General features: G+C 36.3%; 1 pseudogene; it reads right to left on the bottom strand.

Moving 5' to 3' along the window:
• Positions 1-76,788: 76,788 nt before the first annotated feature.
• Positions 76,789-139,319, bottom strand: LOC146544400 (uncharacterized; annotated as a pseudogene).
• Between the last annotated feature and the right edge of the window lie 4,860 nt (positions 139,320-144,179).

Genomic DNA, 144,179 nt, shown 5'->3' with positions numbered 1-144,179 from the left:
TATATTCCATCTTTTTGTGTTGGAAGGAATTTATTAACAGTAAGAATACAAGATGACTCTCAGTCAGTATTCACTTTTAAGGTACTGAAATGGAGATGGTGCTAATTACAATGTCTGACTGAGTAGAACCTGTATTAAAAAACTCCAGTGGTCATTTAGACTGTATGATTCCAGAAACTTAGGCAAGAAGGAATTTCTCAGGTCATCTGTCCCAGATTCCTTCACAAGCATATGACAAGTCAATTCAAATTCTGTATCAAATTCTGCACTTTGTCCTCCACTGCTGATGCCCCCAGAATTTAAAATTTAGACAACTGAATGACTGACCTTGAAGCTAGAAAACTTAAGCAATACTGCCTAATTCAAAAGATTTCCCTTTCCTCATACACATTTTTGCTTTAACACACTCACACACATACTACATAGTCTGTCATTTCAGTGGAATAATAGGGCAATGATCTGGATCCTACCTGCTAGCCAAACTTTTCCGATATCATTATCTTCCATAAACACTGCTCCATTGATTTTCATATAGCTCCATAAATAAACTGTTTGTAAGTACTCTGTGACTGCATAGAAAAATTAAAGATTTGATATCTAACTTCCTTCTGCCCTTTTTTATGATACTTCAGTAATAAAATGAGCTCACAAGATGACCACAGGTTTTCCACATGAAGGAGTGACACACTCAGCTCTGTAATACCAGGATGAGAAACGAGGGTGTCCTGGACAAGAGGGGAGGTAGTTAAAATGCCCATATTCAACAATCAGCTGGCAAAAGAGAAGCATATAGTTAGAGATGTGTAAGTAATTGATTTTTCAATTTAGTTACTCACTTGAAAAAAAAAAATCAAAGAAACAAATTCAAACCAATTGACCCAGAATAGAAGTGTTTGGTTGGTTTTTTTCCCCTCTCTCTCTTTCTTTTCAAATACACTGAATGTGACAGACTATTGAGTCTTATGTTCTTTTTTTGAATAGTTATTATTGATCTAGATAGTAGAAGGGTTTCAGCTGACAAATCAGAGAAAGGTCCCTCTCAGAAGGCCTCTGGCTAGTTTCGAGAGGCACGAGATGCCCTAGTTCAAGTCCATCTTCTGAATCAGAAAACGATTACAGGTCAGTTCCCTTACCACTGGGTTAGGAAGCCAGAAACGCTTCATTTCAGAATGATCAAACAGAATTATTCTGACATTTCAAACCTTATTCTCTTCTCTCCCAAAACTAATTCTCAAACTGAATCTGGATTTATGTAGTTTTAGTTCAAAATAAATATATATCAATTTTCTGCCTGGATAAATCACTATTTTGTTTTATATTTTCTTTCTCGGAAGGAGTTTGTTTTGTGACTGTTTACATCCTGTGCTCTGAATATACTCAAAACCAGATTATCTTCAGCATCGTGGGCTATTTTCCTCTCTTTTATGGTCAGCAGTGGAGCTGCTGCAGTTTCTTCCCTGTGATAGGCAAGAGATGAATGCTCATTATTGATGTCATTCATAGGACACAAAGTGCTGGGTCATTTCACCTTTGTGAGCAGCTCGAGGTAACTTATTCCAAGATCTAATATCACACATGATCATACTAGATCTTTAAAACAAGAAAACTCAACTTTTGCTTATTAACTAGATATGGCAGATACTAAATGTCTTGCTTCCACTGTTCAGTCACATTGGTAAGATACGGGTTGTTGCAGTATACTTTAGTTTATCTGTGGGCATTATCCAGCAGCTTAGATAGAGAAAGGGAGGCTTAAGGGAATCTTACTGATATACCTTAGTACCTGATGAGAGGGAACCAAGAGTCTGTCAGATTCTATTCCTGACAGTCCAAAAAGCAATGGGCAAAAATTACAAAACATGAAAAGAAAAAAAAAAAAAAAAGATAATAATAATAATAATAATAATAAAAACCCACAGGAAATTTGACCTGAATGGAATTTTTTTTACTGTGACAGTGATCAAACACTGAATATCAATGATGCAATTTAAAGGCTAATTGGACATTGTCCTGGACAACCTACTCTAGAAGGGAGTGTACTAAAAGATGTCAGGGGCTTCCCTCCAACCTAAATAGCTCTATAATGCTGTAAATAGCAACAATAACAAAAAAGAACAAGCAACATAACAAAATGTAGTATGCACTGAGCTGGCACAAAACGTGCACTTGATAATCCTCACTGGGGACATGGCCCTGCCATAGTTTAGGACCACGTTCTGTCCTGAGAAGATCACAGTGCAGCTTTCCAACACAGCAGAGCAACTTTGCATCAGCTTGCAATCAAGCACCCACGGAGATATATCCCTAGCTGTCTAAATTAACAGTTATCTACAGAAACTTGGAGCAGACTGTAACCTCCTTTCATCCAGATAGCAACAGTTAAAGCACTGCTTCAGGCTGCCTATCCTCCTCAGACCAGAAGGGTGAACCTTCCCACCTTTGCTACTTAGATTACGGTATGCAGAAGCGGTAAGTAGACTTCCTGTTATATGTGTGAGAACTCACAGAGCCAGCACGATGCAGAATCAGAAGAAATTATTCTAGACAGTATTAAGGTTCACACTATTATGATCTGAAACCTGGAATTCACATTTCCTTTTAATTTGAAATATCAATGCTAAACACCATTGTAAGATTTAAAAAAAAGGAAAAAAAAAAGAATAAAAGCTTTGCTGCTGCTGATCTGCTCTTTAATTTATGGGATTGCCTTCTGAATGCAAGATCAATTTATAAATGATACTTCAATACGTCTTCTAGCTTTTGCACATCATACGTTGCATCTTTTATGGCACTATTAGAGGGTCTCAAAAGTTGCTTATCTTCCACACAGTTCCCAAACTAATAAAGCCTTTAGGTATTTAAAGATCATGGAATCATAGAATAACCTGAGTTGGAAGGGATCCATAAGGATCATCAAGTCCAACTCCTGATTCCACACAGGGCCACCCAAAAATCAAACCAAACACCTCAGAGTTTGTTCAGACATTACTTGAATGCTGGCAAGCTCAGTGCCATGACCACTTCTGGGAGCTAGTCACAGTTCCTGACCATGCTCTTAGTTTAGAATCTATTCTTGATATTCAACCTGAAAGTATTCACATGTCAGCTATAGCTTAAAACAACTTCAAAAATCTGGATCACAGCAATTAAATTTGTCAATTTTCTCTTTTTTCCTTTCGAAAATGTTTTCTATATTTGACATATGTTGATCCTTCTATTAAGTTTCAGATTTTAGCAAAACACATCAGTGCTTCACAACTACAAGGAACCAAAGTGAAGAAGTGCTTCAATTGAAAATGAATAATGAAATACTTCCCCCACCTTTATAGTTTCAATGCTTTTTAATGCCCTTATGCCATGGATACTGATGCCATGATATTCTGTAAACATTTTTTGCCTCTTCCCTAGTTATAACTATGGTTTCAATGTATTCAATTAATGTTATGCATTAATATTCCTGTAAAATATGAAACAAGGATAAGATTCAATCAAGTAAGAAGTGTCAAATACCTTTCGCATTTCTTACTAAGTGAGAATTACTGTTAATTGCCTGTTTTGTTTTTCAACTCCTTGGTCATATTTTGTCTTTTATTAAAAATTCTAGCATTATTTAAAACAAATTTGATAAGAATGCTTTGCAAAGCACTAGTAACAGAGCAGTTGAATGCAAGTTCTGTTCCAGTTCCCAAGTTATTCAGCATCACAAATATCTGTGCATTGAGAAAGCATGCAAAATATACACATATAATGTGTGTATATATATATATATATATATATAAAAAATGAAGTGTTTATGACATACGAGGTATAACAAGTTTATGTGCTGTTTGGGTTGTTTGGTTTTTTTTTTTTGGTTTTTGTTGTTTTAGCAATTGCACGTGTCTAACCATTTAGCAAAACTCACCAAAAAAAAGTAAAAAAAAAATAAATTAGATAACTTGTTTATACAAATATATTTCCTGTGGAGGGAAAAAAAGGGGGAGGAGGGAGAGAATATTAGATAAATCTTAGGATTTCCTTAAGGTAGCCTTGATATCACTGGTTGTTGTAAGGCGGGGAGACCATCTGACCAAAAGAGCTGATAAGCAGTAGAGTAGGATCTTCGTTAGGATTACTGTGATATTGTCTGTTTTGGTAGTAGATTGCTGTTAAAACCTCTACCTTCACCAATGGACAGCAGCTGATCTCTTGTACAGAAAGGTTAAAATATCAAAATTCCTAAATACGAGTATCCTTCAAACTATGGCATTTTTGATGTTTCGTCATGAGTTTAAAAGCTAGTATATATAGAAGTTCTTGCCTGCAGCATTGCCTAATACAAATTCCACGCTGTGTTGCTGTGACATGAAACTTAACATTTAGGCTTAAAAGATTTCAGTTTGATTTCTCTGACTCACTTCCGAAGCTCTCATCTTTTTCACAGTCTGAAAGTCACGGTACACAATCATTCATAGATTTATTAAAAGCGGAAGGACTGCAACAGATAGAAAAACATTATAAATAAGAATACAACGGTATTCAACCTGGGGAGTTCAATTTTGATATATCCTTATCTGTAGCAATGCTGTAAATGACAGCTGAAAATGGACAAGAAATTAAAGCAGCGAAGCGACTTACGTAAAGGATTCCTACTGAAATACTGTATGAGTCAAAATAATGAAATTCACTCTTAGATGATTTGAAGGAGTGAACAACAAAAACATCTTACAGACACAGCTGCCCAGATGATAAAGTGCCAGTGTTCATTATTCAAAAAATTACTGAACTGAATTGCCTCAACTTTACTTTGTAAGCCTTAACAGCCCCTGTGAATGAAGATACCATTTGGTTCTATGGGGAACATTCTCAAAGATACAGAATCATAGAATGACCTAGATTAGAAAGAACCTCAAGGATCATCAAGTTCCAACAACCCTGCCATAGGCAGGGCTGCCAACATCCACATTTAATATTAGACCAGGCTGCCCAGGGCCCCATCCAACCCGGTCTTGAATACCTCCAGGGATGGGGATCCACAACCTCTCTGCGCAACCTGTTCCACTCTCATAGTGAAGAACTTCCCCCTGACATCCAAACTAAATCTTCCCTCCTTCAACTTAAAACCATTTTCCCTTGTCCTGCCATTATCTATCCTTGTGAAGAGTTGACTCTTCTCCTGTCTGTAGGTGCCCTATAGGTGCTGAAAGGCTGCAATGAGGTCACCTTGCAGCCTTCTCTTCTCCAGGCTGAACAAGCCCAGGATACCATCTGCTTTCTGAGCTGCAAGCACACACTGCTAGCTCACCTTCAGGTTTTTTTTTTTTTCACAGGAATCCTTAGATCTTTCTCTGGAAAGCTATTCTGAGGGACTGCTCCTCCCAGTCTGTACAGATGCCTGGGATTCCTCCAGCCCAAGTACAATACCTTGCACTTTGCTGTATTGAACCTCATTAGATTCATCTGGGCCCACCTTTCCAGTATGTTGAGGTCCCTCTGTATGGCATCTCTTTTTTCCATAACGTCCACCACACCACTCAGCTTGGTCTCATGAGCAAACTCAATTCCATCATCAACGTCACTGATAAAGTCACTGACACAATGACTCACTTTGCAGTGTCTAGACCACTGTTTGGTCTCCACAAACATTCAGAAAGCATCAATGAATGTCAATGGATGCCATTTTTTCCGGCATGGAGAAATTCAGTGGCACACATTTACTTCATAAGCACTTCTACGTCAGACACCACATTGTCAGACTGCCTCTCTGCTGCTATTTGTCTCACAGCAAGAAAACGTAGTGGAATTTTAGCAGGAAGGTTCAATCTCTACCACCATACCATCAACACCTGCCTCTGATGTCATGGGTTAGTGTAATAAAATAAGAGGTACAACTTTCAGAGCAGCCCTTGTGCCTGGGAATCAAAATTTAATAAGCAAACTGGTTACTTTTTGCTTCACCATTAATGTGTGAATTCTTCTATTAAATTCATTTTATTGGCAGTTTTATTATCTTCTTAGCAGCTGAGAATGTTAATAGAGGTAGCACAGGTCCGTTGCTCAGAATGCTCAGTCATGAGTCACAAGAAGTATTCTAGTGCCATCAAGCCATACTGAGTCACAGACAAGTTTCTCTTATGGTGTAGAGACCTGAGAGATAAGGATAATTGTATCCTAGAAAATACAAGTTTGAGAACCTTAGTGAAATACTAGACACCATCTATTTACTGGAACACTCTTTTCTTGACTGAATCAGCCAGGATCAGATTCTTTCATTTTAAGAAACAAGGGAAGATCTACAGTTTTCATCATAACGGACAAGGGAAGAACTGCAGTAAGATGGGGTAGAAAATTTTCTATCCTACTGTACTCTTACTACCAGTTAAGTAAGTCTTGCAGAGATTCTAGCAGTGTTTATTATGGACGCATTTCCTAAAGCAGACAATGAATTCCTCCCCTTGGATGGCTCTTTATGGATATTCAGACATTTAAGGGGAAACAAGAAGTTCTAGAACTAGGTTGTCAATTAGGTTTTCAGTAAGAACTTCTCTAATTCTTCCTCCATGCATAACATTTACAGTGGATCATTGGGGTATAGATGGCAGTTGTAAACATGAATCATAACAGCTACAAGTAATATTGGCAATATAGCAATTAAGGCTAAAGTCATTTAGAGATGCCTGCTTTTGACTATTCGACCACATGCAATCCCTTGTGGCTTAAAAAAAAAAAAATTTACTATTACCTACTGAAGATGCACCAGCAGTTTTTGTTTTGTTTTTTTTTAATATTCCAAAGGTTGTCTCATTATTCAATTGTTTGATTAACTGAATTTGACCCTTTTAGAGTTTTTGTAGATATAGAAAAGGACTACTGCACAATCATTGTAGTTGGAAAACTACACTTGCTAAAATCTTTGTGCAATGAAAGGTCCAGTAGATCTAGATAGCATCTGAGACTTCGATTTGGGGTATATGCTTATTACCACACGCCTATTTTTTTTTTTCTTTTCTTTTTTTTCCTTTTTTTGTGGACTAGCAATTGCCAGAGGAACACCCTTCCCTTCCCCCACTGTCAATGTAGCAAACTTCCCAGATAGTAACCACTACAGTATCCAATCATTTTCTGGGAAAATTGGTAAGGACACAACATGTTTTTATGAATGTGATTTTAATCTTTTTGAGTAATTAAAATAGCATTAAATACAATACTCACAAACATCCTCTATCTACCTATTTAATTTCTCAAATGAGATTGGAAGTACATAGCGGATTTCCTCTTAAGAGTCTGCAGCTATTCTATATATATCCCCCCAGTATTAGAAGTATTATTTCTTCATCTTGGAAGCATAGAAGTGGGATTCTGTTGCCTTTTATTTTGCCTTGAGAATGGAAGCACTTATAGATCTAAGTAAATTGATGTATAACGTAAACTGAGTCACATACAAGTGTCTATAAGATCATGCCTTAGCCTATAAATTAGTACCTAATATTGCTTGCTTTTAGTCACACCATAATATGCCATGTATATAGTTTAGCTTTGCTAATTTAACGTGTCAAATTCCTGACTGGTGGGCTTGCAAGTAGAAGAAAACATAAGCTATTCTTCCATGCACGTGTTAAGCTACCTTCCTATTTCTACTGTTATGTAAGTTATTTATGTAAGTTATTAAAATGCAACTCATACCTACTTTAAACTCAAAATGTTACCTAAATTCAGTGTAGCTCTTCAAAATATCTGATACAGGAATGTAACCACAGTGCAACCAGGAGAAAAACAGAGGAGTCTATTGAGTTGATTAAAGTATAAAGCTGACAGAATGAAATGCGTTAAATTGCATATTTCTGTGTACCAGACAACATTTTGTTAAACAGTAAAGTCCTTTTATTTAAATAATTGTATGCTAGGAGTAGAGGAGATAGTACTGTAGTGCAAAGGGTTATCACATAATCAGTTTCCTACTGCACAGAATACACTTTTATTAAAGCTGGTCATGCTCTAAGAATAAGCCTGCATACAACTACTGTTTTTATAGCTGGTGTCATCCATTCTCCTTTTAATTCCACATTTAAGTATCGTAACATAAGCACGTTTTCACTGATCCTTACATGCACACCTTATTTTCACAGACATTTATGACTAACCATCTCAGCATCAGCAGAACTTATATAAGAAAAACAATTAGAACAGAAACACATTGTTCTTCAAAGGAATAATTCTCTCCATTTCACAAGTGTACTTCCTAGCCTCAAGGATAAATGGTTAAGTCATCTCTTCCTTTCTCTTTTGATACTCCAGAGGCTCCTGAATCCTTTGCTTCAAAGTGCTATACTTGCAATCATAAGTAGCAAGAAAATCAACACAGATTTATTTATTTTTTAAGTCACTGCGCTCTTAAAATATATGTTGATTAGAGTTTCCTCAAGGAAATCCAGGAATTGAATTTCAGTCTTTTATACTGCAGAATTGGCCCTCAGTATTATAGTTTATTTTTCGTAGTTTCTTCTAAAGCAGACTGTCAGGGATGCTTTTCCAATCCACTGCTGTAATTCACCAGGCATGTCCTGAGAATGCCTAATGGATAAGCTCCAGCACTGTCAACACACAAATAGTGCATTCCTACCTATATCACATGTACAGAGAATGTGAAGAGGAACAAAAGAGAAATCAAGAAATTGACTGAATCTTCTTGACATGGCAACTGATGAGCAGCACCTTAAAATTTCAAAGACAGTTTCAAGAAAATGATTAGCTGCCTATTTTTCAAATGTATTATTTGGGTTGGAGTCTAATTCTGGCACTGAAGTTCCAATTCCACTGCTAACTTAAGCTCACTAACTTTAAGATATTAATAAGATATCTCCCTAGACTTTCCCCTATTATAAATGAGAAGAAAAATCCCTACTAGAAAGACCTTTTAACTATTTCATGTCAACCCAGCAGGCATCCGAAGTTAAGGTTGGAAAGATTCTCCCATATACTTTGCACCAAGTCCACAAGTTGGCTCTGACAAGCAGGGTTCTGTGGAGACTGCTTGTACCCACTGCTTATCTTTGGGCACCAAAAAATGCACTTTCTGCCTAAATAGCACACTCTCAATTTACCATCTGGATTTCATAACATCATCCAGGAAGATCAACTACAAAGATATCCAAGTCTGGATGAAACAAAGCTGAGAGATCTACCTTCACATGGGATTTCACGCAATCACAAAGCACATCATCAGGTTCTATGACTCCCAGCAGTGCATTGTGTAAAGCAAATATGTCCAGCCCACAGGTTGCACGCAGCCCAGCACAGCTGGCAATGTGGCCTGGCTCCTACTCCACACCATCTGCCCCAGGACTGCACCCGTCACTCACCAACAGCCAGATGTCAGTGCACTATTAACGCTGCCTGAACTGCAACCATGGCACTGGGAGGGCACGGTGCAGTACTGACAAGTTACAGCAAATAATTGTATACATTTTGATTCATTGGCTCAACACAGTCCTGTGAACAATGGAAAATATGCAACTGTGCTTTCCATTTTAATAATAGAATTTGAGAACAGGTTTCAAGAATGTCAAAAAATCTCTTTTTTTTTTTGTATAATTGCAACTCCATTTTAAGTTGACATAAATCCATTGCCTGGGAAATTTCAAATGAATTGCATAGACTTGCAATCAGACATTCAATTAAAAAATCTGACAACGTCTCTTTACTTTCATAAGCCCTCTCTTACCACATAAAAACATTTGTCACTTCACAGTCACACCTCATTCATGTCATCGCTCTTTGGCAGAGCGCACATTTGAGAACAACTGCTTTCAAGACTGAAGAACAACAAGCCTAAAATTTCACTCAGAACCTCCGATGAATGTTTTCTTTTGTTTTGTTTTTGTTTTTTAAAGAGAAAAGCACAAGCTCTCCTTACTGAAAGCTAATGAGATTTTCTAATTGAGATCCCGATTTTGAGAAATCTTGACTCATGCAACTCTCTTCATATATCTGTAACAACAAGGAGGCTTTGGACTTCAGTGTTGTAATTCTACATTCCCAAATGGCACGAACTGATGATCTAGACCCATCCCTACCCAGTAAACAAAACATGGAAAAAGATAATAAAGGAGACATTTAACTGGTGGCTTGAATAGCCAAGTCTGCTAGAAATGTAGTTAGAGCCAATTGCAACAGAGTTGTCCTTTCAGATTCCCATCCAGTATACCCACTTCCTTTCAGTTCAGAACTTCCTTGTTTCTCTCTTCTCAGATCTTTAAGAAACAGGCTTTTATCACTTTCCGGTAACCACTAAAGTGAGATCTGGAGCAGGAAGCATCATGCAGGTGTGAAGTGGGTGCTACATAAAAATAATTTTTTTCATATAATGTGGAAATAACAGCTGGGGAAGGACATGGAAAAAGACATTGCAAAAGCTGAAGGCAGAGAAGCTAAAGCAGGTGATTGTCTTTTAAGATTACTTCAGAGTAGGATGGGTTGCAGCCATAACTTCCAACTTACATCTCCGTGAAAAGAGGGACAGATCAAAGCTGGTACATATTTTGTCACAGAACTCAGTGACAACAGTGACAAACAGCCAAAGCAACTGTTACACACAAGCTTTAAAGTCATGGACCTGAGCTAAGTACATGAAAAAAAAAATACTGCATTTTATTAAGCCTCTGCAAATATGGGAACAATATCTGCTCCAGTGCAATTAAAACATAGTCGAGTGATCACGTTTAGAAAAGCCAGTATACTGTGTGATTAAATTGAAACCATCACCACCACAAAAAGGAAGAAACTAAGGCACAGTAGACCTCATGCTAGGGAACGAAGATAAAAATGAATCAATAAAAATACGATTAAGTTCCTTAAACAGGATATTGTCATCACTTTCAGATGGGACAGTTTTGTTTGCTCCAATATTTTTTATTACATTATAATTCTCTAAAAAATTTATCACAATTTTCCTTCTCAGCTCCACAATTTATCAGCCCACAGAAAGCAAGGAAACAACTCTACCAGTATCTTACCATTCATTTAAAAAAAAAAAAAAAGACAAAACTTAAGAATGGTCTAATGGTACTTCATAAATTACACTTGCAAATCTGATAAAGACTTTAGAAAGAACAGTGAAACATTTCTTCTATAAACTTCAAGCAACCTCAGCTAGGGCCAGTATGGTTTTTAAAGCTCTAGATAAGGTTGAAGTCACTCTGACACTACAGCAATGTGAATTAGATGTTAGTACACTAAATGTCATTCCTTGTCTCAGAAGGCTTTTACAAAGTAGGTGATTAAAGCAGGAAGAAAATATTTCTCAAGTATGGAAAGACTGCAGGTCATGTGTACAGGAAGGTTAGCAGAGAGATGTACGCTCAAATCTCCAGGCTTTCTAATCCAGTGATATAATTAACTTTTATTACAGCACTGTGGAAACACAGTCAGGTCTCTTCTCTGCTTAAAAGTTCAGTATCTCCAGCTTTTTCTTTTGAACACTACTTAAATTAATACCTCTATGACGAGATCCAAAGTAATCATCATCTTTAGACTTTTGTAATAAAAGTTAGATCGCATTTTAAATCTTAATATGTGAATACATAAAATACGATAAAATCATATTTAATAAATACTGGCATTTGCTGTATTTAAAATGCATTTCACAAGCCTTCACACAACTGAACTGTAATTTGTAGTTTTTCCACACTTGCTGCATGCAGACCAGATGGGAATATAATAGAAACATGTATGGATGTCTTTCTTTTCTTCATTAAAAAACTCAATTTCTGTGACTTGCTGCTCACCATTTTAAATTATTTCTTTCAAATTTCTATGCCCCATTTCTAAGCCATTTTACTGGTCTTCATGTGAAGGAAGCAACATGTTAACACACGTGAAGCCCTTTCCTCTATTTGGACTGTCTCTCATATTCATACACCAATTCATTCAGACCAAAAGGATTTCTGAAGTGTTCTAAATTAAAAGAGAGACTGTCACACTTCAGCAGGATTTCAAGTGCATATTATGACTTCTGCAGGGTATAAAGCCATGTATTAAACAGAGATAGAGCATAACTTAAAAGTCTCAACTGCCTCAAAGCTCAGAGCTTTTCAAAGTAACCGAGATCCATTCCTCATAGATTAATAACTCTCCCATTCAGAAGATACATGCAGACCAACATTTCCTTTGAGCTCTTCTAAGAGTCTGGTATAAAATGTACGTATTCATATATTAGCTTTACTATCCATGGAAAACTCTTACAAGCTGTCAAAAAAAAAAAAAGCTTATTCTTGACCTCTCTTCCCTTTAAAGTAATTGCCAAGTATTTATTCAAAATTAGAACAAGATTTGAATGACGTAAGCTGCTGTTAGTTCTAACTCTAAGACATTTTTTCCACATTGAGTAAGTACAGCTCCAGTCCTCTTTGTTTCTTGTGATCTGTAAGTTTCTTCTTCTCTTTAAGTAATAATTATGAGCACAGGAGAGCTGTAAGCGTATTTCATTGAAGAAATAACACAGAAGTCACAGATAGCACAACAGTTCTTAGAACAAATAGTGCAGTAGGTTATAAATTAAAAGGACTGAAACATCAGCAAGGGGCTGATTAGGTCTGGACTGTTACACACCTTCAGCGGCTTTCAGTGCACCTCTCTTTAAGCAGGGTTAACAAAGGACAGAAGAAGCATCACAATGACTATGTGGCTCCTTTAAAATTAAAGAACAACTTTTCATTGCTAAACATTTTGAAAAAAATCATAATGGAAATATAGCACTAGAAGAGGCGGCTTTGAAAATGCGAAGTCCAGCATTGCTCAGCAAAGTTTTAAACACAGGTGTGATAGAATTCAACAACCCAAGCTTTGGGTTGCAAATATGGATTGCTAAACACCATCAGCTGCAACAAGCCATATGAATGCTTGTTGTGGCTCAATCAGGTTCTGAAACAACTGTGAGCTTTCACAGACAGGAATAAGAAACTGAGAGACTGCTTGCTCTTCCTGCATCAGGAAGATCACTGACGTTCCTTTCATCAGCCATACAGAATTCCTTTATCCTGATAGGTTGAGTGAACAGCTTACTGTTTCTCATCCCTACTTAGGCTAAGTACATTACTGTGTCTTTGTGCTTTTATTGATCTAGTTTACACCCTGTACACCTCTATAAAAATGCAGTAATGGAGGTTGTGCTGGCACAGAAATACAGCCCTATGTTAATAAATACGTGCAAATCAGAGCTTGGGTTTATATATACATGTAAGAATACAGCACAATCATAACAAAACAAAAGATATGAAAAGCCCAAGTTTAAATAAGATGTGACACAGTAAATTTTTCTCCTCTGTAGATTAAGTATTATGACAATCATTCTTCAGTATTTGGTACAGTGATTCTTTCAAGTCTAGAAATCACTGAGGAACTGAAGAGCTGGAAGCAAAAGTTGCTACTACACACCAGGAGAATTTAGTCCAGCTGAAAGGAGTTCAGCTTCTTAGTTTTGATGCCTCTTTAACCTTACAGAACAATAAGTATTCAACTTCCAACACGTGGTTCTGAAATAAATATTTATAGTTGTATTCCCCGAAGTGGATTGCATCTATTATATTACATGAATACAGCCTTCAAAAGAGATGGTAGTCCCGCTGTTGGTTATTCTATGTCAGGAAACTAATTTTTATCTTAATAGGCATTGTCATTACTGCCAATACATTTTAAATGCTGAAGATTTGGTTACATTTAATAAAGAGCATCTTATAGATAAAAATTAAGCCTTTTTTTCTTCCCCTGAATTAGCTTAAAAAGAAAATGAATGAGGTCCCTTTTTTTTCCGCCGTTCTGATCTGGAAAATTAAAGAATGCTTGTAAATATGTAAAATACTACCTACAGTTAAAAAATACTTCTGTGTAAAAGCTTTGTTTGCTTCCCAGTTCCAAACAACAGCAAAGAGCTTTTGTGTATAAAGAAGAGCTCTAGAAAGCTGCAGGTAAATTCAGTGCACCTTCATAATGAAAAAAAGTAATAATAATAAAGGTAAAAATTCCTAGATATCTACTTCTCATTGAAAGAATTAAAGCAGCGTAAGGAACTTCCAAACCCTGCGTCCACAGTTAACACAAACTGAAGTTTTAGGTGAATCTCTAGGAAACCTTGCTATATTTCCTACTCTATCTTAGTACTTCTGCATCAGTAGATGCAAACTGCCCTCTTAATTTCTACGTTACAGAACGCCATTGCCTTCAAGATGTAAGAAGATGGGTTAAGAGGATAAGGAATGTTCTTTCTAGAGAAGACAACTGAGCATAGGACTTTCTACAGACACAAAAAAGGAAAGAATCAATTTTCATTAGCTAAAGGAAACAGAAGAAGATGTAGTGGGCTTAGTTGTAGGATGAATATTTTAAGTTAACACTTCGAAAAAACAATAGGTTTAAGAACTAATAAACACTACAAAAGACGTTCATTGGAAAGCTGTTTTAGGCTTAACTTGACACCTATCTATTGAAACTAGTTTGTAAATTACGCCTCTCGAAAAGAAGATAAAGATTGGCTGTAACGTTCCACCAAATGTGCCTTTCAAACAAGAACCAAATACACTGTTTGCATTTCAATAGTTGCTTTATCAAGAGAGATGGAAATTAAACTGAAGCTAATATTATGTACTGGGAAAATAAACAATAGCAATAGAATCAAGATAAAACGAATGTGGATATTTCAAATTTTCTGTAGTTCAGTTCAAGAGAAAAGCTGTTCTGCCTAACATTTTATCAAATGTACAAATGGAAAGGTCCAGCATCAACAAGATACCCAAATACAGTTTATCAGCTACAATGTTTAGATGATAAACTACGTCTCAGTTTTGGAATTATTAAAAAGTTTTATTACTAACATCAGAAACACTGCCAACATCAGAACCATAACAAAGCTCCTAATCTACACTTAACACAGCAAATTATCAGAGAACTTGAAGGCTGCCTCGCTGGTAATGTTTTAAGCTGCTTGCTTTCCTTGTCTACAGAACACAGGTTAAAAATCTTTGCTCCATACTAGCTTTCCATCCCACCTCCCAAACTAACCTAGAAAGAATATAGTATATGATAATATTGACTAGCAACTACTAGAAATTTGCTTTCATGTCAGTGGCTGTGTGAATGCGTAATTAAATGTAACAACATCCGAATGTATTAAAAGTTACCTAACAACTTCATAAAGTCATGACCAACTGCCACGTAAGCAATCATCTGTATCCAGCATTAGCCTGCAGTTATGAAGGCAGGAAGAATAGTCAAATTTCTGCAGCCTACATTGTTATCCAGGAACATAAAGATTCCTAAACAGTGAAGGCAATGCTAAAATCATCAAAAAACACTTTGCATGAGAAAGAGTGAATACCCCATGGCCCTCCTACTGATTTTGTTCAGAAAACACAAGTGCTTTCAATAATGCTCTTATCTGCTAGAGATGTCTGAAAAACCTAGAACAAAGTGCTCAACTGTGGTTAATAAAACTTCAAGCCTTTATGTAGACCTTAAGCTGTTTTCAGTATGTCAGTTACATTTCTTCCCTGAGAAGGGAATGGGATCTGCACAGCATGCTGTGCTCTGATCAGAGGACCATTCAATAAAATAAAACTCAGGTTTCCCAGCACCTAAAGACGAGAGATAATCTAGTGTCTTCTCCTTTATACTGTTACCTTCCATAAATGGCACTTTAAGCAACACAGTGCAGTCTGAGAACATTTCTTATTGTGATCACAATGCAGAACAGGGCATCACTGTACACAGAGAGTTGTTGAATGTACATAATACAACTTGTGAGCGCATGGAGTAATGAAGATTGATGCTGTAGTGAATAATACAAAGAATTGTAGTCAAGAATACAAATCTAATTAGTTATGAGAACTTCTCCATTCTAGAGACCTTAAAAAAATAAGTAAAATATAGGAAATTATGTGTTTGCATGCAGTGTTGTTCCTTACAAGTAAATTGGATGTTTCAGACATTTGCAAGTTATTACATATGGAAGAACATATTAAAAAAAAAAAAAAAAGAAAACCTTCGATGACAGATTTGTCACTAATCACAGAAAGCTTGGGTTGGAAGGACCCTCAAAGTTCAAGTTCCAAACCCACTGCCACAAGCAGGGTTGCCTGCTGCTAAATCAAGTGCTAGACCAGGTTTCCCAGGGCCCCATCCAGCCTGGTCTCAAACACCTCCAGGGATGGGGCATCCACAACCTCCAAGCAGACTCTTCCACAATCACCCACTCTCTCACTAAAATACTTTGTCTCATATCCAACCTAAATCTTCCTTCCTTTAGTTTAAATAATAGCAGAGCCAAAACAGTCTGAGTAATATTTTGCCATTCCATCTCCAAATAACAGTTCACAGACTTAGCCTTCTTTCTGCCACTGTTGCTCCAGTCACAACTTTACTTTGATCTCCTTCTCTGCCTCTCTACTCTGCTTCCTACAGTTTATTACTGCTATTCTGTCACCACAAAAAGACTGAAGTACTTCACTTGCAATGCTTTCCCATTCCTTTGCCCTCAAATACAAGTATGATGCCCTCTCCCTGCTTCTGTTTCAGTCAGTCCCATAGCCCTTCTCACACAGTCTCTTTTGTGAAGTTTGAATGACTCACATGCACACACACACACACACACACACACACACACACACACACACACACAAAATCAAGTCCTTTTTGTTGGCTTCCAGCCCTGCCCTTTCCCCCCTTCCTACCCTTGCCCCTCCCCCCCACTCTAGGAATGGGGAGGGAAAAGCATGAGGTCTACCTTCAATCACCTCAGGCAGAACACAGTGTTTCACTTCTCAGGATTTTCAAATTTAGTCACTGGTTTTATAATCAGATACCTCCATTATCTATCTTTTGTTTCTTTTGATCAGTTTTTCAGTTGTTAAATCTCTTTCTATAGTGAAGGAGCTTCAAAGTAGAAGTTTCCATCAAGAGAAAGTTTTAAGGGACTGACTATATTTGCCTTCTCTTAGCTGCCGTTGATGCTTTCCTTGATAAATGGTGTTTATAAACATAAAAGTATCTTTGAGTTGAGTAATTAAATTAGCAGTAAAACAAGCTTATTGTAATTGCTCGTCAATAATAGAGTTTGTGATGTCTAGGGTGAGCATAAATTGTTTAAGCAAGGAATATAGTAGATCAAGAAAAGGTATTTATATCTTTATAATAAATTATCAAAGTTTAGAAGAAAGCATAGCAAATCATAGTAAGTAGACTGCACAGTAAATGACATCTTATGTATTTTTGTATACCTTACTCAAATAATCAAACATACATGTACTCCATGTGTAGGAGAACAAAGTTCATTGTATACTCAAGAGGGATATGTTCTCTAAAAGCTTGTATTATTGGTATACATATAAAGCACCTAGAAAGGGACTGTGTTTTGACACACAAAGTTGAAGCTACAAGCATTCAATTTCAGCAAAAGAAATTCACAATCAAAAACAGTAAGGATATTTATAGCTCATTTTACTGGAGACAACCACCAGTGAATACACCTAGCCATAAGCATTTCTATGAAGATGTTGCATATGCTGAGTTTGATGCAATGATGATTACTACTAGAATGGATTAGAATGAATTACAAACACACATTTCCTTACAGTTCCATACCTGGGTATTGAAGGGTGCAGAAGCACCTTTCAGTGAAGCCTCTCATCCCTATTCCCCAGTCACAGGTTCCTAGATTCATATATGAACCATTCTGACCCACCATACAGCAGACCCCAGAACTTAATCCTGCATGCCAACAGATTTCATAATTGGATATTTAATGAATTTAATGAGCAGCGGCATCTTCAAAGATGTCACATCAAAATTCTTTATAGTCAATGTAACAGTATAAGATTAATATGCAGAAAAGAGTTGGCATTAGATATAACATGCATAAAGTACAAACAAATGGTGGCTGTTTTATTCTGCCTTCTTGTTCTAATATGAGCTAGAGAGTTTCAGTCATTTATAACAATATCATAAGCCAAAGTATAATCTCAGCCAATTGCTCCATACACAAATACACAGATTCTTTTTCATCTTTTCATAGGGAAAAAACACTCTCATCCTATCATTATAATGCATTATGACAGGCTTCACTGTTTCAATTTATTTAGTAGGGCAACCAAAACAAATGATCCCACAATATCTTCATTTATACTTATAGGAGTATCTGACACAGGAAAGACAACACAGACCATATTCCTTCATAATGCTGTCAGGTGACAGCAAAAAGCAGATGAAAACCCTTTTCTGAAATTGTTCAAAACCACGCTCTCAGTTTCTTTGCTTCTTTTTTTTATGGTCACTCCCTGTTTCTCAAGGGGAAGGTTATTGCACCAAGTTTGCACTGGTTCTTTATCAATATCCATCAAAATTCATTAACAATACACGAAAAAACTTATTAAGGAGCGTAAAAGGCAGCCTGATATTAATGCTTCAACCATGTCCTGAAGACCTGCTGTTAGAGACATTTTTCCCCCCCTACAGATGTTCATTAACTGTGTTCTCAGCTTTATTTCATTTCCTGATTGATAATCTATTGTTTGATACCGGCACTGCTGAGGAATAACATAACGTTAATAAACAAGATTGCTAAATTAATTATTGCATGTGAAAAACTGGTTATATTGAAGTTGGCAAAAAAGCCTCTAAGTAAATTAAAAATTGTCTATTCTTTTGACAAGAAGGATAAGTTAAGGCACAGGCCAAGTGCTCTTGAAAAGATGGCATGGCAAATATTTTCAATAGAAGAATAAAAAAAATCCTTTCTCAGGAGGGGAAGGGACTGCAGGGACAAAAAATAGCAGTAGCTTGTATTTGCATAACTGGAGCACATCATAATACAATCACGTGGAGTCAGTTAAAGGTGCACAGACTGTCTTAACACCTCATAAATACCAAACCATTGACTTTGCAGCCTTAGGAATGTTAAGAGCATGCGTTATATTATCTACAGAGGAAGTATATATGACTTTATGCTTGACTATAACCATTGTATGTGCAAGAGGTGAAGCTTTCTGCGGTATTTCACACAGAAATACATATGAATGTACAAATTCCTTGAAATGCTCTCAAATACTGAGTACACAAATATGTATACTGATGGATGCATATAAAAATCACAGATATGAAGCTAAATTTATTAAGATAACTGTAACTACATCACAAGTCAAGCTGAAAAATTATTAGACAACAATTTAAAGTAAAGTAATAGCCTTCAGAGTTTCTTGAAATATACAGAATTCTTTTACTGATATACTTCAGAAAACTGTAGTTTTGGCGTATATTACTGGTAGATCTATACTAGAGAAACTTTTTTGTTTTTCTTAAATTGTTGAAGTTTACTACTCACAGTGAATCGAAATTTGATTTCAGACAGAATCACAGAATCACCAAGGTTGGAAAAGATCTTCAAGATCAACTAGCCCAATGATCCACCTACTACCAGTGTTTCCCCACTAAACCACATCCCTCAGTACATCTACATGTTTTTTGAACACCTCCAGGAACAGTGACTCAACCGCCTCCCTGTGCAGCCCATTCTAGAGCTTGACTGCTTTTTCAGAGAAGAATTTTTCTTAATATCCAACCTGAACCTTCTCGGAGCAAGTTGAGGCAATTCCCTCTCATCCTATCACTAGTTATCAGGGAGAAGAGGCTGAACAACACCTCATCACAACATCCTTTCAAGCAGTTGTCACTCCTGAGCCCCCTCTTCACCAGACTGTACAATCCCAGTTCCCTCAGCTGCTCCCCATAAAACTTGTGCTCAAGACCCCTCATCAGTTTCATTGCCTTTCTCCGGACAAAGTCCAGTGCCTCAGTGTCTTTCTTGTAGCTAAAGGTTCAAAATAAACACAGTACTTGAGGTGCAGCCTCAGCAGAGCTGAGTTATATATTCAGATGAAAGTTATGTTATAAAACCTATAAAGCATTACTTGAGACAAACAACTTTGTAGTGTGGAGAGGAGAGACATGCTATGAAATGCTCTTCTAATTTTCAAATGGCCAAATACTGCCTGGCTTTGCAGCATTAAACGGCCTATGCATCTTCCATTTAATTTAACTTAGTATTAATCATATATTTCATACACAATTAACATCTATTGCTTAGGTACTTTGGTAATCAGAAGACTATTCTACAACATTGGATGAGTGTACAAACAAATGTGTTAACAGAAGATATCATGGTATCATTTGGGTACCATGAAGAATACTCTCGCAAGTAAAAAAGCATATGGTGGATTACAAGATGCTGCTACCCAATAATGGCTTATGAGGGGAAAGGTAAGCATGTCACAGCAGATCGTATTTTTTTCTCTCTGAACTGCTAAAAAGTTTAACTCAGCAACTGAAAAGTTTGCTGCAAGGACGTTGTGGGTTGCAGGAAAAATAATCTGGCATTTCCCTCTCTATTTGAAAGACTTCAAGGTATTCCATGCTCTACTGGCTGTATCATTTATTTTAAAATTGATTTGATAGTGCATTGTCCAATTACAAAATGGGAAATCATGCATGTTTGAAGTGAAACTAAAAAAAAAAAAAAAGCAACCCAAATTCCCATTTTGCATATATCATTAGTCAAACACATGATATTTCATAATGGCTTGTTGTGGAAGACCCTATGGGAAGGCCTGGTTTAAATTAAGATTTCCATTAGTTGGGTAAATATATAGACTAAGAGTCCTCAGAACATCTCTATTTTCCTATTTAGAAAATTTAAAGTAAACTGCTTTGATGGAATTATTTTTTATTTATTGTGGAACAAAACCAGAAAGAAAAAAAAAAAGCAACTTCGAGCATAATTCTTCCCTTAATAAAGTACTTAAGAAAATCCATTTGCTCAGCTCATTAAATGTGACGTCCTTGCTCTGTACCTTACAGGAGACGAAAGGTTTCGGAAAACATTGTTTCCTGTAACTGTTGTTTAAGGAAATAAACATAAAAACTTAATGCTGTTGGCTGTTAGGTGTTTTTATTTACAGTTATCCTAAGCTACAACAACATTCTGCTTTGAAAATAATTATTTCCTAACACTATTCATCTCTCATATACTTAAAACACTTTCTAGCACACGGAGAAGCATTTTACTCAATAGTCTCACCAAGATGACTCATTAGAAATGATTCACAGATACTGAAAATTAAGGGCAAGCCTTACACCAAATTGACAGGAGTTTGGATAGTACTTAAGGTGAGATCTATATCTAACTCTAAAAAGTGACAACGTGCATGTCTGCATTATGTTCTCCCTATGGAGGAAGAAAAAAAAAAAAAAAAAAAAAAGAAGTCTTCATCATGGCTCACGCTTATAAAACTAATTTTCCCCATTGGTCACAGAGAGTTTCAGGTTCCTGGGTTCATGCTGAAGTCTCAGGACATGAAAAACTTGTCTTCCATGTACCCAAGTGTGACAAATATTGCAGTTTATAACAGTGAATTTTAGAACTCAGTTCTTTTAGTCACTTGACTGTGGAAAATAAAAAGTCTTCCTTGAGTTCAGGATAAGAACCATAAAGCCCTCATGCTCTTTCACGAAACTTTACTATACAAAGTGCTATATAACTAGTATAAATGAAAAGTTCACATTTGAAATTAAAAACAACATCACTGTCAAGAGTAACTTGCTTAAATGATTTGACACATGGGCAGAAACTTAACATTATTTTCAATTGCAAGACATACTTAAAAATACTGCTTTCTGAAAATGTCAAACATCCACTTCCCAGAAAAGTTTGCGCTTTTACATCTGTTCAGTCAAGTACATTAACTCAACTATGTTATTGTATAATCTCTGCAGCAAAAAATAAATGAGTTGAGATGTTACAATATTGGAACTCAAATATTTTACAGCCAAAATCATAGAACTTGTGTTCAACTGAAATTGATAATCATAATCGCAGAACAAATGAATACTTAGAAGAAAAAACCAACATGAAAAGTATTTTAAAGTTTATTTACAGTACTCTTAGTACATTGTACAGTCATGTCATTTAAAGCAGTACTTGGCTTAGAATGATACAATTAACTCACTGATGACTTCACTGGCTCTATCAAATAAAAAGCTAGTGTTTGCAAAGTTGGTGAGCTTAAATAGTTTGATCTTTCGTTTATGAAAAAAGTCTAACTTAGGCATCTTTACTTCTTTTAAGAATAGTTTAATGAGTATATTCAAGCTTTTTTGCCTACTTGGTTTTTTGCCTTGTTGAATTTTACATAGTTATTCTTAAGAAGTGCTTTAGGTTCACATGCCTGTAGAAAGCATGGCAGCATTTGTTTGATTCACTGGTAGTGCAGCATCACAAACAAAACCTGATAATACGTACTCTGTGCTGAGGGGCCTTTGAGTGAAGCTGAGGATGTGCCAGGTCTGGATTAGCCTACACTGACAACTGCCTGTGGAAAGCTACCAAAGTGTCTGTCTGGACTTAACCACAGTCAGACACTAAAATTAGTTTTCGTAAACAATTAGAGAGTATTTATAAATACCTAGAGTTACTCCATTTATTATTCCTCCTGAAACTGCATGTTTTAATAGTTTGCCTTCAAAATGGTTCAAGAAACACAATGTACTTACTCACAATACAAAAAAGAAATTACATGCTTTAGCCACCCTAGATTTCCCACGTATAGTTCATTCTTCATTCAAATTAACTTTAATAAATTATTATGATGAAATACCACTACTTTTCTGAATAACAATAAATGGAAGTATTACGCTTCAGCATGGACTCTGGTTCTTAATAAGTATGCAGCAATAGCAACTACAAAGTCATTACATGTTTTATTGTTTTTGAAAGCTAAGGATCGGATGCAGTCACAAGATGACAGAAGAATCTGTTGGAAGCCTTTCAAAGAGTGAAGGCAGTGTCAAATGCCTTTATCCATCACATAACTGATGAGGACAGTATTATAGTCACTGACCCAGTTGCTAAATTAGTCCTCAGAGTAAAATGTATTTATAATCAGTTAAATCCAAATTCGAAGGGCAATTAATTGTCATTTGGTAAGAAAGGATTGATGTTTTGGCTCTAACTTCTGGAGCCAACTCTTTTAATGAGGCTCTTCCTTTATATATGCATGTTCGTGTGATGCATCCTGAAATGGTACTTTTTGTAAATGCACAAGCATTAGCAGTCCACAAAGCAATCCATCACCTAAAGAACAGGGATGTTTGAACTGCTCCCACCTGAGATTAGAACAGGAACTTTGCCTCTCCTAAACAATAATTGAGGACTAGACTCAGGGAAAGAACTGAACGCTCAAGAACTCTCCTTTTTTTGCGCTGCCTTTTTGTCCATTGCAGAAATGTCTCAGCAGGACACACCACTTATTTTGCAAGTGCTCAAAGCCAACTCAGAAGCCTGACCACACCTCTGTCTACCTCTATTCTGTGCAGGCAGCTTTTCTCAGAGAACTGCTGCAGCATTGCCTCTTGCAAGCCCAGAGCACAGACAAGGCTGGTGAACACCACAGCTCCCAACAACCTGCTTTAGCTTTCCTGTCCTTGTTCCTAGGTATTCCACATGGATCTTGGAAGTACCTTGGACATACCTAGGTGTGGACTTCATGAATGCTTCTAAAGTTTAACCGCAGTTCTGGAATTCTGACCCTGTAAGCATACCAAGATCCCCTTTGCTAGGACAGAAAAATCTTGTTACCTGATGGTTCTCTTACTCCCACAAGATCTACATTGCTGGCTTAAGACCAGCATTTTCTACAGAATGAGCACTTCTTACTTAGTGATCAGCAATGCCCTTGGAAATAGATTAAAGCCTCACCTACAAGCACCTTGCCTTTATAAATAAGAACAAGTCCAAGTCCCGAACAGGGAGAGACATTTGCAGAAGAGCTTAGTCCCATCTAAGTCTGAAGAGTCACTCATTACAAGAAGAAAATGCTGACGTTATAAGAGACTACCAGTGTTTTAATGCCTGGTTCTGTATCCCTTCTTCAAGCAAGTAGTTCAGCCAGCTCGTATTAAAAATCTCCTCATAGAGAGGAGAATTCAGCCATCAAGATGACCTTAGGAAGATACAAATGCTGCAGATGCATCTGTTGGAAAAGCTGGTTTTAGATAGAAGTTGGCCTGCAATCACAATCCTAATGTCTGTAGCTGAATACAAAGGGGTATATCAATTTATTTGCAGCTAATGCACATCCTTTGTAAATAAGTCCACAACTAATCTGCAACATAAGGCTTAGATCATCTCCCACCTGCATAGTAGTTCTTTGGTAGCATTTTGTCACACCCTTCATCAAGTTTGTTTGCATTTGATTTAATGTAAAGTCAAAATTTATGGCTCTGTTCATATCACCTGCTTGGGAGAGCGTATGTTTAAAAGATGTTTAAAAGTGAAATACAAATATGCATCTTCAGTAAGCAGTTAGAACAAAGCAGACTTTTTTTCCTGCAATATTCAATTGACACCAGGTGGAATATTCTAATAGATATAAATGACTAAAGTATTAAATAATCACTGGCTTTTTGCTGGGCCTTACAGATACTTAGAGTCAGAAAGAATTAAGAAATTACCCAATTATGCTGCAAAGATGAGTAGTTCCATCAATTTCACTTGTATGGAGTCACATATATTCTAAAGAGAACATCAGAAGGATAAGGAAAAAGCAGTAACTACGTACTTTGATACGTTAACTAATATGGCATCACACACAGACTACATATGATTAATATTATGATCACAGAAAAATACATATTACAGGACATACTATGAGGTAAAATTATACTGTAACCTACAGAGCAGAAAAAAAAACAATTCCATAGAAAAATCAAAATATTTTGTCTTCCCAGACTTGGAACAATTTGCTCTTTTAGTGTACTGTGATTTCAGCCTCCTTAAGTACTCTTTTGCCTTTCTCACACCTTCTCTAGGAAAATATTATGACTGAATTTAAATAGAAATAGAGCTTTCTAACAGTTTGATTTTCCTGCTGTGAAACTAATTATGTACTTGTCTTGTATCATAATAGAATTTTACTTTCGCTCTTAATATGCTTCAAATACTAATATTCAAGTTTTCTTCCCCTATCAAAGCAGAGCAAATGCAAAGAAACTATGTCTACATCTTGCAAAAGAAGCTCCTACATTCATATTGAATGGAACACCTGAAATATTGAATTCCATGCAGAATCTTAAAAGGGTATCTCAACTTGTTAATGGTCTAGAAATAGATCAATAGCACAATATTGTTGAAAAACAGGATTAACATTGTTCCTCCTTGAAAAGGAGCACATGACAAGTTGGGGAGATAATTCTTTCAAGAAGTTATTCTTAGTGGCAACTTACAGGTCTTTAGACCAATCACTTGTCAACACATGAAGCAGATTTTTTTTCCTCTGCCCCTGGAAGAATATGTAGTTTTAGCTGCATCACTTTCTAAAGCAAGGAAGAGACCTCAAAGTTAAGGCCCTCAAGCCTGATAACACTGCATATTTTCAGATATTGACTATCCCTTTGCCTCATAACAAGCTGTATCCTCTCTGAAAAAGCCAAGTACTGGCCCTGTGATGTCCAACATTCTGTGCACTGAAAATAGAATTGAAGAAGCTGGTAAAAATCACATGTGTTCAATGACCTTCAGTGGTGCTTGACCCAATCAGCCCCTAGGAGAGCTTTTGTTTAAACATTTTGTGTGATGAAGAGCATCCTGTGCTATTATTTATATGATTCCTACCAGCAGTTTGATGACTGGGTCTATTTGAAATAATCAAAGGCACAGAAGAGATATACTGCACAAGAATGGGTTATCATCTTCAATACTCAGCTTCCATACAATTCACCAACATTTAGCAATTGAATCCTTTTGTTAGTGTATTGCATTCCAAGTGTAAAAAAAAAAAATACCATAGTTGTACCTAACTACAAGGTTATTAATCACCTTCAGAGCCAGAAAACCAAGATGCAGCTGTCACTTCAGAATAGAGTGTATTTCACCATTAGTTCTACATTACCCAAGTGTACGTTTGCTTTTTTATGCACACCCCAGAGAGTCATGTCAGATTTGTGACAAGCATACTAGAAAAGTTTGCCCAAATCTTAAGAAGCAGCTGTTAAAAAAAAAAATAAGACAGCACTTGTGCTTTTTACCATTTTACATATGCCTTACATGGGAGATTTGCATGTGGCAAGAGTGGTGAGTGAAGTCATCCAAGCATTATTAGAAATGGTACTCAGAGGACTATCTTTATCTATTTGCTTTTTCAATACCACATCAGCATTCACAAAATAGCAATTCACATTGCAGACTGCAGGTACATTAATATTGAAGCCACTAGCAGGATGAAAATGGCAGCTTTGTTACTACAGCATAACTAGTATCAAAACACACTGAAAGAGCTACATCATCAGAACATCATTTAACTGCAGTCTGCAAATTAGCATCAATGCTTCTAGATGCTTACCTAAACAAATTTGAAGCCTCTCTTCACAAGAGCAGACCAAATACTCAAGAAAGCATAGTGTCATAGCATAAGACTGTATGTACAGCATAAGACTGTATGTAAAAAAATAAGCAAGCACAGAAACAAGATTTATCCATGATTAGAAAAGCCTAGTATTCTTCTCCAGCATAGAATGAAAGACTTCTAAAGTGCTACAGAGTTTTTACCATGTATCTAAAGAAAAAATAAACACTTGTGGTGGGAGGATATGGAAGGTAGTAACAGATTATCCTTTATGATAGAAATGGGATAAACTGTCGAAAAATTGATTCACTGTAATGAACTTCAACTAAAACAGCCTCACAGCAGAAATCTTGTTGAGAATTCATAAAATCATAAACAGAATACTGTATATAGTCACATTTCTATCAACTCCAGCATGACTCACGCAAGGCATTTCAGGGCATCAGATAATCAGTGTGAAGGTAGAAATGTTAAACTGAGGTAAAACACACAAAGTTCTATTTCCATCTTCCACCATGGCTACCATCCCCCCCCACCAAAAGCAGCTCTCAAGAGTGAAACAGAACTCTCATGTTTAGCCTCAAAGCCTCCAATATATCAGAACATTTTAAACTTATTTGGTCGGGTTCAAAGCACAGGTCAGTTGACAGGCCTCGCTGCTATGCTCAGAACAAAGAGACCCATTAAATAAGGCGAAAGACAGTTCCAAGACTTGGTTCCAACACACATCATTTTGAGTACACATTGTTCCCTAAACCTAATTGCCTGAAAAAAACAGCAGTAATGTGTTGAGATAGCCACTGCACGCTCATGCAGGCTGCCTCAGAATCCTGACCACCTCCGGACATCATTGAGGGGAGACAAGGAGCAGCATGGTCAATAATCAATCCTTCAGGTTGGCAGGATTTGCAACTGCAGTAGCAGGGAGTGTTAAAAGACTTTCTGCACTAATAACCTACCTCTAGGCACACAAGACAAATTTTTTAACAGCTGGATGATAGCATGATAAGTCAAGCTGCATAATTTATTAAAGGGAAGTAATGCAAATGGAGAGCTCTGCGGGAATATGAGCTCACCAGTTACCTTGGGGAGTTTGGCAATTGAAATTTATTTCTGTGAGCTTTTCAGAGGGAATTAAATTTTCCTTTTTATAATCTGATGTAGTGGTTAAGTCAGGCTTTGCGCAGAACCTCAGATAGCTGCTTAGAACCATCCTGTTTAAGAGATGGTTAAAAGCAAAATAAACTTGGGAATCTAGATGACAAGATTCTATATACACTTGCCAAACTGCCATAACAGCATCACCACTTCCATAGAGACCACTCATCTGAAACGGGCAATATCAGTAGATATTGCACAGAATACACATTGCTGACAAAAAGGAGACTGACAAGAAAAGAAAATCAAGACAAAACATGGCATAAACAAGTACAAGGCCCTATCACAGAATCACAGAATGACCTGGCTTGGAAGGGACCTCAAAGATTACGAATCCCAACCCCCCTGCCACACGCAGGGCCACCAACCTCCCCATTTAATACTAAACCAGGCTGCCCAGGGCCCCATCCAACCTGGCCTTGGACACCTCCCAGGACGGGGCATCCACAGCCTCTCTGGGCAGCCTGTTCCAGCATACCACTCTCATAGTAAAGAAAGTCCTAAGAGTATCACTAACATGTCACCTTAACCATTATCAGTATTTGAAACCAGATTCCTTGCAATTAATGTTGTATACCATTAGGTACAATCACATTCACACATTCTTATTTGCTTCTGGTATACTTACATAAAGGGTCAAGTTCCACAGATCACTCAAGTTTTTTCTACTCTCATTATTAGGGCTTTCCCTCCATAAAGAGACTATCTAGATAGAGTTTGAGTATTCTCTTCCCTGTAAGGCAAGACATAGAAAGGATAACATTATAAAATCATAAATATCGTAAGTTAGTTTGAATTGTTGTGCATTATTTCTGGAAGATAGTATTTAGTGTCTGAAATGCCATGAACGACTAGCCAAACCATTTTATCTCCTGAAGCAAAAATGATCAAAAAAATTTAAAATCCTAGTTCACGTAACTCGAAGCAGCAACTTCTATTTGTAAAAAAAAACAAAAACAAAAACAAAAACCCCTCCCTTTCTATTTTTTTTTTTAGCTAGGCAGCATTTTTATCCTATCATTTAAATCAATGTCATGTATCATGATTGATTTTTTTTTTTTAATACACAAAAAGATGGCAGAGTGCTTTCTGCCTATATTCACTCTCACAATCATTGTTGGTTTTTGTTTGTTTTTTAAAACTCTCATTCTTGTTTACATCATTAATAAATCTGTAAAAGAAGGAAATAGAGGATGCTTTCACAAGTCTATCAGTAAAAACTGAGGATGCTCAGAACGTGAAGAACCCCAGCCTTGCATTCCCTGTGTTGCCTAGATGAACAGACCTTTATTTTGTAGAAATTGCAATTCCAGCTGTTACTTTAAGTTTACATTGAAATTCTATGTCACCTAAAATTGTGTTTTATCTTTACAGCAATGTGTAAAACACTTTTAAGCTCAATTTTGGAAGTATCGCTGTTTAACTCAATTGCAACTCTAAAATAGAGAATGTGAAAACCAGGTTGATTACATTTTACTTCTCACTTAAACATATATGAGGTCAACACTTCATTCATATGAGAAAGGTAGGTCTGAAAGACAACAGCAGGCAGACTTCATGCAGTATTTCTATGGCAATTTGTGAGATATTCACTGTGCATATCCCTGTTCCTTCAGGCACCTGAAACCATAGTAGTGACACTACATAAACTTTATCTCATCAGGTAACCACTGAAATAACACTGAAGTACCTGAAACCATAGAAAATATCCAAAGTAAAGCCCACATCAGAGAGTTTAAAGGCTTCATGTTAGCAACTCAGATGTATTTCAACAGTCTTCACAAGAAAAATACACGTTTTGAATGCAATTATTTTAAATTCATAGAAGAAGTTTAGATGTTTTTAAAACGCAGGGAGAGAAGATTTGGAAATAGTATATGTTTTGCTATGTTTACATATTAAATAACAAATGCTAATGTAATTGAACAATTTAAGGAGGGTCTTAAAAACAACCAAACAGTACAATAAAAGAGATATAAATTAACAGGAAAAAAGCAATTGTGTGCAAGATGTTAAGTCCATTATGAGCTCTTATTGTTCTGTGTGCTTTGAAGTATTTAAATTATGTATTTATTTATCCAATAGGTAATATTAGAGCCACAGATTTCAAATTCTTTCTTCTGCTTTCCTCATTTACCAGCTACAATTAAATACAGCCATCAAGAATCTTTGTGAAATGTTAATGAGCAAATTCAGACACTTGAGCAGTATCTTAAAAATCAGTACGTACATTAAGTAAATTTCACTGGTCTAAAATTAAATATATGGGGGATAACTCATGGGAGCGATAGTAATCAAAGAAGGCTTTTTTTTGTTGTTCTTGTCAAGTTTGAGACTCAGCTACCAAGATTAAGTTGTTACCCTCTGCTGAAAATTGTGTTACTTGGTGCTGTTTGTGGAATTCCCATTGTGCAAATGCTCCAAGAGCAGAACTGCCCACAATAAAAGGCACTTACTAAGTCGTTCTTTTTTTGTTGTTGTTTTGTTTTTCAGCACAAACGTTGAAAAGTCACAAACTTTCCTGCCCTCCCACTGTAAAGATTACTTTTCTCATCTCAGGGTTAGATTTTAATTCTAAATATGGGAAGGCTAGCTGACTTCTAAATAAAACACAGAATGGTAATGAACATCCAGAGTTCTCAAACTGCTGTATAGGAACCAAACTCATTACATTACATCCGGGTATTTTCACGTCAAGAGCTTAAAAATAAATAGCTGTCATAAAGCAAGTTTTCATACTTTCAGCAGTGAAATTAGATTAAGACAGAGCTCCTTTATCGTGCTTCATTTAAAAGTGTTGCTTTTACCAGCATTTTTAAGCATAAATAACTAAAATATCTGTTAGCTACTGTTTTTGTTCATGTTGTACCTTATTTTTCTGTTTAACAATGAAAAAGTTGCAAAGAAAAACATGCCACGCGCCCTGAGTTTCAAAGCAATACTTACTTGTTTCTCATTTAGGAACAGGCAATTACTTAACTTAAATAAAAATTATCTTTAATATTGTATCTTTTTAAACCTCAGGCTTTCATGCTGAAAACTGAATTAACTTGCTAGTGTTCATACTCAGTCTTTATTCAAAAAAATGACTATTTCTACACCTACAAGCAAGAGATTACTTTATGCAACTTCAATTATACATTACAGGTGGGCACAGAATTAAACAGATTGTTTGGTGGGTAGTTCTCCTAGCGTGTTAATTTAAAAGACAATATGAAACATGAGTACTTTCATAGCTCATTCAAAAAAGCAAACGTGAAAAATGCATGTTGCATTTTTATTGAGTGAGGACAAACCACTTTTTTGTTTTATTACAAGCTTTTGATGCATGGCCTAACACAGGCCTCAGCAAAAAGATAGCAAATCTTGGAATTTATTATTGCCAGTAGTCTGGATGACCTTTACTTTAACTGCATCTTCGCTGTCAGTAATAATCCAAGGCTGCACTTTCAATGATAGAACGAGAGATTTTGCATATTGAGTCTCCAGGTCTCCTTGAAAACATTCAGAAATCACAGTCATTTATTCCTATTGGCAGGGCAAGGTCCATTATGAAAGCTCATTTGTCTTTACTTGAAGATGAAGAGTGGAGAAACTCCATTTTTTGCTCTGAATCAAGTACTAACTACAATAGTTTTCTCAAATAAATCAACAAGGAGGCTCCTAAGTCCACAGACTAAAATCTTTTCTCATTCAGGGCACCTGTTCTCTAATGGTTTCCTTCACCTTTGTAACATACAATTTTGGAAGTAGATAAAATAGCATTTTAACACAGACCTGTGGATTTTACATTCTAACCTTGTCTTCATTTGTGGTTTGTTTTACCTGACAGGTTAGAGTTTGCAGGTTCAGAAGGAAACTAGCAAGGACAGGATTGCAAAGGCAATAATAATAAATAACAGGTTTGCAACACTGGCCTCCTCTCCCTTGAGAGATGTTTTTAAAGCCAAAAATTACTTAAGCTATGTAAGACATGATATGTATAGCTGTTTAATAGAATATACTCAAAATCCATCTCTGGTAGGTACAGTTCAGCCCCAGGTAGTTCTCTTTGCTCTTAGAACTGACTGGATGAGAGCCAAAGCCAACCTAGAAGTCACAAAGATGTACTAGCATGACATTTACACCCAAGAAATATGTGCCCATTGCATAGACAGGCCTGTACAGCAAGCTTGCAAATACTAATGCATTTTTTAAGGGATAATGTAGGACAGAAAGAAAGAGAGGATTTTCCTACAGCATCTGTAATAAAAACTGCATCTGAATCTCAATTCCTCAGTTTCTCCCTAAGTTTTATATTTCTGATATCATATAGTGGACTATTCCCTAACTCCACAGGAGTTTTCTTCAGATGAAAGGAGAGAAAAGTTAAGCCAGAAAAAGGAAATGATGTCTTAGACAACAGCAGAGTCTTAAGAAGGATGCTTAGATCTAAGGTTCTGAAAAGGCAGATAGCTGCTTTCCCATGGAGTGACTTAGTGCAGCCCATGGGGATCTGCAGAGACTCTGCAATCTGTAACACACAACAAATTATGAGATTCAGACCTAAGCTTGAATTAATTATTTCACTGGGGGAAAATAAAGCACCTCCAAGTCTCCTCCTTTTCATCTGCTTTATGGCAATTCATCAAACAAGAGAAATTCCAAAGGAAACAGCAGGCATGGAAATCTCAAGTTGCCTAGGTCTATCAAGGCCATCTTTCTATCAAAATTAGGCAATCTTTCTTCCAAAAAAAGTCTACTCACTGAAAACTAATTTCAGGTCAACTGATACTATTCAAATTCATTTAGCTCATCGCTCCAGTGAGTGTGTATTCATCTATATAAAGAGGAATACCGTCAACAGGAGAGACATACTTCAAGTCCTATAGGCACAGCAAATGTTTTTCTTAGCTCTCAGCTAAAATGCAAGACCCATGAGGTATTCACTCGGCTTACCATTCTGAGCCTGGATAAGGAATCCGCAGGAATAACATTCAGCCAATTTCATACACCGAATGCATCCTAAATATTCCATAAACATGAACACCAAGACAGTAATATATCCCATATTCTATTCTCTTTAAATAGAGCAGTGACCAGGACAGATAAATTTCTTAAAACAATTTTTTTCTTCCTTGAGGGTACCTAGTTTGCATCATAGGGCTGGGAATTAACATCAACAGTAAGAAAGAGCTACAAGTCTTTTATACCTTACCTACTGTGTTCTCTAGGAGCTCCAGAACTTCTTTGGGAAGAGAGTAAGAAAGATTTAATTGATTTTTGCTGGGCCACGTAGCTGCTGGCGGAGTTCGCTCTGTACTTCCACACCTTCCTCCACGTTCTTCTAACTAGAAGAACTTTTTTTTTTTTTTGCCAAATCTGTCTCAGTGCAAGTGCTCTTACATAAGTCTCCACATCAAACACCAAGATACAGCATTCAACATACGGACTGTGGGCTGAGAAGCCATCCAGCTTCCATTGGCATACTTTTGATTGGCTTAAAGGCATCATCACATATGCTTAAGCTATTAACCTCTAATTCGTAAAGCCTATGTCTTCTGACTACACACAAAATATTGAATATCAGTAAAAGAAATAAAGAAATAAGAACAGGGAGTTACAAATTAGACCTCTAACTTCTGTCTTTAACTTGGGAAATAAAAAAAGTTTCTAGCTCCTACAGTAGGAGCAGAAGCTCAGAAATGAAACAAAGAAAGAGGCCCTGGGGCCTAACAGAGCCTGATACCTTTTAACCATCCATGTGAGAAATGTGAACAATTCTGTGACTCTGGGAACTCCAAGAACGTCACCGCAGCATAGCACCTGTGTATAAGATGCCCAAACACCTTTCACAGCTCAGTAAGTCTAGCCAGATTCCCCAGAGATATTAAGACCTACTGAGTTCACTACTACGTCATGCTTCTGTAGCAAAGTTCAGGCATAATAGAAACAAAACAACAACAACAAAAAAAAAACAACAGTAAGTGCTGTATGCCCCCAAGGTCATTTAGCTATTTCTGTGGTCTACACCACCCACAAACCTACATATAGGGCAAGAAGAATCACAAGATTTTACATAGCCCTGTGATAATCTTTATCACTCTCTCTCTTCTATGGCTGGATCTGAGAATATTTTAGCCAATTTGGAGTCTCAGCAATCACACTAGAGCATGCTTTGTAGGTTCAACCAGCAAAAAGTAAGTCGTTAAGAGAGTTAAAAATTCTTTTACTTCCAAGCCTTTCTCACATCCTGAAAGATAGAATGTATTCATTCTACAACAGAACATCTTCCAACTCTGCATGTAGGATGGTTTTACAAAAAAAAAAAAAAAAGATGACACAGGAGATACAGTTGAAATGAAAATATTTTTTCCAATAACACTCAGATGTTCACTGAAATACCTATTTTTTCCTTTGAGTAGTGGTAAGTTGTTCTTTTTCTCCCCTTCTCAATAAAGGGGAAAGAACATTGTGATACAATACGCAGTATTTGCTACAATCAGTGAGGTTTTTGGGGTACCAGTTTCACTCTTGCCAGTTGCGCAGAGCATTTCAGAATTCTACTAGCAGTTTCCAAACCAAACACGTGCATGTTGTCAGAATTACTCTAGCAGCATCCATTGTGTGTTTAAGTCTACAAAATGTCCCTAGTGTTCCCAATCACATAAACAACATTCACTTTAAAAGCATAATCAAGATTTTTAACCACTGAAATAATCAGAAGAGCACAAAAGCTAATCACTACAATTATAATATGAGATGTCCTAATTATCATCTCTAGTCACCATTAGCAAAGCACATGCCTGAATATCCAGGTATTGCTTACTTTCTAGAATTTTCATTGGTAAGTCATATTACATGTGGGAACTGTTGAGTCACAGCCTGAGCCACTGATTGAGCTCCTGGAGACAGGATCTGGTCAGCTCTGGGAGCACACATGAAGACAATTCACCTTTGCAACCAGAAGGGAGCCCCTCTCTTAAATCTCATTTAAAGGCTGACTGCCACTGGGGAAGGATCTCTTTCTGGAGATCACTCCTTGGTGAAGCTTTCCCTGTGAACCTAGAATCTTCTGATACAAGTGAGCAATCCTCTTTCCTTCCTTTATAGCACCTCTCTATTGTGTCAGTCCTATAATCACACCTTTGTTGTAATGCCATTCCCATTGTATTGATCTGTCCAATTGCAGCACATTAAGAAGCCATTAAAAATGCAGTCAGACTTCACCTTATACTCCCTATGAGTACTTGCCTTTATTCATAAAGAATATCAAGAAATAAGTAGGAGAAAGAATAGTTGGTCTACCAAGTTTTCAGAAAGAAAACCTCAGTAGAGGCTGGGAGATTGGGTCTCAGAACAGTTTTAGAAAAACATACCAAAAGATTCAGTGCAGAAGTTGAATCTAGTTTTGAGTAGTGAACCATACACCTCTTCCTGCCATTGGCTTAGATATTTCACTTCTCACAAATTGCACTCCAGTATTCCACATCTCCTCAGGCATGAATAACCAGAGAACAAGAAAAAGAAATGGAACGCTAAGACAACAAAGTACTCAGGACCAGGAAACAAAAGCTATAGGCAGCATTTTTTTTTTCTTGAAGTCAATAAAGCTTACCAAATGCAACTATGAATAACAAGTCCTTAATTAAGCATTTAAGGACAAAAATAAAACCTTACCACAGAAGTCTAAATTGACTTGAGAAAAACATGCTTTCAGACAGCAGGAATAAAAAGCAAAGAATAAAATCAGCAGAAACTTATAGTTACTGCAATGAGCCCCCCCTTCTGCCCTGCCCCAGTGGGCAAGCCAGGTTTTGCAAAGCCTACAAAATCAAGTGCATTTCTGCTTCCAGTTCATGGTATTTCCATACTGCATGACAGCCCCCAGAAGATATATTTACAGCAAGGTATCTGCTGGAAAATTAAAAACAAACAAAAAAACCCCAAGAAACAGAACCTTCCCATCTTCGTTTCCCCACAGAGCCTCATACACAAGGTACCTGACAGGGACCTCAGGTCCCAGGGTGGCAAAGCAGGAACAAAGCAAAAGTAGCATAGACTAGGTAACCATCTCATCCTCACAGCAGTGTGCAAGTCCAGTCAACAAGCCAGGATGGTACAATAACCACAGGCAGACTCCCTTCAACATAGAGGAGAACACAAGTCAGGTTCAACATCTGCAAAACAATAGCTTAAAGACACAGACGGGAAGACTGCCTTTCAGCTGAACTAAAGTCCTGTTTGGGACCGAAGAGTGAGGGCAGGCCCAGGTGTGGCCAATCGGGGCTATTAAAGACCATTAGCACTACCCAGGCATTGAAGCATTATTTAGCAGATTATCCTTAGACGAAAATCTATTTGTAATGGAAAATTCCAGCTGAAACTGATTTGGGCAAGAATAAAGGGAGGTGCTCAGCAGTTTTTCTTCAGTGGTTTCTTTCACCATTTGTTAATGTTTTCAGACAGACTCTGAAAACAAGTGCTTGCATTTATGAAAGGAGAAGAAAATGATATTGCATTGACAAAAGCTGTTACATGAAACAAATAAAATAACTTCTGTATATGTTAAACTAATTATTCCTCTAATCAATGGTAGATCAATGACTATAGGAGCATAGATGAAGCATCACCAGGTTTTGGGTGATACAAGTTCAGCTTAAAAAATTCATAAAGAAAAGTACATCTGCAACAGAGCCAGCTACAAAGGAGATGTACAAGAGTGGCTCCAAAAGCAATGCCTCATATCTTATTATGTTGGCCCACAGTATCAGTTGGTGGTATGGCAGCACACTTGAACCTTCCCACCAATAATCCACTACATTTGGTTGCTGTTTGACAGATGGCAGCAGAGGGGTAGTCTGACAAAACGGTGTCTAACATGGGAGTACACATGAAGCAAATGTGTGTCAATGACTTCGTCCATGCAGAAAAAAATTGCTCCCATAGGCATTCATTGATTCTTGCTGAATGCTTACAGAGACCAAACAGTGCATATGAACACAGTGAGACAGTGGATGGTGTATTTCAGCAGGGGTGACATCAACAGTGAGTCATCTCGTCTGGTGCAGATTTTTATGAGCACAGCATGCAGGCCTTTGTTCAGCACTGGTGAAAATACATAGCTAATAATGGTGCCTAAGTTAGAAAGTAGTGTAGAGAATGTGATCTGTCAAATAGTGTTATCATGCTCTTCGTATCCTGTTGGAATTTCCATGGAAATAAACAAGAGGCATTACTTTTGGAGTGACCTACAAATTTCTGCAATATAACTTAAAAGGGTTAACTTTTTTCATATAGGAAAAAGGAGAATGAATGCACAAATTATGATTTTTTGTTCTGTTATTTTAACCACTACTGATTTTTTTATCTTAATTCCTCAAAAGAAAGAAGTCAGACAACTAAAATTTACAGACTGTACTAATCCTTAGAGTACAGATCCACTCTTCTAAAAGCCATAAATACAGAGTTAAAGAACCACAGGAAATTAGTTCTCTGAGTTATGTTAATTGCTCCCAGCACTCCAGTACCTATCTGCATAAAGAAGGAACATACTTTGAAGAAGACACTGTAACATATCACGATTAAAAAACTGTATGCCGTAAGAAAAACAAAACACATTTCTTTCTTAGGAAAGAAACAGGATTTGAACCACTTAAGAGAGGGAAAAAGAAAGTATGTTTTGGGCAGAAAGAAGCCACACAGTAGAAATAAATGATCTAAGCACTGTTATCTGTCACTTTAAATTCCCCTCTAGCTGCAGAGAAGTAGTAAATGAGGAAAACTCATGAAAAGCTCCTACAGAAGTAGGGAGAAAGTAAACAACATGCTGTGATTACAGCTTTGAATTCAAAATATATAGAAAAAAATACATTCTAATATTAATATGGTAGCTTCAAACAATGTGGAGATGGTAAGAAAAGCAACTCTCAATGACCTTACGAGGTAAACATATAACTGTGTTAAATCATTTTAAATCTCATATAGTGACCAACAATACATGCAAGAGCACTGTGAAAATTTAAACTATTAAAAAAACATCTCTTTTTTGCTAAAGGCTGAGTTTTGTCAAAGAAACTGTATATCTGATGGAAAAGGGAAAAAGAAAAAGGTCATTAATGTACTGGTCCACTTGACAACACATAATGTTTAAGTTTGAATACTGGCCTTGTACCAGCTGTATCTCAAGTACTTTTTGATTTATGATGTACAGTGTGTGTTGATGCACTTCTAGTCGATCCGAAGTGTTCTCTGCTCGAAAAGGATAATCATCACTTAGCTCAGTCAGTGCAAAAACCTGACCTTCCTTGGCTCCATTTCAAATGTTGCACTCCCGCAGGTACACCCTCCCTTCAGCTCACGTGTACTCATTACTATGTCGGAACGCAGAGGTCATTGTAATACTCTATCTGGAAGAGCACTGAATAGGATTTAGTTTCTAGCTACAATGGGACAGTGTGTAACCTGTCAGATATGTGTACTGATTTACAAATTACTTGTTCTAAGAGAGAATAACAACATCGACTTTCTAAAGACAATGGTAAGTTTCCTGTATTCCCTATATATATATATATATATATATATATATATATATTTTAACGTCTTATGCAAATCTCCAGGTCTTTGAAAATACATGAGGAATCTATTTAAATCACTGATATATTCATTACTTTTAAAAACTTTAAATAAAAAAAAAAAAAAACCTCTTTTGCTTTTTCATATCAAAAAGAAAAAGAACGTGGAGATTTGGATCATACATAGCTATAAGCAATATAAATCCACGATTAATTTGAAAACCAGCCATTAAGAACTTTCTTAAACAAATCTGTATGGAAAGATTTAAAAACAATCAGTTTGGGTTTTTTTTGTTTGTTTGTTTGTTTTTAAAAAGATTTCCTCAGCTCACCATGACAACAGAACCTGTGCAAATCAGACAACTTGGATATAACCAGGTGAATATGGTTATGTCAGAAATTTATCTCAATTATATTGCATAAAATAAATGATAGTCAGGAATGGAAAAATGTGTAGTCCTTCACAGAGTAGGGCTAAATCCAAATCTCCATGCTAGTTTCAGGTTAGTATAGCTATGATGAATAGAAGACAGTCTGGCATATCAGGGTTTTCTATATGACTGATAATATTACAGGATAATTGCTCGTGGCTGGCTACACTGGAACATTCCACTTCAAAAGAAAAATAACTTTCATTTGCATTTTCCTCTAATCCTAAAGTTGAAGTTACTTAATGGAATTTTAGTAGTACTTCGCATATTCTGTTTGCTATTTAAAAAAAGCATTTATGAAGTAGGAAGTTATACAAAGGCCTAGGAAGTAGGAATTCTTTTTTTTTTTCCTAGCAGAAAACTAAAATTGAAGTATTTCTTTATTTCCATACCAGTTTTGCTTTATCTGTCCTGACTAGCAACATACCTAGAAGCACATACCACCACACTCCAGCACAGATTGATCCCTGATACTAACCTAGAATGTGATTGCCCTTATCCACCAGAGTAACCACAATTGTTCCAGCTGAGCTTCAGGACACCTGCTGAGACTGCTTACTGGAATAATATCTAAAATAATACTTAGAACAAGTATTACCTATATGCACAGCTGCTACAGCTAGAAAGATTATTGCAGTAAAAATGGGAAAAGAAACTATCAGGGAAGGAATGCTCACCTGCATCCAAAAATCTAGGTTCACAGGAAAGACTCCAGAGAAGAAGGATAGCCAAAAAAGGATCCTTCCCTCGTAGCAGTCAGCCCTTAAATAGGATCTAGGAGGTCATACAGCTGAATCACCTTCACCTGTGCCACCACGGCTGACTCAGTCCTTTCCTCAGGTGATCAATCAGTGGTTCAGGCTGTGACTCAACAGTTCCCATACAACAGCAGACTGACATACATTCAGTTTGGTCTACAACCTCTTGAGCACTATTGCCTGCACTGTCAGTTGTTTTTAGTTGTAGATTTTGTTTTCTTTCTTTTTCCTTGGATGATTTTTTCTGTGGTGTTCTTTTTTTTTTTTTTTTTTCTGGAATCAATCTTTCATTGCAAAAATGTTCTTGTGTAAGTTTGGTTAAATATTTAATATTTTAAATATAGTTTATTAATAATTATTTTCAGTTCTGAATTGGAAGAAGTGCAGCTGAATGCATTATTCAAGAACTGCATCTGATCTTATTTAATATCATGTAACGCTTTGCTTGTTCTTATTCTTTTTTTCATGTCGATGCAGTATAGCATGCTTGCCAAATGTGTGAAGTAAGTACCTTTTCTCCCAAACAAGCTGTTCAGAAATATTATTAGCCTAAATATATTGTCCTGAATTTTTTAAAGCATGTCTCTTCTGAGTTAATCATCATTTTTCTGTGCATCAGTTATAGTAAGCTATTTCAGAAACAGCTGTGCAAGAGGATGTACCGTAATATGATAAAGTTAATCTATTAAGTAAGTTAGTGACCTTTTTTTCTCCTGATTTCTAAGCAGCTCACTGAGTCTGTCTTTGAATGTGTCTCTAAAATATTTCTAGGGTCAGCAAACCAAATGTTTTCAGGTATTTGGATGCCTAGGGATTTATGGTTAGGTGATTTTCCAAGAGTGCTTAGGCATTTACAGTAACTTCAGTGACAATCAACAAGTATCACACATTTAGGTCCTCCTGAAAATAACCATAAGGTGCCTTTTTTTACTTAATTGGTAACTACATTTCTTAGTTTGTCTGTTACAAGTTTTGGTTCTGGCAATAAATACCCCTGAGCGGTGATATGGTAGATGAGTTTGCCTGCAAGTAAGCATGTTCTCCATTCTGATTATAACTAACATTTCAACTACTGAAAGTATAAACTTTATATATACAAAATATGCAAAACTAATTGTTTTTTATTCTCTACCTCCAGTTTCACAGTGCTGGCTCTGCTGCTCTCTTTTCTGGCTTACTCACTTTTTTCATTTGCGGTTGATGACCCTGCGCATAGCAGGAGGATTAAAACTAGATGACCATTGTGGTCCTTTTCAACCCAGGCCATTCTATGATTCCTTCAGTGAATATGTACTGCTTGTTCCCTTTGTCATCTTTGAATTTGTTTAATCTCGCCAGCAACGATTTTTGATAAGACTCTTCCTTTGGGGTGCATATGCATAAGTTCATGTAAGATGCCAAGATTCTCATGGTGCATTGACTCGTATTTTGACTCCATAAAAATATGTATACTTTTTTTCAAAATACGTTATGCTATTTAACTATGGTTCACAATACAATGCTGAAATTCCTTATTATAATACTATGGCATACATTTTGTTAGCATTTTTCAGTTATATCATCAAAGGATTGCTCTTTTGTGAAGAGAAACAGCTATGTCAAAAGCTTCTCTAACTACACAGAATATTCTTCCCTTCCTGACCTTTTGTATCAGGCTGAATCTCTCCAGTGTTTTTAAAGCCTACTGTAAATGCAGATCATTCTTTTTTTTTTTTTTCTTTTTGTAAGAACATGAGCTGTACATTTGACTGAGAGGTTAAATACTGGCCTGCACAGATTGTTCAAATAAAAAACCTAGGCCTGAATATCATGAGCCTGGAACATCTGTGGCCACGTCCAAAGTTAATTTTGGTAATTAGTCTAAATAGCAGGCAGAATGTGCTGTTGGTAACCTTCCTCATCGTATCATAATGCTTTATAGACAATTTTACTTTCTGTGCGTTATTCTTTCCTCTCTGTTGATATTCATTTGGATTGGCTGTGGGATGTCACACATGAACACATGTGCAAAGTACAGCAAACAGTATGTAACTTTATGGCAGATAAAGACAACTAAGTCAATCTTTTTTATCCTGTTTATGTGAGGTAACTTGTTGGTAGGAACTGCACAAATACCTCATGACAACAATGGTACTCATATAGTATAGTCACAATTTCATTTCTCTTTTTGTTGTTGTTTGCTTTTTCCTAAATAAATTATCAAATAAACATGTGTGTTTGTGTAATCTTATAGGACACACAAAGTTTTCTAAATAATTCTTAAGTTGAAACTTCCTTGACTTCCCAAACAATTTCATGCAAAATATAAAGTATTTAAATTTGGTTTAATTGGGTATTTAGGTCACATGGGACAGGCAAAACAGCTAGATGTGTTTACTTCTGAGTATCACATTATGCTGTGTGTATTACTCACTAGAATCTGAAATGTTGATTTGATGATTGTTTTCCACCATTATATCATTATTTGCTATTTTTTCCTGTATTTCTTTCAGTAAACTAATTTGCTACAGTGTTTGAAGAAAATAGACACAAAAGAAGTGCAAACACAGTAAAGCTAAGTTGTTTTAATTTAGAACTGGCTGGGAAATTTTCAAGTTTCTTTCATTAGAAAAAATGTTGGTTTTTGGAAAATAAAAATTATTCATTCTGTACAAGCAAGTGCCTGCTAAGAAAATAATCAGAAAGTGTTTCTGAGCTATTAAAACGCTTTAAACACTTTAAACCAAAAAGGTTGCTTGAAGGTCAAGTCCTCCTTTAGTATTTTAATTAAAATACAGTAAAGCTCTAATTGAAACAGTAAAAGGTGAAAATTTTAAAAAGACTTCTAAAATCTGATTAGAAAAGTGAAATTTTATCTTACAATTGGGATATCAACTTTTTAATTAGTACTAGGCAACAAAAAAAAAAGCATAAAATCAAGAAAAGTGTCATATGATGGAAGAATAGGTGTTTTGCATGTGCCAATTCTAAAATATCTTGGTGATGATTTAAAATTGGGGTAAATGGGATGTTGTTCACCTAAAGCAAACTCCAGCTCTCATTGACCTTCGTATTAGGCTGTGTCTTTTCATGTACTTTACAGGGAGTTTTTTGTTCAGGTGCTTACAATTAAGAATTCTGAGCACTTACTTTTGCCTCATTTTCCTGCTCCTTTTCCACTGATAAGCCTACTTGTTTTAGAATAACAGATTCAGAAGCTGGGTTTTGGTCCCTTTGGGCTATAACCCAGAAACAAGTATTCCAGAAAGTGTGCATCTGAGCTGATGCATCTGCAGTACAGCTGGGCTCTGTGTTTCCATGTCTCCTTCCAACACGTGGAGAGAGCTGGGACAGCAGAACAGAAATCCAGCATGGCTATTTTCCAGTGGCTTAATGCCCAGGACCTGACAACACTAAGCTCCTTGGCAGCAGCTTCCATTTTCATTGGAATCAGTCCTGGCCCTAAAATCAGGGAGCTGATCACATCTCTCCACCATTTCACTGGCTCCAAGACTTACTCGGAGCAAGTAAGAATGTGACACTCTCCGTTTCCATGAGACTGATCAATCATGATTAACTCTGCTAATTAAACTTGGGCTACAGAGCTGCAATACTGGTGTATATGGTCAGAACAACACCCATCAGCCATTTTGGTTCTAATTACAATTTGTGCAAACATAATTTCACATTGCTTGTTTAACATACTGGTCTCCTTTTACTGTCAAAGCATAAAAAGTTTTCTAGTATATAAGAGCTGTATATGTGACTTGAATTAAAAAGTAAATAAAAAAAAACAACAACCTTCCAAGTCCAGGAAATAAATCTTTTAAGTCTTCACTCTTTGGGAGTTAACACTTGTATAGTGTCAAGAGTAATTCATGTAGACAATAGTTTTTACATGCTCAAGTCCTATTTCTACAACCTCTTATTCTGATCAGTGAAGGGAGCAAAGCTTCTATGTGATAAATATTCTAACCTTTTGCAAAGACTAGGCAACAAGTATGCATATGAAAAATTACTTTTATATTTTAGATGTTTGATTATATTGAAGCATATTATACTTTTATGGTACATATATATATATATAACCTAATTTATGTAGGATAATGTATTCAGTCAAGAAATATTCATGTGATGAATTTCCCCAAACATATTATGCAAAGAGCATTATTCAGAATTAAACAGGAAGAGTCACTGATTTTGTTTGCTAAGATTACAAGTAAAGTACCATAAGGCAAAATTAGCAGTTGGCAAATGCTGTTAAGGGCATCCGTTGACTACAATTAGACTACAGAATGCAATCAGATAGATACTATTCTAGGCACCTCAAATATGTACATGATTAAGATATCTACAACTCATTTCTTCTGATAAGGAGTTCAGCTTATGTGCTCTGTGTAGGAAATACAACTATACAATGCACAGACATTTTGAAAATCAGTAATAACCTAGTTGATAAAAAGTAATATTAATCAGCACCCTGTTTTATCAGAAGCTAACATTATTTCTACATATATAGAAAAGCTGGTGATATTTTTTTCACTACTTTCAGTACAGAATTTTACACTGGATTGTCTTTATTTCCTTTAGCGAATCATGATTCCTTTTCTGGTCGGCAGATAGTCCAGTAAAAGAAAAGCTCTTTATTGATGAATTCATTTGAAACAATAAGCAAGAAGTAGGCAAAATCATATCATAGAATGGCTTAGATTGGAAGGGACATTAAAGACCTTTAGTTCCAGCCCCCCCTGCAATGGACAGGGCTGCCAACTGCTAGATCAGTCTGCTCAGAATGCTTTGAACTACTTCAGAGATGGGACATTCATAACTTTGCTGGGCAGCCTCTTCCAGTGCCTCACCACCCTCTGAGTAAAAAATTTCTTTGGAGGGAATACATTCTCCTTTGCCTGTCTCTTTTACCAAACATATCTAAAGAATCCAGTCTTGTTTTTCACATCCCTGGCCAAGTTAAAATCCATCTGCGTCTTCGCTTTCCTGACTTCAACCCTGCATATCCAGACAGCATCCCTATATTCTTCCCAGGCTGCTCATCCTTGTTTCCCCTTCTTATATTTTTTATTTCCTCCCCCCTCAGCCTAACCAGCAGATCCTTGCTGAGCCACACTGATTTCCTGCCTTGTCTGTTTGGTTTCTTATTCTGTGTTTGAGAGTTCTTGCTATCTCAGAAAGGTGTTCCTGCCAGCTCTGCTCAGTTATATTGTTCCTAAGGGCAGTTTCATGGGACATCTCATCCAACAATTTTTTAAATAGCCCAAAGTTTGCTTTCCTGAAATTCAGAGTTCAGACCCTTTGTCAGGCCTGCATTGCTTGAGATCCCAAACTCAACCAGACCACTGGTCACTGTAGCTCAGGCTGCCTCCAATCTTTACCTCTTTAATAATTGCCTCTGTGTTGGTGAACACCAGGTTCAGAAACACTTCACCTCTAGTAGGTCTGTTCGGTATCTGAACCAGAAAGTTGTCGTCAATGGACTCAGGAGTCTCCTAGATTGTTTGCAGCTTGCCATGTTGTTTTCCCAGCAGACAGCTGGGTGACTGAAATCCCCCAGCAGGTTTAGAGCCTGTGCGCTCAATGTCTCCTCAATGCCAATCTTGATTTATTGATGCCATCACTTTTTGGCAATACGTACATTTGTGAACAACTATTTTCAGGGATGAAGTACATTACAGGAAGAGCAACATTTCAGTCAAAATCTCTAATGAAGAATTGCAAGCACTTCAATTCAGGAAGATATTGATGCATTAATTTCACAAAAACAGGGTCAAATATCCCACTACTTTTATGTTCATTACTCTCTCTTTTTTTTTTTTTTTAATGTTTTAATTATAAAATTATTTTAAAGGAAATTTTGTTACTTAGATATACTAAGTATATTATATATTTTATGTGCAGCCCAATACAATTCCTATTCACTAAATGTGGCCCAGGCAAGTCAGAAGGTTGGCACCTGTGCTTCTGACCTTATTTTCCTTAGTTTATCCTCTGTTGTAAAACTAATACTTGAAGAAATCCACAACATTTTCATAAAGAGAATTTATCCTATTGCTTCTGTCCCACCTATGATGAGTGTTGCTGGGGTTGCAATTTTTACAAAAAAAAAAAACATTCTTATGGATTATAATAGACATAAAACTTGTATGCATATGAAGATAGAAAATATGAAACTAAAGCCATGAAATTTCTTTCCACGTGGTTATATACACTCACAGAAATTCTGGGAAAAGGAGAGAAGTAAATGAAAGAATTAAAATGGTAACAGAGAGAACAAAAATGTCATGGCCACTCTGCACTTTATGAAACGTGTTTTCCTATGAATTTCACAGGGCTGTTTTTTTATTAATGTAGATTACTTTTTTCATGAATCATTCAAAAACCACTGTTTGAAGAAGAAGACATGCATATTTTACTGCATACAATGAACTGTATATTATATTAGAATAGCAAATTTTTCATTTTTCTTCTCTGTGAATGTTAAGGGGAAATCCATGTGACTAATTATATTAACATGAAAATGGAAAACAAAAAAGTGACACAATTAAACGCAGGAATATATTTCATTAAGATCGCAATTCTACAAATTTAATTATCTGTTATTCTCTACTAATGTACATGCTTCAATCAGAGAAAATGAGACTAATTCTGGAAATAAGAAATGTATACTGGATACACGTCCAACTTCCAGTGGACTGTGTGTTTGACAGAAGTATGTTTTTATCAATAACTGCTTCATAAAATGGAACAATAGCTGTGGCATTTTATAGCTTAAGAATTTCTTTATAAGAAAAGTGTAGATAATAACACAAAATATTCTGATACAGATGATTTCCATCTTCTCTGAAATTAAATAGCTTTGATTGCCTCAATCCCTTAGTTCCCATTCAAACTCCCTTTGAAAACCTTATTCTGTGCTGGAAGCAAAATTATAGTATATTACAAAAACAAAACCCACCCTCTTTCTTTTAACACAATATTTTCAGGAACTCCTGTTTGTAGAAGGGTGGAATTTAACACAAAGAACAAATTTCCAACATTAAATGGGATAGTTATAGCCTATTTAAAAAAAAAATACATAGCTTTTCTAACAAGAAAAATGAACCTGCTTGCAAATACCTTGAGAAACAAAAACCCTACATGTACAGTAAAAAAAAAAAAAAAAAATGATAAAAAGATATCTCAAAGTATATTGTCTGAAAGCCATCACAGGATCACTTCAGATTTTTTTGTTTTCTTATATTTTGAAAGTGTGACATTTTGAAAGCAGTGGCAATGAATGAACTGTCACATAAAGAGATGACTCCACCATGAAATGAGTGCAGTGACTGTAGTCATATAAAGCATTTTTTCTCTTTTTTTAGGTGAAGCCAATCTTTGTCATTTAAAGACTCCCATTCAAATCAAAGTTAGAAAATTGAATGTAGTGTTTACCTCTTTTTCTAGTTGTGATTGGAAACTGGCCATCCACATTTCTAAGAGTTAAAAGGGATTTTAAAGATAGAAACCAAGTCCCTATTTCTTTTAAAATGGTTCTATTCTTCTTTTGTTATACATTATACATCAGAGTGATATTTGAAAGCAGATTTATTACACTCCCTAGCAGAATGCTTTGTACATTTATAATGCAAAGCTTTTATCTAAAATTCAGAGCATTATTTTAAAAAGAAGGTGTATCATATCTGTGAAACAAGTTCTATTCCCACTGAGAAGCATCCATAGGAGTTGCCAGTATGTAGTGAAACCGATGGTTAAGAAAAAGCTGAAAATGAAAAAATGTGTAGTTTGCCTAATGTAGTCGTGCTTTTGAGCTTTACTCTAAGATCCACATCTAACTTTTTCACCTGCTATATATAATTTGATTAAGTAAAGCTAATTTATATTTTAGGTAAATATTAAATCTATTAGAATTTATGGAACTATCCTGGACACAGTAAAACTGTCTCAAAGAAATCTTTAAGCTCGTTTTATCTGAATTTATTTCCCAACCATGCCATTAGCACACAAAAAAAATTGCTAATGAAGAAAGAGTTCTTCCTGTGGGAGGAGACTGAACAGTTTTTAAAACCATATTGATAACTAATGGATGATTTTTAGAAATCAAAGCATTTGGATGATCAATTTCCACTGACATGTTAAACAACAGGAATTTTTATTCTACGTGGCTAATCTGTTTGCTCTGTAACCTGTATTTTCAAGCATGGCTACTCACTCTGTGTTTTGATTTTTAAGATGTTCATCAAACGATTTTGAAGCAGCTTGCAAAAAACAGAGTTTTGCATCTGAGGCCTTCGCTCTGTGCACATTATCATCGCTAAAAGTATCCTCAAAAAGTCCACTGGCTTAGGCTTAGAATACGGAAACCTTTAAAGGGTTTTGTTTTCTAGAATTTCAGTGTTGGGAATTCAGTGTAATGAGATCTTGGAGCTCAGTGGCAGCTCATCTTCGTGCAAAGGAATGAATGTGATACTAATTAAGTGAAACCCCTACTACATTTAAAAAAAAAAACAAAAAACACCTTTGGGAAAGACATTAAAAATATGTGTTATGATGATATGTTTAAGAATACTTATTTTCTGTGTATTTCATTATGTTTGATACATAATTACACTTAGTCATATTAAATACATTATTATAAGAAAAAAATCTTGACTGGTACTGGATATGTTACTTGAATGTTGCTTTGAGTAAAAACAACATTCAAATAGTATTTTTTTCTATTATATGCATTTACTCAACTTTCTTTTTGCATACTTTATTGCTGCTTCATTCTTCTTTAGAAAGTCATCTTTGTCCACAAATACAGGATGTTGGTGTCAAAGCCAAATGCAGTGATCCCAGTCTGTGGTATGGGTTGTAATAGTGGAACAATAAAATGATCAATATTTCATTGTAGCAGTGATTTAATGGAACTAATTGCTAGTCATATAAGCACCATAATTTGGATTCCCTGGCTGATTATCTTCTGTATATCTGTGATAAATTTTCCTATATCTGAAATAGTACAGAACACAAATATATTCTTTATTTTCTTGTCTCTCTGAGGCCAGCTGTCTTCTGTCAGACTGTACTGATGAGACAGACAGGGGAATGTCCACTTTGGAAATACTTCAGAGAGATCATCACAGGTCCTGTTTTAGATTAGGTTTTTAATTTCTCATTAGCAGTGGAATGGAATCAACATTTGGAGTGTTCATCATACATGCCATATGGCATAAAAACTTTTGTCAAATTCAAAAAAGCTGAGGAGATTTTTCTTAAATGTTACTTGATTCCACAAGGTAGACTTCAGTTTTAAAAGAGATTCTAAGAACATGAGTCTATCAACATAATTTTGGTAAGAAGAGAGGATATCTGTAGGTGGACTGTTTCTTCTGTAGAGACAGGCAAAATAAGCTTAAACAACTGGAACTTCCAGACATGGAATTTCAGAAATGTCAGAAATACAGTACTTTATCACTGTGTGTAATTTATCATTAGGAAAACATAACTAGAATTGTGGTAACTCCTTATCACAGTACTTTACTATGAGAAATCAGTGCCTTTCTGAAGGAAACTTCTCACTCAAACATCACTTATCTTGATTGTCCCGTTGCCTTTGTATTGCAAAAGGATTAACCAGGATGGTCATGGCTGGTTCAGAGCAAAAGGCAGATGCAAGATTCCTACTATCGCCTCCAGCGATAACTGTGTTTTCTTTCTATTTAGACATACTATTTTTCATTATTTTAATGGAAATAATATTTTCATTTTATTTTATGTAGATAGATCCTCTACATAGCCCTCCTAAATCATACAAACTTTAATATTACAGCCACTGATTCCAAACTTTTTAGCATATCTCCTAAACTTAATGTAGTAATTTGGACATAAACAAGTGTCCATGTTGAAGGGAAACGTTGCCCTTTTTTCTTTCTTCGCTTACTTAAAAAACTAAGTGGAAAGATGTAATGGTTTCAGTGACATGTCAGACCTAAAGCTGACTTCCCATTGTGGCTACAGAGTACTCTGTAAGGGACTGAAGTTAAATTTTGTTTTTTGTCTTTATAGCCAATCATCTGATACATCACCCCATTCATAAAAGAGTGCATTTTTATATTTCATAAAGTTTCATACTTAATTTGAAAGTTTCAGAACTCTCACTGATATGGTTCACAGATGGTTCAAACTCCACAGATAATTCAATGTCTGGTTAGCTCCAGAGTAGATCGAAGACCTGGTAATTAATGTCCAGAGAGATTTGAAAAGGCTTGTGCACACAGTTGTAGATACACTAGTATTTGCTGTCAGTGTTCAAATAATTTCAGTAAACTGAACTGTGATTTGGAGCATATGTTTCTTGTTCCCTAATTGGTAATCAGTCCCTCTGAGGGAAAGATCCACAGACTGGCAAAAAGTAAGGGCGAGCAAGTTAAAGTATTGATTGAGGATTACAGGTGAGATGTTATATGCTGAAGTGAGCATGAATGGGTGTGCACATCTGTTACTTAGATCTTGATCTGATGAAGTCAAGAGTTAGATTCATAAATTTAAAAAGCAGAATGAGAAACTTTTCATAGAGAGAAAGCAAGTTGCAGTCTAATGTGCTGATTTTTCCATAGTTACAACACAACTCCTTACAACTTAAAACTTAAAAATGCAAAATTGGCGCAGATAAAATCATTCAAACCACTTGGATCAATTAGTAATTACTGATGTGTGTAGTATGTTGATCTCTAGAAGTGTTAATCACTCTCAGTAAAGAATAACGTCTATTTCATTCCCTTCCCCAGTCCCTCGCAACAGATATCGTATTTCTCAGTTTTCGCAGTACCTAGTGATACAAACCATGGAAACTCAAAGCAAGCATTTTCTGAACTCACACTTCCCAACAAACCTAATGGCAAAGAATCACAAAGCATTGCATGTTGTAAACAGCAGCTGTTATAAACAGAATCACAACTAATGGCAGTAAGACAGAAATTGAAGGATATAGAGCAGCTATTTCATACCCACATTGAATCTTCCAATCTGACAGAAGTTATTTTTACAAATAAGTAAACAGAGCCTCCCAGGATAATCCAGTTGTGGCAGCAAAAATTGTTATTGAACAGTTCTGCATAGAACTAATAGAAGAAAAGCTTAGAACACTTTGCTGAACAGAAAAAGTGAAATCTTCCTACAAAAATCACCCTCTTTCACACTTGGACACATACATTACAGCCCTCTCCCATTAAGTTCAGATCTGTGATTAGTAAATTCTGTAACATCAGAATTTGAAAGCTCTTTTGTTCTGCTGCAAGCTCACTAGGAGACCTGTATTACTTAGGACCACATCCAGAGAGAACAATTTGAGTCCATGTTCCCCCAAGTTCCCACTCAAGTTCATCTATCTTTAATGATAATTAGTAATTAACACTACCTTCAGAAGTTACCAGTGCACAGGTCAGATCACAGTCTTTCATTTTATACTATATTAAGTCAGTAGCAACAGTTCAGCTTTTAATATTATATGAAATTTCTCCTCTATCATTTCAGTTATTTTTCTTGTCCTAAAAGTAGATGACAATCGTTTGTGCTCTGATTACAAGCTATTTCTTTATCTATGGCTGTTCTCATTGTAATATATGAAAGTAGCAAACACAATCTATAAGTAATAAGCATGGTATGAAATTTCACAAGGTCCTTATCATTCTGTGTCAGTTTTCCTGTCTTTGTTTCTCCCTCTACCTTTATTGTATCAATATTTTTTACTTAGATTGTGAGTTTTTTCTTTGCTTTTTCTTATTCTCTTTCATGTCTGAAAGTATTCTGATGTCTAAAATAAAAAATATAGTTTGTGGTCTTTTCAAAATGTTGATTTATATTCAAACATACTGATTTCTTCAGTGTTTATCTCCCTGTTTGTTTTTCAGTTACTGAAATGCTAGAGATTTAAGCATGTATATCCTTTAGAAATCAATTTAACTGAGCAGAGTGGTTCCTGATCTGCACCCCAAAATGTAAATTTGTGCTAATAACATTTCAAATCATGTCTCTATTTCTATTTAAGGGCTTAAATAGACTTTAACACTTGCCTGCGCTTCCCAAAATACAAATAAACATCTGTATTTCTAGGTATATCTGTTCAAATGGAATTGAATAATTACACATTTTTGTAACTGATGGTTCATTTCGCTTAACTTTTTCTTACAAATAAATCTCTTTCAAGTTTTTTGTGAGAGAAAAGTCTGAGGAAGCCTGGCTGGCTGTCCATGGCAGCCAGGAGCCATTGAAGCCTTGGCTTCCCAGAATTAAGGTGATTTCCACTGCTTACTGACACTACAAGCTTTGTGTTCACAAAAAGAGAAGAAAGGGAGAAAAAAAGAGTCAGGCAGGCATGGAAGGAAGGTGAAAAGTAGAAAGGAAGGAAGAGAGGAAACTTTAAAGCTTAGGAAGTATCTGACACAGCAAATGTTTGGCTCCTTTTTGGCATATGTAAAGGAGGTAAATAAAGCTAGGAAATGAGTAACTTGTATCTCACTCCTTCAAGCAAGCAGCCATGGATCTGGAGCAGGCATGTCAGAGGAAAATAAGCAATTTTCAGATAGAAAGCTCTGTTACATAACTCCATTTACATATCAACCGTTATCTCTTAGGTTTGAAAAAGTCTCAGAATTTCACAAATAGAAACAGTTCTCTATTAATAACTTGTAAATATAAATGAATGCTTATGGGTAATATTACTAAAATCTGAGAGTAATCTAGAACCTGAACGCCATGAGAAGACCTTATTTTTTACAACTCAAGTATTTCTAAAATGCAGTGAATTTGATTGAGTCAAAGATCCTAGCAATTTGCATGGAGCCAGAAGGGAGAACGTGGGAGTAAAGTGCCCTCAGGAGAAGGCAACAGGAAGCCAGCTAGTATGTAAGTGCAAAACAAGCCAAATCTACAGCACCTCTAGAAATAATTATTTTAGTAAAAACAAACAAAAAATGAAACACAGAGAACATGCCAAGTGGATAAACACGTAATTAAACTGGGAACTCCAGCAAACATATACTTGAGGAAATTTTAAAGATTCTCTTACTAGAAACAGGATCATATGAAGGGCTGAGATTTCACATGATAGTACTCCTTCAAGCATCTCTTTGAACCATTAATACATAAAGAAACGCAATAACAGCTAAACTGGATCAAAACAACGATGTCTACTGATTTAGAGCAATAAGCAAAACCAGGAAACAGGACAAAAAAAAAAAAAAAAACACACGTGGCATCACTGTTTACAGTTGGAAAATAACATGAAATTTAAAGAGAGAAATGTTTGGCTGTTGAACAGTGGACCAACAGTGTTGTAAGCACATCTACAACAGGGTGGCACAAAATAGATTCTTCCTTGTGCTTAGATACCAGGATATCTATATGTTAAAGAGAAGACCAAAATTTCCCGATTGCTGATTAATTTTCAAACACAATAAAAACTGTATTTCAGAGGGATGACCACATAAATGGTCTATTACATTTTGATACAAGTTCTACGACTACAGTGCATAAGACTGCAAAGTAGAATTTTATTAGTAGTCACTGAAAAAAAAAGTCCGCACAGAAAATTAATCACTACACCTGTTGCAATGATCACAGAATGGTAGAGCTGCTTAATAGTGATTATTATTAAGGAAAATAAGGCTTTGTATGGATCTGAAACCACTTGCTTATTTGAAAATGGAAGTATTCATTAGATGTGATTGAAGATATTCTGTGTTATCTATCCTGCACAAAAGAATTCACTGATGCTTTTTGACATCTTAAACTAAATAAGCCATGGAACCATCCAACAAACTCTAGCATTTAAGGATTTGTGGGTATCAACCCAGATATATCATACATTTAGTGAATACAGAATCAGAGTGTTGCAAATCCACCGTGTCCAGATATGGATATGAGTAATTAAATAAGTGATATCTATATTTACCTATGCATGATAGTTGTTCTTAAGAACTTCTTCATGTCTAGAGATCAGCCTCCTTCATTTTGGGATACTATATCTATTTGAGCTTTTGATTTGAAAGAAATAATAATTCTTCTCAGTGGGGCAGTGTCCCTGTGAACTTCTCGAGTCATACAGTGCAGAATGTCAAAGCTTAGATAATGTTAATACTCTTTTCATGTGATGTCCTCTTTCCTGATCAATGAAATTTAGAAATGAACTGGAAACATGGCCTGAAACTTGTCTTAAGTAAGTTGCTTGGAAATGAAAAATAACAGTCGGCATCATCTTTTTTTGGTTTAACTATTTAGGAGGGAAAAAGTAGGGATTGTATTATAAAAATAGTGCTGGAAAGGGTTAAGGTGAACTTAAGGGTGCTGAGATTTTTGAGTAGTATTACCAAATAATTCTCAGGTATGATGACTGATACCGAAATTCAGATCTGATATATTGTTCTTCTCTTTTCTCTTTGCGTCTGAGATGGCAAAACATGGCTTTCTAAGACATAAAGCCTTTCCCTTCGCTCCTTCCCTTTCCCCTTATTCAATCCTTAACCTTTTTCTGGGTATCAACATTTCTTAATTCCTTCCATAGTTCCTGTGGGCATTCCCAAATCAAAAAAAAAAAAGCAAAAACCTGTAAAGACATTAATAATTATATTGCTGATATTACATAAAAAGATAATTGTTATTCACCTTGATCATACCAGTAATCACAATGACTCTAATAAAGCAAATTGTGCAAATGAAGCGTACAGCCACTTGGCCCAGGACTCCACTGCTGATGGCTTTGTTAGTATTGTAAGCAGATCTTTATCACATCAGACAAAGCCTTAAGATCTCTTAGCAGTGAGAGCTATTAAAACTGCAAAAGCTGTGTAAGAATGGATAGCATGAATAACCATTTTTCCAGTTATTAGAGCAATGGGATCTTCAGTAAAGAAACAAGGCAGGAAGTATTTGGCCGTTCACAGTAATTTTAACTCTAGACCTTAGAAGAAAGCGAGATACTTTCTGTCTAAACAATAGAGATACTAGTGTTTTAATCAAGTATTTTAAATGTCAACAATCTTAATATGAAATAGCCTTTCTCCTCAGTTACCTTCATGGTTTTTTTTCTCATTCTGTTTCCAAGGGGTGCCTTCCAATTACACATGTAAATGTACCTGAGATCCAAAGATTTTTTCCACTGTCATCCCAGAGTTTTCTCCCTGTAATCATCTTGTCTGTTTCCTCCCCCAAGGCTTCCCAAGCTCTGAGACTACTTGGAGAATAGCAGAAAGCATATCTGAACTCAGTGTAGAAGGAATTTTCACTGAAAATTTCCTTCTGTATTTGGTGTGTTGCTACATAACGACAAAAAAAGTCTAAAAGCAGATCATAACATATATTATATATTATGTTATATATTTGGTTAGAGTTAACTAAATTAATGGACTGATCATCTAGCAGGTTATAGCAATTCCTCCGGTGTTCAGAACTTTTTTTCCCCTCTAACTTTATGTAAATAATATGGCAAACAGGCATAGATTTCAGAAATGTGAATTTCACTGAGATTCATTCCACAGAATATTTAAATACAAGAGATTAAATAGAAAGTCTTCTCAAGTGAGACCCTGTGAAACTGAGTTCCAATCATTGAGCAAAGTCTGATGAAATTGCTAATTAGATCACACATTTCTCCTTAACTGTAGAACAAGGAATCACCCCAGTGATTCCACTTTTCATCTGCAGAACAAGTTTCCAATCCCTTTTGTAACTGGTTAGTACAGTATGAGGTACAAATTCCTACTGATGCTGAACAGAAACATTTATGTATTTATAAGCTAATATATGCCTAGGGAAAAAAAAAAGCTTCCAACTTTTATTTTTCCAATATTTATCATCTACTCAAAAACAGATGGTAGGAGGTAAGCCAGGTTATCGCAGACATCTTGTGATGGGTTCAGTGGCAGAGACCCAAACAGTCTCATATGCAGCAGAGTACCTATCCCACTGGCAGCCAGTTTTTTCCACTCCACTCCTTTTTTCTCCTTGGAGCCAATCCAGCCCAGTTCAGCTCTTTTGCAGGAACCAAGGAACCAGTATTGATTTCCCATTTAAGCCAATCTTGCGTAAGCCCACCGCTGCCTCCCTAGCTATGAATAGGGGGAGCACTGGAGGAAACCAGCTGCAGCATTTTCAACGCAGAATTGCTTCTTCGAGGTGGACGTGAGCTGAGTTGAAAATTAGAAAAATGAAAAGCGAAAATGGCAGTGTAGATAGGCTTTCTTTTCAAGTCTGATACACATTCAGCACTGCCTTCCTAGAGAGGAATCTCAGAAAACAGGGAATTTGCTTGTTAGAGCGAAAGAAGGAGATTCTTATTATAGGCTTCAGTGCAGTTGTCAGCCAAGATAACAAATCCTTGTACCAAAGTGGCCTTAGAACAGTGAGGCAGTGAGGGCTTTCTTAAAAATAAAAATAAAAAATAAAAATAAAAATTGTGCAGTGTATTTTTTATGAAAGTGTGAAAATCTGTTGTAACTGTCTTTACAGAATGTTTATGGATTTTAACAGAAGACTTCAGTGATGTATGAGGATTCTTAGGCTTTGTGCCATGAAAGTTATGCTGCTGGATTCTGAGTGTTCAGCAAGTATCCATTGCTATCGGGGAGGAAAATGCCTCCTGAACAGATATTTTTAGGAGTAGTGTTAAGACTCTCCGATGCACTTCAAAAGAAAAATTAATGCTAATAACAAGCTTCCTAAAGTCAATTGGTAATGTTTCAGATATCTAGGATATGACTGCTGAAAATGTAGATATAGTTATAATAAAAAGTGAAAATACATGCCAAAAGAGAATACAGGAATTAAGTAAAATTTTGAATTGTGGACTGAAAGCCAAATAGAGACTCTTTGACCTCCACATGATGACTACCAATGAAAAAACAAGACTATTAATTAACCTAAAAATCATACTTTTTGAGGTCTCAAACTGGTTTAGCATCTCTCTGACCTAATTCACTCACTCTCTGTTCTTCACAGTCTCTGAAACTGGGATCTATATCTGGAGTGTGTTAGGGACAAAATGTAGGAAGCTCTTGCATGAAAACAGGATACGTCGTTTTTCTAGAGCATCTCTGCAAACCACTTACAGTATCTGTCCCCGGGCACTAGAAGGTTTAGGCACTACTTGTTCCTGATTTCCACTGAGAAACAAGACACCAAAACAAGGTCATGACTATGTTGCTGTCTTATATAAGCACCATCAGCGTGCATTACGATTAATCCACTGACTTTGATTAAGAAAGGCGGAATGAACAACTGCTCCAGCTCAATGGATAGAGCCATGTCAAACTCTACCATATGCATATAAGGAACCAGAACCAACCACATCTTCCTGGTCAGCCTCTACCGCTAGTAACTTCAACAAAAATGGAGGAAAGGACAGGTACTTTTTTTCCTGTGTTGCTAATACACAAAGAAATTGGACAAAATGGAGTCTACTAGGATATTATGAAGCTTAGCTGTCAGCAGCTATATTTTTGGGTTATATGTTCTTTGTCAGAGAACTTTATGCAAGATAATTTCCCAAGAGGAAGAATCTGAGAGCTAGGTGGATTATTTTCATGTAGTCGAATCAATAACCTGAGCTTACTTGCTGAGTGGTCAGAAGAGCCAAATATTTGTAATTCTCAATTCTCAGGTATCCCCACCAGGGAATAATTAGTAGTCTAAAGTGCTGCTTTGATTGATGAGGCTGTTGAGTGATTATTTCTCCAATTTTCCCTGACTTCAATTCTCATAGATTGGGGTCAGTGAAAAGAGAGGTTCATTGGGGCTTTCAAATACTGACACTCAGATTCTTTCTGTAACATACCTTCTTTTTTAAAAAAAAAATATATATATATATATATATATTTGTACTTTTAAGCAGTAAAATTGGAAGCAGTGCTAAGTAGGTAAGAAACAAGTAGGATTTTTGTGGCAGTATTGCTGAATTTATGGCATCTGGTAGAGATCAGACAAAATGACAGAACAGGTTCTGCAGAGCAGAAAAGATGAGCTTGAAGAGGAAGCAGCATTAACATTTGGAAGGAGTGAGAAAGTTGTGGAAGAAGAGATGAACATCAGAGCTTTATCTGAGTTGTAGTGCCCAGTGAGAGAAAGGAATAAGAACAAATGTCAACAGGAACAAACCAACCTTTTGCTTTTTTATGTACTCATAAAAAACTTACATGTGGATAAGGAATATTAAAAAGTGTGCCTCAGATACAAAATGTCACTCACATCTACTGCAAAAAAAAAAAAAAAAGACTGTTGCCTGGGGCTACGCTAATTCTTTAATGTGATGGCATTCCTGATAGGCGAGCTCTGTAGGCTTTCCAGGCTGCCAAGCATGCTCGGCGCCCATGTCTTCAAGCACTATTCCTGCAAGTACATTTTCATTTTAATGGGTTCTTAAGTCAAGCATCTCTGGCAAAGTTGCCCTCCTAAAAAATGAGTGAGAGCTCATACAAGGGACAATGACATACTTTAACATTTACTGCACTAAAAATAGCTTTTAAAAACAATACAAGATATACAGAATGTTCTCCTTGTTCAAAAATGGCTGGTTTTAACAGCATTTGATGGATGCAGTGGGCTCTGGAAAGTACAGTTTATATATTCTCTCTCTATACTCCTTCAGTACTAAAGAGCAAATTGCTTAATACGTAATCTTGAGTAAATGTTTCCCCAGTTACATTCACTTTCTCTTTTTGATATGCTTTATTCCTGCCTGAGTATTTTTCTCCTTTTAATATTCTCAGCAGGCTGGATTTATGAGCCTATGAAAGCAAAGAATAGGAAGCATCTTCTCCTGAAGCCAGCTGCACTGGTGAACTTACTGAATAGCTGACCGAGTACTGAATGATAATCATACAAAGAGAAGAACAATAGGAGACAAAATCACCTTCATTAAAAAAATAAAAATAAAAAAAAAAATAAAGGACCAACAACACACAAAAAGAGATTGTGATAGAAGAGAAGAGAAGCAGAGGGTGAACCCACAGTTTGTTTCATTTTTCATTCTAGCATCATTTCAACCACAAAGAATGACAGTATAAATGATCAAACAACTGTTTGCTAATGCATTATAGATAGTCATACACAATATGGCAGCTTTATACTTGTATATTTACCCACCATGAATACAAAATATACTAAGAGTGACAGGTAATGTAGCCAAAGCTTCTACTCCCTGTAAGCATCTGTGTACTATGAATTATAAATGAGAGTCTTGTGTCCAAAGGTAGCGAGTAGTGTAGATAATGCCATCTGAGTAAATGAATAAATGTGAAACAGATGCTTTTTGCATTCAGGGCACACAGGTACAGCCAGGAAGCCACCAGTACAGATTACGGATGCTGGTGAAACAGCTGCTGTCTGCATCTAGTGCCAGGTGCACTCCTACCTGGAACATGTTGAGCCAGTAAGAACAGCCTTTGTCTTATTATTTTTTGACAGGTTTCCAGAATGAGGAGGCATCCTCTCATGTAGATTCCTTAGGTTCCTCACATCTTTCCTAAAAAATCAAATCACATTCCTTATTAGAACTGGGTCCTTTGTAAGAAGGAGAGAATCTGTCTGAAACATTTTATTTTTAAGTGTTACAAAATAAGTCTAGCTTTTTATGCAGTTCTCTTTTCCTCTGCTAATATTTTTTTATCTGAACAAACATTTTACCTCGAGACAAGATTACATAAGAAATTACTGCTAGAAAGGCATTAAGAAATTTCATAAGGTTTTTTAACACATGTAAGTTTGATCATTTTGTAAGCAAAGAGACACAGACTCTGGTTAGGGAACTGGTGGTCTTCTGCTGTCAGTATGGACTGACACCTCAATACCTAAAAGGTAGCTTGAATGTTCCAGATAAAATAATAAGCCTAAGAACACTGACAGTTTTTACTTGTGAGAGATATGGCTACTACTATTCTTTAAAGTTCAAATAAGCTCATATGCAATTTCGTTTTGTGTTGCTCCAATTCTTCTATCTAAACCACTTTGTACATTCCCACATTTGCTGAAGAAAAGTTTCTGTCTTTTTTACTTGCAAAATGGAAGTCCTGGGAGCCATTTCTCTCTGTTTCTCTGCAGGTCTGTCTTTCATGAGCTATTTATGTCTTTGCAGAGTGGGTATAACAGTGGTTTCCAAGTATGGAATGAAATAATATATTTGATACAGTTTCGAAAAGAAAATGAACAAATGCAGTAATAGAGCATGCCTTTCTCTTGTTTAGTCTGAGTACCTTGAGCCACACAGAATTGTTAAAAGGAAAAAGCTCCAGGACAAAATAAGTATTTGTACATATTCTATAACATAATGTTACTGCCTTTATCACAACTAAGCACTTTATAGAGAAAAAAAGTGTAAATAGAGATTGATGTAAAGCTTTAGAAAAACCTAAAGGATAGCAGCTATGACACACAACTTCTTATACAACCTCTCAGAACTCACCCAAACAGTATTTCAGCTCTTAACAAAACTGGTCCAAAACTACCAATGCAATGACTGCAATAACTCCAAGGAGTTCTCTCAAGAATAACGTGCTTCTCTCCTGGAACAAATATCCCTAGCTCTTCATACTTCTTTGGTGCAGGTGCGCTCAGTCAGAGGGTTTGCCTGTCATTGCCAGGCTTTGATTTCATGTTTAGGTCGATCCAAAGAAGCAGAGTTTGTAATCTAAGAGGAATGCTGCTTTTCTATAAGCGCGATTGAGGAGAGAACTTTGTACTACATAAGGATAGACCAAAACCTTAAACATGGACATGGAAAGATGGATACCGCTCTCTACTATTGTTGTTTCTTCTTTCTTTGTTTCATTTCCACCTGTGCAAAGTCAGCATGAAGCTGTCATTATTACAATTAATCACTTCTACATCCGGAACTTTCATTCCATTTGCAAAAGTGAAAATGACAGGGCACTTTACATGGTGTGCAACAGTAAGACACGTGCAAGTAAAAAAGCCCATTCATGAGCTCATAAATGCCAATATTATGGCCATTACTGCTTTACAACATTGTGTTGACCCAGTAAAGAAACCACATTCTTATGATTTCTCAGTTTCAACTTAAAAAGCAAGGACATTTCAAACTGCACAACTTCAAAAATGCAGTGGAATTGTTTTCTAAACAGATTTTATTCAGAATTAGCAAATTGAAACCACAAAAATGCCATTAATCCACAGATGCCTTGTTCCTATTTTTCTCTGTGTCCTTTCTTTTCTTGTAGCAAGCTCCCTTTGCATTTATGTGTGTGGAAGAGTTAAGGGGGAAAAAGGAAAAAGAGAATGTGTAGTTTTTTAAGAAGTTTGGGAAGTAATTTGCAAAGTGATTGTTTCTGGTAATGATGGCTGCCACCTTTGCCCAGGTCTCTCAGTATGATAAAATTGTTTCAGAATGTTAATTACTGAATAATAAGAAATTGAAAATGTAACGTGAGCTTTTACTAAAATATGATATTTCAAAATTATATCAGAGCCGCAGAATGGGAAAATCAAAAACTATCCTATAAATCTCACGTAGACTTTTCCGTGGCATAAGACTCTATTATCTTGAAAGAATTAGAAGAGCATCTATGATGCATAGCCAATATGGAGACAGTTCTCCCAATGGCCTTTATTATGCAAAAGTGCAAAATGAGAAATACTTTCATTACATTTTGCAGTGATTCATGCCTTTCTCTTTTTAAGTCAGTAAACCATATCTTGCAGTGCAGTAGTTTATGCATGTGTGCAAAAATGACCTTCTGCGGTTTGGTGCAAAGACACATAGAGTGAGATGGCATGGGAAAAGTAAAAATAGATGGAAACAGGTTTGTTTTGTTTTGTTTTGTTTTAAACTGCCTGGCACATATTGCTGCAACGTAATAGAATACGGCCCCCAAATCCTTTTGCTACACCTAACATTTTATTGCTCTTTGTACCACAAATCAAAATCCCTTACCAAATCAGTTTCCCCAGATCAGTTTAATTGAGGTTGATGCTCAATCCACAGAAAAATATTCTGAAGACATAGTCCTTTGAGGGGCTCTTGACCTGTGTAGAAGTACAGACCCCTCCATCCCATCATGGGTCTACAAATAGCCTGTTCAAAAACTTCCTTGAAAAGAACATAAAATCACATTGATTCATAGAAGAGAGGGCACGGTGGGGGCACTCAGCTCCCTCTCTCTTTCAAAAGAAGGGGGAAAAAAAAGACTTTAGAAAAAGTACTTTGAAACTGGTGAAATAATCTTCTAAATAAACCACCAGTGGGGAATACCCACAGCCACTGAGGACAGCATGCTGTGCAGCATATCAACAAAAATACATTTGGCCTGAGGCAATGCTGAGGGCAAACATATCCCAGATGGACCAGAGAGGCCCAAATACCTTCAGAGATGAAAATTTAATTAGAGGAAATGTCACCACAGTGAACAAAAGGATTGCTTTAGTGATTTTTCATCATTGTTTACAGCAAGCGAAGTATATTTTTAAGTGTTAGGACAGGCTAAGAACAAGAATGTTCTTAAGTATGAGAACAGAGACGAAGGGAAGAGATGCTGAAGGTCAGGGATGATCATCCACACTTGATGGCTGATCAGAAGGAGTAAATGATCAAATATTGGCAGACAGCAATTTTTAATTGCTTCAGTGATGTAAGAAGTTAACAAAAGGTGTCAAAGGTTGTGCTTCAAAGCTACCAAATAGGAAAAAATGTAACTTATTTTCTTATTGGATTTTTGGTGTTGTTGTTGATATTGTTGTGGGATGCATGGTAGAAGGCTTGGGATGCTCAGAAATATAGGGCTCACTGCCACTTCACCTCTTCAATAATCCACGGTATAAAATTAATTCTGATTCTTGCACTAGTCAGGGATGAAATTGCTGGAAAAGCAATATAGGAATTGTCACAGTAGAGTCACAAGGAATCAGGCTCCTTAAATAAAAATATGTGAGTTCTAGTACGAGTTCCAAAAGCTGTTTAGGATAAGTTTAAAAAAAAAAAAAAAAAGACATAGGAAACACAACAGAAAGTCTGTCACACAACCATATGTTCTGCATCTGGGTTTTACAGCTTCAAAATGCAGATTTGACAATTTTGTTACATGAATTTTTATATGCTTTTTCCTCATTTTGTATTTTTGATGGAAATATTCTCCATTTAGCAAAACAAAATAATCATCTGAAATGAAAGGATGCACAGCAGGGTTTTCCCATCGTAGTATCAAAATAGTGCTAATATAGCATTAATTTAATTTGCTGTTACATAACAGAAGTTATATACTGCTATATACTGCAAAAATAACAACTACAGAAATAGCAGTTATTTAAATTCTCTCTCGCACAAGTGTCATACCATTTTTACTCCATTAATCATCTTGATAAGATCAAGGAGACCTCCTCCACATATAAAGAACTCTAGATATGATTCATTGAAATAGACAACTGAAATTTAAACAACGAAGAAAGCACCATGCATGTAAAACTACATGCAGTTTTATATATATCAGTATGCTGAATTAGGTACTAAAGATAATTTTGTTTTGAGATTAAAAGTTCATTTGCTTATTTCCACTGTACTTCTGCTAATACAAATTCTTTTGCCATATTAGATCTTTGCTAGATCCCTTCAATTTTATTCCCACTGTTGTGATACATGTCCTTGTGGGTCAGATACAAACAAAAGTACAGATGGATTCTTTCTGTGTAGTAGCTACGTGGAAACTTGAAGTCTGATAGAGATATCAGGGAACCTTTGCTCTGATTTTTGGGTCAAACCTCTTAAATATCTTAATGACTTCCTGAATTTACTAGGTAACAAGTCCTAAATGTAGGGGATTTATCTAGATCTCTCTCTTGGTCCTGTTGTTTGTTATTACCAGTTACTCCACACTTCTGTATTCTGGCACAAATAATCTCCCTAGATTTCAATTGACCTGAGGCAGTCTGCTTTTACTGGCAATCAGAATTGGCCTTGTGCTCTCCTGCACTGTTCCGTTAGTCCTTCCTCTTCACTTTGTCTGCAGCCTTATTTTATTCCCTTTCTTTCTTTCCAGCAGGTTCATTTTTACACAAAGTTTAGTCCCCTGTACTTAGAAATTTTCTAGATTAATGCCAAAAGGCTTGCCTGAAGGCAGGCTCTAAATACATTACTGTTTGAAACCTCTGACAGTGAGCCCAACCAGCCTCTGATTAGGCAACATGCCACAGTAAGCAGATATTCATGAATGTTGGCAAACAAGTATGAGAAATCAGTTTTCTTGCCATCCTTACTCTGCTACAGATGGCTATCTAGAAAATCATCCAAACAACAGAAATACACCATATGTAAAACAAAGCCTCCCTTTTTATTTTCAGGTTCACAGACTATCAGCTTAAGATGTTACAATGTTTATTATTTTCGTATTTTAAGATGAGCAAATATATCAATATCTAAATGCATCCAAATTATGGAATGCTGAAGAAAGCCATACTTTATGGAGATGTGATCATATTATTGATGCTGCGGGCTTCCTGATGAGCCACTCAGAAGTACAAACTTGTTAAGTATCTACTACTCATAGAATGGAATTGGCCAGTAATGTCAGGTGGAAACATGCAAATAGGTGTTAGAAAAAATACACTGCTGACAAAGATGAATACTGGATTAAATTAGAAAGATTCTGAAGAGATATTAAAGGCACAGTTATGAAGCATACACTTACAATTTACCATTTTAGTGTTACCAAAAAGCTGCTGATGATAAATCCATTTTCATCTAAATAACAGTTCTGTAGGGGAAAATAATTCTCAGTATGTAGCCTTCTTTGTCAGTTGATTAACAGCAAAGTAGATTGCCCACTAAATATGCACCGATTATAAACATGAAGTCAGTGAAGTATGGAGACAAAGTGCAAGACAAATAAACCTCCCTGGTCAGATGTAAGTGACTCTCTAGAGACACAGGAAACTTAAACCTGGGTGCAAAAGACATGTGTTTTTCCACATTTAATCTCTTATTGCATTTCTTACCAATGGTTATATCTGTGCACAAATCTTTAACGAAGTTATTTCCCAAACAACTGCACTGGAAAAGAAGAAAACAGAAGACCGAGACTAAACAAAGAATTCCTAAGTAGGTAGATGGTGATTGGTAGATGGTAAGAAAAAGAGTTCACAGATACAGAACATTTCTATGCTTTTTTTTTTTTTTTTTTTTTTTAAGTTGTGGAGCTGCTTATGTGATTTTTCACAATATTCTTAAAACTTATGCACTGTAAGAATCATCCTGTTCTTACAGTGGTTTTTACCACCACGCTCCTACTCACACTGAGAAGCAATCTCACTCCAAAACATTTGATCTAAGTACATTAAGACAACAAATGCTGGAAAGCCATTGTCTGCCAACAAGAAAGCACTGCAATATACCAATAAATCAATGAAATTGTTTGCATTCTGTAGAAAGAAAAAAAAGTTGGAAGTCCAGTAAAGTATTTTGTGATACAACACGAGTAGGAATTTTATATATCTTCCATAAGGGCCATCCCCTTAAAAAAGCTCTCGTAAGTGCCAAAAGCAGGATATATGAGAATTTTTGGCATCTGAGTGCAAAACTTCAGCCTGAAATAAACCCACTCACCATCTGCATACATCTAAAGGTAGTGCAGCTCACTAGGTGCTTTCATCTAAGTTTCCCACTTCTACCCTGAGACACACATCCTTTACATCTAACCCTTTTAAAAAATATCTTGATTGACTCTTCTCTTTCTTTTTGGCATAATCATTCAAGTAGATGAATATGTTTTACTTGATCTATGCTGCTATCAGAAAAGTTAATTTTTCCCTGTGTCATCACAGGTAAATTTTGAAACTATCAATTTCACCATTTTTACATGCCAAAATCTCAATTTAAAAAATAAGAAACCACGAAAGTCTGGAATTTATTAGTGTTTATTAGTTGGACAGTAAGCCAGTAAAAGCTTTTCATCATTATAAGATGTCAGAGAACAGAAATTTGTAAGTCAGAAAAACATAGTTTTTGTTGTATTTCTCTGGATGTTAAGGATGAATTATTTCTAAAATTGTAAATTCTAAAATTCATTAAAAGGAACAAATCAATGAAAAAAACCAAACAAATGAAACAAAACAAAAAAACCCACCACGTTTCTCAGGAGACTTTTTTTCTTTATGGCCAAATCACTTCACTCAAAGAGCACCAGTATTAGCAAAAGTCTGAAAGGATTTCTTTTTTCTGCAATAACTTTTTCAAAAAGTATTTTCATACTGAACGAATGAACAAAACCACACTTATTTTAAGCAGAGAAAAAATAACTGACCTGTTGAAATAAGTTAGAACATGAGTAACTTATTCGCAAAAACAGTTGGAAATAGATTTATTGGTGATGTAAGCAACATGCTGGAGTATGTATACTCCATTTTAATTACAACAACACTGAGCTAGAACAGATCTCTTATCTTTACGTTATTTTGTCAGTTGACTGTGATAATAAAAAACTGTTAGACAAAGAATGTCTCAAATGATTGTGAGCATTAAAGACAAATGACCATTTAATTTTTGATTTAAATAGGAGAAATTCAATTCAGGTTGCTTCATGCTTCAGAATTAAGATCTTGTTTGTTTATCTGCTAGTTCACAGAAGCAGAGCCTTGTTAGGGGGATAAGGAAGAGGAAAGCACTATATGCAACAGACTATCGGCTTACTTGATATTCTGTACAACATTCCATGTGCTGGTTTTCCAAATTTTATTATTTCATCTGACATTTTATTTGTTCATTTGATTGGTTTTAGATTGGTTTCTAGATTATATTTATAACTGTGAGCTGAAGAATAAGTTCAAGAGAAAGCTATTGCTGGTTCTCATTCTTCCTCTATATATTTATGGCTGGTATCTGTAGCAAACAGAGTCCTAGGAAACCTCCAGATTCTGGTCCTTTTTCCTGGGAAAGAGGTCAAAACCATCCAATATGGATAATGATCTTCAAGGCAGACCTTAAAAATACTTATAGGAATTGTTTATTCATAAATCCTGTAATATAAAATTCACCTTATCAGGTAACCCAGGAATCAACACTGATGTTGACTGGAGGAACATTAATCAACCTATGCCAAGTTAAACCACAGAGCAAATAATTTATTAATTAATTTAAAAATTCAGCTAAATCAGAGGCCCATGTTTTAGATGCAGTTCTCCTCTATGTGTCCAATTTTAACTGTATGCTAACTGAAATAATTGCATTTCGCTATCGGAGTGAGTGTTAGAAAGCTTAATTAATATTTATTTAAAAGATGATTTGCTCAAGCAGAAGATATTACCAAAATGAGAAGTATTACTTCATATCAAATAAACGTACTTTGATATGAAGTGAATCAAAACGTAGTCTATAAAATAAATTATTAAAAAATGAGTCTACCAGAAACTACTAGGTAATTCTTCTTAGACTAAAGGAAAAAAAATTCTTTAAATATCTTCTCAGAAATCATACAGATAATCAAACCAGCTGCTCTGAAGACTTTATCAGCAGGAATCAGATGAATTCAACTTGCAACGTAACTGTGAGCTAGAGAAACTAGAACCTATTGTTGACACCAATAAAATATTAACAGAAATTGACTGGCCAAGCACTGTCTTTTCACATTCCTATTATTTCCCTCTGCCAGAGAAAATGTGCATATGTTATTACTGAAAGCCAGAATCATAGAATCATACCACAGAATCACAGAATGGCCTGGGTTGAAAAGGACCACAATGATCATCTCGTTCCAACCCCCTGCTATGTGCAGGGTCACCAACCACCAGACCAGGCTGCCCAGAGCCTCATTCCAGCCTGGCCTTGAATGCCTCCAGGGATGGGGCATACACAACCTCCTTGGGCAACCTGTTCCAGTGCCTCACCACCCTCTGTGTGAAAAACTTCCTCCTAAATCTAACCTAAGCCTCCCCTGTCTCAGTTTAAAACCATTCCCCCTTGTCCTATCTCAATCCACCCACGTAAACAGAAAACATATTGCTAACGAAGCAGAGAGAAACAACAACAACAACAACAGAACATTAAATAGTGTTTGTATAGAAATTGCAGGTATCTAGGCAGTAAAGTGAACAAAACTAATGTTGAAATATGTGAGGTCGGAACTAATAATTAACAGGAACATGTTAGAAGTGGAGTAACAACAAAGTGAGGGTATTGAACAATGCGTACTATACACAAAAAGCACAGAGTGATGGTGCAGAATTTGTTGTAGGCAAACAGCAGAAAAAAATGAATCACAAACAGAGATAATGTATAAAACTGGACCTCTTAATGTCAGTATCTTTCCAGAGGTATTTGTATACTCTTGAAATCAATGAATATACTAACTCAGTTTTCAGTGTGGGCATCAGAACTAGGGATGAATGGATAGGAGACAAAAGGAAAAAAGTTACAAAAATGAATATTATCATATTCAAAGAAAAGAAGGATCATAGAATCATAGAATGGATTGGGTTGAAAAAGACCACAATGATCATGGAGTTTCATCCCCCTCCTAATATCTAACCTAAATCTAAGTAGTTGAATTCACAATTCACTGTTTTCCTTCTATATTTAATCATCTCCAATATCCAAACTGAGGTTTTCCCTTCTTTTTAACTCTCTCCTTTCTTCTTAATGCACCTGCTGCCACCTCAGGAGTTTTCCTCTTAGTCTCCCAAATATATCTCACCTTTCTTTCAGTATCAACAAGAACTGAAATGTTATTGACATTATAAATGAATTGTTCTTTCAGTAGATTTGAGTTGGGGGTTTTTGCAGCTTCATTTTTGAAACTTCAGGTGTGAAGTATCTAGTAATGCAAATCAAAAGTTGTACTTGGATAAGTGCTCAGTATATAGCCAGTCTGAGCTCTTTCCCAAAGCATCACAATGTCCATGAGGCCGACTTCCACCTCTCATGAAATAAGAGCAGTGTATCCGCTGATCTGATTCTACTTTCAGATTACTTCCTTTCTCTTTGAAAATATGGCATTCTTTAATTTCTTTCTTTATTTATCCCTACTTTGGAGGAAGTCATCACAAATGAGAAGCCTTATGGGAGAATCAAAGTATTTAAAATAGTAATCATTTCTAAATATTTCCATTTCCTCTTGTGAAATTAGGTTATAAATAACTACATCATTTCTATTTTCATCAGCATTTAACACATCTTACAGACAGTAGCTTGTTATGTGTTCCCTTGTGGCAAAGACTTGATCTAGGAGGCTTCCAATTCTGCCAGTATTCCTGTTACAGTTGCCTCCATTTTGCTGTACCCACCAGGAATGTTCTTAGCCACTTTATCTGGTCTTTTATTAACAATGAGTCACACTATGAAATGTCCAGATGTCTCCACTACCCTTTTTCCTCTCAGTGTATAATCCCAGTAGCCATGAAAGAGTTTTCAAAATCTCTTCTACAGAAGGACTTTCTAGAAATATATTCTTTCCCTTCTCCAACAGTGTACATATTCTCAGCCAATTAATGTCAGGATTACAATCTCCACTCTTGCCAGTAAAAGACCCAGCAAATATCTAAGGAGGGTGGTACAATACTAACAGTAACCTTAACATAGTAAAGGAGCAAAGTGAGATCATATATCAACAACAACAAATAAAGCAGACACACAGATAGAGGGTGTGTGTTCAAGGACTCATGGATAGTTTTAATATGCCATAGTCCCTCTTTGGTGAGCCAAAAGTTATTTACTTTGGGTGAAAACAAAATATCATTTTTTTGTGTGGAATATAGCCTTTTCCTAAAAAACAAGCTTACAAATTAGAAATCCTGTCCTATTAAGTTTCCTAACTATATGAAAACTGGCATTCAAAATTAGTGATAGAGAAGAACCTCTATCCTACCAACATATTCTCTCAGCCAGCAATACATTTAAAATGATATCTTATTTCAGAAAAGAAAACTCAGTATGAATTACTCTTATTATTTCTTGAGTTCATTCTGAACTATCGCCTTCACTGCTGATAGAGCACACAATGAATTTGAGACTTTTACATTCCTTTTACCTTGTGCTCACATATTCAAAGTATTGTTATTTTTATTTGCCTTTACCTCCCTTTATCCTTACTTCTTTCTAATTCAACTTCCTTTCAAAGCTCCCCAGCACCTCTGTGTCCTCTCATGTGTATATCTTGGCAGTTCCATCACATAAACCACTCCCCATCTCCACTGCAAAAGCTGCCAACTCACTAACAAGTAATTCATTGGTGGTTTTTTTTTTGTTGGTTTTTGTTGTTGTTGTTGCTTTTTATGTTGTTCTTTCCAACTTTGAAAAGTAAATCAAATGTGTATTTAAAAGTATCCAAGAGAGGCAGACTCTATAAGCATTTCTTGCAATCCATGTTTTCATTTTGTACTTCCAACATAGGATTTAAGCTTTGACAAATATAATTTCAGCAGCCTACTTCTCCTAAAAAAAGATGACAGGAGAAAGTTGGAATTTTTTTTCTAACAGTATAGAAGCTATATTGCTGAAACCATATGTGGTGTTTTTACTTGATATTATGTAAAGATTCCTAGTTTTAACTGACATCAATTCACATACACCATATAACACGATTTTCTCTCTGAATATTGATTTGAAGTAGTTTGCTTGTACAGACTCACTTGCATTTGCCCCATTTTATTTGGTTTGTAAGGCAGTCATGGGAAATCAAACAATTCTTGGTTGTGTAAATAAATGATGATTCCTTTTGGCTCCAAACAAAAAAAGTTGTTTGACTATATCCTTTTTTCTCTTATTTTTATATTTTTTTTCCGTTGAATATATAATTTTAAAACATTCCTTAGTTGAATAAGGAGGAAAAAAAAAAAAAAAGAAATTTAGTCATTAACTCTGAAAATGAAATACTTACCTGAGTAAGTGGTTGGATGGCAAAACAGACTTTTGGACCCCACTCTAGTGAATGACAAGGTATGCATGGAAGCCAAAGCAGAATTATTAAAGGCACTCCTAAAGGAGCTCTGAACACCTTATCAGGCAGAGATGCACTTCTAAAATGCAAAGATTCGTTCATTTACTAAGCCTGTGTTTTCTACACCATACATACACTTCCTAAGTCCCACAGATCTTCAGGCACTGAAATCTCTTCAAGAAGGGGAAAAAAAAAAAGAAAAAAAAAAAAGGTAGATAGATAGGAAGAAATCTTAAGGTCTGGAATTTCTTTGCTCTTCAGAAAGGCTTGAAAATATAGATCTGGACATCTGTATTTGTATTGAATATCTGAATAACTCTTCTGACCATTTTGTCTGGATTCAATTTGCTCTTTCCATAGCTTACGTTTTGGAAAGTTACCTAACAATTAGTTAAAGAACAGTTAGCTCTGAATAAGACACCAGAGCCTGAGGAAGCACAAGGATTCCGAAACGTGTATGAATACTCCACAAAAATGTGTGAATACACATTTTCCTCAGAGTCTTCTAGGCTAGGAAATCCTTCCCATTTGGGTTAAGAAGAATAGGCCTCCACTGGCCCAGCACTTTACTGAAGTACTGGAAGAGTGAATAACTGGGAAACAGGAACCTGCAGACAGCGCTGGGAAACAGGACAACTTTTCAGAATATTAATGATGACAGCTCCAAATTTAAGGTACTTAAAAATAAATATTAAGCAAATAAAGTCCATCTTTATTCACAGCATTCCCACAAATTGAAGGTTAAAAACAGGCAAGCTCAATAGCAGTTGCCAGCTCGTATTTAAAACACTGTCACACAAACTTATTCTTTTGAGATAATGTCATTACACTCAGCCTATACACAAATGTCGCTTATTTCCCTTTGCCATTTATTCAGCTTTGTGGCAGTACTTAGCAAAAGACTGTGACTGACTCAAAGAAAACAGAAAACATTAAACAGGAGAATGATGTGAAATGAAATTTCCATTATATTATATTTACAGCATCCTTTTTCATTTCACTATACAAAGCAGAATTAGGAGGAAAAACTGTTTTGGATTTTTTTTTTTTTTTTCCTTTTTGGATTCTTAGTTATCTTTTCCTCTCTGTTCAGTATTTCGCATTCTACATTTCACATTCAAAGTTCTTTTTCTTCCCTCTTCCCTTTTTCCATCCAGTTGCCTCTGTTTACAGCAGTTTTAGTCTCTAACTACTAGAGACTGAAATCCCAAGGCTAGCTAAAATGCTCTTAAATACCTCTGAAGTTACTTTTGCTGCAAACTTCTGCATTCATCATTGTCCTGACACAAGTATCCCTACAACTTACATTAAAATATCATGCTCAGAAAAATAATTTCAAGAAAACTTACCATTCTTTTTTGGGTTTTGCTTTAGCCACGTGAAGGCAGGACAAACAATCAAACCAGTGTATTTTACAAAGGAGCTCTGGAGAACCCACAAGAAGGAACATGACTCCAAGCAAGGTATGGCAGTAGCCTCTGAAATGGGCTTTATTCACAGAGCTATTAACTGTGATGCTTGCTTTCCAACTTAAGTTCAAACTGCTTCAAATACGAACTCATCTCACTCTTTTGCTGCTTTTCTTGCTATCCCAAGGGCTTCCATGAAAAGAAGCATTAAAAAAAACAAAAAACAAAACAAAAAACAAAAAGCAAAAACAAGCTATGCAGTCCACAGGATATAAAGGATTTGTGATTCATAGCCTGATATCCTGCTTCATACTTAATTGATTCTGGTTAGGCATAGCAGAACAGTAGTTGTCTACATTTTATGGTCTAACAGAAATTTCAGCCATCTGTTTGCACCTGCTGAAGTTGCTATGGATAAGTATTACAAATCCTGTAAGCATCTGGGCTTGGATTTCCATACCAAGAAAGTTTTTTGTTGTTGATCTGTGTCAACATGGAAGTATTGATAACTGATGCTAGAGACATATTTGAGAGGCCGTACTCCCTCCCATGCAAACAATGTGAACATTTTTATCTATATCTAACCTTCGAAAGGACTCAAGAGACATTTTGTTCTTGCAATTTTGCTATTAAGATATGGTGAATGAACAAAGTTCAGAGTCTATATTACTTGGCACAGATGGAAAATTAGCATGTCATAGAATTCATTAAAAAAATGGTTGGTGTTGCTGTCTGTCTCAAGAAAATAATTACATAACAATTATCTTCCTTGAGAATACCAACAAACTAAGCTAGAGAGCAATCATTTATCTAATTTATCTATGTGCAATTTTTAGACATTTGATATCCTCTATGTAAGTAACTTACTCCTGTAATTTACTGTTTTAAACCTTAGATTTAAATTTTTAGATCTTATGTATAACAGAGTACTAGTAAAATTCAAGTTATGACTCATTTCAAACATTTGCTCTAATTCACATACTTATTATTTTCTTTCAAAATTTTTCTGCTTTGGATGGCTAATTATACGTACAAAAATATATTTTTCTTATTAGATCTTATTGTTTCTATACAGACTTAAAAGTTTGCAAATCCATGAAGAAGTTTGCCATTATCTTTAGCACGTCAGAGAAGTAGAAGTAGAGCAGTAAAAACACAGGTTAGAAAGTAACCAGTAATGCATTTGCTGGACTAAATAAAACACAAAAGCAAGCAGTGAGGCACAACACTGGGTACAAGAAATGTAGACCACTAACCCCAAGTGGAAGACTCTTTAGGATTTGTAATTAATTTTTAAAATGTACCTTCAAACTGAAAATTTACATGTAAAAATAACTATGAACACATTTTGAAAAATATATACCACAACTTTGTGGCTTATTTTCTGCATATGTCTTAAATATTTTGAGGGATATATAACATGTTCTGATGCCATTCCTATGGAGAGGAAACATGAGTGTGAGGGCTGAAGAGAGACTGTGTCCCAGCTCATTCTCCTGAAAAAGCAAGATCCTGGCACTTTCCTGAAAGACAGTTTAGACACTTTTCTGAAACTGACTAATTCCAGAAGAGCTTTTCTTTTCTGCCTGCCCAATCCTCACACATGAACTCTGAAGCTGAAGAAAAAAATGCCCAGAATTCACTGAATGGCAAATTTTGTCCTGTTGGTTCAGATCAATCTCATCTAAAAAACAAAGAAACAAAACGACAACAACAAAAAGCCCCACTAATTTTGCACAGGAATAAATGATAAATGTTTATAGAGTCCTGTGTGGGTTTGAAGTCTACCATCTGTGAGAAACTATCCAGTAGCTGAGAAATAGTACACGTTGCTGGTCTGAGACAAAGTAGAGCATCAGGATTTTCCTAGAGAATCTGCAAGCTTCCTTCACATATGTTCAGGTATTAAAATCTGTGATAATGAAAAACTTACACGCTCTGGAACTATAAATACAAAAATTACACATCTGCAAGTCTATCGTTTGATAGCACAGGTGCATGTGAAGATTATTTTTAAAGGAACCAATACATTACTAATTGATAGCAATCAACAAAAAAAAGTTTTCTGTTTTCTTTCCTCCAAAACTTCTCATCTGTTCCAGGGTACCAAAGATGATTGTTATATATTTCAACTTATTCATAAAGCTAAATAACATAATACAGAAAAGACAATATATTGGCCATTTCCTTTGTGCCAGAAATTCAACAATAAAAGCTGCAGTGAATTTAAGTAATTCACTTGAGAGTGACAGACCAGAGGATATGAGGAACCCAATTACAGAAACATTTTACAGTAAAATAAAACTGGAGGAAAAGATAAACAAAATAAAATATACTTGCATTCTATAAGTTATAGATTTGAGTTTGGGGAAGGAGAATTTTTCCCTGCATGTGTATTCCTTTGGATGGAGTGAGCCCTCACCAGTTCCCAAAAAGCCTTTGCAGTAGCTCCAGTGAAGTCTGCGGTTCTCTGTCCCTCAATGCTATGAAAGCAGTAACAAAAATCCACCTGCTTCTTGTCTGCCTGGATCTATTCATCATTTCAACATAACAATAAATAATAGCTGAGTTCAAATAGTGAACAGTCATCAGAAAATTATGGATAAGGAAAGTTTGATGGCCCAGGTCAACTAGCATAGCTGGGATTAAAGAGGGAGAAGGAGTTTCATCACACAAGGAGGCAAGATGTGTTTTTACCAGGTAAGGCTATCAGTGCTGTTACCACACCCAAGCTTGAAACTGTAACCCACAAAACTCAGCTGGCAAAAAGGGAAGTCAGAACCATCTCATGTGCAGCAGTGCAACCATAGTAAGTCAAAAAAAGTGTAAGAAAAAATGTAGATGCCCAAGCATGGCAGTGCATGAAGATGCTCCCAGATGACTTTTTTCTGGAAGTAAATATTGCTCATATAAGAGCAGTGGTTCCTAAGATATTAAAACTCACCCAGCTCTTTACAAAAGTAATATATGACTATTCCCTCAGTTGAAATCTGGTAGGCACTTTAAGAATGAAGGACCAGATTAATGATCCAAATATGCTCTGATTGAAACTAAGGAATCTCATAGTACAGTCACTCTAGACACACAGGTATATAAACAGACACAAATCAAAGCTTTCCTAAAGACTGACAGATTCTGTCAACTTTGCATGTACAGATGACATTCAATCCATTACTTCAACCAATTTCCAATGGTCTCAGTCATTCAAGATTTATATCTCAGCTTGTTGAGAGAATCCACTTTATTTCTGCAAAGAAATACTGAACAAGGAAATTGGAGCTAACATGTTCACATAAATATAAACTTAACTATTCAGATAAAAGGTTTTCTGCCATATTTGCATTTAACAGACAGAGTTCAAGGAAAGCTATTTTTGCACCCATTTGTTGGTACAATCTATGCAGCACTATGGGGAAAAAAGAAATACAGGACCTCTACAGGATGTATGCTCCTCTTTCTATAGTATCTACACAATGATTACTAGAAGACTATTATCATCTCTTATTACAGGTATAGTGTTGTAAAAGTGTTTTCAGGAAAACCAATTCACCGTTCATGCAAATGATAAATAAGATATACATATATATATATATATCACTTTCTGAAAAAAACTCCCACCAATTCCTGCTAGCTCTAACATTTTCAGGACCCACAGTTTTCAGAAGCTGAAATATTGCTAACTTTCTTTAAACTCAAGGAAAGTTGTAAGATAACCAAGCCCAACTTAATTATATGTTACTGATGTATTGGTTACTGAGAAGCAATAAAGGTTTATAAATTTATGGTCTGCCTGTAGTTCATAACAAAAATATTCATTTCCTTCCCCTAGAATGGCTTTAAAAGCAAGAGTGAAGTTACTATGATTTCCTTTTTATAAAGTCTTTGTTTTTTTCATGTGAGTGACAGCCTGAGCTTTTTTATTTCATGACAAGATTGTGCAACAAGGTCATTTCTTTCTGTAGTGAACGTATAGATGCACAGGCATGGCATTTCTAGATGACCCCCTATCACATCCAGATGACAGCAAGCTGCTCGGTTACCAGTTTTCCTCTGAACATAACCCATATCGGTGGTGAGGAACATCATGAGGACTGTACTTCATCAGTGGATTATCAGTAAGTCAGAGAATTAATCATCTTTCACATAAGGAAATAACTATCAGTGTGTTTATGATGGCTATGATTCTAATTAACAGGCTACAGCAATGCTCAGTCTATTGCAGGTCCCAGCAGTAAGATTCTTTAGTAGTCTTACTTTGTGATACAAAATCAACACCATAACCAACAACCAAATTCCATTTTGTATGCCTTTTTGGTGTTCAAGTGTTTTAAAGTGTTCTTAAATAAAGGTCATTTTTTTTCTTCCTAAAAATATTTTTCCAGAACAGAAAGAATGACAGAATCACCAATACTGAAAGAAAACTAGTATATACAATATATGCATGTCACTTAATTTAAGCACGTGTATTAGATTTAAAACAAGAAGGCATTTTACAAACCAGATCAGTACAAAAGCAGTTTCTGTAATCAAGTTGGCACAAGCTCACAGAAAATATAATTTGAAAAGGTTCGCTTTTAATTGAGTCTTGCTTTTCATGCTCAAATATCAATCCAGACCCTTACCGATGAAGTATTAACCCTTCTTTTGCTTTCATTTAAAGAAACCCAGCACTGAGCTTGAATAACCTTGAGCGCACTTGATGCCCAAATCGTAAAATTAAAAAAATAATCCTTCCTCACCTTCCTCACATGTATTGCTATCATTTGGAGTGGTCAGAAATAGCAGCCACAGATAGCTGGATAACCAGAAGTTTGTAACTGGGCTCACTTATCCATGGACATCATCATGGGTGGCATATAGAATATGCAGGTCTCAATGAGTACTGCATGCACACATATACACATATCCAATTATTCTTGGGGTACTCTCCCAACTGACCTGGAAGTCTCAAATGGGGAGCAAAATAAACAACCCACAGTTCAGTTGGAAGCAGTTAGAGATCTACTATTCCACCCGGACTGCCGCCAAGTCCAAGGTACCAGATGTGATCTACCAGAGGGTTTTGAGGGAACTGGCAGAGGTGATAATGAAGACACTTTCCATCATCTATCAGCATTCCCAGTCAACTGGAGAGGTCGCAGAGGATTGGAGGCTTGCCAACGTGACTCCTGTCTACAAAAAGGGCCATAAAGAGGATTTGGAGAACTACAGGCTTGTCAACCTGACCTTGGTACCAGGTAAGGTTATGGAGCAGATCGTCTTGAGAGAGATCACACAGCATGTGCAGGACAACCAGGGGATCAGGACTCACCAGTGTGGGTTCATGAAAGGCAGATGCTGTTTCACCAACCTGATCTCCTCCTATGATCTAGTGACCCACCTGATGGAGGAGAGAAAGGCTGTTGATGTAGTTTACCTAGACTTCAGCACAGCCTTTGAGACTGTCTCCCACAGTATTCTCTTGAAGAAGCTGGCAGCCCATGGCTTGGACCGATACAGTCTTTGCTGGATAAAGAACTGGCTGGAAGACCAGGCCCAGAGAGTGGTGGTGAATGGAGTCAAATCCAGGTGACCAGTCACATGTGGTGTTCCCAAGGGGTCAGTATTGGGGTCTGTCTTGTTCAGTATCTTTACTGATGACATGAATGACAGCAATGAGTGCAACCTCAGTAAATTTGAAGATGAAACCAAGATGGCAGGAAGTGCTGATCTGCCTGGGTGTAGGAAGGCCCTACAGAGGGATCTGGAGAGGTTGAATAGCTGGGCTGAGGCCAGGGGGATTAAGTTCAACAAAACCAAGTGCCAGGCCCTGCATTTCGGCCACAACAACCCTACAGGGCAACACTACAGGCTTGGGACAGAGCAGCTGGAAGACTGTGCAGTAGAAAAGTACCTGTACCTGGGGATATTGGTCAATGCTCAGCTGAATATGAGCCAGCAGTGTGCCAAGGTGGACAAGAAAGCCCGTGGCATCCTGGCTTGTATCAGAAATAGCATTGCCAGTTGGACCAGGGAAGCAATCATCCCCCTGTACACCCCTCACTGCAAGAAAGACACCAAGGCCCTGGAACACATTCAGAGAAGGGCAACAAAGCTGGTGACGGGTCTGGAGCACAAGCCTTATAAGGAATGGATGAGAGAACTGGGATTGTTCAGTCTGGAGAAGATGAGGCTCAGGGGTGACCCAGGGGTGAATTTAATTGCTTTCTACAACTACCTGAAGGGAGGTTGTGGTGAGGTGGGAGTCAGCCTTTTCTTCCACATAACTCATAATAGAACTAAAGGAATAGCCTCAAGTTGCACCAAGAGAGATTCAGGATGGACGTTATGTAATACATCTTCTCTGAGAAAGTGCTCAGGTGCTGGAATAGGCTGTCCAAGGAGGTGGTAGAGTCACTGTGCCTGCAGATGTTCAAGAAATGTTTAGATGTACTGAGGGACGTAGTTTAGTTGGGAATATTGGTGATAGGTGGATGGCTGGACTGGATGATCTTTAGAGGTAATTTCCAACTTTGGTGATTGTATGATTTTATGATTCTATGATATACACACATGTAAACATATACACAACCTAATGCACATTCATGCAATGTGCTGTGCACACAATCAGACCTGCTTGAAATCACATCTTTCTGAAAAAAAAAAAAAAAAAAAAAAAAAGGGAGCTAGGCTTCTTCAGCCTTTAGAAGAGAGGGCTCTGGGGAGACCTCATTCCAGTCTTTTAGTACCTAAAGAGAGCTATAAAAAAGAGGGAGACTGACTTTCTACATGGGAAGACAGTGATAGGACATTGGTTTAATGTAAAAGAGGGAAGATGTAGATTAGATATTAGAAGGAGATTCTTTACTCAGAGGGTGGCAAGGCACTGGAGGTTGCCCAGAGGAGCTGTGCATTTCTGACACAAGATGCACCCAAACACCTCAGCATATGGGCGCAAGAGCAAAAGGAGATGGCAGCTGCCAGGATGGTGTTTGTGTCATTTGCAGCTCTTCTTAGGGGCTGAGCTTATTCCTCAGACCTGCCTGTGTTGTAACTTCTGTAACAGGATAGGACTCCTCATTAGTAGAGCTTTTGAATTACTGAAAGGCTGTGTAGCATTTAATTAGTCTTTATCTTTACAAGTAATAAAATGAGTACCTGTTGGTAAAAGAAGGCAGTCTCCAGAAGGCTGCTGGAAAACAGCAAGTTTTTGATTTTCTATTCAAACAACTATCAAACAGATTACAATTTTAGCTTCATTATTTGGCTAATTCATATTTCCTTAAAAGACACATGAGAGGAGGTTTATAAATATTGCAACAAAGAAATCTAGAGTCAACAATAAGAGGGGTTTCATAGCTGACAAACTCAAACAATACTTGTAAAAATACTGTTTTTATTTCCCGCAAATTATCTGGTGTTCACCAGTTGTCATTTAATTAGAAATATTTAATAACTTTTGATACTTTTGTGATTTAGCTGTTCATTATTGACATGCCAAAACTTTGTTTTGATCATCTTTGGTATTACCATAGCATTCTCAAACGTGAGAGGTTCCTTTTCAAATTTTAACTAATTTTTAGACTTCATCAACTAACCTGACTGCAGAAATGAAAAAAGAATAATATGAATTTACAGTTCTAAATCCTGTTCAAACACAGTATTGATACTGGCTTCTCCTAAGAGCATACAGTGAACTATTTCTGAAAACTTTACTGTAAAATTTTGTCTGAAAATTTAACTCAGATAGAGCTTCACTTCATGAAAGTTCTCCAATTTACATCAGTGAGCAACTTCTTTATTCTTGCATCAGTAAAGGCAATATGAGGAAAACTGCAGTGGTCAATCTAAGAATATCTAGCACGTACAAATAGTTTGAAGTAAACTAGGGGATATTTTCTTTTGTGAGTAGTACTATTTGGGTGAAATATGAATATGTAATATTCATATAATTATATCATAAAATTTCAATCATTTAATCTTTTTTTTTTCCTTAAGAATGATTGTATACAAAACCACAAATTTAGAAAAATTAAAAATGTCAATGAGATGCTGATATTTCAAAAGAGTACAAACAGAAGTTGAATTCCTCTAATGAAAGACTTCAGAATTTTAGTTTTATTAACGATGTTCATGATTCTCTCTTAACTGATCTTTTTCCACTACTCCTCCCTTCCCATTTTTCTGGCATACTTTTTTGAACCATCAGTCATATCAATGATCACAACTACAGGAATCAAAAGAACACTCCAAAACATATATAAACGCATCTCCATATATACACTTAGTTTTAATATAATTACTATATCTTTGGGAGTCAGCCATGCTAATCCACAAATTCTGACTGTAGGATTCTCCAATACTTTAATGACCCAGCTGAATAAATGTGATTAACATCTATTTTACATGACAGGATAAGTTTGATCTTGTCTAATTCAGCTTTCCAATCTAACCACAGCTCATCAAACTATAAATTTGTTTCATTGGACTATCTGATGTAAAATAAATACTACTTTCTTTGTAAATAATTGTGACATGAATAAATCTTTTGTAACAATAAAAATGAGTGGTTTGCTTGACTAAAGAAGTAAGAGAACACTTGTGCTTCCAATACAATACAATGCCATATGGGAAACAAAAGAATTGCCAGAAAGCCTTTCTGGTGACATATTGAGGTCAATGTGAATCTGTTTCTGGCAGTCCCAGGATGCCATTTGTGAACATTTAGCTTATGGGTGCTGTGGAACAAAAACAAACAAACAAACAAAAAAACCTGATTCTATTAAATGATTCTTGTACCTAGTCAAGGCTATATAAGTACTCTCTTAGTAATGTACAGTACTGCTTAAAAAATTTTGCTTATTTTAGACTATTGAGATGAACAAATGCTGCCTCCACAACACTGCTCATTGAAGAACAGTTACCTTTAATACTGGTTTTGTTTTTCTCAAGTCATCTTCTATTTTCCTTTCAATAGCTCTTCTGCCCACTCCCCTGCTTCCCTCAGATTTCAGTGCAACCCTTTAAGTTAATATTCCCTAGGGTAGTGAAAGCAGAATATATTCTGTTTGTTTAGGAAAAAATAAGACAAGAATAATTATAATAAAAAAAAACCATAAAACTTAATTATAATCCTCTGTTTGATATTAGATTGTATTAGATTGGTTATTAGCTTGTGCATGCGCATGGAAAACATTTCCATCGCCAACACCATTAAAAACATTAAATCAGAATTTTTCTGTGAATTCCGTATTTGTAAAAAATCAAAAGGTGAAAGAAGACAGTACAGGACAAAGCAGCATTTCCATCAGTATGTTGTATGTACTGATGTGTACTAAATAGAGGCATGTTAGGTAAAAACCTGAAGCCAGTAGTATGACATTTCTAGAATTAAAAAGAGAAAATTTGTAAACTATATAATTTAATTTCCTCTTTTAAAATCTATGTTAAATTCTCTAATTTCTGTAGTTGTAAAATGAATGACATATCTAAATAAAAGGAAGCAATTACTGTTTTATGCTTGCATGACCTAGAGGAAATAAATGATGCTAATGACAGGTGCGGAAAATACAAATAATAATACAATGTTCACATTGATCTCTCTACCTTTCTTGTGGTTCTAATTTGTTTTAAAATAAAAAAATGAGTTTGCATTCTAAATTATAGTGGCACATTTTTTCTTTGTAGGCCAGGGAATTACTCTTAAAATTCAACAATGTATGGTAAGAAATCAAACAAACAGGATGAAAAGGAATTCCTTTTTATTGCCTCATTGTATCCACTGGAGCAGTTACAACATTTTTCTTTCTGTTTGTTTGTTTTTTTTCCTTTTTTTTTTGTTTGTTTTTTTTTGTTTGTTTTGTTTTGCTTTTTTTTTTTTAGTTTTCTACATTTACACAAGTTCAGCATTTTTTTTAGCTGATAAAAAAAGAAACTGTAAAGTGGACATTTTATTTCAGTTTAAACATATAAGATCTGTGATCAAGAACTGCTTTTACTAGCCTCTGGTCAACATATACAATAAACAACAGCTGAAAATCTGGTGAAAGATTATAATAGGCTTCATGTTCCTAGGACTGGCTACAAAAATTTTCACCTAAATTCATACCCATGATAATCTAATTTATTTTTATTGATAGAGGTGGTCAGAATAAAACCCAACATAATTTTTCTTTCATAGGTGGTAAGGAGATAACAGGGAATATTATAATATTAACAAAAATTACTATCTATTACTTGACCAATGTGAAAAGAAACCTAGAATGAAGACCAAGAAAAAACTTCTAGAATGTTAGTTGGAAACTACTGTGCTACTCATGTTTATCAGATTCTGAAAAACTGTTATTTCTGTGAAAGCCACAGCTAGGGAGAGGCAGGGAGGGAGAGGTAGTTGCTTTTTTCTTGTTTCTTAGGTCATAGTTTTGTTATTTCTTCCCCAGTGTTCCTCCTGTCTTAATTAGTTTAAGCTTTTATAGAGAGGAGTATTATTGCAATTTTCATATTGCATAAAGCAGAAGAACTAGTCAAAAAGTTTAAAGAAAATGAAAATAATGCCCATTAAATTAATTTGCAACTGAAAATGTGTGAGAATATTGGCTTCAGACATGCTGAACAAGTATTAACAAAAAGAATTCTGAGAAATCTCTGTTTTTAGCAGAAATCTGCCTTTTGGCTTCAATATGGCACAGTGCAAAAGATGAGAGGAAAGTTCTCAGAGTACAAAAGGAACAACGGAATTTTATAAGTAATTATTAAAAAAAAGACACTGCTAGAATTATGATTACTTGCTACCTTCATCTTAGGATCATTACTGCCAAGGTAGACTAATAATGCAATTACTTTTAGAAGAAGTTCTTATTTTGCTGAATTAACAGAACTGGTAGATGTACAATTTAATATGCAAATTGAAAAAGGGGGTTGAAGAATTCTGGCAAGAACTCCCTTTTTATTTGGGTGTACTCATTATTCTAAAAGGACTCTAGGTACATTTCTTTAACTTAACTAACTCTTATTTCTTTCTGTCAAGTACTGGCTCTTACCATAATTGCTACAAATTGAGATTTTCAAAATTGCTGAAGAGAATTAAGTGTTCAACGCACTGAAAAGTCAGATGGAGAAAAGTGTGTTACACTAAATTTGAAACTTACACACAAATGATTGTGAAATAAGTGCAACCTGGATTTTAAGAATCTCTTCTTTAATAAACTTTAAACCATCCATGAAATGTTTTGGATTTTTAAAAAATTTATTTGGATTTTGTAGGTAAAAAGATAAAGTCATTAGACACTAGTCTCAATGACCTAGAATCATGTCCTATTACGCAGTCCACATTCCATCAAGGAAGGGAAGAAAGAAGGGAGGAAGGGAAGAAGGAAGGGAGGGAGGATGGGAGGAAGGGAGGATGGGAGGAAGGGAGGAAGGGAGGATGGAAGGAAGGGAGGAAGGAAGGGAGGGAGGGAGGGAGGGAGGGAGGGAGGGAGGGAGGAAGGGAGGAAGGAAGGAAGGAAGGAAGGAAGGAAGGAAGGAAGGAAGGAAGGAGGGAGGGAGGGAGGGAGGAAGGAAGGAAGGAAGGAAGGAAGGAAGGAAGGAAGGAAGGAAGGAAGGAAGGAAGGAAGGAAGAATTTATTCGAGCATTTCATTTCGTTCATTGGTTCAGATGCTCAATGTTGATTTTCTTATTATTACGTTTCCATGCATAAGCACTCATTTCTCCTTCTCACTACAAGAAAATCTGTGGGTTGGCTCTGAAGAGCAGAACTAAATTCTATAATCTCAGGTGTTTCCATTTTTTTTTTTTTTTTTTAATATCTGCTGATGTGACATATTACAGAGGCTTATTATTGCATCAAGTCTATTAGTATTTAGATGCCTAAATTTCATCTTCATCCACTTCTTTTCAATCATCCACTTCTTTTCAATGATACATTTTGGTCTAAAGCATACTTAGTTATACCAAGAGAAACAATTTTATGGAATATGCCCTCAGCAATGAAACCTTCAGAGTCATAAAATTTATGAATTCTCCTTCTTGGCTTAGGTAAAGACTAAAACCATTTTAATCTAAGGGAATAAATATTTGATCTTACTGTGCCAGATAAAGGCACACATCCCTGTTTTGTTTTCAAAACTTTCAAGAAGTACTTTATTTAGAAAAAGTACAACTCTTACTTTACTGTCCCTGCTTCAAGGTTATGTGTTATAGCACTGTGTTTCTGCAGATTCATCAGCATACAGTTAATAGAAAGATGGTGAAGCGATAGAAAATGAAGAATGAAACCATAATAATCCTAGATATCTACAGAGTCCTTAACAGCGCTTAGCAACATAATGCATTATTGATATGAAAACCAATGAATAGCAAATTTAAGATTTGTTGTTAGTTTTGAGAAACACTTCCAAGGCTGTTAGCTTCTCAGTAGCTACTACATTTTAATACTTTTCCTTTTTCTTATTCTTAACCACTTCATATATATCTTAATGCTTCTTTTCACTACAATCTGACTCCGCTAGAATCTTCAAAGCTGTGAGATATTTTCAAGGGAAAAGGAGACAGATGCAAAACTCCTCTCGAAATTCTCTTATTGTTTTGAAATGTCACAGGATCAGGTCTTAGGAAAAGAATACTATGACACTAAGTATTAGGAGGTCTAGGCCTACAATCTATGAAAACCAGATCTCATTGATTAAATTTGAATTTCTGAAAATAATTCATGTTCCTATAACTTTCAGTAGGTTAACAAACACAGATACAAGGATATGTACAGGGACCTTCATGCTGAATGGCCAGAAAATAGCTCAGAATTCAAAGTTAGAGGACTACATTAGTGGTTCAAATACTGTATTTCTTTTCTTCAAGCTGATTAGCTCTGCTAAGCATCTTGAGTACTGCCAAGCACGAGTTGCTACAAGTACTTATTCTAAAGGGAAATAGTATGCAATATAAAAACAGGAATCTCTTCCATGTACCCTACAGTTATCTTTTACACAATCACCTGCAGTTTTGAATTAGGGTCCTTCTGATGTAGATCACATTCGTTTCATTAAGCTTAATTGGGGAGTGAAAGCTCTTTCATGCATACATAGGAATCCAAAAAGTAATGTGCTTGTCAGTAGAAACAGCAGCTCAATTCATCTTAGTATGCTCAATCACAACCTTGTACAATAATGTTGCTCTCCCCCAGAGAGGAACATAATGTTTCCTTTTGTCTTCATTTAGTGTTTGCCATTTGCCCTTTATAAATAATACGCTACACTTAGGAATTCTCATGCTGCTAAAATTAAAACATTGTTTCCCTTTTGGCATCCAGGGATCTCCAAGACAACATGAAGAACTGGTGCATGGGACCCTTTTCAACAAGAAAAAAATTGAAAGGCCGCATTTTAACTTTGGCTCCTGATTTGCTTTTTAACAAATAATTTGTTAAAAAGACTTTTGTCTTTTACTGCACGTGCAGCATTCCTTGTCCAAAAGGTGTCCCTGATGTACCTGTGGGGAACCTATGGTAAGGGAAGAGCAAGTTTATGATCATACATCTTACTCTGAGCATGCAGAGCTGTAGAGGAAATTGCTGCAACCCCGACAGCCTCCAAGGAAATATTATTCATTATGTATTTACAGTTATTGGATTAAAACTTTGTAATGTGCTCTGTTCAATTAATAATAATACAGAGCAGAACGAGCTATGAAATGCATTGTGCCTTTTAAAAGATCTAATATAAGAAAAGACAAGCAGTTTGTCCTAATGAATGCATCTAATTGGTGCACTTTATTATAAAACACTGGAACAGCATTTTTCACTAGGCAGTTCTATTTGTAACAGGCTGTCTTCAGCACGTCAGAGAGTAATAAATGTGCTGCAGACTAGAGCTGCTGACTAGCATTTCTGGAGCCCCAGGAAGCTAGTGGATGTTGTTAGCCGTTACAAGGAGACCTTCCAGATCCTACAGAGGGATGAATGTTTGCACAGGGATCTGGTAGGATGTGTTTATGTGACCCAGTATTCGAAGATGTATGTCATCAGAACACAATCTCCCATGCATAGCCACGATAATCAAACAGTCACAACAACAAAGGGTTGCTCCTTCTTTGTAGCACCCCCAGTGACTTTCATAGTACTGATATACTAAAGAGGCCTCAACAAAGTAGTTCTCACAATAATAACTTGAAACAGACATATGATTTATGTATGACTGTAACTCACTGTCCACACTGTCCTTTGTTCATTTTTGATGAATGTAAAGAGAAAGAACGAAAGAATGCACATGCAAGATTTCTTTTGAGTTATAAGAAGAAACAAAAAGCCCTAGAGGCACTGCTGAAAACACACCTGAAAGCCTCGGAGGAAAAGAGTCAACAGTCAATATTCTTTTGGAAGGACTCATTTAGAAAATGACATGACAGTTTAAACAAATCAGTTTAGATAATATCAAATTATGCAGAAATAAAATCTATAGTGAAGAAATAGAATACTATGACAAGAGTGAGCTTTGACCCACTATCTCTTTGTTTGCATCCTAAAAAAGTAAAAAGTAGCTTTTGCTCCTAATTTTCAAAAAAACTGAGGTTAGAAAGAAAGTAAGCTTCTCTTGAAAAAAATAAAATTTATACTTTCAGCTGCAGAACACTTCAGCCCCCATATAAGGAAACTTTTCAGCCTTAGTGGAAACCTTCATTTCTTTTAGATTTCCCACTGAAGTGTCCTGCACTCCTTTCTGGGGCTCACAGTCCATTAGCCTGAACCTAGGAAGCATATCTCCCAGCTTTATATTGTTATTCAGACTAACTGTATTAATCTGCCATAATACGCTTTCCCATAATAAGATGGATCCACCCTATTGCTTTTACTAATCTATCTGAAAGAACAGAGGTTTCCACCAGGGCTGCTTGGGCACTACTCTGAGATCTATCACATTCCAAGCCCTGCTGTTTCTCTCTCACAAAAAGAGATAAAGAACATGACCACACGGGGAGATCATGAATGTGTATTTACCTCATTTCACGCTCCTCTGAAAGGTAATTTTATGATTGGGAAGTAGCAAAAGCAAAGTCACGGGACACAAGCAAAAATGGTATATATATTTATTTGTGCTGTGAATCTAAGATAAAAATGTTTGAATAAAATAAAAGAATAGGAATCAAGCAAGCACAGCCACGCAACTAAGAAACTGACTAACCTCAATCACATCACACTGAATTTTCATAGCAAATGATGCTTTAAGGTCAAACCTAATGGAAGGCAAGTGGAAATTCTGGTCCATGTGCGTGTTACAGTACAGGACTCTGCTGTCCAGATCTTCAGCAGTGGCTAAGGCTCATATGTACAAAGTACAAAACATCCCATGGAAAGCTGACAAGTCTACCGTGTTAGCGTACAATCCTGGCCATTCATTATAGTGTCAAGATTACATAGAAGAAATTAAATGGATGATTTCACTGGGAAAAAAACAAACAAACAAACAAACAAACAGAAAAGGGTAATGTAATTCACAGCATATTTACTATAATCTGCTGTCTCTTCCTGCCCAAGGGTGATTGTTCTGGGAATAATTTTGTTGATTAAACGAGTCCAAGTAACCGTGCATCAATGCAAGATGCTGGCATTGGGCCATTTTGCACAGCATTTGGACTACTGTCTTCATTTTATTAATATACTTTTCTAAGCCAATGTTTCTAAATCTTATTTTCCTTATCCTTTGACTACTTGTCTATAACGTTATCTGTAGCCATGTCTACTAATTTGGATTGTGATCTGTATGCCATTGCAACCCAAAAAGTCTAGGGCCACTGCATGTCCTATTTAGGGGAAGCAGCAGGGCCAGAAGGGTGGATGGAATTGAGTTAGGAAGACTTTCTACTTGTAGTATTGTCTCTTCATGAGGCCCTGAAGCACACATTAACCTCCCAAGCATTAGTTAATGCTGTTCCCCCTATGCTCAGTTCCCCCTCAATAAATTTGCTTGTATTATAGCAGCCCTTATGGGTGGTTTGGCATTATAGGTCCCTCAGGAATCAGAATTTCATCAGGGAACTATGCATTTCAAAAAATAAACCCTTTATTATATTTCAGAAATTTTATTGAAGACTTCAAAAAGCTGACTTTTTTTTTTTTTTTTTTCAATGGGAGCGTATGGCCTCTTGACATTCAGTAGACTACAAGGCAAAAAAAAGCAAAACAAACTAAAGAAAAACAAAACTGAAAGCCTTCCCTTTTGCACCTTTGATGACAGGAAATGAAAGAAAAGTGCAAGATTCCTTGCTAAAAACAATAGTCCTAATTAAGATTTCTTACACAGTGGAACAATCTGCTTAATAGGTCATAAATAAATTACAATTATTCTACCTACATAGCTGAAATGCAAACCTGAATTAGCTCAGCTTGATGGAAAGTATTTGTGTATCTTGTAATGCAGCCTGTGTCATTTAAAGGCCTATTTTGTCCTGCATTTTCAATTGATTGAGCCTGAATTGAAATGTTTCCTTTTGGGTCAGAGGCTGATGTCGGCCTTTTAACTTGCTGTGCAAGAGCTCCCAGGCCTGAACTTTGTCAAGCATAAATGTCAATACAGTAGTCAAAGAGTTTGGCTTGTTTCAGTCAAGAAATCTTTTTTTGTATATTGTAATATATGCCAACATAAAAAATAAACTAAAACATACAGGAGAGATTCTCCTATGTTTTAACTCTGCAATACATACAGAACTGTAATTTCATAGAGTAAGTGCATAATCCATAGACATTTCTGATGGCAGTTTATAAAAAGGATGTGAACAGTGTATGATTATTATCATCTGTTCTTCTATCGTTGGAAGGTTCATGATAATTCTTGTTTTCATTTTCATGAAGAATACTATACGATACAAATACAGATAGGTAAAAAAAAAAAAGGAAAAATAAATACTGAAAATGAAAGAGAGGGTTTTGTGCAGGAACTCTACTGACATTTACATCATTTTGTTATTCCTTTTGGTCTGAGCTAAATTTCAGGTAGTTTCTGCATACAGCATGGTTCTCAGAGGCCAAACCAACCATGTCTAGCTGAGCAGAGAAAGATATGAGCAACAGAGGTGTCTGCTTATATTTCAAAGTGTTGTTCAGTCATCGTTTTACCCCAAAGAAACCTAGTGACTAAATATACTTACTAAATACTAAATATACTGAAATATACTAAATATACTAAATTACTACTCTTTATGCTAGCACCATGGATTTATAATGCACCAGCTACCGTATATCAAGATGCTATAAAAAACGCTCAGATTGATTTCCACTTGCCTTAGTAAGATAGAGTAAATACCTTTATATTTTGGCAAGTGACTTCTCGACACAGCAAGCTTCTTGTCTATAGAAATCTCATGAAAGCATTGTAAAAGAGCAGAAAAGTCATTCCTGTTAGATTATAGGGGTTTATTATTCGTAGTGTCATGGATCTTGATGTTCATTTTTTAAATATCTTTGTCTTAATTAGCATTTTTTTTCCATGATCCAAGCATGCTCACTTTCTTCAGTGTAAGTGAATGAAAACAAAGGTATCTTATTAAAGAATTTTACAGTTTAATGACAGCAATGCAAATACAGTCTCACAGAAGAGGTGAAAAAAGCAGTATTAAATATATTTCATGACTTTTGTATGTTGCTGTGAGACAACTAAAAGCTGTCTGACTATATTATCATACTACTCTGACTATACTATATTACACTACATGTGATTTAGTAATATGATTTTATAATTTGTGGTTGGCTGGAGTGCAAGGCTAAGGGAGCTTCCTTCTGCTCAGACTATTGTTCAAAGCGAAGTTCTATGTGACGAACAGCAGACTTTTGCAAATAGGATTCATATAATTAATTTCCTAATAAATTATAGTGCAAAATTAAAATCAAGTTCTAAATCTACCCATTAATTCTGACAGAATTTGCAAAGAAAGAAAATATCTACTTGAAATTAAATGAGCAGCCATTTAGGGAGTCAGTTTGATGTATTTAACTTTATCACAAAAATACTGATTTCTGAATTTCTGATTTCCATAAAAACCCAAGAGCAAACACTGAGTGTTCTAATGGGGAATAGTGGGTTATTTTAGTCATGCATAGTCTGGTTTTGAAAACAAATGTATCCCTCAGAAAATATCACTGTCCAAGTAGCTGAGTAGCAAGGATGCTAGCGAGAGAGCAAGCAAGAGAAAAAACAGCCAACAAGTGCTTACGCTGCCAACTGTTAATACAAACAGAATCCAAAGGTAAATGCAGGTCCTTAAATGCTGCCTCGGTGGTATTTGATCAGTTGCATCTGAGGCACATTTGCCCATAAATAAGTCTGGGCTCATACTACTAAGTGGACGAACGTACATAGCCACCATAGCACAGCCAACCTCCATGCCAGGCTTCAAAGCACACCTGGCATGCCTCTCTGAGGAGAAATAAGACTGTGCCAGGCACCACCTTCTCCATCTCCTACTGGTAAGAACTGTCTCCGTACCAATACCTGTGTAAGCTCCCATGAAAGCACATATGCTTATGAAGTATCGTATGTTATCAAACCATAAAGTGCCTGAATCTGTACTATACAGCCCTGCAGTGTCCAACAGACTCATAGCTGTTACTTAGTTTAGAAATTGAAGCCACCCAACTATGTCTTGCTCAATTATTTATTTCTCATATACAATTACTTCATCTCCAAGGATATGAATGTGATATCACTCAGCTGTTTACCCCTCATAAGCCATTTTACTACACTTACGTACATCAATTCAACATAGGAACCTGTAATAGCCTTATTAAAACTGGTCATTACAGTCATCTTATTGCTCACGATTGATAACAGGATTGAAAGATAATAAAAGCATGATGTTTCAAAAGTGAGCAATAAAAAAGTCACAAAAGAAAAAAAATAAAAATTTTATTATGCACTGTCAGGAATGTAAATAGTTTCAAAAATGATACTGTCAAACCGTTTGGGACACATATCAGTACAATTTCCTCTCAAAAAGAGAAAATAGAAATAACTCTTCAGCGCAGGCTGATAGTTTCTAAAATCAGTACAGACTACATTGTGTTCAATGATCTGTGTTGAGTTACATCAGGGCAAGTTTGGGACACTAGCTCTAAACAGAGTCTGCAGAACAAAAATCTGCCCTACTGCAGAAATGGTTGTAGACTGTTCTGAAAGTAATGCCTCTTATTTATTTCCACGGAAATACAACAGATGCAAAGCACGCTATTTGGTAGAGCACATTCTCAACTACAAAACAGTAGTTTTCAACACAGTCACCACTATTAGCTACGCACTTTCACGAGCAATGAGCAAGAGCCTGCATGCTGGGCTTGTAATAATCTCCACCAGAGGAGGTGACCCACTATCTCTGTTGCCACTGCTGATATGCACCACTCATCACCACACTATGCCCAAACATCCACTGTTTGGTCTCCAGAAACATTCAACAAGCATGGATAAATGTCAATGGGCGCAATTTTTTCCACATGGAGGTATTCACTGATACCTCTTTGCTTTACTCACACTTCCGTGTCAGACACCATTTTGTCAGACTGTCCCTCTGCTGCCATCTGTCGCATGGCAACAACATGTAATGGGATATTGGCAATAAGGCTCAAACTATACTGCCACACCACCAACATCTGCCTCTGACGTTGTGGGCCAGCATAATAAAATTGAAGACGTTACTTTTGCATCAGCCCTGGTAAAATGTATCAATTTAGGAAGCAATATTCTCCACAGTGAAATAATCAGTCTACATTTCTATACTCTGAAAAAAAAACATATTTTTAATTTTCAACTTTCTGGAAATATTTCTTATCTATAAAAATAACATACCTCTTCTTTATTGTCTCATTGTGTTCCAAGCTTTATTTATGTGACAGTCTTCACAGCACAAATATTTATGTATGAGATGATGAAATTCTGTTTCAAGAATATCTTCACAGGGGTTTTGGAAATGCACTTCTTGGGAATATTTTGGAAAGCAAAATGCAGTTAATTAACTGTTGCATGTCCACGACCTTTTAGGTACCTGCATATGTGCTCAAGTACAAGTGAAACTCGAATTGTCTAAAGATTCCTGTGAGAAGAATCTTTCATATCTTTCTTCTTTATTATTATGATCTAATGTCAAAATTCCACTTGGGTTGTATTTTTGTCACATTAGATACAATTCCTTTTGCAAAATCTGCCCTTATGTCACAGGTAGGGCTGTCACTTGTATTTCTAACATTTTACATTTATTTCCTTCAGTTGTATGGAAGAAAAGAATAAAAAGGAACAAAGAAAATTGGGAGTTTAACAAGTATTTCCTGCTTCATCAGTAATAAACAGCAACTGAAATATCGTCTTTTTCTGATTGCTGAGAACAACAAAAACAAAAGTTTAATTTACTCAACACAATTCCACATATCAGCTCTGAAATTTTGAAACTTTGTCAAGATTTCTAAAGAAAAACTGAAATTCTTTTGGAAAAAATAAAACATTATTGTAACTAATGCTGTCCCTTCTCTTTCTTCCTGCCATTTTGCTTTCCTGTCCCTTTGTAAGAATTACTACAGCTAAAATGGTTGCCCAGCTGTAATTATGCCTACAAAGGCTAAGTATTTTGATAGATACTATGTCATAAGAACAACACATAAGACATATTATTTTTTCTCCCTTGTTCATAATTTCACATACTGAATATGTAAGTTGTTCTAGAAGTAATGCCACTTGTTTATTTTCATGGTAACAACAACAGATACAACAGATACAAAGAGAACAATAATACTATTTGACAGAGCACATTCTCAACTACAAAACAGTGATTTTCAATAGTCACTACCATTAGTTAGGTGCTTTCACAAGGGATGAACAAAAGCCTGCATGAAGCACTCATAAAAATCTGCACCAGCAGAGGTGACCCACTGTTGCTTTTGCCAGTGCAGAAACATACCACAGACCTCCTCACTGTGTTCACGTGCACCGTTTGCTCTCTGTAAGCATTCAGCAGATGTCGATGAATGTCAGTGGGTGCATTTTTTTCCACATGGAGGAATTCACTGAAACACCTTTGCTTCATACACACCTCCAGACACTGCTTTGTCAGACTGCCCCTCTGCTGCCATCTGTCACATGGCAACAACGTGTAACCGAATACTGGTGGAAGGTTCAAGCTGTACTACCATACCACCAATATCTGCCTCTGACATTGAGGACCAACATAATAAAATAAAAAGCGTTACTTTTGTAGCAACCCTTTTTAGGACTAAATATGAAAGGAAACCAAAAATCTCCTAGAAAGTCATCAACATTCCAATCTGATGGTTAGCAAGTTGCTTTAAAACAAGTTTTGTTTCCCCAGTCTTTGTTTCCTGATGTCTGGTTGAAAGATGAGATGCCTGACTCCTTTTAACCACTGCTGGGAGCACTGACATATGAGTATGAGCTAAACATATGTATCAGGAAGAAATCACAACAGTAGAAAGAGTGGAGATTGAATGATGAGATGTTAGCTCAACAAAGTAAGACTTATGATTAACTAAAGTAAGGGGAAATATATTCTCTTACAGTGTAAGAATTTTGGGTGCATCTTATCATTCAAAGAAATCGACACTTTGCAGTATTAGGCAAATACCATACCTGCAGTTGTTCATCATCAATTTTTGAAGATATAAAACTAAATCAGATTCTCACAGTCTTAATTTTTTTTCTTATTGCCAGGCCTTTCATTTTTCATCTTGACAGCATTTCTTTAGAGAAATGATACAGTATAAACACTTTCTGAAGGAACTAAGAGACACAACATCTTAGAATCAAGACAGAAACCCTTCAGTCATGCCTGGAAGGAGCACACTTCATGAACATGCTGGGATTTGCCAGGCATTTCCACTCTGAGAAGCAGAGGGGCCAGCAGAAGGATCAGTAGAGGTGAGCATGTCACTGCCGATTAAAATAAGATGGAGCTGGACCTGTATCGGAAGTTTTTTATAAGCTGTCAGAACCATTTTCTTACATTGTCATGATTTCTGACCTTAATTCAGATACACCTCATGTTCTACCAGAACTCAGCACAGTATCTGATAACTTCAGTGTGCTTTACACTAAAAGTGCAATTACGAGAATAAATATCAAGTGAATGGATAACGTGATATTTCAATTTACACTGCAACAAAGGCATGTATTTTGTATTCACTAGTAAACCCTTTTTTGGCTTTCATACAATAGTTCAAATGGAGTTGGGCAATATTTAAATCAAAAGAGAAAAGATGAAAGGTTAATTATATACTAACGTTCAAATAATTTATATTAACAGCAATTCAAAACAACAGGGCAAGGGGAAGGTGGTATTGAACAGAGTGAGAACGTAGTTCTTTGCTATTTTAAAAATCACTATGGGATGATTTTTGTGTTTATTTGTGCAGATATTGCATTACTTCTACTAACATCTATGAGACGACTAAATTTATCTATAGTAGAAGGGAAGATACTGTATTATATTTGAGCCCAATTGAAAGCCTTGGAGATTCTCAGCATATAACTAACTATCTAAACAATACAGTAAAAACCCTCCAAAATCTTTGCATGTTCTCAATACTGTACCATAAGGAATTCATTGTCGTTTTCAGAAGAAGGTGCTCTTTCACACAAAAGCTTTCTTTTTCCCAAGCTGCATAAACCACTGTACTGCTGACCCTCTTTCCAGCAGGCAGTGTATACAGGACTGATGAACAACGCCACCACATTTGGGTTCATCCCTTGAACTAAGGACTGCTCCAAGCCAGTCATCTGTCTCTGTGGTTTATCTTGCCAGGATAAATTAAGAAACACTAAGGTGTGGTAGTATGTTCGGGTTTTTTTTTAAGACACACTTTTCTTAACTGATTTGATACACTACAGTCGAGCAACAGGAATGTGCTCATCAACACAGCTCACTCCAGACAAGACTCCATTTCACCAAATAGAGACTGAGGAAAATCCTGGGAAACTATGAAAACCTGAAGTCAGTTTTCATAACAGTTTGAACTAAGTGTTCACCACCTATTTTAAGACTTAGAAATTCACTGACATTTATTTTCATTATTATTACAGTCTATACGAACCAGCCCATTTCCGAGGATATGCATTTTGCTAAAAAGACTTTCTTATTCTTCCAACAAGTGGTTATTTCCTCCCTTCTTGCTTACAAATAATGTGATTCATTATTAGTAAGGAAAACTTCAGTTTAAAAAGTTGCTGTGTTGCTCCACAGGAGAAAACCTGAAACATTATTTTATTTATCCAAAATAAATTATTTGAAAACAAATTGACTACAAGGAGCAATCACTGAGGATGAGAGAGTCATGCCTGAAAAACCAGTGTAGAACCATTTATTGAAATTATGTACTATTTCTTTTTTATTATTATTTTCATCCTCTCCCTTTTGTTGCTGAGTTCACTTAGGGCTTAATTATGCAAGGCAGTGACAAAGCTGCCTCTTGACTTGTGTGTTACAAAACCAAGCCGTACTGCATTTCCTGTTTATGTTTCGAGCCTAGTTGGTATTCCCCTCATGCTGCCTCTGAGCACTTCCAGTACTGGCTGCATGTTTTCAAGAAGAAGGTCATTGTTCTTTTAGGATCAGCAAATGATCATGTGTGAATCATGAATCAAGTCAGAAAACACGAGGGGAACATTCTCCTGGAAGACAACAGAACATATAACTTCTACAGTGTGAGTCAAATGATTCATTCCAAAAAGGAGACTCGTTTTTCTAATATTGAGATGGCAGTCTGCAGATTTCCATACATCAGTTTTGTTTTCCACTAAACTTTGATTAACCCAAGAAAGCTTTTGTTTTATGGCTAAGATCAGGTTAAGTATTTCTTCATAAGAAGATCTCTTTACAGACAGGTCATCTATCTTTAAAGAGAAAGTCAAAAAAGCCAGTCCCGTATAAGTTTCACTGATTACACCATGATGTTTATCTGTATTTGCTTATTAATAGTATTCTTTAGAAGCTAAAGCTCACCTATCAAACACTGAAGATAACAGTGGCTACTATTGGTTATTTTTTATTAACCTTAGGGAGAAGTCAAAGAACTGGCAATTATTACTGATGTCTAGCAGCTGTACTTGCCAACAGTCTCCAATTTCATACAAAGTTATCTCGTACGTTTGAAATGTAGTCCTTTCTTAACCTTGTTTTTTTCTTTTAAATATTTTAACTAATGATGTTGAAATACTTCATCTTGTACTAGGCTGTCAGAATGTTAAAAAAGTGTAAATTCTGCTTTCCTAAAGTATTACTCGCCTACCTTGCTGGCAAAACAAATTACCTTATCTTGATGAAAACTTCTATTTTAATTGTATATTAATGCCACTAACTAATAATTAATAATTAATAATACTTCTAAAATTGTGTTTATCACTTTAAATTTCAAAGTAAAATCTAACTTCAGCTTAAGAATCCTACTACTGCATATTTTACAGGTGAAAACCTGTTTTAACATTTTCATCTTCCTTTTATATAATAGACTCATAAAGGATTCCTGATCAAAACAAGCAAAATATTGAAGCCTGAAAAGCAATCAGAAACAAACAGAAAAAAAAAAAAAAAAAAATTCTATTTCTGTAGGATAACAATCTACAGCTGCTTAAAAGGAGATTTCAGAGTGGGTGATGATGCAATGTTGTGCTCATTTATTATGCAGGAGAGATCTGCTGTCTGAAAGCATCATGTACAATAGCATGAACTACAGAGCTACTTCTCAGCAAGGCACTAAAAAAACATGCCCCTGTAAATCATGGAGTCATAGAATCACCAAAGTTGGAAAGGACCTACAAGATCATCCAGTTCAACCGTCTGCCTATCACCAATAGAATAAATCTAAGACATTGGAATAAACTCCAGGGGATGTTATTCCACGGACACTTCAGAACTTTTGAAACTGAAGATTAAAGAAAAAATAGATACACGAGCATCTTCCAGTAGCATATCTCTTTAGGTCATGGAAAGCTGACCTTACCACATCCCTCATGGCACTGTTTTCCATTGTTCTCTAATAACAAGAACTACCTCCTACTAAAATGGTAACTTCCAGGAAGAGCCATGACTACCTGTCACCAAAAAAAGAATAACCAAAACAAATTACTATCTAAAAGCATTTGTAGCTCTTTAGAAATGCTTTTAAATTTCTTTTAGAACACCTAGAAAGGTTTAAAGGCTTTTTAGAAACACAGTTCTACTGCAGGCTAATTGCAGCAATTACTGTTAACTCTTGAAGTGGGAAGAATGTCAAAGTTTTCATCCAGCGCTTCCTTATTATCTCAGGTTTGGGGTCCATATTTTGCTGTTCGATATTCTTCTTTTCTAAGCCTCCTTAATCCAGAACTTGAAATCCTCTCAACCATTTGAATTAATGTTTTTTATTTATTAAAAAAAAAAAAACAATACTCTAATAATGCTAAACAAAAACTCTTATTTCACTTATCAAGCAAACACATGTTTTCTCTAGTTTAAAGGAGAATTAAGAACATTGTGCCTACTTTTAAACTGTATGGAAATTCTAAAAGCAATCATTGGTGCTTTAATTCTGCTCAGTGCAAGTCTCCAACCTGACTCTTACGACAAAATTTTATTTTAAAAATTGCACATACTCTACATTCTAAGTCTTTGATGGAACAGATCAATTTAACATTATTTCTAAGGCATCCTAATGATGCAAATACTAAGCATAATAGAAATTACAAAGTATTTCTATAAGGATTTGTTTTTTTTTTTCCGGGTTTGTAAGCCATTAAAATTTTATGTTTGGTTGCTTATAATTTGGACATGCAAATAAAGTGGCTGGAGCAAGCTTTTTTTTTTTTAACTAGCCAGGTGGCAAACTTATTCTTCTGCCAACTTTCAGAGCCGACTTGAGGTACCAGCTGAGACCTCTCAGCCAGAAGTCAGACTGGCAGCTTTCGCCACCTATTCCTGCCCACCGGTGGTGCCAGAAGTGCTCTTGAATTGTGAAAAGGGAGAACTTGATTACAGTAAGCAGCTCTGAGGCAATTCAAAATTATACCCAGCAGTCCTCAGTGTTAGCAGAGTGGAAAAAATAAATATCTTCTTTTCTCTACTGATTTAAATTCTCTCTACTGATGTAAATTTTTATTATTTTAGCCAGAAACATTCATTTTGTTGAAATAGTCATCACTTATTATGTTTCCTACTGTCCTGAAATTCCAAGTTTGACTTTAATCCAGCTCTTGCCCTGTTTCTCTGCATCCTACAGAAGTCATTATTTCTACTGCCATTGTTCTAAAGCACTGGTCATAGTGGTAGTATTTACCAAGAAGAGAAGCAACCTTGCAAGATAAATAAATTTCCTAGTTTTATATCTGGACAAAAGTAAAAGTAACATTTATTGTTAATTATCACTATTTCTATCTCCTTTCACAGCAGATCCTGCTGTTTTATTTTCTGCCATTTCATCCCCCCCTCTTATTGACAGCCTACCCAAAGCATTTTACAATTAATTCTAATTCTCCCTCAATTCCTAAATGCAAGTAATTTTAATTTAACTCAAGTTTTGTATTATTTGATTTTCTCAATTCACTAGTTTATTGCAGTGATACCATACTGAAAGCTACCAATGGCATGCCTGTTTTTTTTCTAAATGTAAGCTTTGAAAGCCTCCTTGAGGAAACAAAGTGGGTTTCCAGTCTTTTCTTTTCAGAATTAAAACTCTAAGGGTATTATGCATGGCAAAACTGTGAAAGGCATCAATCATACTCTAAGAGAAAACTTAAATTTATGGCTACTTTTTTTATGAAATTTTTTGTACTCACATCAGCCTAAGACTACTTTCAAATATACATATATTTGATGCATGGAATTATCCGCTGTAACACATTCAGAAGGCTGTATACAAATGAGCATTTCTATTTAGATGAAAACTTAATACTGTCTTACAAAAGAACTGACATCTTCTCCTCCTTCCTAAAGTCACTGATCTATAAAGATTTATAGTTTTGTGCTTACTTATTATGACAGAGACTCTTCCTTTTGGAGTCTATAAAATTCATGTTGGTTTATTTCAGTGAAAGCACTATCAGGTTTGTTTACTCTCCTAGTGGCTTGTGTTTCTTTTACCTATCTGCTAAATGGTTTGTAAATGATAAACACCTACAAAACGTTGCTTGTGGCGAGCTACATTTTCCTGTTTTACCCTTTCTGATTCTGTGGTTTATTAAAAGCCTTGCACTGCCTCGAGATAGTAATATCAGTGGTTGAGATTTTTCTGGTCTTTAGCCAACCAACCAGCTAATTTTGACACTTGGCTAATTCAGTGATGTACCAGCAAAATTCATAATTACAGCTAAAAGTATTTGTACTAGTACCGCTTGCTAAGCTAAGGTTACTTCATGAATACTATTTATTCCTCCTGCCCTTCAGTCCAGAGGAACATTTTCAATAAGAAGCACAAATGAATACTATTTATTCCTCCTGCCCTTCAGTCCAGAGGAACATTTTCAATAAGAAGCACAAAATTAGAAACTATCACCTACTCTTGTTTTATTCTTTTAAAACTCTTATTCCCTTTGTTTTTGGAGTGGTTTCTTCTGCCTTTTTTTTTCTTTCTTTCTTTTTTTTTTTAAAGCAAGAGATTAGACCAGATCCTAATATGAGTTACTCAGGAAGATACGCAAGGAAAGGATTCTTCTTCCCCAGTTATGAAATACAACTTTCAAGCAGGTTGCTTTAGATAGAATTCCAAAACCACGCAACTGAACTTGCAAGTTAAAGCTCTGTTAGATGGGTTAGGAAAAAAAAAAACAAAAAACCACCATATATGGTGATATATGATATTCTAGTTGACATAGGAGAAATAAGGAGAGCAATCCTTAAAGAAAACATGAGTTAAGCAGTGTTTTATTATGATTGGCTATATTTTTGAATGAGTATGAGTTTCCAATAACAATTTCCATAAAAATGGAAAAATTTTCACTTCTATAAAGGACATAATCCGTCATCATCATTAAGTAAGTCTGCATGAATGACAGAGGTTTTCCCCTACATATTATTGTGGGCTTTCTATGAAACAGCATTTAGTTGGTACAAAGCAGTCAGACTAGGAGACTAAATGTTTGATAAAATGGTCCATGAATTTCCTAAGACTTGAAAGAACAGCTCAGTATTTCACTTTAGCAACTGCCAATTTCAAGAATTCTAAATCAAGTCTCAAAAAACATTAAAGTACTAAAAAGTGATAAACATTCCATTTTGAGCGTTAGACTGTTTTGTTTTCCCTATGCTATTTGTGCGATGGGAACTGCTCTTTGCTCTTCTTACCAGGTTCAAGTTTGAAAAAGGGGTAGAGAGGCAAGAAGAGAAAAACCAGCTGGGGAGGAAGGCTTGGCAGGGAAGACTCCACAGCACAGGCCAGGAGAACGCTGTTCCTCTGGCTGAAGCCAGGAGCAGCAGGTTGGGTACAGAATTAATCCCCAAGCACCTCCTGCTGCCACTGGAAGTACATAACAGCGCTAAGGGCTGCACATGTCCAAAGGCTGCTTTCCCAGCTGTTCTGAGATTAAAATTGAGCTCTGAAACACAGGAGGTGCTTAAGTGCCTGATGACACATCTGCACGAAGCAGCAGGGCTCGGCCGGTCTGCTGGGAGGCTGTGAAGCCACACTCCCTCCCTCCTTCTCCTGTGCCTGGGGCTGCAGAGCAGTGGCCCACCCAGGGCCTAGCGTCCTCTGAGCTGGCAGGCAGTTGGGGTGAGGGAGACAGCATGAGGAGGGGGGGGGAGCAAAAACAGGAACATCGGAGGATGGCAGAGAAGGGCAGAAAAACACTGTGAAGAGGAAGAGCTTCAACTTGTTTGCACTGCTGACTCTGACTTGATTTGAAAGCTTAGCTGTCATTACGAGAACTGGATCAGAAACAATTTGGGAAGATGATGATATTTAGTCGCCAAGCCAATCCCTACCCACTTAAGCCGAGTGCCAACTTCCTCAGCTCTCAGAATTAGCCTCCTCTCATTTTCTGTAGGCTGGAAGCAAATGTATGTTCAGTGCAAGTTGTGGCTTCTCAGCACTTTTCAGGACTAAGTATCTGATGTGTGCTGAACTTAATAACCAATGCATAAATCAAGTTGGCTTGTTTCAGTATTCTTCCTCCTCTAGAACTAAATAAATTGCTGTAATACAAAACTGTGCTTCCCACATTGACAGCTTAGTTTAGTTACTCAGGCTGATGCTCTGAATAGCTCGGATAGGCAGAATTTGACACTGAAGAGACAGCTGTGACTGAAGCGATATGGTGTTTCTCACCACCTGCACGTGGGCTGCTTAAGTGCACAGGTACACAGAGATTCTTGGTGAAACCAGAAGCATGCATTCTCCTCAGCCAAGTGTGATTCTGTCAGTGCAGTTTGCTGCAAGTGGCTTTCTACAATCATCACTGAATATTAAGATTTTTAGCATAATAATCATGGTGCAAATGTAAAACAAATGAATTAATCTGGTGAAGCTGGTATGGGTATGTATATATTACTTGGTAGTACTGTCATTTAATTCTGCACACGGTGCAAAGAATGCCAAGTACCAAGGCAAGGGGAAGCAAACCTGAAAACTGAATGGACATCTTCTCTGTTACCTACCAGTAATTTTCTGTCCTGCAGCCTTCCATTATACCTATTACCCATTCATCCATCTTCTGCAGCATGTGACTGTATCTATAAACAACCATAATTCTGAATGTAATCAGTAGAATTTAAGGAATTTCATTGCTGGGGAATCAGAACAAAGTTCCTGATTAAGAGCCTGTCAGATTTGCATTAGCAAAAAAATGTATTACAAGTGTGAAGAAGTAAAAGGATATGGCCAGTGATACTAGGGGCTTAGTACATATACTAAAGAATGTGTTCAGCACTAAAATATACTTCCATCTCTAGCCTTAAAAACATTTTAGTGTTCAGCCCAGCTATCTTCAAGAGTCATGTATTTAAATTAAGCATATGCCTTGATCAGCACAGTCTTGCACAATGTCAGGTATTTGAACTAATCATTGTTATTAAATTAATGCACTTGGTAAATGGCACTTCCTTTCAGGTACTAAGCAATACATATGTGAGATAGTAACTTGCCAGAAAACACAATCTATGAGAAAACTTTTGAACAAAGTCTCACATCTATCTATTAAGTCAAATTCATGCTGTTGCCTTTGTTTTTTATTTATGTTCTTGAAAAGTAAGCTCTGAATATTAGATAAGTTTAAATGTACATCTGGAAATGGCATTCATCAAGCTGGAAATGTGGATAAGAGAAAGGAGAGGGAAAAAAATAATAATTCCATTGCCAATATAATATACCCTACAAGGAAACTGACAACAAATCTAAATTACAGATAAGGTATAACAAAAGACAATGGGGAAAATGAATTGCAAACAAAACACTTCTGCAACAAAGAACAACGCCTTTATCTCTCTTTAAACCTTTCTCATACTGACGTTAACATACCATCTCCCAGAGAACAAAAATAGACAGTGGTGTTTTTCTCCATCTGAAAGTTTCACTGGATTTAAATATTTGATATAATTTCTTCAAGTACCTTTTCTGCAGTAGTCACTACATTTTGTCTCCTGTATAAGGAAACTCTAAAACTGGATGCTTCAAACCACAGTATAATCAATGAATATCCAGGCACAGTATCTTATGGAGTCTAATTAAGGACTTCTAATCGTACTTTATAGCTACTAGCCAAGATCTGCCAGCTAAAGTTAACAGAACTCCAATTTAAGATGGTTTACTACAACCAGGAGAGTATGCAGGAATTAATTACCACAAGGAGCCTAGCCACAGAAGCGTTCTAAAATGTATCAGTAAAGTGCCAGTCTATTAAAAATCTGCATTTCCACTGTCCTGTTGGACAAAGTAGTTTTCAGGATGCTCGTATTTATTTTATGCCAGTTTATTTGTTTAACTTTTTGTTGCCTTTCCTTTTGTTGTACTTATTTGCATTCCATATAATTTATTGCCCTATGTATTTCCTTCCCAGGTCAGTATCCTGAACCGGCAGAAACCTGAGGTAAGCCAAAAATACCTTTTAACAACCAGCAGACAAACCCGTATGGTTCCAGTCTGGGATGCCATGGTTTTATGAATTTTTGTTATAGGTACTCCGCATCATAACATCACTGGGAGTTAAAGAGTTAATGCTCCAGTTCCATGGATCGTGGATAGTTCTAGATATCTGTCCCAAAAGAGAAGAACTTCCTTTTCTGTTTGTTTTTTCTCCCCCATTTTTCCTACTCTTCTCAACCTCATCATTCTTTCTCAGCTTCTTTACTATTTTCTCTTTCCTTTTTCTTTCCTCTCTTGGCTCTGATACCTTTGATCTTTCCTAATCCATCTTGCAGCTCTGCTGTCCAGTTTTACCTCTCACTGTTCAAACATTACTCCATCATTAACCTGTTTCTCATCTTGGTTTCACAGTCTTTTTGACTCTATCTACACACTTAACTTTCAATATTTCCTCGTTCTCACTCTGTCTACTGTCATCCTTCCACCAGCACACACCACTTGGTATATAGCTTAGCAGACAGCACAGAATCATAGAATAATAGAATCATAGAATCATTTGAGTTGGAAGGAACCTTTAAAGGTCATCTAGTCCAACTCCTCTGCAATGAACAGGGACATCTACAACTAGACCATATTGCTCAATGCTCAAAGCCCAGCCTGACCCTGAATGTCTCCAGGGACAGTGCATCCACCACCTCTCTGGGCAACCTGTTCCAATGCTTCATGACCCTTATCATAAAAAACTTTTTCTTGTATACAACCTAAACCTCTCCTTTTTAGCTTGAAACCACTTCCCCTTTTACTGTCATGACGCACCATGCTAAAGAGTCTGTCCTCTTGTTTCTTATAGCCCTCATTTAGAAACTGAAAGGCCACTATTGTGTTTCCTCAAAGCCTTCTCTTCGCCAGACTGAACAGCCCCATTTCTCTCAGCCTGGCCTCATAAGTAATGTGTTCATTCCCTTGGATCATTTTTGTGGTCTTCCTCTGGACACACTCCAATAGGTCCATGTTTCTCCTGTACTGAAGACTCCCCATCTGGATGCACTACTCAGGTGAGTTCTCACCAATAGAGTAGAGGGTCAGGATCACCTCCCTTGACCTGATGGCCGCACTTCATTTGATGCAGCCCAGGCTATTTATCAGTGGCTAATTATGCCAAAGAATATATTTCCTGGTCACAACCAAAACCCCAGTTTTGCAATGCAAAATTGACAACAGGGAATCTACTGGAAACAGTGGAAGAATAAGTCTGTTTGTTTTTCCTTAGCAATCTTGAATAATAGGTGTGATAAATCACAGAAAGATAAAACTTGCAAGTCACTTATGACAACCAAAGACTTTCACTCTCAAGTAAAAAGAAGAGATGTGTATAGTTGTGACTCTACTTTACTTATTTCAATGCCATCTTTTAGTCTAACAACTAATCATATGAAACCATATGCCACATAAAGCTTGAGACTAAAGAAAAGAGGAAAAAAAATCAAGGAGAATATATAAAAATAAATATGTATAGATATAAGAATAATTTATCTGTCACTTCTTTGCAGAAAGATTCTCTAAACAGGAACAGAAGGTAAGAAAAATCAAATTACTGTGGAATTTCAAAGGGGAACAAAAGGAAAAACTTCCAGAAGGATAAAAGAAAGGTGATGTTTCCAAAGAAAGGAAAGGGGAACAGCAGACTGTTTCAGTACATGAAGGCTCATCTAATCAATTGCCCCTCGCCAAAAGATGCAGAGTCTCATGGCTAAACTAGCACATCTAGCAACAGACAGGGCTATAACACCAGCTGTAGCTGCTGATGTATCTGAAGACAACAGAGCATTGTGACTCAATACTGATGCTCACATATTCACCTCCTTAACAAAGGCAGGATGACAATCTTGCATAGCCACCTGAGTACGAAGGAAAGCAGTATTTAAAGAGCAGGAAACCACCAAAGCACTGACTAAAAATCCTGATGTGGGGGATACAGATAATACTGTCGCTCTTGGCTACAGAAACTAAGATCCCAGTACTGGAGCTGCTGCCAAAAACCAGCTTGCAGTTGGACAGGATGTAGGCAGTACAGCAGGGAAAAGCACTACAGAGACATACTCAGTCCTATTAATCTATCCTACACAGCCATCCTATATACTATACTAACTGGTACAGTACTTGTATAAGTACTGTCCTTTCCAGCAAAATACAAAAATACTATGTTTCTGGCAACATTCCATTGTTCATCCTCAAGCCACTTTTTGTAAGGATGCAGGTTCTAGCTTTGTTGTCTTGGCAGTGCTCAATACTGTTAATACTGACTATCTGGTTCAATTTCCCCTGTTCTTCCACTGGCTGCGGTGTTTCTCATTTTCTGTCTTAAATAGCAGTAGCAGTGTTATGTACTGTTAAATTGTTGTCACATCTCATCCCAAAGGTTGTGGTATTTCACTGACTGATAAAGTGTGATCCTCTAATTTAAAACTTAAGGGACAGATATTGATAGCACTTTATCCCATAAGGGAAACCGCTCAGAGGAAGATACTGTTCATTATATATAAAGTTATCAAAATCTAGCCCACGTAACATTGAGGTAAAACAAGTCACTATATAAAAAATGTTAGTTTTATTATCAGTTTTGCTGTGCAGGTATTGACAGGTAGCTGTGATAATATAAAAAGCCTAGCACTTGACATGAGAAAAGAAGAATTACAGAGCAGGTGAGCACTGCTATTATAGGGGTGGAAGGAACACAGTTGTAAAGAATTCAGGTAGAAGTTTTATGTTGTCAGAAGAGGTGAAGTCTCCAAAATGACAGAAAATAATTGCCTAATAAAGAGCTATAGTACTGCCCTAAGCTGCAAAATTTAACAACTGCTTTTATGTAGCTCTTTGTCTTTAGATTCTTAAACTCTTTTTTTTTTTCTCTTGTCTTTCCCTCGATCTGTTTTTTTTTTTCCTATACATGTAACCAGTATTTTTTGTTTATTTTCTCTCCCTCCTTCCTGCCCCAAGGCTTAACTATGATTCTTCTCTGTGGCTCACCTCTACAGTGTTGTCACCTTACTGCCTGTACCATCACATCAGGGAGCAGATCATTACAACCATCTGTTACCCAGCACAGTTGACATGTTAACCTATAGATGCCCCCCGCTCCATTATCTTCGCAGGTCAGTGTGGTTCATTGGTACCCTGTGATAGATAGTGCAATAGGAGAGGAGATTTGAGCATCAGTGGCAGGAGACTGACTATGAACCTGATCAGTTTAGGCAGAAGGGATTTCGTGTGATCCTAAGCTGCAGCTGCAGTATAAACGAAGAGATTCTTCTTGATGTCTGTCACAGTGAGTGCAAAATCCCAAATAAGCTGAGACACTGTGGGCCGCTGCTCATTTAATTAGCCTGCCCTGACTTTATCATGTTCCTAGGTCTAATATCATTTGAGAGTTCTTCTTTGCTTATCAGATGAGATCAGCCATTCCAGAGAGTCTGCGAGGATGCACCTGTGCTGTACTTTGGGTGAGCCCAAACACTTTGCACCTCCAAGCCACCTGAATACTCACATGTACCCAGAGTACAATGCTGGAGAAATTTTAAGCTTTTTTTTTTTTTTTTTTTTGCAAAATTCAACACACCAAAGATTTCCTCAAGATGTGGTGCAGGCACACGGGGGTGAGCGTGGAGACTGGGTGGGTGGGAAGGCAGTAGAGGCAATGCACCCATCCTACAGCCTGCATGAGGTGCTCTGGGGTAATTGTAGGTTTGGATTCCCAGCCCTTTTTTGCATGGATTTTTCAAATACAATACTTTATTAATTATACTACTCACATGCAGATACCTCTCCCTCTAATATTAAAAGGTAAGTTTCACATATTGTTATGTTAACAGCCTCTGAGTTTAAACACCTTCCTTGTGTTATGCAGTAAAGACCAAGATCCATCCTTCTCAATCACGACTGAAAAACATCAGCACTTCTGAGTACGTGTAGCAACAAAGAGTACTTCCTATGCCTCCAAACCTATGAAACTCTTAGTTAATGCTACCAATATATACTCTGCTCATGTTGTGTCCTTTAAAATTGATACCACTGCAAATAACGTAATCAGTAATGTCTTAGCCTGCATGATCTCAATGAGAGAGCTTTTTCTCCTCTATTTGCCTGATTAGAAAAAGGAAAATAATGCAGCTGAACAAAAAATACAAAATGGATAATTCAGCATACAAATTTTACCCTAATTTACTTGATCCTAATTTTAAGCTTTTAGAATCCTGGCAAGAAGATAATGATTTCTTGAGTATATTCATTATCATTTCTCTTGATCATTCCTTAGGATACTTAAAATTCACTATTCAAACTGTACAGCTTGGTAGCAACTGGTCATTCATAACGCATGACATCTGTCTATTCTCTGACTGGTAGATGAGCAAGCAGAGCAAAAATTATGTGGAAATGTTGAAAATCTGTTTCTGATCATGTCAAATAAAAGGTATTTGTACAGGTATTTATGAAAATAATGTTTCTTTTGCAATTATACTTGACAAAATGAAAAAAAAGAGACTAAAAATGGGACACAAAATGCATGAGCTTTGGAAGAAATACCTCCTACAAGTGATTTTCCATATTCCCTCAACTTAAATAACAAACTATCCATCATATTCAAAATAAAGGTTTGGTTCTGGCTAATGATGTTCTATGATAAAGGCAATCACTGTACCAAAAAACCAAATGTTTTCAGTGATTGATCAATGAACCAAATATGGATTTCAAAAGGTTGGAGGTGGAAATAGATCATGCCTTTTGTTGCCACTCAAAAATACATTACGTAGATTACAACAGATGTTGGAAATTTTCCAGTAAGCTTTTTTGTGTCCTGCTACACTTTGATGGAGACTAATGCTTTAACCATTGCAAACAGAAAATGCCAGTTGCATGTACACAGGGTCACATAAAGGAACAACAAGGTCATATATTCAGAAAAGTTATGAAGAAAATCAGTCTAAAATCTGAATAATATAATTCCAGGCTCATCGATTTTAATGGCTTTGGATCAGGCCATTATTTCTGTTGAGATGACAATATCCATATAACATTCTTTTTTACAATTATGACACTGAGTTATTGTTCGAAAAGTGTTTCTAATTTTAAAGAAAAAAAATGTGCCATTAATTAAAGATTATTCCTTAGCATTAATTTTATAAAGTGTGCTGTAGAATGCTTCAAATTAAGAAGGGAGATCTATGCCAAGAGTGCCAAAGAAGAAATACCCACAAGTTAACAACCCTGACCAAAGGTGAATATGAGACATCTCAACTTCCGGTTTAGTTTTGACTCAGCACTGATTAACTTTTTCTCAGTGCCATCCCAGCCTCGTGCTCATCTAAAAAGAAATTTTGGCTTCAGTGCAAGTCGTATATTCTGGTTCTAAAAAGTAACTCTTTTGCATCAGGCTTATGGTACAAAAAACTAGTCTAAAACTTTAAACTGGGAATAATAGGATGAGATATTTTTTTAATTTATTTTTATCTGAATGTATAATGACTGGAATATCAACTATCAAATTCATTTTTGACAAGCAAACAAAACATATATATATTATATATATATATATATAATTCTCTAACTCCTGTAAGCACCTAACAGCGCACTTTTCCCCCACCAGAGAACTTCCAAGTGAAATGCTTAATTCAAGTTAAAGCGAGAAGAAAACAAGCAAGCAAACAAACAAAAACAGAAGAAAGAACTTGAATATTTTACCCTTTGAGGTATTAATTCCAGTGCAAGAATGAAAAAAAATTGAAGGAACTTTGAAACTGCTTTTAGTCTTAAATTTGTTTGGTAAAAGAAGCAAAGATACAGATCAGCAATTCTGTCACAACATCTCTCAAAAGCAGGATTCAGGTCAATTCCCTCCAGATTCATTAGTCCTGGTGATGGGATTGTATAAAGTAGGATTAGAAAGTTACACATTCAAATAGAATTAAGATTTATGTTGTTGTGAAAATTTCACTGGGATTTACATGTTATCCTGCTTATCAATGCAAAGGTTAGCCAAGTGATGAAGAAGCAGCTAGCTTGGTTCATTGTGAGGGATTTTGGCTGGAGGAAACAGCAGTCTGGTAGCAAGAAAGGCAGGGTCCTTTTCTTATCAATTTAAAAATAAAGAACCATTTGAAGAATTAAATCTGAATAAATCTTAAAATGCTAAGTCTAGTCTCTAAGAGGAAACATGGGGCCTAAATCTAGATTTTTTTCCGTTACTGCAATCAAACAACGTTCCCTGATACCTGCATCACAGTGAAAATAACCTGTTAATTTAAGTAATTGGGAGTATGTTTTATTTTAAGTAATAGGAGGATATAATCCGCATCTTTCTTTCCATTTTGCCTGCTTTTTTTTCTAGAAAATGTGCAATATTCATCCTTTGAGAAACAGTAAACAGTTTCTGCATTCAAATGAGCATTTTTCATTAATTTTTATTGTATCATTACTTCTATTTAGCCTTGTTCAAAGGCTGATTTCAAAGGAACTGGTACACTGAATATATCCTATTCCTTTGGATCTGGGGATCCTTCAATTCAAGTGGAAGAAGTAATTGCATGGGCACCTTCCTAATAAATTTTGCCAGAGTATACAGAAGGCAGTATTTTTTTCTGAGCTGCACAGTTTTGTATGTTTGCAAGTAGTGAGAGCAGAAAAGAGTTTGGAAGCATCATCTTTTGGTAACCAAGGTAAAGTTCCTGCAGCACAGAGAGAACCCAAACTCTCTGAGATGTTAAGGAGTTTTTCATCAGCTTAATAAAAATAATAAAATTAAACAAGAAACAGAGAAAAATACACTCCATAGGGAAGACTGATACCATTTGGGAAATTTGCTAAGTGCCAACAAGTTTCTTAGCTGGGCAGAACAGTAACCTAAACATAGAGAATGATGAGCATGGCAGGAATCTGAGTGTTCATACTAATTTACTTGGAAATAAGAAGCAATTAGCAATTTGCTAATGTGACTTGTGCACATAAGGAAAGAGGCATACATCTATGCACACATATTCCTAACAGACAAGTCTCAACAATGGACCTGAGAACAAAGTTGGTGTGTAGATGTTAAATCAATGGCCAGATTTTTATATTCTCATATATCTTTGTATGTTTTAACAGCTGCTGACTACAATAACTTACAGCGTACCTGGAAAATTATTTGTTTTCTTTCTCAAACTTTAGAAATGAACATTGACACATCCACTCTTTACGTCCATGGCAATTTATGTAGAAATTACACAGTCAAAAGATGAAGAAATGTAACGTACAGTACAAAGTACACGGGATGACATACCTCAGCCCGAACAGACGTGGTAATTTTCTACCAGAACTAGTGAACTAGAAATTCTGATTTATCAATCTTTGATATGATATCTTACACTGGTTTGTTGATTTTTTGTTTTGTATTGTCCTTTTAAATTTATGGATGGTAAGATAAAAAGTGTTAATGCATTAATTTAGACAGCGTTAACGAGCCCCTGTCATATCTTTCTGAGTATCCTTCAAAGTTGGCATTCTGTTTCATCTCTGAAAAACAATGTCACACTGGAAGTTTTAACTGCCGTATGATAGCAGACAGTTGTGGTGGTTTTTTGTTTTGTTTGTGTTTGTTTTTGGTTTTTTTTGTTTCCCTGGAGGGAAAAGAAATAGAGATTTGTTTCCTTGAAAAGAAAAAAATATTCTTTACTGAAGACCCAAGCTTCAACAAATCTGATTGAAATAAATTTGAGAAGTGTGAACAACACTATTTTTATGGCTTGTGACTATTTCTAATTGAAAGGCAGGCAACGAGAACAACAGGATTACATCTGATATTCTGGCTTTTTGCACACTAAGGACTTAATTATCAAAGGATGTGCAAACTTGAGCTTCATTTTTAAACAGTTTTAGTTTTTTTGTGCCTACATCACCATTCTTTTCTGAATAGTTACATGGCATTCAGGATTGCATTGTTTAGGTAAAAGCAGTGTTAGTCCTGCTTTATGATTGTGGTAAAACAAAATTCTGTCCATATTCCAAAACTACTAACATCTTCAGTGCATGATTTGCAAAACTGTGCACAAAACAAAACATAACAAAAAAGATGAAAAAGCAACTATAAATATCCCGTTTGACATGAGGCTTTTCTTTCAGTACAACTTAATTAAATGCAAGTACATCTTACTGTTGATATTTCATGTTTGTATATATACAGATATATTCATTTATATTTATACACCCCCTGTATACACATAATTTATAAATCAACATTACTCAAACATTACTGTGCCTCTCAGACCACTGATTTAGAATGAATTGATATTTCATAGGGTGAAATCCATCCTTGCATGATCGCCTATAAAATCCTTGAGGCCCACTTATTTCAAGGTTTAAGTAGCACTTCAGTGATGCACAGCCTTGTGCAGATAGGATTTTACCTGTAAGGAGCATCCTACTTCTTCTCTTTTGATAGTTTTAACTGTGCAGTAAGACAATAAAAGTGTTTTGTGAAATAATACTGCAGAATTTATTGTTTCCCTCTTTCTGTTACATGTATTCATATTTCAAGTGGACTTTTTTTTTTCTATTTGAACAAAGGAGAAAGGGGAGTATTAAAGTAAAATGTGGTCTTTTTTTCTTTAATTACCATTAACAATGACAATAGAAATCCCTTGCTGAGAAGTGTGGTGCAATCAGATGTATAAAACAGAAGACAATCAACTTCTCACTTCCTTAATCATGCTATTGTGCACCCCTGACAGTAGTAAGAACACCTCATTTTTCAGGAAACAAGCAAGTACAAGAACACTCTGAAAAATGGTTGGCACACTGAGCACACACTAGTTTTTTCTTTTCCTCCAAAATAAAACAAACCAGGGCTTACCTACTTACTCTACAGTGGAAAAAGTGGAAGTGCTTCCATCAACTTCAGTGTAAATTGAATAGAGCCTACAATGCACAGGCTGAACGAAGATGAAATAAGATGAGAGAAATGCGTGTGAAAAGGCAGTAATTGAAGAACAGGAGCATTAGGAAGAAAGGATTAAACAGATTATAAATTTCACGTATAGGGAATTGCTTCATGCATGATCATGAGTTAACTGAAACCAATTGCTGTGCTGTAGCTTCTGTTTCACAATGCCGATTGGAGAGGACTCTCCAGAGAAAGCAAGCAAGCCTTTCTCCAAGTTTTTTCTCCCTAAACACAAAATAGTTTCTGAATGCTGCACTCCAGACTGACATAAGAAGGGAAATTAAGCGAATTTTAAGTAACATGTCAGAATTTGTCCCCATAAACACATGGCAAACAGTATAAATCCAGATGAGTAGTTTCATTACACGTTTAGATTTCCATTTCATCATTTGGTAGGTTCTATAGTTTCTCATACCTGTGAATAGTTAGATAGCAATAAAATGTTTTGTTTTGATTCCAAGGTTCTTACGCATTCAAGATCTTTATGAAAATAAGTTTCAGAACCTGACAATGAGAGATATTTTCAAGAAACTATTCAGGACCCCTCAGAATTTTAAGGAATTACTGTATGAAAAAAAATAGTATGAAAGTTTAGATGAGTGCTATCCTAAAAAAGAACATCTGCTAGAGTTAAGTAAATGACCTGTAAACTTAGCGAGATCTAAATATTATATATGTACTCATACACACATCCAAATTAGCTACCCATATATAAATTTTCAGTAAACTGAAAGAGAAGTCCCATGAAATTTACGGGTATTACAATTCTTGATTAAGACGAATTCTTGTAAATCACACACTATAAGAACACAGAATCAGGAACACAGAGAAATTAGCAGCAGAAAATACCTATAGCAGAATTTATTCCAGCCCATTTTCAGTCAGCGGGTAAAGATAAAATTTAAGTTCATTTTTTTCTTACGACTACATTGTTGTTGCTGGTATCTGGCTATCAGTAAAGCCATCATAAAGTTAGGTTCTGATAGTGCACACAAACACAAAAAAAAATCATGGCATACTAGTAATTTTTGTACTGGGTAGAAAACAGGTATTTGCAGTCTATAACTTATGAAAGTCACTTATTGTTTTTGTTGGACAATAATTCCATGATTTGGGCAAGTGTTTCACATTCTCACTCACATTGAAGGATTGGAGAAAAACAGAACGTTACTGAAGTGATGGCCAGGAGCACTGTCAGCTTTGTTCATCTGAGATGCTCTGGTCAAAAAAAATTTTTTTAACAGAAAGACATTTTCAACATGATTTCTGCATGAACTTTTCTTCAGCTGCAGAATTCAACCAGGAAACACAAGGAGCAAGCATCCAGACGATGCTCAGGAAGCTCCAACGTCTCCCATGCCTGGTTTTGCATGCTGTTAACTATCATCCTATGGGAGGTATAACCCAGCAGAAATAAAGATGATGACTTCATGAAGCTTCCTAAAGTTATAAATGATGACTGGATAGCCAGGTCACTGCATATAAAAAGCATGCATCGCTACATAAATTCATGCTGGCTATTGGCCTTTGCTTTAGCATTTTACAGAAGAGTTTCAGGAGTTTATTCTCTCAATGTACAAAATTGATACCCCACAACACAAGGCAAGCTGATGTACAAATGTCAGAGAAAACACCCAAACAACTAATATTGAAGAAAGCAAAGATTACCAGCTGCCACCAGCTTACCAACACCCATAATGCATGGGTGAACTCACTGTGCACTTGGAAGTTATAAACCTCTGAGTGACTGAATACTTCCACTGCACTTTTAAAAGTAGTTGCTGGGTGAAGCTGGAGGGAGGAAGGAAAAAGCACATGATAGTACCTCAGTTTTTTCCACACATGCTTTCACTGGAAAAAGGGTGAGAGGGCCAAGCCCTCAGACCTGCAAGACCACAGTCAGCTCCAGCACAGCTCCAAACCTGCGTGGTGTTTCAGAGTGCTACGCTTCCCTGGATTTTGTTGTTTGCAAACATGTTTGTACCTTTGCACTTTCTGGGAGGAGTCAGAATAAGCAAAAACAATACAAAAATGTGAGAAAGGTCAGCCTGTTGACAGCTCCAACATGATTTTAGACCAAAATCAGGGAGGGATAAACATTAGGGAAAGTACCTGAGTGTGCCAACGTTTCAGACCTTAACAGGCTTTTGTATTAGAATCTGCAAAACTAAAGAAACCAAAGGCTAAACCTATTATAAAAAGACTTGTAAATATGCATGCATCACTTCTATGGAGGGACTGTGATCTGTTGCCTTGTTTTCATGAGTCTCATTTCAGCAATAACTTGAAACAAAAACCCACAAGCTCAAAATCTTGGTCCCAAATGGCATTCCTCAACACATTATACCTTCAGGCATGTTTTGTTTTGTTTTTTCCTCAGGCCAGGATTACAAGTGGCATTTTAACCCTACCCTGTCTTACCTATTTACAACAGGGTGCATTTGTTTATAAGAGAACAAAGAAGAAACTTCCTATCTCTCTTTATTCACACTCTTGCTAGCAAACATACTTGATTACATCCCTCCATTTACCACTTCTAAAAGATTCTGAAGAACTAATTAAATGCTGCAGATCAGTCAGAAGTAAGGAAGGCGTTTCATTTGTGATGTACAATTTTAAATACCTGAAGTTTGATTTTGCAGGTCTCAACTTTCTCTCACACGTATTATTAGCCATCTCTGAATAAGCGTAAAACAAAGAAGATTTAACTCAAATGAAAATGAGTTAATTTCAGTGCCAATCGGTTAACTTCAGTGTGCAACAAAGAATTTAATTCCACGAGCCACAAATTACTTTTAGGAGGAAGTGAAAACTTTTCAAATTTCATGAAAAAGCTGAGCATTAAGTGAGCATGTCTGGGAACAAAGTTACTGCCTTCAAAAAACGTGGGAGTTTTATCTTCATCTCCTACATAATACTTGTTCAAGGAGTTCTTGAAGTAACACCTACGATATAGAAGTGTTGAGGGGTGAAGAAACCTCTGCTGAAACCCTGGCGTGCAGGAGAATGAACGAAAGGTATGTGGGGAGACAGAAAACTCATAGCCTTCCTACTCTTTCATGAACAGATTTTACTAACCTAAAAATGTCCGATTTAATTTGTGCCGTGCAAAAGCAGAACAAAACAAAAAGGACCCTGCTTCACAGAGGTGGGTTTGTGTATCTGTGCCCTGTGATGGCTCCCTCCCAAGTGTCCCTTGGAGTCGGTTCTGTTTGTTTATGTTTGCTGTTTGGTTTTTAGAAAGAGCGATAAAAGACATAATCAGAGCAGTGACATTAACCAGTGCCATTAACTGTGCTTTGTATACTGTCACTGGAGCTCTGACACTCAGTCTCACTAACTACATAGAAGAATTTAAGCTGGATCATTTAAATAATGATAAAGCTGTCAAGACTGTGATGTGATTTTCTTCTTGAGCAATTCACCTTCTATTACAGGTTTTATTATACTTTATAGTGGGCATCTGTAAATCTGTGGATCAGCTTAGTTCCCTAATTTACACTCATTGCACGTACTACATGGTTTTAACTGACTTACTTTAGAAGGATTCACAGTAGTTGCTAGGAAACCTTTCTGTGTTCTTTTCACTTCTTATATAGCATTAGCTTTTCAATTGATAAGGCTGTACCTTTAGGTACAGAGGGATTTAAGCAGAATCAAACAATGACAGTGGGACTGCAGCATAGATAAGCAGAAAAAGAAAAGGTGGGGGAGGCACAAATCCTTGTTCTTTGTACAGGTAATACAGAGGATTAGAGCGAAAGAAAGGACATAGCACATTTTCCATGAATATTTTTAGAAGATACTCTGCATCATATTAAGAAAAGCAGCAAAAACAAGACTTTTTACTACAGCTTAATGTTTTTAAATTTGTATATGACTGTAGCAGAGAAGCCATTTCATTATGCTTCTTCTGATACATGGCATGTCTTCCTGGTAATAATTTCTGATAGCAATATTGTAAAGTTTTTTTCTGTATGAAGTGAGGATATCCAGTAACTGCCATACAGCTTTGAGAAAGTAAATGTTTTTCCAAAAGTATCTCTTGCAAACACATTCCCACTAAGATCACAGAGTTGAAAGTCATACTTTTCCTGTTGAGACACAGTCTGATTGATGTCCTCAGGTTAGCAGACATATAACATACAAGAGCAACACAGAACCATGAGAGAGAGTGGGAGATAAAAGAAAACTTTTCCCTTATCTACTGTAAACTGCACTGTCTTACTGCTTCTTCTCATCTCTACTGACATAAAGGTCTCCTTTTTCCTGGGAAAGCAATATTTTCCCATGCAATTCAAGAATTCAAACGTGTACCTGATGCATAATAGCAATTTTACTAATTTCAGAAGATTTTCTATTATGTTATTTTCAAAGAATCCTGAATCTTTTCAAAAGATCTTATTTGAACAGGCAGACTGAGAACTGCCCACCAAAGCTCTGGCATCGCTAAACCTTCCTATTCTCCTTTTCCCCTTTTCTGAGGAAAACTTTGTGGTACACTCACAGCATTTCCACTCATTGTCTTGAACATGACAAACTGTCTTTTAATAGACCTTACAGTACTCCATCACCCACACACAGTTGTAAATGATTTTTTTTTTCCCTTCACAATGGAAAGGGCAAAGTGTCTTTTCTGTCTTTTCAGTCTGGGACAGCTACAGAACTGTAAATGTAGGTGGTCCTGTGGGTTTTTTTTCCAAAGTTTCTGAAAGCCAAATCCAACAAAAATCGTTTCCTCGCTTTTCTCTATACTGTCCTGTAGAGATTAGCAAGTCTCATAACACGTCAGGTTCACTTCAGAAAAGAATCAAGCCCATTTTTTCCAATAGTCTTATCCAAATCTCCTGGGTTAGCAAATCTGGGTTTGCATTAGCACTATCTTGGATAGAGTGAGATTTCTTAAACACCTACTTTCTACCAGTCAGTATGAAAAAAAGAGAGAAAAGTATTCCCAAGGATCTTGCTTTCAAACCAGTCAAACCAGAGAACATAAAAGTACGTAAGTGCAGTGAAATAAGAAGGCTATAGTAGCTTAATTCCTAATGTATCCTTGCAAAATAAATATTTTCATTAATAAGACAAAAACATGAGTAACAATGGAAAACACTATCAGGCTACAGTGAGTAGCTGTCTGTAGAGACAGACTGAGTTTAAAGTTCATGAAGTTTTAAGGCAAAGAGACCACAAAGAAATAGTGTGACCTGACCCCACTGTAGGTCATTAATTTTAACCAGTAAACTCTGTGCCAAATCTATGGCCAATCCCTTCTTTTAAACACCTAAAGTAAACATAATCTTGTTAAAGTTTTAAAACATCCTGAGATAAAAGAGAATCTGGTCATAAAGAATATCCCTTTCCATGAAAGACATCTGACAAATTCCAATTGCAAGTTGTCTGGTTTAATCTTGTAGCCTCTTATTTATTATTGCTTTTCCAATTCTTGTTAAAGAGTATTTAGTACTCAATATTGTCTGAGCATCAAAGCATTTATTTATATACTGAAACTACGTCATCCCTCAGTTTTGATACTTGAAACACATTGACTTGTTTAAGTCTTTCATTGAAAGGTATTTGATCCAATCTCTCTTTTTTTTTTTTTTTTTTAATAGGAACAATTTTCTACAGCATCTTTTAACTACCTTTACTATAGGAGCAGTAGCCTTATGTGCAAAATGGTAAAATCAGTCTCTCAGTGATGTATGCAAGGTCAAGTCCTGACCCCATTACCATGAAAAACCTCCACTCTTGCATCACAGTGTTGCTTAAGCATCTTTAGCCATTAGATCAGATGGAATTCATTCACATTTTCTTTAGAAGGAGACACATGAAATTATGAAGTAGCTTTCTTCCATGAAAATTTTCCTGAAGAATAGCAGTGTATGTCTCTAACTGGGAAGGACCGAGATTCTGTATGGAACAAGCTTATGTTATGTAAATCAATATGAGGACAATCCAGATTCCTTTCTATAGAACTGATTTTTTTATTAATTCTTCGATTCAAATGCAACAGTGCTAGAGTTAAAATATGAATGACAAGAGAAATCTAATTACGTTTTGTTTGCCTTTTGTTTAAATCATTGGTTTCATATTGATATATTTTTTAGAAATTATGTGCAGAAAAGAATAGTTCCATTCATTTTTTAAATCACCTTAGAGAAGAATATGACTATGAGACTACTCTCAGTTCTACCGCACTTAGCCCAGCGCTACACACCTAACGATGAAAACAATTTATAAGTTGTATCCTTATGTATGATGGCTGCTTTTATTTCCAGAGGGAACCAAAAAAGCCCTCATTCAACCAGTCACATTTCTATCTATTTCTGTCGATATAAACACATAATAGCACATTAACTCTGCATGAGATATATCTGAAGTGTCAAAAAGCGAGCAATCCTTCCATCATACCAACTACTTTCTAGCCGGGTTTATGAACTCCAGAGGGATCAGTTTCCTTCAAAATGCCTGTTCAGTATCCTAGAAGTACAAATTGTGTTTCCCGACTAAGATTAATTCACATTTTTTAAAATTACATATGACTTGTGAAGACCATATTCTTACGTACTGCAACTCTCTATTTTTCACATTTGTCAAATAATAAGAGATATTCTCATCCTTCAGAGAAAGGCCTCCCTAAAAATTAGAGATTGAAAGCACATAGAAACGGACTATTGGTATACAAAGGTAACACTGCAAAGGCAGTGTTCCTCATATGCCTCAGCTTCCTCCATTGCTTTCTCATGATTGCTGCTTCTCATTGCCCATTTATCAACTTCTAAGAATCACGTATTCAAGACACCTCCCAAGGACGATATTACTCCTGGCACTTGCTGCAGTTCCATATCAAGTGCAGTCACAGTCCTTCTTAAGTCTTAAGAGAAGCTGAGAGAATCAGACATGAATTGAAAAAATAAATAAATAAATAAATATCATTTTCTACTCTATACCGTAATTCCTGTTCATGATCAAACTGATCTTCAACTTGTGAGCTCTTTTTCTTAACAGTTCATTCAACACATCAGTATTCCCATTGTCAAACAATACTAATGACTTCATGAGCTTTTCTCTTACCTCAAACCACTGTTCCCTCATCCATTCTACTTCCACAATGTCTGTTTAACTACACCCTACTTGAAGGTTTTCCCACCCTGATTAAACTAATAAGTCTAAGAATGCTGCAAAACCATTTCTGTTCCTATACTATAAGAGGACTTCAAAATTACATCTAAATACTCTTCTTTGTCTTTTGTTCTCCTTTCAAAGAGCTCGCTAAGCTCCTTGGTAAGAGCTTCTTTCCAAACCACTTTAGAGCATCTCTGCAGGTACCAGTTCTGCAAGGGTTAGAAAGCAACACCCTTCGCAACAAGTCAGAATGTACCAAACAGCAGTGTTCATCATTCAAAGAAATTAGAAAACTTGTATGGCTTTTACAAAGCTGCAAATATGCAATTATAAGAGCGTTGCTTTGTCTTTCTTCTTTTGACTGATGAGCAAAATCAGTGTACTTGAGCAAATACCTCACTGTACTCAGTGAGGCAGCTTCTAAAATATGTGAGATTTTTGAGGGGAAGAAAATCTTGCAGAATGTTGATATATTTCCCCAGAAAGTATCATCATCACGAATCCTAGCCATTATAGCAGACTGCACTGACGTATATGGTAAGCATTTGAAAACCGATAATTAAACAATTTTGTTTTCCTATGCCAAATGTAAACTTGAGAAGGACACAGCTAACATGAGTAGTGATGTTTGTTTTGGATCGATATGCAGCAGATTGCCCAGTGCTGATTATTTTGAACAAATGCACAGCTCTACACCATGTAATAAAAATCTAGATGCCCTTTGTTACTCATGAAACTCATAAAGGTTAAACCTTTAGCCTGAAGGAAAAAAAATACCTCTTTCATCCAATGAAAATTAATAGAACTGAGCATTTTTTCCCCTTGCAAACAGCTGTAATTTTTCAGCTAAGAGGCACAGACATTTAAGAAGAATTGATGATGGAAAGTTTTTGTCACCAACATAAACACATTTTCAAAGTGGCTAGCAGTAGGCTCACACTGAGAATTGTGTGTCTGAGGCGATGCCAGTGGTACTTAGCACAGCTGCTCATGGCTGTGCGCCTAATTGAATGTTGTTTGTCTCAAGATTTTCCAGCAGACCATTTCAAGTAGCAGCACACAGCTGATGTGCCATATAACCCGCATTAACATCTCACCTGCAAAATACATAATTACATTCAAATCTGCTGATCAGATGCAAAATGCAAATACATGTCAGTGGTTGCATTTCAGAAGTAACCATGCCCATCCACAGCAAAGAAAATGATTAGATTGCTACCTAGAAATAGTTCTGAAACTTGTCTCTCCAAAACAGGGATAAGCATGTGCAGGAATTAAACTTCCATATGATCGTCGTTTGATGATGAAATAACTCTTTAAGGCTAAATAAATCTAATTCTATTTGTTCCCCATACCTTTGTTTTGCATTTATACTCTTATGTAAAGGTTTGCAAAACATATTTTTGTGATGCTAAAAAGGAAATCTTTTCATGAATTACTTCTGACATACAGAATGAGCTGTCAAATTGTGTGATTTATAAAAGTGTAGGCTTTTAATTTAATATCTCCTAACATAATTGCTACTCTTCTTTTTTTTTCAGTCTTTTTCTGGAGAATTTATTTGTTCTAGATTTATTTATTTGTTAGTAACTAGCATTTACTTCACAGTAAAGTTTATGTTTGTACAAAATTAATTTACATACATTTGAAAAAGCTGTATCCAAACTACTTCTTTTTTTCCACTGGGAAAGCAGTCAAGTATAGTTACTGCCTTATAACTCTTTCAAAAATATGCTCTTCTTATTGTTGTGTCTTTAGATGATAACTTGCAATAGCTGATCTGAGAGGTCTGCACAATCACCATGAATTTAGTGGCCTAAGCTTTGTTCCACCACAGAATATAAAAGCTAAAAAACCTCTAAAGAAAACCTAAACCTTGAATTCTTCTATTAATTTCCTCAGTTACTTAAAATAATCCACCAATGTAGCATCACCAATTATATTCATATTTAAAATGGTACACAAAACGTCTTGTTGTTTTGTCTTCAATCCTAGAAAGTACAATGAGATGTTCTATTAGTAAGTAGTCCTGTTAAATTCCTCAGATTGTAAAAACTGAAGTTATTTCAGTTATCTTGGTTATCTTCACAAAAATAACAAATTCTTACATTCAAAAATATTGTAATTCTTTCAGATATGCTACCCTCAAAAAGAAAGAAACAACTCTGAAAACTGATGTAATACTAACATGATACTTAGTGGATATAACCAATCTCTTCAAAGAGATTTTTGACAGAAAGAAAAGCTTTGTGAAGCAGACTTGCAATTAATGTGAGGACTTAAATCCATCCTTTTGTGTCTTCAGCCTTGGTGCGATCTGTGTTTAAGTGTCCCTGTGAGAGGAGGAATGAATGTAGAGTGAATGAAAGGCTGCGTTCAGTAAAATGGTAAGAATGAAGCTTGCATAGATAACCTTAAAGCTGATGCTTCCTAGTTTATGGGTTACATAATATACTTCTAATCTAGCTTTTCATGTAGATGTCTAAGCACAAAGTTCTCGCTAGAGAAAAAATTACAAACAGATTTTGCTACCTATGCAAATCTCACAATGAATCAGCTACAAATTTGAACCTTTTTCCTTCGGTTACTCTAAACCAGCTGCTGTCACTGGAATTACCTGCCGAGCAATACTTGCTGCTGGCAAGACCTCTCAGCAGCCTCTACTCTGTCACCCATCAGTATCAGTGTAATAAACTGACATTCCTGGCTTTGGAGTTGCAGCGCGTTCAGCAGGATACCGCTGAAGGCCAGCAAAGCAGTTCTGAGACTGATAAGATTTGGAGATAAAAGAGAGCTTGTTCCGCTGAATTTTGTCTTGCATACCTCTTACCAAAACCCGATAGTAACTTGGCCTCCCTACTGTGAATATGATGCTCATCGTTACTTTGATGTATGTACTTTAGTCTGCAGATGTGGACTTTTTCACTCTTTTTTTTTATTATTATTTTTACAATATTTATGAATCTCTTAGAGGTTCTCCCCATTTAAATCTCTTCCTTTATCAAACTAATCAGCGTTGTTTTAATCATTTTCCTGTCTCAGAGCATCCCCATCCTGATAGGTTTTTATGAGAGAAGAATAAAAGAAGGGCTGCTTCCCTTATGAGCTTGAAGTCATTCTCACTGAAATAGTTCAAGAAAGCTGCTAGTTTTAAAACAGGCTTTACAAACTATACTTCAGGAACTTGCACATGAAATCCTTCTGTTGCAACCACTGTAATTTTTATACCAAAACTTTCTTTGTTAAACCAATCAACAACACAATTTTAGTAAGCTTTCTTCTAGAGAGTGTCTCTCTTCTTAATGAAATAGTTGACATGTTTTACGGAGCACAGCTGTTTTACTCCATTTGTATATTTTTACTAAGTACTGTATCACAAAGAAAAACAGACTGAATCAAAGAATCTGTTTAAAGTAAGAGCCTTTTGTACATACACCAGATTTCAACAGAATTAAACTTCAGTGAGGCAGTATGATGAAACCTTAGAGAACAAATGTCATGGGGGTCACTGTAATAAGATGCAATTAGAAGGAATTTTTAAACTTCTAGAACTGAATTTTAAGAGGGATTGTGACCAAGAATTATGACTCAGACCTTTGAGAGAACACAGTGCTTCAACTCTCTATGAGCAAATTTCAAGTCTTGATATCATTCAAATTACGTTAAGAAAGAAAATAAACTACAAATTTTTTTAAATCTCATTTATTATTCTAAAGTCCCATCTCCGTCCTTTTTATTTTGAAAATGAAATATTCTAGATATTAAGCTGCAAAGTACTTCCTTTAAAAACTCATTTCAATGTATTAATAAGATAAGCTAATGATTATACTAGTGCAGGTGTTTGGAGCTGCCTAGATATCTCTATGGAGCATTGCTCTCTGCCATATCATCATATGCTGTCTTTTGTCTGGCTCATTTTGTTAGCAGAACATTTCAATAATGTACACAAAAAAAAAGTTTCCGTGTTTCACTTTATTTCATTCACTGCTGTTCTTATCCAAACCAGAATTACGGTTTTTATTTGAAGGTGTTACGTGGGAGGTGGTGAAGAGCCCAGTGAACCTGCTTGATTCCCTTTCTTCCCACTTGTGGTAACAGGTCATATTGGGGTTTAGCTACAAGAAGAATTTGATTGGCCTCACTTTAACAGAATAATTACAGTGCTGTAGCTATGCTGATATAACTCCCCCATGTGGATACTCTATTCCAATGATAAAAAAATGTTTTATTCTAGAATAATTACTCTGCTTTTTAATTCTATCTGAACAAAGTTTCTTTCCCTCCGAAGGGAAAAAGCACGCAGAAAGCATCAGAGTTTCATTTCTTTTTGAATTCTAGCCATCCCGGGGGATCTTGAGACTCTGGAGCAGCATTGACTTCGACTCACCAAGTCTGTTCTGTACTTCAGGCACGGTGAGCACGATCAGCCATCTCGTGTACTCAAGGAGCCCTCTCCACAGAGAAGGCAGCAATTGAAAATGGGATAACATGAGGTATCTTAACAGTATCAGGTGAAGCAGACAACATATCATTTCATATCAGCCTGAGCTGAAGAGATGAATATGCATTCTGTTAAATGTTTACACAGAAATCAAAACTTTCATAACATATTAGCTCTTTTGTGTTTTTTCTTTTTTTTTTCCTTATTTTGTTTTTCTGATGGACAACTAAAATTATACTTCTCTTTGGCAAAAATAGTAGGAAAAAGCTTAGGCAATACAATTATAAAACTAATTAAATTGAATCTTTCATTTAGAAACAGAAATAAGGTTATTAATTTCACAAAAGCTATTAACTTTTAAACATAAACACGTATGTCCCTTTTCAAAATGCATCTAGGAGGCTGTTCAGACACAGAAGATCTGTCTGTACACATTTCCCATTGTAGATAATTTTCTAGATTAGCCAACAAATTCCCAAGTTTTCTCTTTATGCTTCAAAGATTATGAATTAAAAACACCAAAGAAATATTAATGAGTGAGAAGAGATACGTATCATGTTTGTACTCCAGCCATTCTGTTTCCTCATGTGAAGCTCCTCAGTGATGCTAGTTAAAACACTCAGATTCTAGCTGATCCAGAAATAGAACAAAAGGTTTTGTATAACAGCGATGATAAAGGCTGAGCTGCCTGATCACAAGTAGCATCAAGAATACGATGCGCTCCAGCATAGAAAGAAACGTTCATTGTTAAAAGCAGAATCTCTACACGACTGTCTGAATGCAAACAGTTAAGTTCACAGCATCTGAACTTTCAAAATCAACACAGAACAATTTTTAGCTATAAAGCTATTTTGTAGCAGTTCATTTTTCTTAAGAGTGCAATTTTTAAAAAGTGCTTTGGTTACTGTCTTGCAGCTTTACACTTCAGTTAGTTAGGTTTTAAAGACCGTCTGAACTTCCCCTTGAAAGATATGAAAATACTGGATGACTTCTAAACAATAGACTTAAGGGCATACACTTAGCTTGTGTAAATCGGTATCACTCCATTTAAGTTAATGGAATGATGCCAAGACACCAACTTTCATCTGACATGGTCTGTTTTCTGCTTCTGAACTATTCTTCCATGGAGCTTGCAAACAAGTTTTAGAAGAGAACTTTCTGGGCACAAAATGATCTCCTCAAGCATGACTGATAGCAGAAAAAGTAACCATAGCAAACGAACCGAACATTTCCACAAAGATCAATAATTTGAAATACTGACCTAGATGCTTTCTGTTACCAGCACTTTTTAAACATTCCCCCCTGTGCCTCAACAGTTGAAATTCCACGAAGTTAAATCAGCTTCAGCTGACTGAAACACCTGCTCATCCAAAATACTTTAACTACAGGAAGGAATTCTTCAGTCTCATTTGAAGCAACAACAACAACAACAACAAAAAACACTAAACAGAAATCATGTCCAAATGATTCAAGGCTCTCCAGGAATACAGAATTACACCATATCGTGTCCTTGTGGTTCCATCCTGTTTTCCACTAGTTTCTGGACACAAACAAGCCTAGGCTAGAAGTACATTTGTCATGCTTCTGTTGAAAAACAGTCCAATATAGCCACACATTTTCTCTCACATAATGTGAAACTAATGAGAAATGGAAACTAAAATCATTGCACCATTAACAGTTATTGCTTCCCTTTGTTTTCTTATACACCTATATATGGATGCACATAATAGTGTGATACACTGAATCAAAAACTGTGATATGCATCATGTAAAACAGGTTTCTTCCAACTCTGGAAATTGTCAAAAATGGTTTTTTTATTTTGCAATCACAAACTTGTTTATATTTACATATTATGTAACACATTTTATACCAGCATTAAATATTTCTATAGAGTTTAAGATTATTGATGTTTTATATTTATGAATATGAGTATATAAAAGAAGAGAAAAACTAAATCCTGACTAAAAGATCCAGAAAGCAGATTTCCTACTTGCTAGACCCTAGCTGACAATACTTCATGATTAAGACGATTCTTGATTTGAAATGCCCAAGAAAAAAACACGGATGCAAAATATAGGCACAAGCACTTAATGTGTATTATGTGTTCTTTTGTAATGCAGCAGTATTATATACCATGTGTAAATAAGTGCTTAAATGTGAACAATTGTTCCCCAGTATACACACTTTCAGTCTTTCACTATTCAGACTCAGTTCCCAAATGTCAGGAACACCTCCAGTGCTGGAACTGGTCCTCAGAGCAACTAGCACACACCTAACTGAGGTCACACAAGCACCTTTCCTTAGGGGGAAAAAACAAAACAAAACAAAAACACCTTCATTTGCAAGTGATTCCCTGCTGTGAACATTGCTGTTGGTCTTTATCGTCGTATCACCATCTCTAAAACAGCAACAGAGAGGTGACCCTGTGTAGAAATGAATGACAGGGAAGAACAAAATGCTCATGCACACAAAGGGTATAACAAAAATAGGACATAAAAAGATCAAGAGGTCTTACCTGCAGTTAACTTTTAGTTATTGATAAGAAATATCTCAAGTTAACTTTACTGAAGTTGTATCAAGGGAGTGACATGTGTAATTATGCTGTGTGCATCCATAGCTTATACAATACATTTTACTAGAAATTTCCCTGCTTCTTCTTTAATTTTGTGTTAGCTCTTTATGGACTCCTGTACTAACTATTGTCAAGGGAACTGTTTGTATTTAGTTCCCTGTAGAACAGGGTGAGGATTACATTAAGACCTTAAGAATAGGAGAGATAACAAAGAAAAAAAGGAATAAAGGAGAGACATGGGGAAAAAAAAAAATTAACATCCTTACTCTTGTAGTTTTCAACCTTTTAAATCACTCAACTAAGGATGAACAGTAATTTAATGTCTCCTGAAACCAACAAGAAGTGAATTTTGGAAGGTACTTTACAGAACTAGAGCAGTAACTTTTTGGGCAAGACTTTATAGTCCATGGCAATTTTCTGAAATAGTTTCAAAACAATAAACAGAAGTTCAATAAGCAAAATATATTTCTGAGTTCTGGACTGTACCATAGCAGGAAATGTTACACTGGGTTCTGTGACACTTGAGAAGCACAACAATGGAGCTACTGTAAAATCTCATTATAAAGAGGCATGAAAATAGGGGTGTGCTGACTATTAGTGTATGAAGTGGAGAATTACTAGCTGAAACAGTAACTGCTATGTATAGATGTAGAACACTGTTAACAGTAGCAGAAATAACTCAGGGGAATCATACACATTTGCTGTTTCAAGCCATAATGGACTAACACCACATTGTCCCAGACCACTGATGGCAGCGTTACACAAGCACACTGCAAGCACTGGAGATTCTCCACCAAAATACCAGAAATCAAGTTCATGGCAGCAGCTAATGTTTAACCTCATATAGTGAAACGTACTACTTCTGCCCACGAGGTGGGCACAATCTTAAAACGCTTAAAAAAAAGCAAGTAATCACATTTTGCATAGAAGCTGATCAAGTGATCTTGTAAGCGATCTCATTTCCCCTGCAATGGGCAATAATGTATGCTAACTCTTACCATTCATGAAGAGCACTCAACCTGTATGGCCTTCTTGAAGGATCTACATGACAGATTTAGGAAACGGAGTGCCTTTGACTCTGCCCTCTGCTGCCAGTTCCCAGTTTCACAGTACAACTTCCATGGAAGTTAACTGTGAAAACTGTGGGAGAAAAAAACTCCTGACAGGGCAGGAATATGAGTCAGTGCCAGGAAGAGAAGGGTTTCCTGGATATTTTTGACCGAACACACAAAATTCAAGTTGGCATTAGACTCTCAGTGCTTGAGGTAGAAGATGAAAACCTGAGCAACCATTCCAGTCACAGAAATAGGAAAGGGAAGATGGAATCAGAAATAAAAAAGGAACACAATGGAGCAACAGCTTGTTCTGGAAAGAGAGGTGTCAAAACCAAGAAGGAAATTGTAAGCCGGAATGACAGGGAAGGTGATGAACACTGTTGATGGACGTGTAAGAGGAGATGTCACCAAAGAGTGAACCTTCGCACCTGAGAAGAGGCGGTAGATCTAAATCAGCATTGTGAATACTGCTAAAAGACCACAGACAGGCATGAGAGAGGTAAGACTCAGTTAAGACCAAAGGCAGGAAGGCGTTCAGCAGAGACCAAGGAAGTGTGGAAGAGAAGTAGAAAGAGTCAAAAGAAATTGGTGTAAAATTTTTGTCCCTGTATAGAACTTCAGTAAAGTGCTGAAAAGTAGAAGTTATATTCAGCTGTCCTGAATTGTTATATCCATTGTAGATAACTGTACTCAGTAAGCAATATAGTTTTGTCACGTACTGAAATATTGTGGAAAATTACTCTCAAGATAGCCAGGACACTGAAGTCCTATACAAAAATGAGTTTGATGCATGGTAATGTATTAACACCAAGAAAATATCTAGACAGCAGTCCAAGTGAATTAAGCTCTTATGGTTCTTAGCTGCTGCTCTGGGCAATGGGTCATAACTCCAAGCTTGACCCTGGGAAGTCTGAAGTCTATTAACATAGAATCATGTTATGGTAAACATAAGGCAAAAAAAAAAATCCAGATGCTGAATCTACACTCTATTTTGGTAATGTGACTTGAAATATAGAAGGCAATAATGGAATTTTAGTGGCATGGGATTTAGTGCTCATATCTCTCATTACAAATACAGGCCTTAAGGATAGAGAATTGCTCAGCTGTGGACTTAATGTTAGACTAACAAAAGAAGAGGAGGAGGAATCCCAGGAAACATGAATCACAGCAGGGGCTGAGGCCACAATGGGGGAAGAAGCAGTTCATGAAAATTGTTGTTCCTATATATGTACCTTTTAGATGAAAATAAATTCCTTCCTAACTTGCATTTTGCTCGCCTGCCATCTGTTTAGTTTTACTTCTTGCTTTGCTCTTTCATAACAGTGTTAAAAGAAAGAGTCCAGTGAACATAAACCATGATATGCAAGTCTGATGCCTAAATTTCAAAGACTAGATATGCAGAAGATAGATGTGGGTTATCTGGAAAAGTTTTGAAAGGAGTAAGATAAATAGATGCTGTATACTGGAACTGAGGTAGGGACATCAAAACCTATCTAAAAATTCATTAGGATTTTTTTTCTTACTATCACTGAAATGACTACTCCAGCATCTTGGACCATTTCTCTTATATATCCATTATGAAGTAGCTATGATGAAGAGTATCTAAATGCAGGTACTATGGTATCTGCCAAGTACAGTACTCCTAGGCAACTTAATTAGACTATATGATTTTGGGTGAATACTGGAGACAATCTCAAATTCTATGGAAGAAAAAAAAAAAAGAGCTTGCAATAATCCTATATATCTGTGCCTAGAAAAATTATTTATCAGATTTGTCTCAAATATTAATTCCTATACAAATGTTTTTAATAAAAATACAGATAACCAAAACACACTTGATATGCATATGGATGATTTCTCCTTCTGTGTTCTAAATTAAAGTTCTTCTAGGTTTAAGAGATATTAAAAAAAATTAATCCAAATACAAGAATCTGAAAATAAAATTGACTGCAGTAGACTGTTTTCATTTCAAATGAGAAAATCAGTGGCTAGTTAGAGCAAAATAGCAGCATAACATTTTTATTTAGTTTTTTAATTTAAATAATGTGATTTGCTAGTTCTAACACAGTCTAAGGAAAAGATATTTACAGTACTGGACTGAATTGACAGTATAAATAGATGCAAGTCCATGAAGTCATCTAAAAACAGGTCTTCCTGTAATATGCTATGAAACTAGTGCTTCATTTTAAGTGCATGGTGACTCCACATCAATACTTTGTGTGAAGATCACCATAAGCTCTTCAGTCACCAGATCTTCTCCCTTTTGGTGAGACAGAAAGATTTTTGACTACATTGTTCTTTTTTCTTTCAAGCTGGATTGAAGGACTGAGGCCTATCTCAGTAAATGAATAAAACAAATGACAAATTAAGATAGGTTAGCTGTGAGATTTACTTTCCCCCTTCTAAACTTCATGGTTCAGACAGCATGCCTGTGTTGCTAACTTCTGCTCTACCACCAGACAGTAAGGTGGGTGAAAGTGTGAAGCAACGAACACAATGAAATTACAATGAAGGTACAGAAATGTTCAGAATCCATTTGGTTAAGTGACTTTTGTGGATACACTGGCAATCACAGAATGGTTTGGGATGGAAGAGACCCTAAGACCATTTACTTCCAGCTCCCTGCCATGAGCAGGGCTGCCACCCACTAGATCAGCCTGCCGAAGTTCCCAACCAATCTGGTCTTGAACACTTTCAGAGAAGGGGCATCCACAGCTTCCCTGGGCAGCCTGTGCCAGTGCCTCACCACCCTCTGAGTAAAGAATTTCCTTAACAGCTACAAATCGCTAACTTCTAAAGCACAGAAAATCCTTTATATGCTGTAGACAGGCTTAAGGGAAAAGTGAAATTTATGTAAATTTACATAAATAAAATTTACCCTTTGTCTTTGCACAGATCTATTCATGTCTGTTACTCTGTTCATGTATGACTCATTCTTATGGACTGCAAAATATATACATAACTTATGTATATTGCTGTGACTCATATCACAGCAATAAAAATATTTTAAAATAATTATATTTTTCAAAGAGGCAGTAAATGTTACAGAGTATCTACAGCAGAGTTATAGGTGCTTTTGATATGCCTGCTTTGTGGGGCAGCAGAATGGCAACTCTCTGTGTGGCTGCAACAGCCCCAAGGAGTTACAGACACAGCCAGGACCAGAATGAGGTCAGGCTACTCCACATCCCTCTTCCCTCATATGGAAGCAGCAGGATAAACATATGGCACAACAGACATCAAGTCATACTGCTTGATCTAAACTTAGTCATCTACTTCTGCCACATGTGGAAAGTTCCACATGTAATAAATGTCAAGAACCCTTCTATTGCCCCAGTTTTTTTTAATTCTTCCATTTGTTCAAAAGCTGAAGCATGAAGGACATAGACTAAAGCCTTTGCACTCTGACACAAAAACACTCAAAGACTTGCACGTTTCTTCAGGCTGCAAAGAAATGAATTTACTTGCTACAGCATCACAGAGAATAGAACTATAATCAGATGTGAAATGCCCCTAGCTTTTTATGGACACCATTAATCACAAAGCCATAACAAGCAAATACTACACCCACATTTAGGCTCCTTTTCTCACTACACATTATGAACTACCCCTGAAGTCGTTCAGCCAGAAGGGACAGGAAGCATCCAAAGCCATGACCAGAGCAGTCAGCATTTCTGCAGTGTTCCCAGCACAGTCATAATGCCAGGACAACACTGGCACGCATGCTCAGGTTCCCTCATCACAAGCTGTGGTACTCATAAGCTGTATGGATCTCTAACAAGAAGGCAGCTGACAGATTATTCTCTAGGATTATTCTGCATGTAGAGATCATTCAAACACTTGCAAAGAGACTGAACTCTGAAGCAAATTATGCAAATGCTGTATGGATTGGGAAGAGAGATGGTGCAAGAATCTTTTCCAGCATTCAAGTACTGAACTTAGAAGGAATGTTTAAGCTTCAGCTAAGGACTGCTTATAGACAGCTGGGATCACATGCTCATTTATCATTATACTGGCAAGTGCTCCCTCTGCATTCCAAAGGAATGGTGGAGTTTCATCAGAAAATGTGCTGTGCCTTCTGCAGTGTCCTCTGGGGCAGCATGGCCCTTTTACTCAGAAAAATGCCTTAAAACCTTTTCGTGTTACGTACGCTTCACTGAGAGTGTTCCACAGTCATTCAGAAGGAAAGAAAAGAAAAAAGGATAATTAAAAGGACATTTGCATGCAACTTCAAAAAATATTCAGATATATACATACATCTTTAGAGTATTTTTATTAGAAGTATCATTAATAAAATCATCTACTGCTGTAACTCCACCCTAAGGTAAAATTGTCATTGACTTCAATGGAATATTTGCCTGAGTGAGGCCATAAGAATTGGATTCAGTACAATTAAAGCTATAAATTATTCCCTCATCAAAATAAAACTGTAAGAAAGCTGCTTCCACTACCACAACACTGTTACGATTACGAGCATGTGCTACTGGACTGCTATTATATCTGGGTAGGTGGTTGCATGGGAAATAGCACTCTACATTTCCTTCTACCAAAGCAGTTCTCTGCAGGTAATTTTAATGGGGTTGTTAATAACTTGGCAGCAGTCCCAGCCAGATGTAGCACATTTAAACATTGTCCTTATAGCTTTGTCAGAACTGTTGACATTGCGTGTCAGCAATGGAAAATTGCCACTGCACCAAACAACCATCTTCATTATATGGAATTACATTGTTAATCTACAGCCAAATGCAACTTGAGGCGGAAAGAGAGTTTAGATTGCACCCATCTGTATACTATCACTCCAGGTGGCAGGTCGTTCTTCAGGATTAGAGATTGAATCAGTCTTTCCATCATCAATAAGCTCTCCTCCACAACGAGTGCCTGTCAATCCAATATTTTACTTTCAGCGCCATGAGGACCACACAGCATGGTAATGAAATTTCTCTGTAAGTAGACCACGGGGATCTATACCAGAGAGATACATCTCTTTAAAAAGCTCAGAGAAATCAGACAGCATGCTGCACAATCTGGACAGTAACTTGGTTTCAAGTATCACCTTAACTGTATTATCTGTTTAGGGACAAGAACTACCAGCAAAAACAGCATTTTAACACCGAGTTCTTTTGGCTTTTTATTGTAATTATTGCTGGGTGATTATTTCCCATTTGGAAGGTTTTGATGATCTTATAAAAGAAAATCATTTCTGAAACAAAATAAGCTTGGTGCCATAAAGCTTTTGCATTTAACATTTTTCATCACATATTGAAAGCATGATCTTGGCTAAACAAACCCTTGTAAACAGTCCATGATAAAAAAACTCATCGAAGGATTGATATTATTTATTATTAGTATCTTTTCAAGATGCAACTTTGGCCTCTCCCACCAACAACTGGAATTTCTTCAAAGCACTCTTACCACCCACAATAGGCACTTTGTTACACTGAGAATTCTTCTGCATCCTTACACTACCCACCATGCTCTTCTCCTACGCAGTTATAATATGGCTTTAACCATCAAACCTTGTCACCATCAGCCAACTTTTCCAAATCAGCTAGAATGATTATTTCAATACTTTAAAAACAATTTGACTTCCTAAAGATAGGGTGTTTCACGTAGAAAAAACACACACATATATATATACACGTATATATATATATATGTGTGTGTGTGTGTGTATATACATATATATATGTACTATAAAAATGTATACAGATATACCTCATGCAGCTCATGTATTTAAATTACTAGAAACAAAGCCACTTTTGCAACAAAAACACAGTAAGTGCAAAATACTAATACTGTAGCAGGCATCTAGCTTTACAAACGTAGATGTATCGCATTCATTCCTACTTGGTTATATTATGGTTATTTAATTCATTTTATCCCCCCCACTTTGTTCATTTTAACTGAAAATTGATAGTTACAGCACATTTTTTCGAAGTGTACAGAAATAAGAATACATGCATTGTTCCATTCTTCACAAGATTGTTAATTTTGCCAGTTTTTACATTTCTTAAACACCTAGCAAGCTCAAGCTAACAATTACGATCATTTAACAGAAACAACTATGTGACACTGTCACAGAAACTGCTGAAAATAGGAAAGTAAATGAAATAAAAGACTTTTTAACTACGGAGCAATAGAAACAAAAGACAGTCTCTAAAAAAAGAATTTCTGGAGCAGAGGACTGCTAGCAATACATCCTAGAATATATCTTCTACCTCAGTAAAACATTTAGTTTTGGGTTATCACATCTGTGAACACAATAAATGTATTTGCAAATTCTTAGGAGAGAGATATTTGATTCTTATCAATCTATTACTGTTGTATTGTTGAGGAGTAAAAAAAGAAATAATCTGCCAGTCACCAGCTGAGATTTTTTTTTCCCTGTTGAATCTCCTCTCCATTACAATGGCAGTAGGTCTGACTGATGATGCTACTGCCTTTCCGAGTCCATGGGATATAACCCATTATCTATGGAGTGAAGGAAGTTAGAAATTCCTACTTGAGCTATTTGGTAGGACACAGAATTGAATATTATTAAACATCCTATCAATCCTATCCCTCTTAAGTCCATCCTACATTAAGAGAAATATAATGATCCACTCATTATATGGTATTGTGATCTTTTCATCAGAAATATCCAATTCAGTCAATTATCAGTACGGTCTTCAACTTTACCTGAAGTACTAAGTCCAAAATACAGAACTTATCTCATACTTTTATGACATTTTATCATTCTTAAAAAACAATGTCATATCCTTTTGTATATCTCATTAAGTTTTCTCAAAGGCAAATTAAACATATACGTGAAAGGAAAGTGCTCCATCTCAGAAAAGCAATTGTTTTTATGGCTAGAACTCGGAAACTCCTCAATATATTTTCAGCCCCAAGGCAGACCTTTTTTATGACCCTAGCCTTGTTTGATAACACTTACAGGAAGATAAAGCTACATCTACACTATAAAAAACATTCACTGACTTTACACCACCTGGAAGGGCAAGATTACATCTACATTTCCTTGGGGTTCAGCTCCATCAGTGCAGTCTTAATGTTCAAAGTGTATTGTGGTCCACAGTACGCTGTGCTTGACCTTAATCCTTCTGGCTCCATTTGCTACTTCAATAGCCACCCCTAAAGAGAAGGGTTTTGTTTTTCCTGTTCGAAATACACAAAATAATGACCTTATCGCAACCTTCCAGAAAAGTATTTTTGAACAGGATACCAACAGCCTGTATTATGTGCCTTAAGTACAGCTTGAGACAGACTAAGGTATTTCAGGGTGCAAAGTTTGCTGAGAGAGTGTGGGAGGATTGTGTAAACAAAGATCCCAAGGTCTTTCTTACATGTGAAAACAAGCTGTCCCTGTAGTGAGCTACTCACAAAAGCACATCCAGGTTTTATTTTAAAAGGAGTTTGCTGGTGTACTCCCACAGAACTACCATATACGACTGTGAATGACCAGGGAAGCACTGCAAGGGCTACTGACAGAGCTTAGTTACCGAATGGTATAGAAAAATCTCCAACACTTCCAATTTTTTGCCTTTACACTGAACATAGAATTGTAGAATGGGTTGGGTTGGAAGGGATCTTAAAGACTCTCTAATACCAATCTCCAGTCACGGGAAGGAAAAACTTCCAGTAGACCAGGTTGCTCAAAGCCCCATCCAGCCTAGCCTTGCATATTTCCAGGGAAGTCCCTTTTCCTCACTCTTCTTCGTGGTCTGTGGAAAGGCAACATTATGTTGCACTCTACCCATATCCTTTGGATGCATGCTAATTTAAATACCATTCTTTGTGCAAATTGGATGTTCTGTTGTAGTTGAAGAAACAGCAGAAGGAATTACATTTACAAAATATGAAATTGAAATAAGCAGGCCATGTGTCATATCTCCAGGGTTGTTGGCTCAGTGCTACAAGCAACTTTCAGAAGGATTAAACACCCAGCATTGAGTCTGGCCTCCCACTATGCCACCCTCAAGCTCAGTGTGAATTCTGTGTCTGAGTTCCAGGGGACTGCAGTTTGCCACCAAGCATTCTGAACCACTGTTATATTCCCTGTATTTTCAAGTTGCCTGGGAACCTGCTGAACTCCTAGTATCAATTAGAGAAAGTTTAAAGCTACTCTAATTCATATTCTGGCTGCTAGTTTCGGTATATGGCTCATAACACGTACAGAATAGCCAGATGATTGACCATTCTGGGCCTACTTGTAACCCCAGAACACCTCCAAAGCAGGGAGCATTTCCAAAGGCTGTTTTACTCTTACGACCTTTTTATATCGCCAAAGTGATGTAATTTGCATGAGTCCAATGGAAATTCAACTCATCCATATGCACATTAGAACTACAGAATGCAGAAATGCACCACACCATGGCCTGCGATGGATTCACCGCTCATTCTCTGACCTGATGAATGACTCTTTAATCATTAAAGAACATTACAGCAAAATTTTCTAACTATGTAACTGAGAAGCACACTTTACGATGGAAGATGTCCAGTGACAGTACTTCAATGAACATACCCGTTCAAGAGAAAAATAAAGGAATGGTGGATGATTTGTATATAAAAGAGAAAAACTAGAGAAATAATTTTAAAAGCATAAATATAGTCATGGTATGTGTAGAGGCGGAAAGAGGCATAATGAAAAAAATTGCCTTGCATGGTCAGTTATGATGTTGCTCATGTAATGGAGAAAAGAGCTGAGTCAATGAACAATTTTGTATCACTGCTACTGTGAAACAATTACAGTCCCCTTTACCCCGGCTGTACAATATGCTGACTGAACAGGAAAACATGCAGTACACACAGCGTAGCGATTTCTACCACCGTAGAAGTAAATGTCAGACTTGTTCCATGTATTCAGTGATTTTCTTAATGAAAACGTCAGCATAACACTGGCGTTTTCCTCCTTTCATTTAATTCTTGCTTGCTTTCATTCACCGGCTGACCTTCCCCTGTGCTTGGTAGCTTGCCCAAAGTGCTGTCACACCTTCCTTGCTGCTCTCTAATGACAGTCTTTTACTGCCAGATTCAAACAAGATACTTGGAGAGGAACTGCAGAGCTCTGCTCCCAGGACAGTAGTGATACAAATTTGAAAGTTTCACTATTTCATGCAATTTTTAATTTCTTCTCTGGAAATAATAATCAACAATCGTACACTTGAATAATTAATCTGTTCCAATACTAGCACACAGTAGCATCCTAGGACTCAAAAGAAGTAGTTACTAAAGAAACAGCTACTGCATCAGCACCATAGAAACACTGAAAACTAATAAGTGTTGAATGATTCAGACAGTTAATGGAGTACATTTTCTCAGTACAAAAATAGAGGGATGACATGTAATTAGAATGAGGGGAGTTTAGCAAGAGACAATGACAAATAGAACAAATAACTTGTATTTTATAAAATAGGAACAATTATATAAAATCAGGTCATGTCTATAGTACTATGTTGCAGAGAAAAGACTTAATAATACTGTTGACCAAGCAGTTACACAGAAAGATCAACACTTCATCTGTATATATATTATTTTGAGTATAAATACAAACAAATCACAATCCAAGTTGCTGAAACAGAAAGAAAAAAAAATCCTGAATGTGCACCACTTCCACTGCAGGCCTGAGAAAATCTGTCTGTTTTTGCTGTGTTCAATGAACGTGGGCCGACCACTGACCCCATGGCAGCATCAGTACGTGTAAAACAAGTTTCGCAGGGATTGAAGAGGGAAGTAGCATAAGGTAGAATATCCAATACCAGATGGTTCAAAAGAAGACTAAAATCCAAGTTCCTTCCAGAAGAATGACTTTAAGATTTTGCTAGATCTCTCCAGATCTCTACGTTCTCAAAGACTTTCCACCACAGAAGCTCTCGTTCCTACTTTCTTAGTCCCTGTGAATGAGCAAAGCAAATGCAGCTACACCTTTTCTATACCCTCCTCCTCCCATTGCTTAAATATTCCTCTGCTTAGCCTGTGGGTTAAGAAAGGAATGGGTTAAGTGCGAGACAAAATATTTCCTGACTAGTGGATTTTGAAAGGTTCAGCACAAGCCAAGCCCAGCTTGGTTACACAAGCTCAGCTGGCTTTGCTGATATTGTGCTAGGTCAACACACAGGTCTATCTCCAACAAGTACCACTTACTGCGTATAGAAATACAAGGAAGTCCTTTCAGCTGAATTCCTGTCTCAGTCATAAAGCAGTTGTAAAGTATGACTACCAGCAGTAGTTAACTCTCAAAGAAAGGTGACCTATTTGAGGAAAGTAATGATCAGTTATTTAAATCCCTTTTTACGCAGGGCAACAAAACATATACCCACAAAACAACTAGGTTATGGATTTGACAGGTTTTCTACTATGCCACAAGTCTCTCACTGTTCATCAGTTCTCTACCTGTAATACCTATAATCAGTTTTTCTTATGAAAATATGGATCAAAAGAAGTTGAAATGAGGCATGAAGCAAGATGTTGAACATAATAAGTAGGCTACAGTAATTAAAGCCTTAGCTAAATACTTGTTCACTTTTATCAGTTCACTGCATGCTGAGAAAAATAACCTACAAAAGAAAGATATTTCAAATGCCATAGGAGAATGCTCATAACCTGAAAAATGACAAAGCAATGGGATCAGATGCCTGCAGAAGTTGCTCCCTTGATGGACTCTCCACCATTACAGGAACTCATGCTCAGGCACGTCAGCACAGGATCAACATCTGGAGTTTTGAACAGCAACAACTTCTTTAACCAACTTTAGACATCCATGATTGAGATTTTTGGCCATGCACTCTATATAAAGGCATAATTGAATGACAAAGTTCCATCATAATAAATGACTGCTTGTAATGGTGAATGCTAGGGAGTAGATAGCTTATTTCCAGGAGCAAAATGTATAGTGCTCTCTCAAGGATAATCTGGTAATAGATCACAAGGATTGTCAATGCCACAAGAGACTAAACAGAACCTTGGGGTTTCAGTGAGAAGGTGAACATAACTAACCTACCATAATCTGTTGATGAAGGATTAGCAATTCTCTGCAAACTGATGTGCTCCATTATACAACCTTCTGTTGTCTCACTGAATCTAAATGACCTGGAGGACCTTTCGTAATAGGACACAAAGCCTCTGTTGGCTTTTGCTGGAGAGGACAACAGGTACTATTTGTAGGACAAAAAAATAAATCTACACAAGCATGCTCAGGCTAAGAAAATATTGTGTCTAAGAAAAAACGTGTCTTGAAGTTAATAATTACTGCACAAATACAAATTTGCTATATCCTACATAAGTGAATGTTCTCAAGCTCTGCAGTAAATTTATAATTTGAGAATATGACATGGCTGTAACTAGTTTTATCCTGTTATTTTGTTAGGTAGCATTTGTTTGAATGGGTAGAGGGCAGGCTAGGCTTCTATGGCAGCAAATTACACAGAACAGAAATTTTTCATATGAAATATTTCAGAAAAGAACAGAATGTTCCAAGTTGGAAGGGACCTCTTGTTACATTAGCAAAACTGAGGTCATGGTTGATGGATCTGGGTAAATAATACTGGTTATGCTAAATGAATTGTTCTTTCTGGAGTGGTTTGCAGTGTATGAGAAACATATTCGTAGAATGATATTCATAGAATGGCTTGGGTTGGAAGGGACCTCAAGGATCACCAAGTTCCAACCCATGCGCCGCAGGCAGGGCTGCTGACCACTAGATTAAGTACTAGGTCAGATCATCCAGGGCCACATCCAAACCGACCTTAAACACCTCCAGGGTCGGGGCATCCACAACATCTTCCAGCACCTCACCACTCACTCATTAAAAAACTTCCCCTTGAAATCTAATTTAAATCACCCTTCCTTTAGTTTAAAATCATTTCCCCTTGCCCAATCACTACCTGCTCATGTAAAAAGACTATTTCCCTCATGTTTATAAACTCTCTCCAAATATTGGAAGGCTGCAATGGGGTCTTCCCACAGCCTTCTCTTCTCCAGAACAATCCCAGTTCCCTCAATCTTTCTTCATAGGAGAGGTGCTCCAGCCCTTAGATCACCTTTATAGCCCTCCTCTGGAGTCTCTCGAAAGCTTCACGTAATTCCTGTGTTCAAGGCTGTAGACTTGGAAACACTAATCCAGTCGGGGCCTCATGAGGGCAGAGTAGAGAGGGACAATCACCTCCCTGTTCCTGCTGGCCATTCCTCTTCTGATGCAGCCCACAATAACACCAGTCTTCTGGGCTGCAAGTGCACGCTGCTGGCTTGTGTTAAGTTTTTCATCAACCAGAAACCATATGCCCTTTTCCAAAGGGTTACACACAAGGAGTTCTTTACTCAGTTTTTATGCATATCTGGGATTACTCCGACCCAACTGCAAAACCTTGCACTTTGCTGTATTGAACCTCGTTAGATTCACATGGGTCCACCTTTCAAGTTTATCAAGGTCCTTCTGGCTGGCATCCCTTCCTTCTGGTTTATTAACTACGCTGATCAGCTTGGGGTCATCAGCAAACACGCTGAGGATGCACTCAAACCCATCACGTACATCATCGATCATTGTCTTGAAGAGTACTGGGTCCAAAACAGACCCCTGGGGGACCCTTGTCAACTTAAGAGAACTTCAGGCAACTTCCTGAATGTTCCAAAATATTAAACGTATCAACAGTTCATAGAGATACAATATGATTTTAAACAAGAGAACAAGCAAAGAGAAAAAATCCCTACTAAATATAGAGAAAAGCTGAATTCTTTCCACAAAAGCTATACATATAGGAAGTTCTCAAAGGAAAAAAGCAGAGAGATTTGTAAATATATTATTTTCTCCCCTTTCCACAGAGTCTGGCAACATCATTCCATAATAAGCAATGGAGAAGCAGAAAGCCGAAATGGTAATAAAACAGTGAGTATCATCATATACTGCAATTTTTTTTTTCCTCATGGAAGAATTCAGTGACAGCCCTTTGCTGCATATGCACTTCCATATCAGACACCATTTTGTCAGATTTCCCCTCTGTTGTCATCTTCTAAATGGCAACAAAATGTAACTGAATACTGGTGGGAATATTCAATCTCTACTGCCATACCACCAACATCCGCCTCCGAGATTGTAGGACAACAATAAAATAAAAGGCATTACTTTCATAACAGCCTTTATATGTGTTTTTCCAATGGGATCTTAAATAGAAAAAATAATTGTACCTATTATTTATATCCGTGTAGTTTCAGCCAATAGACTAATGATTTTACATTCTTCTCTTCCTTGATCCTATAAAACCTAACATGATTTTACAGGCTAAGAGAATAGGAAGAATTCAGAGTTTTAATGATAGAGAAATTGTATAAATTGCTGTTTCTACTGCAACACATTAATGAAGTTTGCCTATGGTATTTCTTTCACTACATTAATTGTTCATCTGACTAGCAGCTCACTTGTTAATTTAAATAACTAATTCTGCTTTGTAACGCTTAGAGTCCCAAATTCTCTTTTAATATGTTCTTCTAGAATTACCTACCAGCAATCCTGTAAAGTCTCAAACATAAAGCTCATTATCATTTAAAGCAGATAACCTTAGGTAGTTAGAAAAAGTGATTTATGACATAAGTCATGTCATTTTAGCAAAGATTAAGAGAATTTTTGAAGCACTATAATTTTCATGAAAATTCCCCATATTTGAAGGAGTTACAGTATGTCACTGAGATCTACTCTTCATACAATCTTCTTCACTTGCTAGCAAGGTTTTGCCTTATTCATTTATGATAATAGGCCTCTTTATATAAAGAGTTTTATTATTCTGAGTAATTTTGAAGAAGAGCATTTTCAATGACCTAGCAAACCACGAGTTCAGAATTTGAGAATTAGAAAAGACATTTTAGTTGAAAATATTACTTAACAAAAAGTCTTAAGTGCTACTTTTAGAACTTCTTTGATTACTAAGTTCTTAGCAGCAGATTCAGCTTCACAACCAGTTCTGAGCCTAAATAGTGTGACTGACGACTCCTGTGCTTAACATTAAAAGAGCACTGATGCGCTTTCAACTAGGGCCTAAATATTTCATACAGACATGATCTGAAACATGTATTCATCTTGGGCAGGGAATCAGCTACATTTACATACTTCCTTGTCTTTGAGAATGTGGTCTGAAGTTCAGAGCCTTAAAATATCATTGATTTCAAAGGGCACTGGATCCGGCATTAATTAGTAACTCCAGCTGCAATAATATGCTATTTGAAAATATTTTATTAATCTCCTAAAACTCAATGGGATACTAAAGCAATTTTCAGTCCAGTTGGACTTAATTCAATGGCAAAACTTTGTAAAAGTGGTGGAACAAGCCCTAAAAGAGCTGAAACTAGAAGACTTAATGACACAACCTTTACTGCAAGAAAATTAAGCACCAGGCTGTATCCACTTTTTCTCTGCAAAGACTTTGCTTTCATTCCAGACTTATGACTTATCTTGAACACATTCAATGAATTTGCTGCCTGGGTAGCAAATAACAGCAATAAGCAACACTGGCATACTACTGCAAGTTTTCAAAGCTAATTGAATCAGCATATAAAAATGTTTTCCCTGTGTAATAAATCTCATTATAATCAACCTCTCTATGGCAGACACTTCCCTATGATATGCAAATTCCAATTACTTATTTAGGATATATTTAGCATTTCCATGCAACTCCAATTTCTATTTAAAAAACCTCAGAGTTGTATTAAATGCCCAGCTCTCCTTTGGAAGCTGTTATTAACAACAATGTATGCCAACATAATAACAGAGCTTTTCAATATTTGGCCTACAAATATAATTTAGAATGTGAAAAAGGATTTCACTGAAATTCATTTTAGAAGTTTTTTGGCCAAATTAACTGTACTGACTTCTTTATGGAAAATGAAAGGGATCAAATATCGCAATAGATTTAAGTATTTACAGATAACTAAGCTATCTTCCCTCAAACCTGATTGCATAAACTTCATAACATAGCCATCCTATACTCCCACAGTGAAGTTTAGTTCAGTCTCAATAAACTCATGCTTGATTCTCAAGTCTAAAACGTATCCTACAGCAACACCTATTGAAGGAGAAATAAAGACTGCTGACAAAATATATACTAAAGTAATCTAATGATACTATGAATCTATGAATCTCTGCCTCAGACTGTATCGTTAAACATTTTTGAGAACAGCTAAATGTAGTTTGGCATTTTTTAAATCTTAGCACATACCACCCTCCCCCCCCGCCCCAAAAAAGACCTTTTTGAAGAAAAAATGTCCATCACTTGAGAAAGTGCTAAAATAATGACCCAAGTAGGTAAAAATCCATGTAGGCAGCGTCTCTCGACATTTGTAAGCCTTCTGTCCTAAACATACCCTATTATTTTGCTCTTCTGGGAGTGTGAAGAAATGGAAACATAAGAAAATAGGTATTGTCTAGTGCAATCCCGTGTGTCTGTGTACTCAGTTTCTTATCTGATTCCAGTAAGACATAAAGAACATTGCAAAAAAAGCTATATAAAAACCGTACTCTGAGATTAAAAGCTGAAGAGGTGTGGAGATGCTCTCAGCAACAAATGCTTCCCTTACATTACAGTTACAGTGAACAAAAAACAATAAGGTGAGAATATTATTTGTTCCATGGATAACTACTACTTTATTCTGCACTAAGCACATTCTCTGCTGCCATTCTAATAGTATAATTTGCCATATGCATTGGGAACTAAAGCATTTCCACAATGATGGCCATCTCAAAAGGTGGCAAAATTCAACTTACACGAACAAGAGAATTTCTGTTCTTCCTTTTAATTGCCTTTGCAGATAATTTTGGAGAATAATACATTACTTCAACACAGACTAGACTGTCATTAACAATCATTTCCAGAGAAGAATTAATATTTAATAAATACTTAGTACTTGTTTGTTTTTGGTCAAATGGAAAAGTTAAATTCATATGAAATAAGGAACTGAAATGCATTACAGCGTCAAAGAACCAATCTGTAAAATATACAGTATAATAATGTCAGCAGAGAAACAAGTATTCATAATTAAAAGAATATCAAACCAAGTGTTTCACTGAAAGGAACTGAAAACTTATCAAGAAAGGTTGTCTATACCATCTGCTAGATAAAGCATCTCTAGGTATCACAGGAAGCTTTGATAAGATGAATCTTTAACTGTCATAGAAAGGTATATCACAAAAAGATATCTAAAGGTGCCTATAGAAACCCAGTCTAATCACTGTTTGATACTAGACTCAAGTAACAGACTGAATAAACTAAGGCTGTATCCATTCTAGATAAATTCCCATACCAGATACTTCTATTTTTCTTCTTCCCTTTTTTTTTCTCCCCTCCTTTTTGGCTCCTTGAATATTTAATTACTCTGAGCAAAATGAACAAATTCAAAAGGAGTGACAGAGGCAATATAATCATAGAAAACCCTTAGGACAAATACAGCAGAGACACAGAGGATATGGATTTAAACCTCCTCCAATCCCACATCTCTGGCTATACTTTGTATGACAAACTGAGGTTAAGTAGACAAGTGCATAAAAGGAGAGAGTCTAGTAACAGGATAAAACAGCTTCTGAAGTTGCTTAAGTATATTCATGTCTTTCGCATTTCATATTAATTGTGAGCAATTGCATTTGGATCCAATTCACAGGCACCTAACACTTCCTGTATATTATATAAGGAAAATAAAAGGAGATCTTAGGCATAATGACTTATTTTGAGCATAGCCACTACTATGTTTAATATCATGCTGCTTAAGTACTTTCTGGACAAAGGCCAGCGTGCCTCCCTTGGAAATGCATATACTATTGAACTGGAACCATGCTGCAGCTGTAAACATGATGATATTGCAACCCATTTCTGGATCTAGCCTTAACAGACTATTTCCAGGAAAACAAAAATGTACAAATCTAACTTCTAAGTTCTGGAAGAGTATTAATGGGTATGTGGTGTTTGCAAGTTACTTCATTCTTAATGGAGGGATGCTGAGAGGAACTTCTGATTGTTCTGACAATATCGACTGGGCTCTTGCGAAATGTCTTATCAACTACTTCTGAACACAATCTCTATGTACAATTTGAGAAATACAACAATACACTAAGGATTATAGCTTAGTCTTATTATCTCTCTCTTTGCAGATCAAAGTGCTGTCTGTGATTTTTGCTTTTGTACAGCAAGGGAAGCAATCGGTAACTCTTGCTGTGCAGCTCTGGGGTCTGCCTACTTTCTTTCCAAACTAATAAAATAAAATTGAATAAAAAGTTCTCTGGATAGACTCCCAAGAGACATAATTCTGACTTTAGAAGAGGAAAAAAAAAACTTTGCATTAGGATGATAAATGATGGCCTGTAATTAATTAATCAATTAACTGTTTTTACAATAAAACTCAGTATTGGAAGTAAATGCCTTAAATG

Source organism: Meleagris gallopavo, chromosome 4, assembly GCF_905368555.1.
Source record: "Meleagris gallopavo chromosome 4, MGAL_WU_HG_1.1, whole genome shotgun sequence".
Lineage (NCBI taxonomy): Eukaryota > Metazoa > Chordata > Aves > Galliformes > Phasianidae > Meleagris > Meleagris gallopavo.
This window is presented reverse-complemented; position numbering and strand designations above follow the sequence as displayed.